We start from the raw sequence: 142,866 nt of genomic DNA on the forward strand, positions 1-142,866 counted from the left end.
TGAGCCTTGATACAATGTGCTCAAGCCTTGACATGCTTGAGTGCTATCTTGAACAGCAGGCTGTTTTCTCAGCACTCACAGACAGGTGTATTAAGTAGAACATTAAGGACATTGTAACTCTGTCTGATAAACTTCAGCAAAAGATACCCTGGCTCTGACTCAACACTAACTCATTTTCTTCATGTGAGCACTGCACTTCACCCATTATTTTTAATGAATTAAATTATCTAACCATAACTAAGAGATAATAAAAGCATAGGTTATAGAATCAAAAATGTACATCAGTGGGGTTTTTTGTCTTTATTTTTCAAGATTTGTTTATTTGTCAGATATTTTACTTGTTTTTTTTATTATTTTTTTTTACTTGAACTTTTATTGATTCTCACAACAAACAGAACATCAATATTGTATACTTAACTCACATATCTGCAAAGGTACTTAAACTGGCTAAGACAAGAAATGGAAAGAAAAAATTGGGGAGGCCATGATTACAGAGGATTTATGTGTGTCTTGGTGAGTTGTGGATCTACAGGATAAACTAGACAAAACAGAAAGAAATATTGGTCCATTCATGTTGCTTCTGGAGTCCATCTTAAAGCCACTACAAGAAACTTTTAACTGGATATGCAAAAGTCTCTCGTTTCTGCTGATGTCTGTGCGTGACCTACAACAGCAAATGAGACCATCGGTGTGAAGATAAGCTATTTCTATATAGTGTATATCCATACCTTTAGGAAACTGTCTCCTGGTCCACCGCAGGTCGCTTCCAGGACGAAGTGATTTACGGCACTCAGACGGCACTCGTCATCTTACCTAGCTGCTTACATTTATAGTGACTCTTATAAATAGTCGATATTCCTCCTCCTCGACCCGACGTCCGCGGGGAGTTAAAATAGCAGCAATCATCGGGTAAAAGTTCTGTGAAAGCACTGGACTCACCAACAGTCAGCCACGTCTCAGTCACACAGAGAACATCCAATCCTCGGGAAGTCATGAAATCCTTCAGGATAAACGTTTTGTTCACTAGCGATCTAGCATTTACCAGCCCAATCCTGGCAGGAGCCGGCAGGTCCACAGCGTTAGCTGTCTGGGGAGCCACATACAGAGGCCGCAGGTTGCGCAGATTCACCCCACGCCAGCGGGGACAAGAAGAGCAGGGGCCGCGGGGCTGGAACACCTCTTCCGGGCTGACGACAGGTACCAGCCAGGCGAATGGCGAGTGTTACTCTGTGTACGGTGTGTGGCGACTGGCGAGTGTTACTCTGTGTACACGGTATGTGGCGAATGTTACTCTGTGTACACGGTGTGTGGCAACTGGCGAGTGTTACTCTGTGTACATGGTGTGTGGCGACTGGCGAATGTTACTCTATGTACATGGAAGTGCTGCCGGCTTATTAGTTGTAATAACGCATTATCCGCTGGGAGGCGACATAAGTTACGCACTATAGCTTTAAGCAAAGCGTCTAAAGACTGACTTGTGAGTGACTTGTGGTTTTGAAACCATCATGGTATTACCATAATAGCACCTAACATTACAGTATGAGGGGCCATACAAGCCATAATTCATTCTGGCCCTCTCACACACATACATTCTCCTTTCAAATACATATATTTTCACTCTTCTTTTACATACATATATTTTCACTCTCACTCTCACTCTCTATATATATACACTTTACTTTTCAACACATACACATAGGCTGCGGTCGGAAAGTCTTTTTTGCTTAGGAAGGTTCCTAGCTGAGTGAAATGACCCAGAAGTAGTTTAGTGGCCGCCATGATAAGGAGGTTCAATGCTTCCTTTCAGATCGCCTTTAGCATAGGATACATCGGACCTTCCTAAGCGATAGGAAAGGAGATAATTCCATCCCACAAGACATTGCGGTGGCAATATTTACACACCATTCACAAACTCAAATGATTAGGAAAGAAAAAGATCAACATGACCGAGAAAGGAAGGAGATCACCATCTAAGTTACCGCTGTTTATGAAGCATTATTCATCTCATGCCATAACTTGTTCATATAACTTTCAACATTATGTTAAACTTAGATGCGAACTATGAACGTTTCGCTACTATTGGTGTACCCTCAGTCCACAGCTTTGTTTAACTTGTTTTATAACAGAATAAACAAATATAAAAATATACAATGCATCATTTTAATTTTCCGATTTTCATGTGAATGAGAAAAAACGGAAATCCACGTGCTTTTCCCATTTTCGTCTTCAAATGGCTAATTGATATAGAAATTAAACCAAAACCAGAAACCAACTTGTTTTTCGCCTTTATTGTTGTATCTATATTATCTGCCCCTACTGCATCTCAAAACATTGGCATCGGCTATGCTTATGGCCTAAATAGATAGATAGATAGATAGATAGATAGATAGATTCAAGAGTATTATCTAGACCTGCTCTATGTGTAAAGTGCCCTAAGATGACTTTTGTTGTGATTTGGCACTATATAAATAAAATTGAATCTAAAAAAGTAGATAGATAATTAATGAAGTAACGCTGCTGTGCCTCGTGCGTAAATGCGCATATACCTGGCGTATCTGGAGATTTAAATAATCAGTGAAGTTACTGCTTCCCTCTTTTTATTCCCCTGTACAGTGTTTCCCTGCAAAGCTACAGTGGAAGGATCATAACAAAAAATACAAAAGACTGTAACGTTAAAAGATATCTGCCTGAGGTTATTAAATACCTGCAGCGAGTGCGATAAATTCGTCTTCTTCGTTTGGTTTTTATGGCGCGTTGCAACCATTGCTCATTAGGTGTATACCGCCACCTACTGTACCAGGGTATGTAGACGATAAATGGACTGCCTTCCGTTTCCACTATACTCTCACTCACACATGCATACATTCTTCTCTTACATACATATATTCTCTTTCAACATATATACATTTTCCTTTTACATACATATATTACTTATAGTATTAAATGTATATATGATTGCATGTGCATGAGAGCAAAGTGTATGAATGTGTGCATAAAATATATGAATATGAGAGAAAAATGTATCAGTGTGTGTGTTCAAATATATAAATATGAGAGTGAAAATATATGAATGTGTGAGTGAAAATGCATAAATGTGTGAGTAAAAATATATTAATGTGTGAGTGAAAATATATTAATGTGTGAGTGAAAATGTATAAATATGAAAGTGAAAATATATGTATGTGTAAGGAGAATGTATGTGTGTGAGAGGGTGAGAATGAAATATGTCTTGTACGGCCCCTCATTACAGCCTGCCTTGATCTACTGACATTTTAAACACAACAAACAGCCAAAATATGAAAAATGCAACTGTAACATCACAAATTGCACAAATCTGAAAATTGGAAAACATAAATATACAGTATATGAATATATGCCTGGTTGGTAAACAATGAGTGGTTTGTGCAGCATCACACTTAACATTAAAAGAAAAGATAGGCCACTATATTAAATTATGTTGCTTATTCGGGAACTGCCCATTGGTTCGACAGCCCATTGGTTCAACATCCCATTGTTCCGACCATATTAAACTCATTGTTCCGAAGTCCCATTGTTCCGAAATCATCATGATGCCCTGTGGTTAAGGTCTGGTTAGGTTTAGGCACAAAAACCACTTGGTTAGGGTCAGGAAAAGATCATGGTGTGGGTTAAAATGAAAAAGAAAGTGACAAACACATAAGCCGTGAGCCTGCTCCGCCTCAAGCCGGTTGCGGCACACCATACGCCCGCCACGAGCCATTCAGCACTGCGGACAGTCAGACTAATGGGATGTCGAACCAATGGGCTGTCGAACCAATGACATGGACCCGCTTATTCATTCCCCCAAACACTTTGAGTCTTTCTTTCCAACTTTCTCTAAGATGGGAGCAACATTAACTGACATTAACTCTAGCTGAATGTTGAACGTATTCCTAAAACAAGTGGCTAATAAAGTCGCAGTAACACTGACGTTACGTAGTAGTAGCCTAGCCTAACCGCTAACCATTAGCAGCTAATGAGCTGACATTAGCTTGCAAGTGCTTAAGTAATTGTAACTTACGTTGTGTTTCTACCATTTTAAATGAAGTGTTCATCACATCACATCATTACCTCGGTCTCGTTCACGTTTCTCCTCCTCTTCTTTTCTTTGTTTTTGTACTGCGCCCCAGAGGGCTTTTGCCTCTTCATGACAATGGCACCCAACTGTCAATTTGTCACTCAGCAGCTTCCTGTGGAACAGACAGCACCACCCAAGCTGAAGCTGTGGCCTGAAGTGGTAGAAGAGGAAGTGCAGTGTTACGTGGCAGTGCAAAGCCTTCCAGTTGAGTCAAATATGAGAGACAGTTTACCCATTTAGCCAAGTTGGCCACACCTTGCATGGGAGTCCCAGCAACATCTTTTCCCAGTGAGAGGGCCTTCTCTACTGCAAGAGACGGAGAACAGACCTCTCACCTGTGAATATGGACATGATGTTGTTCTCGAATAAGAATTTAAAACTTACTTGAGGCATTTCAACAAGAAATTGAAGTTAACTGAATGCACCATCAACATTATTTCTGGTCTTGAAGTTTTTTATTTTATTTTGTTACAGTGATACTTAGCCAACAGACTGATCTTGAGGGAAGTGTTTTTATTAATTTAGGTGTTTATTTAAATAATAATAAGAAGTTAGGTTTTCAGTTAATTTCCTCTCATGTTCCAAAATGGATGAGCAATCAACAAATGTCCTCTGACAAAGTACAAACAAAGTACTACTGAATCTTTCTCAGATGTGACTTTTTTCACCTGACAGTCATTTTATGAATGGTTCTAGTTTTACCTGCTGTAACCCTGTTGGACGTATGACTGACTGGGTAGTTGAGCATCTTATCCAGGAGGTGGCAGTGTTGGCTAACAGATGTCTATTACAGCACCAAAACCTGCACTACTGCCTCACTGTTGCCAACACCTCACTGTCATTTTACCAAGACTTCAACCTCATAGCTTAAGTCTGCATGCTTCTGTGCCATATCCAAAGAAGAAAAACATTACTGTGGTCACATTGTACTTGGAGTTGTTTTAATTAAACCCAGATAATGGCTCAAAACCAAGGTCTGAACCGAACCATGGATTTAGTGAATCGTTACACCCCGAATCTCTATAGAACATATAGGCTTCACATGGTCAAATACAGAAATGTTTGCATGTAAGGAGGGCTATGACTAAATAAACTGGGTATTCCTTACATAAGAAGACCTTCTTTTATTGTTTTTCAGCCAATTTTCAAGCATATATTTGGCAATACACTGTGCAGGCTGTCATTATAAAACACATTTCATTCATCTATCAATGCTGTTGTAGCTACTGTGCTAGCAAACGTTTGCCAAGTAAACCAGTCATTATAGAACTTTAGTTGCTGTAGGTTCAGAAACACCAGCTGTTATCACAGAGTTAGACTGTTTATTTCTAAATACACAGGTAATGAAATGAAGACCAAGTATCTAGCTAAAATATACTACTACTGTTAACATGTTATTTCTAGCTCTGATAAAGTCAAATTACGGTCAAGAACAAAGGTTACACTATTGTAACCCTAGTTCTATTAGCATAGGCAAAACCCTGTACTGGGCTCTTTGGGTAATACTCCTCTAAACATGAGCACTCATTTGCATTCTGAGAAAAGCATTAACAGAGCCAATCAGGACGTGCCCACCCAAGGCGGCAGATTCCCACTGTCAGACATCCTACACCCTCCTCAGCGAGCATCGTAGGAGCCACAGGACCCTTAGGTAGAGGGCTCCTCCTGTGCTAATAGAACTAGGGTTATAATATCAAAGCCTTTTTTCTATCTCACACAAGCTTCGCCTTCTGCTGGACTCTTTGGGTACAGTGGGTGGAGCCTGATAAATGAACGCCTTGTCACAACATAACATCAACCCAACCTGATCCTGACCTGCTAAAGGTTAGTCACCGTAGCCCACCTACTTCTTCTGAGATATAGGAGGCCCCAGCCAACCCAGGTGGTAAGCAACCTAACTAGGTTGAGTTATCAGTGGTGAGGCAGAAGCTGTGAGTGGTTTTGGTGAGGGATTTGGGTTCAATGATAATCATGCCTGATTTAGCATGATTCAGTTTGAGAAAGTTGGCTTGCATCAAGGATTTAATTTCATTCTGGCAGGTGGTCAGAGTGGGATGGGTTTCAGTGGTAATGTAGGGCTGGACATCATCAACATAGCAGTGGAAACTGAGACCATGGCAACGAATTATGTTACCAGGAGGAGCATGTAGAGGATAGGAGAGGAGCACCAAAGCAAGCACCGAACCCTTTGGGAGAATTAACCAAAATGTACAGTAGAGGGCAGAGCCTGTGTAAGATAGAACCAGATAGTTTTGTGCAATAGATACATTTTAATTTCTTTGTGAAGTTCCTCTATGAGTTTGAGGGGAACCTAATTTTAAAATTCCAGTGTGCTATTTTCATCAATATTAAAATCAATATTTATGGGCATGAGCTACTCTTTCTCAAAGCCAGAAACTAGAGAAGGAAAACTTGTGATGCCTGATTTTTTTTTTTTTTTGTTTGTTTTGTTTTGTTTTTGTTTGTTTTTTTTAATACTCAAATGGGCTTTATTCTATTTTAGAAACAGAAATGTATCTGTATACACAGAACATTCCCCTGGCTGCTGTCAGTGTCATCGAGAACATCTTTCCCAAGTCATTGTCTTTGGAGCAGCTCCAAACACTTTACCCTATGACATCACACATTTTAAGATAAGATAAGATTCCAGTGTTACAGCAGTCAAGAGTCAGATTAAAAATTTCAAATTTAAACTTAAAAAACTAGGCATGCAAAATAAGTACAAAAATACAAGAAACGGCGATAAATAACAACAACAACAACAATAATAATAATAATAATAATGAGCAGCAGTGAATGAAAATGAGCAGTGGATAAAGGGAGCACATCTAGTGCAAGTGATTGTATGTGCAAAACAGCAGACAGCTGTGGTGTCCATAAGTGTCCATAGTGTCAATAAAATGTCCATGGTGCAGTCTACTGTGAGCAGTGCTGGTTATGTAGCCTGACAGCAGCAGGTAGGAAGGACCTGCGATAGCGTTCCTTCACACACGTTGGGTGAATCAGTCTATCGCTGAAGGAGCTCTCCAGAGCTTTTATCTCCTCCTGCAGAGGATGGGAGTCATTAGTCCTCAGAGATGACAGCTTGGCTGTCATCCTCCTTTCTCCCACCACCTGCATAGAGTCCAGAGAGCATCCCAGGACAGAGCTGGCCTTCTTGATCAGCTTGTCCAGTCTCTTTCTATCTGCAGCTGAGATGCTGCTGCCCCAGCAGACCACTCCGTAAAAGATGGCTGATGCCACCACAATGTCAAAGAAGGTCTTCAGGAGCGCCCCCTGCACTCCAAAAGACCTGAGCCGCCTCAGCAGGTAGAGTCTGCTTTGGCCTATCCTGTATAGTGCTGTTATGTGATTAGTCCAGTCCAGTTTATTGTTAAGATGAACACCCAGGTACTTATAAGATGTCACCATCTCAATGTCCTTTCCCTGGATGTTCACCGGTGTTGGGGGGAGGAGTCTGCGCCTGCGGAAATCCACCATCATCCCCGTACTGCAGACAACCAAGTCTGATACACAATCCTGGGTCCTGACATACTGCGGCTGGTCCGTGAGGTAGTCCAGGATCCAGGATGTGAGGTGATTAGCCACCCCTATGTGCTCCAGTTTGTCCCTCAGAAGTACAGTGGTGTTGAAAGCGCTGGAGAAATCAAAGAACATGATTTTCATAGAGCTTCCGGGCTTCTCCAGGTGAGAAAGAGCTCTATGCAGGAGGAAGATGACGGCGTTGTCCACCCCAATGCCAGGCTGGTAGGCAAACTGCAGCGGGTCCATTGAAGGGCCTGCTGGGGGGCGGAGACGAGACAGGACCAGGCGCTCCAGAGTCTTCATGAGGTGTGATGTTAATGCCACCGGTTTGAAGCTGCTGAAGTCCTTGGGGTGTGGAGTCTTGGGCACAGGTACCACGTAGGATGTCTTCCACAGCTGGGGTACTCTCCCCAGCCTCAGGCTCAGGCTGAAGATGGTTTCAGCTATCCCGCACAGTTGGTCTGCGCAGGACTTCAGGAGCCTGGAGCTGATGCCGTCTGGACCCGCAGCCTTCCTGGTCTTTATCTTCCTCAGCTGATCTCTCACCTGACAGGTAGTGAAGGACAAGCTGGAGCAGGGGGGCTGTGTGCTGGGGGGTGGGGGTGATGAGGTGGGGGGAGGGGTGGGGGGTGGTGAGATGTCCGGGGGAGCGGGGCTGGGGGAGGTGTCGAAGCAGTGTGCCATGAGTGTAGGCGGGTGCGTTATGGTCAGAAACAGTAAAATCCAGAGAATTTAAGGAGGATAAGATTAAATCCAAGGTAAAAACAAGGTCCAGAGTATGCCCTCGATTGTGCGTTGGACCGGACAAATGTTGTTTAAAGTTAAAAGAATTGGTGATATTTAAAAAACCTAAAGCCTGTGAATTGGTGGAGTCATCAACATGTATATTAAAATCACCACAGAGAATTATTCTATCATGATTTAAGACAAGCATGAATAAAAACTCTGGGAATTCTACTAAAAAGCTGCCAATAGGTTTTGGAGGACAATAAATGATGGCAAATAAAATTGGTTGAGAGCCAGCAAGTGAGAAAGTCAGAGCCTCGAAGGAAGAAAATTTGTTAAAATGTAACAGTTGACATTGACAATTCTTCCTAAAAACACATATTAGGCCACCACCACGACCACTGGCCCTGGGTTGATTAAAACACTAATAATGAGGAGGACAGAGCTCAACAAGTTGGCTGCATTCATTAAGTTGCAGCCAACTTTCAGTTAAAAACAAAAGGTCTAAATTTGCTGACACAATAAAAAAAATGAAGGTCTTGTTGGACGCTGATCTGATGTTGAACAGGGACATTTTAAGACAAGTTTTGTCGGGAGAAGTGATGGTTTGAATCTGTCGTAAGTTATTAATATTATTGCGACTTGGGGCACTTTGGTGAATGGCCCGCCCATCAGAGTTGTCCTGATCAATAGGCAGAGTCAGGCGACAAGCAGTGACTCTGACTGGGATCATCTGAGGAGAGCTACTGTCCATGGGGACTAGGAATAATGAAGAAAGTGGTAGTATTGACTGGGGCCTCTGGGGGGAGCTAGAGAGAGGAACATTGTTGTGATGGGATGGTAACACAGACATCGAAGCCGCATCTGGGAGAGAGGTGTGTCTTGTAAACAGTCAGTCATGAGGTGTGCGCTTGTGTACCTGTACAGCGTGCTGTATGTTAGCCGCCAACACTGAACTTCCCAAATTGTTTGGATGCACACCATCTGCCCTGCAGAAAGAGGGGCGGTTCCAGAATAAGTTAAAGTTGTCTATAAATGCGAAGTTGTGGACTCTGCAGGCTGACTGCATACAGGTGTTTAGGCCAAGAAGACGGCTGAAGCACTCTGCACCGCAGGACAGCAAGGGGAGGACGCCGCTGATAAAAATGGACTTGCCACTATTTTTTAAAAGACTTTCCTACTGCCATAGGGCCGGCGCTATGTTTTCTATGTCCGGAGTATTATTACCGTAACTCCGTCAAAGTTTGTGCAATCAGAAAAATTCCAACGGTGCTGGAAAGCAGAGAATTGTGGGCATGCGCACATATATGGTTCATTATGGTTGTCCCAACCATACACCGTAGGCATTTATAACAAAACACCAGAAGTACCGGAAGACCTCTACACGGATTCTCAATACTGTAACTCCGCAAAAGTTTGCTCAATCTGAAAAATTCCAAGGCTGACAGAGAGCTGAGAATCTGTGCTTTCTGTCAATATATGATGTATGGTATATATTACGGTAATGTGGAACGGTACTGCCAAAACTGCAATTTTGACAGAAGACGAGGGAGAAAAGAGAGTGAAGGAAGAGAGGAAAAGGAGAGCGAGCGAAAGAGTGGTGTTTTTTTTTAAAAAAAAATAGCGTTAGATAGTTGCATTTGTATGTGTCTTCGTGTGTCTGTGTTTTATTACACACATTTCTAATGTCGGGAAGATCATCAAGAACGGTAAAACGGCCGCTACGGTTCATAGAGGAGGAGAGCGATTTGGAGGATGCTTCTTCTGAGCTGAGGTATGTGAATAGCATATGTTGTTTTTAGCATACCTTGTTTGCAACATTTGCAACAAGTTTCCTGTGTTTAGCTCAACTTTATTATTATAATTATTTGTCAGAGAGTGTGTGTGTGTCATAATGTCAGACACAGATTTTTCTGTGGAAAATTGAAAGCACTTATAATTGAAAAATCTTTATTTGTCGATTAGGGGAAATTCAAGTTACACTGCACATATGCACCTGAATGTTTTTGGATTATGTTTTTGGATTTGTGTTTGAGTGTGGGACTTGACAATTTTTTCCATTTTTTCCATCACTATCAGTGTTCTCTCTGGTGATGAGCAGCCATCCTGCAGTGGTCCCAGCCATGGTGACTACATCCCACCACAAGGGAGAGGGAGATGCAGAGGCAGAGGCCCTCAAGGCTCTGCTCACCACTCCCTACCACACAAGTATTGGAAAACACAGGACGACTCTGATGTGGCGTCTCCTACTCCCTTTTCCTACCTCCTTTTCCCCAAACACCCCCCTGGTGTCCAACTCCCTTTCAACCTGGGTAACCCCAGCCCAGGTGAGATCTTCTGCAAGTTTGTTGATACAGAGGTTCTCCAACACCTGGTTAAATGCACCAACAAAAAGCAGCAACTAACCAGGAGAAGGGGAAAACATTTGTCTGGATGCCGGTTTCAACTGATGAGCTGAAGAAGTTCATTGGGCTGCTGCTCTATATATCTGTGGTCCACCTGCCACAGTTGAGTGACTATTAGTGCCAAGGGACAATTTTTCACCAGCCTCACCCTGCAACTGTCATGTCACGCGACTGTTTCCAGCTCATTCTGAGTAACCTTCACATGAGTGACCCAAAGGCAGATGCAGAGAATGATGCGATGAAAAGTATGGAAAATTATGACCCCATCCATCAGGTCAGATCGCTTCTAAACATGGTCCGCATCCGTTGCCTGTCCTTTTACCATCCCAAACAACACCTGGCAGTGGATGAGAGGATGGTTGCCACCAAGGCCAGACTTGGCATAAAACAGTATATGAAGGCAAAGCCAACGAAATGGGGGCTGAAGCGGTTTGTGTTGGCTGACGTGAATGGATACACGGTGGACTACATCCTGTACACGGGAAAGGGCATGTCTCAGGGAATGGGCTTTCCTTTGATGTAGTTGTGGAGCTGGTGAAGAAGGAGCATTTGGGGACTGGCTACATCATATACATGGACAACTTTTACACCAGCCCCCTGCTCTTCCGCCACCTCATCCAGGAGGGATTTGGTGTTTGTGGCACATACCGGGAGATGAGAATCTGCGTGGCAAAAACAAAAGAGAATGCGCTGGACAAAAGGGCATCAAGGGGCAGCATCCGATGGATCAGAGATGGTGACCTTCTGTTCATCACGTGGAAGGACACCCGCGAGGTCTCCCTCTGCTCCAGTGTCCACCCGGTCTACAGCAGGGACATGGTGGAGCGCTGGCAAAAGATGGGTGAGCAACACCGGAGAGTCTCCATCCCCAGACCCACAGCGGTGACTGAATACAATAAGTACATATATGGGAGGAGTTGACACCTCTGATCAAATGCTTGGAACCAGATCAGTCCACAGCAAAACTAAGAGGTGGACCATCACGGTGTTCCGGCATCTTGTGGACATCTGTGTGACCAACAGCTTCATAAACTACAAGGAGGTGTGTGCCAACCAGCAGCAGGCACACATGACCCAGCAGCGATTCCAAGAAGAGCTGACTGCACACCTACTTGGAACACCACTGAAATGCTGTCCTCCTCTACCAGCCACCCACCACAACCCTGACCCCACAAGCAGTGGGAATCCAGCTTGCCAGCCGTCAACCAAGGGGAGGCGAATTTGCAAACTTTGCAAAAGGTGCACAAGCTGGATGTGCAAACTTTGCAATGCACCACTATGTCTGCAACTAGACAGGAACTGCTTCAAGCAGTTCCATATTGAGCAATAAGCTAATGTGGAGATATTGTTATATTTTATTGTGATAGTATAAAGTTATATTGTTATGATTATAGTATTGTTGTTATGTTGTTATAGTTTTTATATTTGACTTGAGGATACTGAGAATGCACTTTTTCTGAGTATGTATATAGCTATCTTTCGCACTGTTTTTTGCACACACATGTTTAGGTTCACAATTCAAGTGTTCAATCAAAACTTAATGTGCAATAACAATATGTGACTTGAGAATGTTGAGAATGCATTTTTTCCACCTTTGCACTGGTATTTGCACTAATTTTTGCCTATGTATATGGTTATCTTTTGCACTGTTTTTTGCACATCCAGAGTCCTAGACTAAGAAAATGACTGGTGATTATTCTGAACATGTATAGGTTCACATTTCAAATGTCAAAACAAAACTTCATGAGCAATAACAAAAACTTTTCTCATAAAAGCCATGAAAAAACAAATCCGTTTTTGTATTTTGCGTCTTTTAAACTGCTGACAATTCCATATAATGTGCAATAATCATTAACCAGATGTTGAAAAGTCAAGTTCAAGTACTCCTGGAAAAAGGGACCAAAGCTCTCAGACTTAGTGCATTTCCCGACCATTTTATAGCCATGATAACAAAATATGTCCAAATCACCATTTTTAGCCTCAGAAGATAAAGGGTTAAAATCACTTTTTGTCAGCTCAGACTGTCGCCACTGCCAACATGCACAATCACATTTGCTAACGCCCAGCTCTCGGGGGTTTCATTTCCACTAGCACAGGTTAGCTAAGCTAACCCATGGATTAAAAAAACGATGGTGCTTTCACACATACATTATTTGTGCACTGTCTTGGTCCATATTTTCTAAATAGTTTGGTTAATCCAATCCTCCTCTGACTTCCCTCCCCTCCATGTGTTGCGTACACAGTAGATGCTGTGTATGAAGAAAGTAAGTGAAGAAATCTTAACATGGCTGTGACTGTGGGGAGCAAGGCATGTATAGTCAATCCATGCACTCAGGTGTCGATCAAGCAACAGGCAAAAAGTTCACCCCATGACACACCTTGGACAGCCCCCTCATTTGCATATACATTTCTTCATGTGGCAGGGTAAGAAAAGTAAATGCAAATGACGCCACACCGCCCACGGAAGCGCGGGGAATAGCCTCGAAGCGAAGCCAGTTTCCTTTTGGCGCCCATGTTAACCAATTGTGTCATCCACAGCGGCGGCGGCTGGCCCTGCAGCGATTGTTTCGGCATCTGGTCTATTTTCTGCGCGAGCCGCAAGCGAATGTGTCAAGCCGGGCAGGATGTCAAACAAAGGAACAACAACAGCATCCGGTCAATTTTCAGAATAAAACAAATTTCAAAATAAAACACCCCATTTGACAAATGCGATGTATATACATGTGTGTGTGTTTATATACATATACTCATTACTAAGAAGTGGACATACATGTACAGTTGTTAGGAAAACATGGTGTATAATTTTATGAGATTATTTACTTACCTATGAGGGAAAAACAGCCCCAAATGTGACAGAGACAACAGCTGGGAGCAGAAGCGCTTGTCGACCGACGTGGAGAAATGCGCGTCTCCGGCTCACGCGAAAATTTCGGTGTGCTGCGCTTCGCAGCACTTCGTTGGCAGTGTGGCCCTGGCGTTACAGGTGCTTGTGCTCCTCTAACTTCCCTCCCCTCCATGCATTGCGTCCGCAGTGGATGTTGTGTATAAAGAAAGTAACGCCAGGGCCACACTGCCAATGAAGTGCTGCGAAGTGCTGCGAAGTGCTGCGAAGCGCAGCACGCTGAAATTCTTGCGTGAGCTGGAACATTTTATTTTTTATGCATTTTTGGTGCAATTTAATGGCATATGAATTTATTTATTGACTCGTTTATTTATTTATGTATTTATTTTTAATTTTGGCAGTTACATCAGTAAGGCAACAGTTTGTCGGGCCGTAAGAAAAGTGACGCTGGCTCTGATAAGACATTTGCCCTATTTATGGTTTTCCCTGGGCATAAATCAGAACACATTATCAAAGAGGAATTCTACAGAATTGCAGGTTTGTCAGTGTTAAGAAATTAGTCTACATGGATACATGCTGCAATTATTTATGAATACTTTTAAGGCCAGAGTATTTAAGGATTCCACGGTGTAATTGGCTGCATTGATGGGACTCACATCCCCATCATAGCGCCATCTGAGAATGAAGGAAACTGACAATCGTAAGTCAATTCACAGTATCAGTGTGCAGGTAATACAAGGTGGGGTAGGCACCGTCTCTCAAAAGTTTCACCTCATAATTAAAAAAATGCCATTTCAGACTCAGGCTCCAAATACATTACACATTTCAATTAATAAATTACATGCAAAAGCACAATAATAATTGACTTGTCAACTAGTTCCAGCCTAGTCAGACAAGCATGAACTGATGAAGCCTCTTGGATAAGAGGTGAAACGTCTTCTAAGACAAAGCTTAGTCCAGTTGCGTTCGATTCAATTGCCTTGAAATAACTATGACATGGAAAAATGAGAATATCCACAGGCTACTGGTAAATGAGAGCCAGTGCATTGGGAAGTAAAGGGTCACAACAGAACTGGTGGTTAGTTACGAAGGCTTTCATTGAAAATTTATAGGATACGATTTACAACAGTTCCCACCTCAGAATGCAGATTCGCGTTTTGCAGGAATTCAGAAAACTGAGTATGGAGCAGTGAGGTAGGGTCAGCAGGAGATGGTTAAACCCTCGACCCAAAGTACACATCAAAATGTTGCTCTCAGAATGAGCACCAAAGTTTACCACGTGACTTCTAACAAGGTGGCCCGCAACCAGACAAAGCACAGGTGAGGATGTTCTGCCTTTGCAAAATTCCAGCTACCAAACGCACCCAAAACTGGAATTAACATAAGCGCTAAACCAAAGTAGCATACCCAAAGTTTCCTCTAAGCAAAAGGCTCATTAGCCAACCAAGTCGTCCCAAGACGCACAACACTAAAGAGAAAACCAAGCTACAACAAAGCCCACGCAAAACCAAACAAAGCATGAGCTGTAGCACTTATTGCCAAAGCTAGCAGGCCAAGCTACCAACTTCAATCAATCAATCAATCAATTTTATTTATAAAGCCCAATATCACAAACAAATTTAGTCAACCCCTTTCTTACACCATTGTTTGATCCTTGCCAACCAAACCAAATTCTACCACGTGCCCAGCCATCTTGAAGCATGCCAGGCTTAAAGGGAATTTTCGGTTTATTTCAACCTGTCTCTTTCGTCCTAAATTTGTTTCAAGTGACTAGTGACATAAAAATAATAGTTAGCATGTTAGCCGTTAGCCTAGATAGTATAGTAGCATCAGACGTGTTAAAACGTAAGTGAACGGGCAACCTTCAAGTGCAAAGTTAGTCCACTAAACAAGCTTTTTTTCCACAAAGACCGCCTCATATCGTTAGGATAAATGTCAGAGAACATATAGAAAACGACATGTAAACGTGTTGTCTTACCTTACCGGTGTGCTGCCATGTTCGTTTACCATTTAGCTCTGCTTTCCAAAGCGTGGCCGAAATATATCTCACGAGCTCTAGATAAAGCCCAGCTGGATACTACTCCAGGTGGAGGTGTCTCGTCCTCGGTCACATCCAGACCTTGAAAATAAGGCTGCAACCGGTCCCATTCCTTGCAACAGAGGTATTCCTCTTCTGTGGGCACTGGGGCACAGCATTCACAGGTACACCACCAATCTCCAGAGCTACGCAGCCTTGCAGCAGCCATTCCTCCTCTCTCGTCCTCTACCTGTTCGTGAAATTGAAGAATGGAGGAGGAGAGAGAGAGAGGCGCATCAAGACCAGACAAAGGACACCGATTTAGCACAAGGGGCCGCAGTATTTAAGATTACAAAGCCACAAAAACAAATGTGTACTGTAATGTATTAAGCTAAGATTAACTTAAATAACCAATGCAGTGTGTAGTTAGCAAGATTAGTAATGAAAGCCATGCATGGGTGTGTGTCAGGTGTGTTGTGGAGATGCTGAAGGTGCAAACCGAAAGCCATAAAGCCAGGTGGCTGTCTGCTGCAGAAAGTGAGAGAGCAAGAGAGAACATCAGGCAGCTTTTATAGCCTGGAAGGCCCAGATGAGCCCAATCAAAGTGACGACTCTCCCATATAGCCAACTGCAGACAGTGGGAGGGGCGTCACAATGTACATATGTATGGAGTTAACACAGAATAAATTGGAAAGACCTATGACATACAACAGACTTTTATCCAATTAAACTTTTTCCACTCTCTAATGTGATAGGTGCCTTCTTATTTGTAGAGATCATAAACCAGTCAACTAGTTTGCTTTTTTTCTTTTTTTTGGCAAAGGTCGAGAATGATGTTACAAACCTACACATCCAAGGCGCATAGCATTCTAACTGTTTTACCTCTTATTACTGTAGCAGAAATTTACATGCACAACACCTTTTTTGGCCATTATTACTGTCCCTCAGCGATGGGTTAAAACAATAAGTGGCCATATGTGCACTCACTCTCGCTGTTATCATTCCTCCTTTACATACTGGCTATTAAGAGATCCCTCTCTGATATGCTTCCAGTGTTAATGATGGTGTACAAAAATAGTCCTCTTTCTGTGCAGAAATAAATTCCAAAGTTAATCTGTAGGTAACAGGAGGCTTTATCAGTCAGAGTTACTTACATACCATTTTGGTATAAAATTCCCTCCGCCACAGCTTAGCACAGAAACACTGTTTGGGGAAACAGAAAGACTAACTTTGGAAGATTCCCATGTTTTTTCTGTATCTTAACAAATCAAGAAAGTGCAGTGACACATGAAAAAATCATGACAAAATGCTATTTCTAAAAACAGCACACACATACATGCAGCAGATACATTTTTATTTTTACAAACACAGATCATTTTGTACTTTGTAACAATTCATCACAGTCAGAATATCATTTACAATACATCTCCAGAAAACCATTAATTGAGGATAAAGATGATGATGTATGACTACATTTAATATTCAAAAGCAAAATATCATACATTTTCAAAATAAATGGAACAAGACAATAAATTGTAAAAATTATTTGTAGGTATGTCTGTGCACCTCTGTTTAAACCCGTTTTCTGCTTTAAACCGTTTTCAGCCTGAGATTCTGTGCTTCTGTCCTCTTTGAGTAAAGCACTTTGTAACTGTGTTTTGAAAAGTGCTATACAAATAAAGTTTATTATTATTATTGTTTTTTTAGTCTGTAGATTTCTAGCAGCTAATATAGTTATGCCATTAAACCACCTCAAACTTTATCCATATTTATTATTCAATCAACCCGTGATGAATTAAGGTCTGACATTTACAATTGGTTGGACAAGCTGTTAATTTAGGCCTATCTTATAAATAATGTCCAAGTTATAATGACCCTTTCAATCATACTTCAATTCTCTGATCTACATGTAAAAAGTGATGATAATAAACATCATTGCTTCACACTAATAATGCTGCTTTGATAACAGAATATTCTTATTAGCTAAGCTATTGCTGAGACTGTGGTACTTCTTGAGGACCATGACATCTTCCATCTTTTGCTCCATGGGGCATTGAACAATACAATAAATAGGTTGGGTGATGTTAAATTGACATGTTTGAGCAAAGCAAAGACAGATCATCTAATGCATGGCTGAACTTTGAATAATGGACAAATGCTAACAGCTCAAATTCACAATACAGACATTACTGCTGCTTGCAGCTACCCACAATCCTTTGTAAAACCTCAAAGTTGCTTGTTCCCCATGTCAGGTGTCCCCCATATTTTGCTTTTTATTGTCATTAAAGTATGTGTCCTCATACAACAGTTTGTATGATATCTTATGAATTTGTGTCCTAGAATGACATTACATAGTTAACATAAAGTTATGTAGGTCAGGTTTAGGAAAATAAACGTAGTGATGATGAACGTGAAAGTAACTCAAGGTTCATGGAGTTGGTTTGACACAGCTCTCAACACCAGTTCACCTCAGAAAACAGCCCAAACCTGGCAAATTTGTACAGCTCAGACCAGAAACCCTGTGAAAATTTAAATGACAAGATTGTGTGATAACATTAAAATCATTAAAATATTGGTAGTAGGGATGGGCATGAGTACTTGAGTACTCGTTTTGAACGTCAGTATTCGTTACACATATTGAGATTTGAGTACTTGCATTTCATTGGACAGGGCGCAGTCACGTGCGCAGCCGCATACAACACAGACGCAGGTAAGCCCTGTCACTTGACCCCGAAGAAGTTGAAGAGTGTCGTTTGGAAGTATTTTGAAAAGATCAACGAAACAACCGTGGAGTGTAAGCTGTGTAATATCAAACTAGCTTATCACAGAACAACCAGTTCTATGCTCAACCATTTGCACATCAAGCGCAAAGAGAAGAATGCGGAGACGGACAGTAGGCAGCCTCCTATCACTGGTTATGTTAGCAGTGCTAGCAAATGCCGCTGCGATGCTGCAAGAGCAGAGAAGATAACCCAGATTCTAACATAGATGCTCACTACAGATATGCTCCCGTTAAGCTTCGTTGAGGGTGAGGGGTTCCGCAAGCTCATGGAGTTTATCGAGTCAGAGTTTAAACCACCATCGCGGTGAACAGCAACTTCGAGAGTAGAGAGGATGTATGAGGAAGGAAACAGGAGAAACAGAGGGATAATCTGCAAAATGCCGACAAGGTGGCTATTACTACAGACTCATGGACAGCTCTGACCATGTGAATGTGACCCTATTCTAATGCGTTTTTGTTTTTTTGTTTTTTTGTGAGTTCTCGAGTACTCGTCAATAATGTAATGAGATTACTCGAATATGGAGATTACTTAGAATGCCCATCCCTAATTGGTAGTGTTGGACTAAGAGTCTCATCCTACTCTCCAATTATGTTATGTGTGAGCTTAGTCCTGCGTGTTCTTTAATGAAGCAATAGGAGAAGATATTCGGTCTCAGTTAATGTAGTTTATTAAGCAGTAAAGGAATAAAATTACAGAGCTCTGGGTCTTTCTGTCGGTCCCTGACAAGCAACAAGTGTGTCAGTTCACGAAGTCTGACTGACTATCTCTCCCTGACCCAGCATGTTTAAGCGTAACATGAGTCATTGTGCACGCAAGGCGTCGTCCTCTTCTCATTGGTTGTTCCATTTCCTTCTCTGCTGCACCACGCCCCTGCCTCGTGTTAATCTGACTCCTTCCTGATGACGGGTGGGGCATGGTTCCTGTTTTGTGAGACAAGAGAACAACAGCACCTCCCTACACCTGCAGTACTCTACTATCTGTACATCGTTCTGTTCTATTTACTGTATATGGAGCTAATTATCTAAGCATTGCGATATGCACTCATCTGTCTCCGTGTCTCTTCCTCTCCTGTACTTCTCCACTTCTGCAAAGCAAGCACATTTTGATTAGCCAAACTCATCACAATATTTAACATCGAGCCATTACCTAAAGTTCAAATAGCAAACACATTAAAATCATTATATTCCAACAGTAGTGACATTTTAGCACCCTGACCCTGATTACCCAAATCTATGCCTATGCTATATCTGCTGTGTGACTACATTACAACAAAAATGTCATTTTAAATTGTAAGAAAAGTAGGCCTATACTACCATGGCTTACAAGTGCAGTGAAATTAATTAACATAATATTTACAATATGTCTGTCAATAGAAACCAACCAATCGATCACACATTTTAAATGTCTATGTTTGCTCACATCCATATTGAGCCACTGTCAATTAATAGTGTTACCAGATTCATGGATGTTACAGGTGTGAGAGAGGTTTAAGGCGTGCCATGTCATTACAGGGTAAATGTGTGCTTTTTCAAAGCCACTGAAGTCAGTGGATAAAGCAACAGAGTAAGCGCCCATGTTGTCAATGAGAAGCCAGTCGCTCACATGTAGCTCAGGAATCCAGCAGCTGTCAGTTACTTTGTCAGTGCTGTCGCAGGTTGGACCCCAGATAACAGAGCAGTATCTCTGCTCACTGCTCTCAACAGCCTGCACAGACATTGAAATAGAAAATCCACATAACACTGGCTATTGTATTTTCCCACAGTTTTTCCCTTTCAATCTCAGCAAAAAAGGAAGGACATAGTTTTTTGTGAAATAAAACCGTCAGTAGTTACCATGCTCAAGAAAAGCTATAAATTTGAACTGTTTGAACATAAAAAACTTTGTTATGGAATGTAATCAGGTGTTTTGCAGAACTGTCCAATAGTCACGTCCTTATCTGGTGATAGGAATGATATTTACCCTTTGAAGGTATGGTTCCACCTTGGTGTGAGCAGCATCATTGATAAGGCAATTCAGGGAGCCATACACCCCATCATTAATGTAGTACATCATCATTCGGTCAGGCCTGTTTTCCTCAGCGTCGAGGGAAAAAAAAACATGCAAAAGAAATTAATGTCACTAAAATGGAAACTATACAGTATTTTTGCAAAGATGTTGAAAATAATACTAAAATTATGATGGAAATTATCCTTTTTATCTTTGGTCCCTCTAGCCCTCCACCACATACATCCATGGGGCTCTGCACATAGTGAGGAACTACAAGCCTGCAATTGTGCTCACTCAGAGACTGAGCATGATATCTACTTAAGATTAATCTTGATGTAGTGGTGCATTGCCATGTAGTCGTGCCATCACACACATCAAATAGTTATCACCCACACAGTATTTAAAATCAAGATGCATATAAATACATACACACATTGTGTATACATACACAGCCATGTGTTAATACTGGATGCTATATTACCGCTACATTCATCCATATCATCTAAGATTACTCTTTTGGCAATGACATTGGCTGCCAGTGTGAAGGCTGATTCCACATAGTATTGGCCTGGTTCTGCAATAATCTGCACCCCACTGTCAGGTGGGAAGAATTCATCCAATGCTCCATTAATGACTTCAGAAAACTAGGAGGGAGAAACACAATTGGTTATTAGCATATTTCACACGTATCCCTCCTCTATTCATATTACAAAGATTTTGCTGAGACTTTAATACAGTAACCAGTATTACTGACATTACGGGCAAAAAAAAAAGAAAGGGTTCTGCATGTGTTTCTATGAAGTATGAGCCATGTAATTAGGAAGTCAGGATGAAAACCAAATTATGAAGTTTTATGAAATGTCTCCAACATTGCATAAAATGATGCCATATAAAGAAACCTTTATAATAAAGATATCACAAAAGCATTAAAGATTTAAAGGACAAAGGTTTCCTAGAAGAGCTCATGAGGGAAAACAAGGCACTTGTAGGATTAGAAAATACTATAAGTAATTATTTGTGTCATAAGAATGATGACGTGCTGCGCAACAATGAACAAGCAGTACCTCACACCATATATTTGCTTTGTTTTACCTCCTCAAATTTCACTTGAAAGTCATCTCTCCCAGGGAACCCTCCGCCAATATCCAACAGAGTCATCTGGAAGCCCAGCAAATTCTGAAAAAAACATCAATTCTACTTTTTAATAAGGCACCATTTATAAAGGGTTTATAGGATTGAAACATATACTCATACAACAGGTTGATGTATCTTATGAAAATGCACATACAATGATTTATATGATATCTAACAAAGTAGTGCCTACTGAATGGAAGCATCACGTGATGTGCTTAAAGTAAAGTTAAGAAGGTTAGGTTAGGTGGCAACATCCTTAAAATAACTCAAAGCTCACTTGATTTTACACAGGACATGAACACTGGTCTCCAGGGGTAAAGTCCTGTGTTTGTTTGACCCATCCACCACTCCAACCTGCCTCTTTACACAGACATTTGCTCTTTATACCACTTTCTTCTTTACTCCCTTCAGCTCATGGAGCACAAGATAGCAGCCTTCAGAATATGTGGGCAATATACAAATTCTGGTGCATTACTTTTTGTAGGTTTACTTATGAACAGTGCATGAGAACAGCCTGAAGTTTGGACTTCTGGTCTGAGTGGTGTAGAAAAGTGTTTATGACAAGCTCCCAATGGGACCCATATATTTTAAAAATTTAGTAAGTCTGTGGAGTTATACAGTCTGGCTGTAAGTGGACAAAAGTACTATCTGAAGAAAATGCTCCACAACCGAGGACACCAAATCAATATAGCCCATGCTGATACTAATGCAGTAATGGGTCATGTGGAAGAATACTGAAAACAGATGGACCAGTTTTGGGCTACATTAAGAATTAATGCTGAAAGGCATTAATTTCAGGTTTTCCTGGAACCACTTCACAGAGTTGGAGGCTGCTGGTAGCTGTCATTCAGATTCCGTTATTACCCTGGAGAAAGAGTTGCAGACTATTAGAAGAGATTTGTCAAGATCAAAAGAACAACGCAAAGACTTGGAGGCAAGATCATTCTAATCATGAATTCACTGAAATATTCGCGTCATTGGTGTGATCATTGGAGGTTTTTGAAAATGACAGAAAGACATTTCATGTTATGGCTGACCTATACAGTAGGAAACGTTAATCCTTGGTTGGACTACGCTCCTAGACTTTGCACACTGCACACCACCAGATGAACACATAGCTTGAGGCCTCTGCGGTAGAGAGATGTCATTATTTTTCCAAAAAGCCATACAAATAGAAGAGGTCCCTAACTGTGCCAGTGGCTAACAACTAACAGTGCTAACTCTATAAAAAGAGCTTAACAACAACGCTCTTGTAGTAAGGCCCTGCTCCACACTCACATAAATACACACATTTGTACAAGCTATAAAGTATGAGCACAGCCTGATCTGAAGGGCCCCTGTGCTGAAGCAGTGCCTTCCTTTGTCTTGATAATGAAGGAAGGTAAGTTATACAGTTTTCCTTTGCTCACACAGATTTAGTCTGGCTATCACTGCTTTGTGATTGCAAATCATCACAACAAACCTGATCAACGGTTAGCCTTTATCTCTAAACATGTAAATGTGCTGTGGTTTTGTGATGTTCTATTGCTATGATGATGAAACTTACTGCTATGTCAAAGACATGTCGGGCATCTGCTATGGCCTGCTTGAACGCCAAACTTCCAGTGCACCCGCTGCCTACATGAAAGCTGACCCCAACGACCTCTAAGCCCAGCTCTTACTTGGCTTTGGCATGACAGAGAAATTTTTAGGAGTTCATTCTCACTATCAAAAGTCATCATATCTACTCCATGAGCACAGGCATATTTGATGTGCGACAGTGGTTTGGTTGTGTGTGCGTAAATGATTTTGTCAGGTGTCACTCCGAGGGACAGGGCCAGCTGGATCTCACCCTGTGTTTGACCAAAACATGTTTCAAATGAGCAAACTGAGAGGGAAACAACCTTTGTCAGTAACAAAGATTGAGAAAAAAGCACAAAACACAAAGAACCACACAGACCTAGATTATCTTTGAAATACTTCATCAGTACCTTGCTAGCACAGTCGAAACCAGTGTCCAGAGCACTCATCATCTTCAGAACTGCTGCTGTGTTGTTGCACTTCACTGCATAGAAAGGCTTGACTCGAGGTAATTCAGTAAGCCAGCTGAGGTGCTTCTTAAACACACTGTCTAGATTTGCCACACAAAATGGTTCTTCACTTTCCTGAATGAATAAATAAACAGTTAATGTTTGATTTTGAAAATGCACATCTCAAGAATCTCAATTATCACACAGTTACACAGAGATTTGTAATAAGTAAAACTTAAATGACATGATGTCTTTGATACTCACCACTGAACCAAGCTCTTTTATTTTATCTTCTATGAAATCACTGATGGTCTGTCCTTTGTGTAAAATGTCAATGTCACAATGTTCAGGAGCCGGAGCATGCATGACTGATCCATCTGTAGTTACTGCTGCTGCAAGGGATGGTAAGCAGTAAATTAATTAACTAATGCATTAATTAATATTGTTAATAGGCTGAGGCTTATAAAGAAAGAGAACGCTTTCTGCTTTGTCTGTCTTTGTTTGTAGCTACTTATCTTCAATATGCAGTGGTACAAAGAGTACAACAACTACAGGTAAAAGTCCTGCATTCAGAAGCTTACATGAGTAAAAATATAAATGTTATAAACAAAATGTACTTAAAGCATCAAAAGTCAAAGCACTCATGGTGCAGTGAAATTTTACTGTCAGTGTTTTACTATTATACAGTATGTGATTCTTTGGATTAATATTACAGTTGCATTAACGTCTATGTTGCATTTGTATAATTTAAACTCCTTTATATACTGTTGAATGGTTTAATCTACAGCAGTACATCAAATTCCATGAGATCATCATAAATCTCTAAAGAGTCAACTTTCATGGTGTCAGAAAAACAGCCCTGTGTTCAGTTTTGTGACGATGCATTTTTCAGCTGATCCAAGAGGGTTTTTAAAGAGTTTATTCATCTTAAGAAGTAGGAGAATTTTCTCAACAATTAAAGGAACACTTCATCCTCCAATATCACAAACACTGAAATTCAAATTTAACAAATTTCGAGATGCATAGTTTTCACTAGACAGAAGAGGATAAAAAAATAAAAAAGTAAATGCAGTGAAGTAAAGAGGTGGAGTAGACGTATAAAGATCCATGAAATGTAAATACAAAAGTAAAGTACAAGTACCTTGAATTTAGGAACAGTATTTGAGTAAATGTGCATTCCACTACTGAAATTATGCCCTGCAAATAGTGGTCAAACATTAAAATGTACCCATTACATTCACGTGCCTCACACATAATATCATATTAAACAGAGAAGTGTTTTTCATCTTACCACAGCCTGTATTCTCCTCCACATTTCGTAACCCAAAAATTCTCAGATGTTTTCGAATAAGTCTTATGGCAGCAGTTCTAAGAACCATATCTGAAAGTAAGTAAACAAGTACTGAGACTCAGGTCCAAAGTGAAATGAGACAGAATGACATACTGGTTTTGTTAGCTCACTACTGACTTTACTGCACCTACTGTTTTAAAACAAACAATGCCACACCTTGATTCCCTTGTCTCTTATTAACATGGAATCATATAGACAGTATAGATACTTATATTGTTGGAACTGTGTAAATACAATTGCATGTTTATTACTGAGGTCATAGTTAAAGGTGATGTTGTACTGGACTATAATGTTTTAAGAGATATTTCAATTTTTTTGTCCCTAGTTACGGTACATACATGGGGTCACAGTATGAGAAACTCCTCTGAAAATCATGCAGTCCAGTACAACAACACCCCTAACTTCAGTGCTAAATGATAAAATAAATTCATTCCTATATGACAGTGTCAGCAAAAAAAAAAACAACTAGATTGTACAGGTATATCTAAAAGAGTGGCCACTAATAATATACACTGAACTAGAATTTAAATGCAAAGCTTTTTGTTTTAGCTCCCATTTTTCACACGTTGAAATGGAATCTCAAGCTTTTGTTCATGCACACAAAGAATTTGTTTATCTCAAATTTTGGTCCCATATTTATTAAAATCCATGTAAGTGTTTACGTCTCCTTTTCCAGAATAATCCATCCACTCCACAGGAATATCATATTACGATGCTGATTAAAGGTCAGCCCTCAGATGATGATCACAATAAAAGGCCACGCTAAAATGTGCAGTTTTATCTTGGAAAAAGACATTTATTAGGATTTCACATGACAAAGCATTTGTTGGTCATGGATATTTTAAAGAATTGGTCAGTATTTCTAAATGGGTAACATGTTTGGTGAGTATGCAGGGCATGCAGGAACTGGGATGTGTTCAGCTTCCAGGAGTTGTGTGCATATCCTTGCAACATGGGGCCATGTATTATCATGCTGCGATATGAGTTCATGGCGATGGATGAATAGCATAACAATGGGTCTCATCACTGCATCTCTGTGGACTCAAACTACCATCAATAAATGCACCCTTGTTCATCCGTAGCTCATGCCAGCCCATAGCATAACATAGGCGTCACCATGGAGCACTCTGTTTACAATTGCTGGCATTGGCAAACCACTCGCCTCCATGACCACTCGCCTCTGGACCCCAGGAAGAATAGTCTTCACTTAGGTGAAGACTAATGGGGATCCATAATAAAACATAAAACATGACACCGTCTGCAATCTCCCCATAACAGTGTGAACAGACAATCACCAGTGAAAGGAACTGTTCTTCACAGTGCCAGACGCCATTGACAGTAAGCAGTTGTCCACTCAAGTTGGTTCCGACAAACTGTTGTAAGGTAGTGAGGATGATAAGCATGCAGATGAGCTTCACTGAGATAGTTTCTGGCAGTTTGTGCAGAAATCTTTCAGATGTGCAAACCAAATATTGCATCAGCTGTTCACGTGGCTGGTTTCAGACGATCTTGCAGGTGAAGATGCAAGATGTGGAGGTCCTGCGCTGGTGGGGTTACATGTGGCCTACTGTTGCTAAAAAGCTGGACATAATATTGAAGACAGCTTATTGTAGTGAAATACACATTCAGTTCATGGGCAACAGTTCTTTTAGACACTCCTGCAGTCAGCATGCCCATGGCACACATTTTAGAGAGGCCTTCCCAAGGCACAGCTGTGTTGTACTGATGCTGTTTAACCTTTGTTCATAAATACAAACATCATATAAAAAAACAAACATAAATCTGTTCCTAAAGTTTTTGAGTGCACATGTTAAGATCAAATCTGTGTCTATAAATGTTTAATATTAATGATGTCCAGTTGTCCTGGAATAACATTTTTATGATTTTCTCACTGCACATTAAAAAGAAAACATCTGTATTGATTATTAAATGTAGCTTTTTTTGTTAGCAAATAATTCAAAATATTACTTTTCTACATTACCAGCAGTGTTAGAGCTGCTTTATTTCATGCATATAATGGTTACGTTAGAAGAGTTTTCCCAGGTTGGATTTAAACTCTGAATGAGTCCATGTCTTCTGACCCTTACTGAACTCTGCTACATGAAAAACATCAGTGGTGTTTGCAAACTGCATTGCATCAGTCTGTCTCCATCAGAAATCAGTATAACTCTTTTTTTGTATGTTTATAGCCACCTCTCCCCATTCCAACCTTTGTCAAACCACACATGTAGCTCACAGTGTTCCATATTTGATCACTTAACCATGGCAATCACACCCTGATCAACCCACCCCAAACAATCCACATTTCACTGCCACTGTGATGAAAGACTTTGATAATGACAGCAGTGTTGCAGAGAGCCAACCTGTCACTCATCAGAAAATCTGTCACCAGTAATCTACCCCTACAGATCAGTTAAGTTAATCCAGTTTATCTCCAGCTCTGATCACTTACCAAGACAATTATTAATCAGGTTCTTCAGGAGCATCAGGTGCACGGAAGGTACTGCATACTTAAACAGCTAGTATCACACTTTTGATGAGATGATGGATTGTACCCAGTCTATGATTGTACATTATGACTTTAATAAACTGAAGCAAACTGAAGGAGAGGATGTGTCATGAGGTGTTGATACTCTTTCTCATGTGGACGCACAAAAGCAGAGGCTATAGTTACTGATGTGCTAGCACTGGCTTCCGTACAGACCTGTTTAAGTGAGTTAAATAGGCCAATGGTGCCAGATGACAAGAATGGTCACGTGCCATTTTTTTCTATGGCCATAGATGTCTCAAATCATGGCACAACAAATTGTTCCCTCTGTCTGTGAGATACTGGACACCAGAGCTGGGTTTGAAAAACAAGATAATTGATTTCTATGAGGATAGTGATGAGTCATCTGCTACCATACATCGCAAGATAACAAGCAAATTAAGAGAAAATTACCTACGACTGGACAAGATCTCAGCATACACTGCTGATAATTCAAGTGTTAATTATGGCAAAAACAATTCTGTTTTCCAGAAGTCAAAAGCAGATAACGGTGGCATCATAAAAGCAAACTGTATGGCTCATGTAGTCCATAACTGTGCAAAACATGCTGGTGACAGACTGGATATTGACATCAAGTCCACAGTGAACAAAATATTCAGTCACTTCGCAGCATCTGCAAAACGTACTGCAGAACTGAAATCAGTGTTTGCCTTCGTGGAAGAGGAGTATCAGGCTATTTTTAGACATGTACCTACTAGATGGTTAAGTCTATGGCCTGCTGTCAAAAGGCTACATGACAACTGGACAGCTATCAAGAGCTAATTTCTCCCACTGGGAGAGGATCGCTGCCCAGAGTCACTGTGGAAGCTGTTTAGAAATGAGCAGGATGGCGATGGCCAGACCGTTATGCTACAGGTTTACCTGTCTTTCCTCAATAACGGCTTAAAGACCTTCCATGACATTGTGCTGCAGCTGGAAAGAGAGGACATACTCACAGACAAGAGGTCTGTGAGCTGTATGATATCATGCACACTCTCAAAACAAAGCTTCAACACCACCAGATGGATATTTTCTTTGGAATGGAAACCAGCACAACCCTCCAACAGTTTCCAGACCAAAGGGCAGCAGCAATCAAGAGTGATCTTTTACATTTCTACGAGGCAGCACTCAGTTAACTTGAAAAGTGGTATGATTTTTCAGACAACTACCAGAAGATTGTTGCAAGCTTGGCACTGAAGAGCAACTCCACATTCTCCCATCACTGTGATGCGGCTGAGGTCCTTCAGATACAAAAGAAACTGGACATGGATGAACTGTATGAAGAATACTGTGTGACTTTACCATGCCAGAAGGAAATTGTGGACAAAAAGTGCTTCTGTTTTTGAGAAGTAGTCAATCCTGCTTCAAGCACAAAGACACCAAATACGACTGCTATTGCATCCTTTCTCTTCAGCATCCCAGTCACAAATGCCTCTGTGGAGAGAGCGTTTTCCCCAATGTCAGCAGCATGGACTGACCAATGCAACCAATGCTCTGTGGACCTTATCAAGAGTGAGTCAAAGAGTCAAATGCAACTTTGGATACAGTTGTAAGGAATTCTATACCTATGCCTGAAGGAGAAGGCCTTACTCGAGGCAGTCAGTCAAACAAAAAGTACAAAGCCAAGAAGATCACCTAAGGTAAGAAACGTAATGTTGATATTTGGAATGAATATTGTGGCCCTCCAGTGTGGTACTGGATTTTAATGATTTAATCTATATTTGTGTGTCAACCAGGTGCTCTCCATGGTGCCAAAAATGCATAGCATGTGGATTTACCTGTTTATTTTGTGGTAATGGACAAAACTAAAAAGACTAAAAATTTAGTGTGCCTTCCTCCTGACCAGCTTTGGTTTGTATTCATGTGGTGTTTGTTGAGATTGTATCCCCTTTTTTTTTAAATTAAGTTTTTGCCTATTTTTAGGTCTGGAGGTTGAAATGAGAGCCTTGAGGTGACAAAGGATGCTTTGGTAAAGTATGTGGATATTTATTTTTTGGAAAACTCCACAGGATGTTTATTTTATTTTATTCTATTCTTATTTGTGTATTAGAATGCAAAACATTTGACCTATGTTCTGTGTATGGATGCACAAAGTTCTTTGGTCTAAGTAATTTTAGGTTGACTGAAAACAAACAACTGTTAACTGTTGTGTGTCAGTTGTGCCTTTTTGTTTTATTGCACAAAGATTAGTTGACCTTTGAGAGTTGAGAACATGCACTTAACCTAGCTGATACTTTAAATGTATACAATCGGAATATCTCACAAGCTCTGTGAAACTTGAGGTTTCTTTTTTGAGTTTTTGCAAGTAGATTTTTTCAGTTTTTACAAGTAGCATTTTCCTGTGACAAATGCATTTATTTCCCTTAATTGGAAAAATTCCATTTAAGAAAAAAGTTGTTGAAACCTCTCTGAGCAAAATAAATGCAAAAAATAAATGCCCAATACACAAATGTGCATACTGTGTGCAACGCTTGGTCTCAATAGAAATGTTTATGTTTTATGATTAGATGTACATTGTTCAAAAATCTATGTTTCAGCATTGCGGTAACATGTCCCACACAAACACACCCACATGTGGCTTGTAAGCATCTGGTCACCCTACTGATAAATAATTGTTTTGGTAAGTGATCAGAGCTGGAGATAAACTGGATTAACTTAACTGGTCTGCAGGCAGGGCCGTGCCTGACCAATTTGGCACCCTAGGCAAGATATTTGCTGGCACCGCCAGGACATAAACACACAGAGAGTTTGAAAATGGATGCCAAGAGATTTAACACGTTTTATCAAACGTGTGCTCAGTCCACAAGATTGTGGAAATGAAGGACTTACAGCGACTTTGTTTAAAACTTTTAACGCAGTCGGACTATGTTTACAAGCACAAGAGTTCAGCGAGCCACCGAAGGACTGCCCTGCGGATTAACTATTGGTTCTGCAACGTAGGGAGTTCTTTTAAACTCTGAAATTGTATCCGCCCATCTAAATACAAAATCAGGGAGAAAGACATCAGTCTTTAGTTAAGCAAAGCATCTAAAGACTGACTTGTGAGTCTAAGGTGGATGAGGTGGCTGCAGTTACATTAGTAGGCCCAGGATTTGCAGAGGTGGGGGACAAATACTTCAGAAGTGCATCTAAAATGAGGAGATACAGTGCCCTCCAAAAGTATTGGAACAGTGAGGCCAATTCCTTTATTTTTGTTGTAGACTGAAAATATTTGGGTTTGACATCAAAAGATGAATATGGGACAAGAGATCAACATTTCAGCTTTCATTTCCAGGTATTTACATCTGGATCTGATACACAACTTAGAAGATAGCACCTTTTGTTTGAACCCACCCATTTTTCATGAGAGCAAAAGTATTGGAACATGTGACTGACAGGTGTGTTTTGTTGCCCAGGTGTCTCCCAATTACATTGATTATTCAAACAATAAATAGCACTGAATGTCTGAGCTCAGTTTCAGATTGGGTACGATAGTTTTTGCCTGTGCAGACTGCATTTAGAGGTGGAACCAACATGAAAACCAGAGAGCTGTCTATGGGTGAAAAAGAAGCAATTGTGAATCTGAGAGAAGATGGACAATCAATCAGAGCCATTGCACAAACATTGCCCATAGCCAGTACAACCATTTGGAATGTCCTGAAGAAGAAAGAAACCACTGGTGTACTAAGCAACAGATGTTGAACAGGTAGACCAAGGAAAACATCAGCAGTTGATGACAGAAACATTGTGAGAGCTGTAAAGAAAGACCCTAAAACAACTGTTAGTGACATCAGCAACAACCTCCAGAGGGCAGGAGTGAAAGTATCACAATCTACTGTTTGCAGAAGACTTCATGAACAAAAGTACAGAGGCTACACCAGATGATGCAAACCACTCATTAGCAAGAAGAATAGGAAGGCCAGGCTGTAATTTGCCAAAAGGTACAGAGATGAGCCTCAAAAATTCTGGGAAAAAGTTTTATGGACTGATGAGACAAAGATTAACTTTTTCCAAAGTGATGGAAAGGCGAAAGTTTGGAGAAAGAAAGGATCTGCTCATGATCCCAAACATACAAGCTCATCTGTGAAACACGGTGGAGCGAATGTCATGGCTTGGGCTTGCATGGCTTCTTCTGGGACGGGCTCTTTCATCTTCATTGATGATGTAACACATGATGGCAGCAGCAAAATGAACTCAGAAGTCTACAGAAACATTTTGTCTGCTAATTTAAAGAAAGATGCAACCAAACTGATTGGGAGATCCTTCATCATGCAGCAAGATAACGACCCAAAACACACTGCCAAAACAACAAAGGAGTTCATCAGGGGCAAGAAGTGGAAGGTTTTAGACTGGCCAAGTCAGTCTCCAGACTTAAACCCAATAGAGCATGCATTTTACCTGCTGAAGAGGAGACTGAAGGGAGTAACCCCCCAAAACAAACAACAACTGAAAGAGGCTGCGGTGAAAGCCTGGAAAAGCATCACAAAAGAAGAATGCAAAAGTTTGGTGATGTCAATGGGTCACAGGCTTGATGCAGTTATTGAAAGCAAAGGATTTGCAACTAAATATTAAGTCTCATTCACTTTAATCTATTTTAAGTTTATATGTTCCAATACTTTTGCTCACCTAAAAATTTTGTGTTCCATTACAAATAATGCTATCTTCTAAGTTGTGTATCAGATCCAGATGTAAATACCTGGAAATAAAAGCTGAAATGTTGATCTCTTGTCTCATATTCATCTTTTGATGTCAAACCCAAATGTTTTCAGTCTACAACAAAAGTAAACGAATTGGACTCACTGTTCCAATACTTTTGGAGGGCACTGTATGTATATTTGACAAACTGGGCTTTTACAATATATTGATCAAATAGCTGTTGATTGTGAAACCATCATGGCATAACCATAATAACAAAGCCTGCCTTGATCTACTGACATTTTAAACACAGCAAACAGCCAAAATATAAAAAATGCAACTGTAACATCACAAATTGCACAAATCTGAAAATTGGAAAACATAAATATACAGTATATGAATATATGCCTGGTTGGTAAACAATGAGTGGTTTGCGCAGCAGCACACATAACATTAAAAGAAAAGATAAGCCAATATATTAAATTATGTTGCTTATTCATTCCCCCAAACACTTTGAGTCTTTCTTTCCAACTTTCTCTAAGATGGGAGCAACATTAATTGACATTAACTCTAGCTGAATGTTGAACGTATTCCTAAAACAAGTGGCTAATGAAGTCGCAGTAACACTGACGTTACGTAGTAGTAGCCTAGCCTAACCGCTAACCATTAGCGGCTAATGAGCTGACGTTAGCTTGCAAGTGCTTAAGTAATTGTAACTTACGTTGTGTTTCTACCATTTTAAATGAAGTGTTCATCACATCACATCATTACCTCGGTCTCGTTCACGTTTCTCCTCCTCTTCTTTTCTTTTTTTTTTTTTTTGTACTGCGCCCCAGAGGGCTTTTGCCTCTTCATGACGATGGCACCCGACTATGGCATACATTTTAGGACATCCTCAGGTGTCAGGCTTCAGCGTCAGACCTTAGATGAAAAGGCATAAGGTCTCAGGAAAACCTGACAAAAACAGCACAAAACAAAATAAATCTATGTAAATATGTTCAAAATGCTGTTTTACTGAGATTTATGAAATTTAATATGGCCGCCGTCTAGTGACGCCACAATATGCAAATTGGATGAGTTAATTTACTGCCATGACAAACTTTGGGTCATGATGAATAGTTTTCTCATTTACAGTATGCCTTTATCTCTCACCACTTTCAAGCCACAGTCTTTTGAAATGTTGAAATGAAAATGGAATATTTTCCTCAATAAACTCTGGCACCTAAAGGGCTAAAATGGAAAATGTGGCCCTGTCATGTCTGCATGTAAGATTAAGACACGCACACACATCATGTTTCTGTGAGTTTGTGTGTGACAGCGGTTGCCATGGTAAATAAGTAGGTGCACCTGGCAGAAGAGCAGAGAGAGACAGACAGAACACAGAGAAGCGACTTCTTTTAGTGGAGATTTAACTCCTCGAACAAGTTCTTCCCATTCCCAAACCGCTGGTCCAATCATCAAAATAAAGTAATGGTGACAGAGATAAAGTTATACAGAAGATCTGTTTAGCAGCAGTTGAGCTGGCATGTGTGTGTGCTTGAAGCCGATACGATAAACAGTGTAGGAGGAGATGTTTTTTGAGGAAGAGCATGTTTGAGGTGAAATCTTTGAAAGGGCAAATAGCTCACTTCCTGTTGGATTTAGGTCATGGGTGTCAGCGCGTGATTTGTAGGTCGAACACACCAGTTTTGGTTTGATCTGTCTACGACTTTCCTACGGGCCACAGTGGCCATTTTAGTGCACCTAGGTGGCGCTAGAGAGCCCATTTTGGCACTTTAGGGGTTAATAATGTGTATTTGCTGTTTCAAATGAAGATTCTGCTGCTGTAATCTGTCCTTTAAAGATTGTGAGACACACACAGAGGGCTGTGTGTGCGTGTCTGTTTGTGCAGCCGTTGTCATGGCGATTAATGACTTGCATGCACCTGAGGGGCACTCATACCCCTTTTCCACCAAAGCAGTTCCAGTGCTGGTTCTGGGCCAGTGCTTAATTTGGAACTGGTTTTCCTGTTTCGACTGACAAAAGAACTGGCTGGGCCAGAAAAACTGGTTCCAGAGTGGCACCAGTTCTTTGCTGGACTAGAAGAAAGAACCAATATGTCTCGGGGAAGGGGGCGGGGTTACTGAGCCGCTCAGCCGCTGCAATGAATGCTGGAGGCGATGGTGGACAAAAGCGTAACGCTGCCACAAACGGACCCCGGTAAGTTTCTTTTCGAACATTTTCGCCTTGCACATAGTTGTTTAGTTTTACCAGTTTCTTCAGATAACAGCTGTGTCCCAATTTAGGCCCGTGTCTCTCGGAGGATGCAGCGCTAAATTGGGACACAGCTATCGTTTGTGATGTCTGCTCAGGTTAATGTTAACTGATCAACAGGTTAGCCTTGCTAACATTAGCTAACGTTAACAAGTTACTTAGCCATGGGCTCACCTACCAGCCCCCCTTTCAGTTGGCTAAACAATGTATAATGTGTAGTGGACGAGTCACTGTTTAAAGCGCTGTTTTTCATGTGGTCTACAGAGTTTTCTGCCGTCGAACAAGACGATTCTAACTACGAGCTAACGTCGCTACTCCACTGCAGCTCGCCAACACCATCCAGCAGCTGAGGTCAAAGCAATACAGCAAGGACCTGAATGATGCCCTGCTGCAGAAGCTGGAGACTGACACCCGTGTGTTTCTTCATGGGAAGTTTTAGTTTTGCACATTCAATGCACACTTGTCACTTTTATCATTAGCTTGTTTTTTGTATTTAAATAAATTCCCTTCTAAAGAGACATGTCTGCTTCTGTATGTTTTCACTTAATGATGTACAATTTAACTGTGTAATAAGTTCAAATAAAGCTAGTACAAACAAGTCAAGACCTCAACAGGTTACCATTTATGAAGATGCTTTTCATAGATGTCTTCAGTCACTGTGTTTATAAAGAAATGAGAACATGACAGTCATAATCATTTATATGAATTTATTGAACTGAAGGATGAAACAATATTGGTGACATGAAGTAGTCCAGCAAACACAGGTAAAAATAAGTCAGGTAAGCAGCAACAAAACAGCAAAAACAATGGAGAGTAGCAGCCATAATGTGCAGCATACTAAATATAACAAACATTTGAATGGCAGGTTTTTAGGAGGCACCTCCATCGTCCTTTCAATCTCTCAAAAGCCATTTCCACAACCGACCGTGCACTGCTTAATCTGTAGTTACAGGTGTGTTGTTCAGGGGTTAATCTGCCAGTGTCCGCAAAGTGCTTCATGAGCCAGCTCTGCATGGGGTAGGACAAAAATGTATAGGTAAATAAGCATGTTGAGTGGAGAGTGATCAATATTAAAATCAATAGCTAAGCAGTCTTTTGTCCAGCTGGAACTACAATAAGCCCTCAGTTGTCTAAATAAGTACACAACACATAACGTTACACATTTGCATTGTGAATTAGCTGTGCTCTGCCAGCTAACGTTAGCTTACAACAAAGGCTAACATAACAATCTCACGTTCAGTGTTATTAAGAGACAAACCGTGTTAGGTTATTACCTGTCTTCTGGAACGTAATTGCCGTCCATACAAATCTTGTTGAGCAGCACAAATACAACGTATCTGCCGTGTTTGGATGCCGATGAGGCCTCGTAGCGCCGGGAACTGCCCATTGGTCCAACAGCCCATTGGTTCAACATCCCATTGTTCCGACCATATTAAACCCGTTGTTCCGAAATCCGTTCTGAAATCATCATGATGGCCTGTGGTTAAGGTCTGGTTAGGTTTAGGCACAAAAACCACTTGGTTAGGGTCAGGAAAAGATCATGGTGTGGGTTAAAATGAAAAAGAAAGTGGCAAACACATAAGCCGTGAGCCTGCTCCGCCTCAAGTCTTTCCCAGCTGACCCAGAGCCGGTCGCGGCGCACCATACGCCCGCCGCAAGCTGTTCAGCACCGCGGACAGTCGGACTAATGGGATGTCGAACCAATGGGCTGTCGGACCAATGACATGGACCCGTAGCGCCAGGAGTAACAGCTGCACAAGTACGTGGTCCGCCATTGTTGTTGTTGTTGTTCAACGTAACTGACGTATACAGTGACGCAAAGACGTGGCACCCTAACCACCTCGAGCCATGGAAAAGCAAATTGGTTCTCAGCTGGTTCGCAAGTTGAACCAACTGAGAACCAGCACCAGCACTGGCCCCGAACCAGCACTGGAACTGCTTTGGTGGAGAGGGGGTAACAGAGAGCTCATGAGAGAGCAGATCAGCAAAGGCTGTTTAAAATGGGTTTGAACTCCTCGAACAAGTTCTTCCCATTCCCAAACCGTTGGTCCAATCATGAAAATAAAGTGATGGTGAGAGAGATCCACTTCTCATGAACGCACATGTCATGTTTTATATTTCTAGAGTCAAAAATGTGGTCACAGGAGCAAGTCGCAACTGTGTTGCACCTCAGCTGTTTCCAGAAATTTCTCTTCTCAGTTTATATGGGAGTGAATGAGAAAAAAATCGGCGCTCCCTTCGCTTTGGAGCCAGTCAGCAAAAATGTGTACGTGTGACAGATTCCATGTCAACATTTCTGTGACCAGGACAAATTTTCCCACGTTTTTGGTATAAATTGTGTATGTTCAGTGAAAATTGTGGCCATATGAGTGAGTTGAAGACAAAATTTCTTGATGAGTTTACAGCTGCTCTCTACTCTAGCAATGACATCACCCACTCTATCTCACACATTACACACCCATTATAAAGTCTGAGAAGGGCTGAAAACTTCATGTATTTTAAACTGACTTTGTAGAAAAACTAAAAGAGATTTTGAAAATTTGAATTAGTTCCTGAAAGTCGACGGCAGCGTGACCGTTTGAGAGTTGGAATGGAGTTTCTGCGTCAATGTATGAATTCGTGATGTGTGGGTGAAGATGAGCGAGTTTGAAGGATTTTCTCATTGACTTCCATTATAATAAAGTTTCAGAAAACGCTGAATATTTTTGAAAGTTTGAATGGGATTGAAAAGTTGAATCATATGTAAAAAGTCAGCAAAATGATGAATATTTTCCACTTTGAATGGAGTTTCTAGCTGAAAGTATGAATCGGTAGTTACAGTTTGAAAAAAGGTGAAATTTTTAGATTTTTGAGGATTCCGTAATGCATTCCCAATGGGAAAAGGATTTGGGAAAAATCGGGAATATCTGGGAAAGTATGAATGTTAGGAACGTGAAGAGTTGTTTTGGTCCTAATTCAGCTGAACGTTTTCATGTTTGAATGGTTTGAACCGGTTGAAGTTTGTGGAACTAGTAGCAGTCCAACCATTTTCGTTCCATTGGATTTAATAGGAATCGGAATTTTAACGTTGAATTCCCAGGAAAGTATGAATGTTATGGAAAAATCTGAAAGTTTCCAATAATGTCCTAATGAAGCTGAATCAGAAGAAATTTTAATGGTTTGAATCGGTTGAAGTATGCTGAAGATAACTGAAGTTGAAAAACGCAGGGGAAGAATAATAATAATAATAATAAGAAGGATTCTGGTAACAGAAGAACATAGGGTTTGAATGCTTCCAGCATTCACACCCAATAATGATCTAAGCATAAATAACAGGGGATGCATTTTTCGGCAGCAGCAATCAGTTCTGTTGAAAAATGCATGCACCCCTTAACACTCTCATGAAACTTAAAATCAAAGTTTGATAGGAACACCATGGCTTTATCAGCACGTAGCGTACTTTATTTGATGGGCCTTGACACTGCGAATGACTCCCTACATTAATTTTCCGCATTTAAAAATCTCGTTTTCGTAGAGCTATCTGAAATCCCATGCTTAAAAACGCAGCCACACACAAAATAGTGAAGAGTTGACTGTAACGCCCGCCAATGTAATAACTGTCCACAAACCACAAACGTAATAAAAATCTGCAGCATTTAATGTAATAAACCCACAAATGTAATACATTTTCCACAAACGTAATAGCTGCTGCCTACTACAAACGTAACACGCGATTTCCCACAAATGTAATAACTATTACGTTTGCAGGGATTTATTACGTTTGTGGGGAAGTGAAAATCTTTATTGTACTAACTTCCCACAAATGTAATAATACAATGAATAATGGTCGTTGTGGTTGTTGTTTGTTTGTTTGCCTATACACCTACTACTACTTAGTTGGGTCATATATAGCAGTTCCGTGACCGTGGAGAGTGAAGGTTCGTTTCTCACTGGATTTGTCATCTATAAAGGATAAAGAAAAAAATTAGCCGGGGTGCCCCTCACAAAAATGTGGGGAAATTTTGTGAGAGCCCTATATCCAAAATGGCTGCCGTCAGCCAAGCTGGAAATTTAATGGTTTTTAATGGTTTTGCCCACAGTGCTGCATAATACATGGTTTCTGGGACTATTTGGGTCAAGAAATTCATAAATGATGTAGATTTATTGATTTGACCTATTTTTGACCCTCAAATTCAAGATGGCTGCCCATTTTTGGCTCTTTAACCCTATGGACCCTAGGCCTTTTTTGGGGTATTTTTCCTGCCTTTACTTTAAAGGTCATATCACAGTCATTATAAAGGCTACATACACATGCTATATCTTGGTTTTTTTTTTCAGGACTATCTGGGCTAACCAGATTTGCCATCATTCCATGTCCTCTATGTGTCTGTATTTTATATTAATTTTTTTATCAATGAAAAAAAACAAATCTGTGTTATTAAATTCTTTTTACATGTATCTCACCATAGCAGGTTGGAAGTTGACATATTCTGCCATATATGAAGAGGGGAGACTCTCTGGAATCTGGCAATATAAGAACCATGATGCTGGGACATTCTGTCACTTCACAGTTGTCCAAAACATGTGGTTTGTGCCAGGCGGACATAATTGCCAGTATTTTTTCATTATTGCAAGAAATTCCATTGACTCATTCACAAGTCAGAAATGTGTTTTATCTGAAAGAAACATGCAATATTAACATCTAAAGGACCGAACATACTCGGGTGGAACGTACGGAGGTCCACCTGGACCAAAAGCGGATGTGTCCCCCTTAATGTATATGGTGACTACGGCCCTGTCAGCATGCATAATTAGGCTACAGTTGTCTGGGTGCGCAAAGGTGAAGTGTGCTGGTCTTGTCATACAAAGTTTGATGGAGTGTCAACTGGACAATATGGAGATGTTTGCATCTTGAAAGCCGGACTACAAATGTGGATAGACAGGGAGAAACGCACGCAACCCTAAGACGTGGTAAGATATTCCTCACTATATGAAGTGACTGATAACAAGATCTGTATAATGGATTGTAAAGAAATTTGTCAGGTTTTTATTTTGTAGACAATTAATCTGGATTTATAGTGTGATGGGATGACAGCACAATGATGTGTGTGGTATCACTGGAAAGCTCTGCTCCTGCGCTTTCATGTGATATGCATGGCATTTCTGTGCGATGCTGCATTTGTGAGTAATCCATCCAAGAGTAATGTGTGTGCAAAGCTGTATGAAAGCTTTGTTATACATAATTTTAGTGTACCTTTATCATTTTTTTCCGCTGTGAAAACATTGGACTACCGACAAGTGCTTGGTCTTGTCGAAAGCTACAGTTCCTCTGTTTCACGTGACATGCGTGGTCGTGGAGAAAATCAATAGAGAAGAACAGGTGTGAATTTGGACGCACTATGCGTCGTTCGGGCCCATTTTTTAAAATCGTCATAGAGCTTTACTATTAGGCTCAAATGAAAGCTCTGCGCTGAGTTCAATTATGGACAGTAAAATTACAACATACACATAGGTCATCAGATGTCTGGGGTGGAACCACAATAATGTCGCATATCTGTAACTAGAAAAGCACTCGGAAAGTTCTCTGCCAAGCAGCTCGGATTTCCCGCCATTTTATTATTTTATCCACTTCGCTTCAACCGATCACCACCAAAATTTTATTATCTGTTCCTTGTCCCATTATCAACCTTTCCTGAAAATTTCATCAAAATCCGTTCAAAAATTCATTACATTTGTGGGCTTATTACATTAAATGCTGCAGATTTTTATTACGTTTGTGGTTTATTACGTTTGTGGACATTATTACATTGGCGGGCGTTACAGTTGGCATTAAGAAATAATGAAAGATTAATCAAGCAGACTATTCAGACCAATCGAGGAAACGTTACCGATTCTAATAAAACATTGACGCTAAACGTTAAAAAACTAGACTTCAGATCAGTGATCATCACTGATGAACCTGACAAAGAAGATTATTTTGTTTTTAAACAGTACGTTTCCTTAAAAATCAGCTTTCCTTTCAGCTGTGTGCGCGCTCCTGCGAGGTGCATGCAATTCTCAGCAGGCATGCAGATCTCGGCATAACACCGGCCATGCTCCTAGCATAAGAAATACAGAGTTTTCACCAATACTGGCATCGGTTTTAAAGAAAATATAAGCAAATTTATGGATAAACTGTTCGGAGATCACAAAGATCATTCATAGTTTTCAGTGACGTGACCCACGCAGCTGGAGGGCAAAACAGCGGTTCAATGACACGACCGGACACTGTACAGAGCAGCAATAAGGACTGTTAATTTCCCCATCTATCAACCCACTAATACTTAGGTCATCTCACTGATCGTTAACATAAGAGACGTTGTCAAACTTTGTCAAGTTTTGGGTGATTATGATCAGTATCCAGCTCTCGCCGGTGTTTTTTTTTTCTCGCCGCTGTATTTCAGTCACTGAAAACAGTCCCTGTCTGGAGGATCCCTTGCCTAAAAGCCCAGATCAAAGCTTTAACACTACAGCTGTCATTTGGGAGGTGAAGGCAGGGTTCCCCCCATTATTATCTCATCAACACTTGCTCAAGTCAAATGAACAGGGAATATGAAAAAAAAACTCTGTGTATCCTCTGAATAACATCTCTAGCTATATCCCCGCCGCCACAACAACAACAACAACAACAACAACAACAACTTCCCTCTAAAAATAAATGTTGCTCATCGTTCTCTCAGCATGTGTCAGTTCGTTGACAAAAGCAAACGTAATGACTCACTGTTAACTGGTAAGTTAGTTAGTTGGCTCCTCTGACCTGCTGCTGTTGCTGCTCATAAAACGTACAGTTTGTAGTGAATCTGTCTACATTAGGACAATAAACAAATAAGACGTCCGTACGCACACCACTTCAGCACATAGGCTACTGAAGCGGTGTGCGTACAGGACATGCAAGTCACGACACCCGATAGTTTAGAGGGTGATGTTGAATTTTTAATGATTTTATATATAAATATATTATGTATATATACATACATATATATATATATATATATATATATATATAAATAGTCCGTTTTTATATGAGACTGATTTTTCTGACGCCTTCTGGTCCAATGACTTTTTTTCTGAGGCCGTTTAGTGTAATATCTGACAGAGGTTTTCCTGAGACCTTATGCCTTTTCATTTAAGGTCTGACACTGAAGCCTGACACCTGAGGATGTCCTAAAATGTATGCCATACCCAACTGTCAATTTGTCACTCAGCAGCATCACATTACAGAATGGGCGGCACGGCCCTGTCTGCAGGGGTAGATTACTGGTGACAGATTTTCTGATGAGTGACAGGTTGGCTCTCTGCAACACTGCTGTCATTATCAAAGTCATCCATCACAGTGGCAGTGAAATGTGGATTGTTTGGGGTGTTGATCAGGGTGTGATTGCCATGGTTAAGTGATCAAAGATGGAACACTGTGAGCTACATGTGTGGTTTGACAAAGGTTGGAATGGGGAGAGGTGGCCATAAAAAGAGTTATACGTAGGTGGCGAGGTTGAGGATTTAACTGTTAAAATACTGATTACTGATGGAGACAGACTGATGCAATGCAGTTTGCAAACACCACTGATGTTTTTCAGGGAGCAGAGTTCAGTAAGGGTCAGAAGACATGGACTCATTCAGAGTTTAAATCCAACCTGGGACTGACACAACAAACTCTTCTAACGTAACCATTATATGCATGAAATAAAGCAGCTCTAACACTGCTGGTAATATAGAAAAGTAATATTTTGAATTATCTGCTCACAAAAGAATGAAAAAAAATGTTATTCCAGGACAACTGGACATCATTAATATTAAACATTTATAGACACAGATTTGATCTTAACATGTGCACTCAAAAACTTTAGGAACATTTGTCAGATTTATGTTTTTATTTTTATATGATGTTTGTATTTATGAACAAATGTTAAACAGCATCAGTACAACACAGCTGTGCCTTGGGATGGTCCCAACAAAAAGCCTCTCTAAAATGTGTGCCATGGGCATGCTGACTGCAGGAGTGTCCACCAGAGTGGTTGCCTGTGAACTGAATGTGTATTTCACACATTCAGTGTCTCCAATATTGTTTCTGTTTCTGTGAAGTTGGCAGGACATCCGATAGGCTTTACTACAGCAGCAGTCCATGTATAACCCCACCAGCTCAGGACCTCCACATCTTGCGTGTTCGCCTGCAAGATCGTCTGAAACCAGCCACGTGAACAGCTGATGCAATATTTGATTTGCACATCTGAGGGATTTCTGGAAAAAACACCAGAAACCATCTCAGGGAAGCTCATCTGCATGCTTATCATCCTCACTATCTTACAACAGTTTGTTGTAACCAACTTGAGTGGACAACTGCTTACTGTCAATGGCATCTGGCACTGTGAAGAAGAGTTCCTTTCACTGGTGATTGTCTGTTCACACTGTAATACCTCTTCAAACAATATAGTCGAGTACAACATCACCTTTAACTATGACCTATGTAATAGACACGTAATTGTATTTACACAGTTCTAACAATATAAGTATCTATACTGTCTATATGATTTCATGTTGAGGGATAGGGGAATATAATATATGCACTTTATGAGCATGTGAGAATCTGAAATAAAGACTTTTGAAACACCAGAGATGTCTTTCAATCTTTTAATTCTTTGCACAAAGGGTCAGACAATCATACAAAGTGGCAGGCAGTCTGCAGAGTGTAGACAAAAAGGGTATCCTTGCTGGGACCTTTTTATAGACAAGTTAAGGAGGAAACTGATAAGAAGGTACATGCAGATGTAAGGACGTCAACCAGCTAGGACCGATTCTATGGTTCACAAGTCGACTTAGCCTTGGACAAATGTAAGAACAAAATGTCAGAACAGAATGAAACAACATAACAAATCCTGCATGGTATTTGATTGCGTAAGCATTTTTAAATTATATAGGAGACAGTCATTGAAAAGTTCTATCAGTGAGCAACTTACAAAAGGCATTGGAGCAAAGCTAATACAAGTGATGGGTTATAAAGTTATATAGTAATTTTCCACTACGGTCTTAGTACTTGTTATCAAATTACTTTCAGTTCTGGTTCTTAGAACTGCTGCCATAAGACTTATTCGAAAACATTTGAGAATTTCTGGGTTACGAAATATGGAGGAGAATACAGGCTCTGGTAAGATGAAAAACACTTCTCTAGGTGATGTTTAATATGATATTATGTGTGAGGCATGTGAATGTAATGGCTACATTTTAATATTTGATAACTATTTGCACGACATAATTTCAGTAATGGAATATACATTTACTCAAATACTGTTCTTAAATTCAAGGTACATGTACTTTACTTTTGTATTTACATTTTGTGGATCTTTATACGTCTACTCCACCTCTTTACTTCACTGCATTTACTTTTTTAGTTTTTTTATCCTCTTCTGTCTAGTGAAAACTATGCATCTCCAAATTTGAATTTCAATGTTTGTGATATTGGAGGATGAAGTGTTCCTTCATTTGTTGAGAAAATGCTCCTACATCCTAAGATGAATAATTGAAAACCCTCTTGAATCAGCTGAAAAATGCATCGTCAGAATGGAATTTGATGTACTGCTGTAAATTAAACCAATCAACAGTATATAAATAGAGTTGTAATATTAATCCAAAGAATCACATGTAATAATGAAACACTTAAAGCAAAATTTCACTGCACAGTGAGTACTTTGATATTTGATGCTTTAGGTACATTTTGTTTATAACATTTATATTTTTGCACATGTAAGCTTTTGAATGCAGGACTTTTACCTGTAGTTGTAATTGTGCTCTTTGCACCATTAAAGATAAGTAGCTACAAACAAAGACAGACAAAGCAGAAAGCGTTCTCTTTCTTTATAAGCCTCAGCCTATTAACAATATTAACTAATGCATTAGTGAATTCATTTACTGCTTACCATCCCTTGCAGCAGCAGTAACTACAGATGGATCAGTCATGCATGCTCTGGCTCCTGAACATTGTGACATTGACATTTTACACAAAGGACAGACCATCAGTGATTTCATAGAAGATAAAATAAAAGAGCTTGGTTCAAGTTTTACTAATTACAAATCTCTGTGTAACATTGTGATAGTTGAGATTCTTGAGATGTGCATTTTCAAAATAAAATGTTAACTGTTAATTCATTCATTCAGGAAAGTGAAGAACCATTTTGTGTGGCAAATCTAGACAGTGTGTTTAAGAAGCACCTCAGCTGGCTTACTGAATTACCTCGAGTCAAGCCTTTCTATGCAGTGAAGTGCAACAACACAGCAGCAGTTCTGAAGATGATGAGTGCTCTGGACACTGGTTTCGACTGTGCTAGCAAGGTACTGATGAAGTATTTCAAAGATAATCTAGGTCTGTGTGGTTCTTTGTGTTTTGTGCTTTTTTCTCAATCTTTGTTACTGACAAAGGTTGTTTCCCTCTCAGTTTGCTCATTTGAAACATGTTTTGGTCAAACACAGGGTGAGATCCAGCTGGCCCTGTCCCTCGGAGTGACACCTGACAAAATCATTTACGCACACACAACCAAACCACTGTCACACATCAAATATGCCTGTGCTCATGGAGTAGATATGATGACTTTTGATAGTGCTGATGAACTCCTAAAAATTTCTCTGTGTCACGCCAAAGCCAAGTAAGTAAACAACCACTAATATTTCTGCTTCTGTGATTATTGTAAAGTCGTGTAAAGTATTGATTAATTCTTTTGTATCCCTTTCCAGACTTGTGCTCCGCATTGCAGTGGATGACTCTAAATCACTGTTAAGACTTAACTCAAAGTTTGGAGCCAGACTTGTGTCAGTTGGTAAGCTGCTGGAACGTGCTAGAGAGCTGGGCTTAGAGGTCATTGGGGTCAGCTTTCATGTAGGCAGCGGGTGCACTGGAAGTTTAGCGTTCAAGCAGGCCATAGCAGATGCCCGACGTGTCTTTGACATAGCGGTAAGTCATCATCATAGCAATAGAACATCACAAAACCACAGCACATTTACATGTTTAGAGATAAAGGCTAACCGTTGATCAGGCTTGTTGTGATGATTTGCAATTGTGATGTAAATTATCTCAACAAAGCAGTGATAGCCAGACTAAATCTGTGTGAGCAAAGCAAAACTGTATAACTTACCTTTCTTCATTATCAAGACAAAGGAAGGCACTGCTTCAGCACAGGGCCCTTCAGATCAGACTGTGCTCATACTTTATAGCTTGTACAAATGTGTGTATTTATGTGAGTGTGGAGCAGAGCCTTACTACAAGAGTGCTAGTGTTGTCTATGGCTTTTTGGAGCCATAGCTCCCACCCCCAGCACTATTGCTGTTGTTTAGCACTTTTTGTAGAGATCACACTGTTAGTTGTTAGCCACCAGCACAGTTGGGGACCTCTTTCCATTGTGGAGTTTGGCCCTGGCAAACTTCCCTGCAGCTCCTGTGTGGGCTTGTTGCTACGTTGGAGGAAGCCCATCGTTGGCTTATGGTCTGGGTTTAGTCAGGGACAATATGAATCCTGTCTCCAGTCGTAGTAGTCTTCCTGAGGATTAACATTTCCTATAGGTCAGCCACAACATGAAATGTCTGTCGGTCATTTTCAAAAACCTCCAATGATCACACCAATGATGCGAATATTTCAGTGAATTCATGATCAGAATGATCTTGCCTCCAAGTCTTTGCGTTGTTCTTTTGATATTGACAAATCTCTTCTCATAGTTCTCAACTCTTTCTCCGAGGTCAATAATGAAATCGGAACGATGGCTAACAGCAGCTTCCAATTCCATGGTTTCAGGAAACCCTGAAATTGATGCGTTCCAGTATCCTTCCTTATTTAGTCCAAAACCTGTTCCTCTGTTTGCAATGTTCTTCCACATGGTTCATTACAGCTTTAGTATCAGCATTGGCTACATCGTTTTAGTGTCATCAGAATTTTCTTCAGATAGTACTTTGGTCCTTGCACCATCCACAGTCAGACTGTATAACTCCACAGACTTACTAAATTATTAAAATATATGGGTCCCATGGGGAGCTTGTTATTAACACTTTTCTACTGTGTCAGTCTGTGTAAAGAGGCAGGTTGGAGTGGTAGATGGGTCAAACAAACACAGGATTTTGCCCCAGGTGACCAGTGTTCATGTCCTGTGTAAAATCAAGTGAATTTTTAGTTATTTAAAGTATGTTGCCACCAGATTTCTTTCTTTAACCAAACCTACTTAACTTTACATTCAGTATGTAGCTTTATGTTAAGCACACAACGTGATGCTGTCATGCAGTAGGCACTAATTTCATATAGTATCATATAAACCATATTATGTGCATTTTCATAAGATACATCAACCTGTTGTATGAGTGTATGTTTCTATCATATAAACCCTTCATAAATGGTGCCTTAGTAAAAAGTAGAACTGATGTTTTTCAGAATTTGCTGGGCTTCCAGATGACTCTGTTGGATATTGGTGGAGGGTTCTCTGGGAGAGATGACTATCAAGTGAAATTTGAGGAGGTAAAACAAAGAAAATATATGGTGTGAGGTACTGCTTGTTCATTGTTGTGCAGCACTTCATCATTCTTATGACACAAATAATTATTTATACTGTTTTCTAATTCTACAAGTGCCCTGGTTTCCCTCATGAGCTCTTCTAGGAAACCTTTGTCCTTTAAATCTTTAATGCTTTTGTGATATCTTTATTATAAAGGTTTCTTTATATGGCATCATTTTATGCAATGTTGGAGACATTTCATAAAACTTCATAATTTGGTTTTCATTCAGACTTCCTAATTACATGGCTCATACTTCATAGAAACACATGCAGAACCCTTTCTTTTTTTGCCTGTAATGTCAGTGATACTGGTTACTGTATTAAAGTCTCAGCAAAATCTTTGTAATATGAATAGAGGAGGGATACGTGTGAAATATGCTAATAACCAATTGTGTTTCTCCCTCCTAGTTTTCTGAAGTCATTAATGGAGCATTGGATGAATTCTTCCCACCTGACAGTGGGGTGCAGATTATTGCAGAACCAGGCCGATACTATGTGGAATCAGCCTTCACACTGGCAGCCAATGTCATTGCCAAAAGAGTAATCTTAGATGATACGGATCAACATAGCGGTAATATAGCATCCAGTATTAACACATGGCTGTGTATGTATACACAGCGTGTGTATGTATTAATATGCATCTTGATTTTAAATACTGTGTGGGTGATAACTATTAGATGTTTGTGATGGCACAACTACATGGCAATGCACCACTACCTTCAGTAGATAATCATGCTCAGCCTTTGGGTGAGCACAGTCCTGAATAGCAGGGTTGTAGTTCCTCATTGTGTGCAGAGCCCCATGGATGTATGTGGTGGAGGGCTAGAGGGACCAAAGATAAAAAGGATAATTTCCATCATAATTTTAGTATTATTTTCAACATCTTTGCAAAAATACTGTATAGTTTCCATTTTAGTGACATTAATTTCTTTTGCATGTTTTTTTTTCTAGACACTGAGGAAAACAGGCCTGACCGAATGATGATGTACTACATTAATGATGGGGTGTATGGCTCCCTGAATTGCCTTATCAATGATGCTGCTCACACCAAGGTGGAACCATACCTTCAAAGGGTAAATATCATTCCTATCACCAGATAAGGCCGTCACTATTGGACAACTCTGCAAAACACCGGATTACATTCAATAAAAAAAAATGTTTATGCCTAATGGCAAGAAGTTAAATGTATAGCTTTTCCTGAGCATGGTGACTACAGAATGGTTAAGGTTTAAGATGGGGGTTATTACAAAAAAATCTATGTTTAAAGTGTGGTTAGGGTTAGGCAACTAACATACTTGTGTGGAGAGAGGCTGTGGCTCAGGAGGTAGAGCAGTTGTCCACTAACCATAAGGTTGGTAGGCTGATACCTGGCCCCATCGGCCTACATGTCAAAGGGTCCTTGGACGAGATACTGGACCCCATATTGGTTCCTATGAGCACTGGTGTTGGCTTCTGATGAGCAGGTGGCATAGCAGCCTCTGCCATCTGATTGTGTTTGAATGGATGAATGCTTGCTTGTGGCTTGCTTTAAGCTCTCTGTAAATGCAGTCTCTTTAACATTCACTCTTGGGGAAAAATCATGGTTATGGGGAAACACTAAAGATATACTATCCAGGATTTTCCTTAATAACAACGCATGGACTCATACAAAAGTAATCCCTTTCAGTCACCACTAATGACCCACTAGAAGTATGTGGCAGCAGGGCAGGAATTTCACGAGGGCCACGAGGGCCACGAGGGCCATGGGTCTCGTGCCCTCCCAATTTGGCCCTGTGCCCTTGAAAAAAATATCTGCCCTAAGGCCACAGTGGCCTTGATGCCCCGCCCGTTTTCTCCTCTGCCTCTTTTCTGTCAACACGGCTTTGACACCAACGTCTACTGAGAAAAATAATGTGATGACAGTCTGGATTCTTATTCGGCAACATCAAATGAGACGATGTGTACATCACCAGTGGTTGGTTTAATTCAAGCCTGGCATGAACCGCTCGGACGGGCTGTAACGACAGTTTGACACCAGTCTATCACCTGCCAACCAGGAGACTTCATCAAACGCCCGGGCAGGGATCGGTACCGAGACCCAGTAGGCCTATTAGCCTAAACAACCCAAGGCAAGTTTAATCAAGACCGTAATAATAGTAAGCTCCGCCATTTTCGGCGTTACTTTTTAAAGTTTCGGTTTCATCATCATTCTGCAGCCTCTCTCCTGCTCTCTGCATGTCACCCCTCATAGCGCGTGCACACACACACAGACACACAAACTCAACAGCAGAGAGGCCACAGTGCAGATGAAGGGAATATAACTTAAAGATTACTACTCTAGTTAACTACGCTTGTTACTGTGAGTAAGTGCAATAAAGAGAGATGCTGGTAGAGAGATAGTGTGTGTTATTAGATGCTGTTAATGTCACTTATTATGCTTCTGTGCATTGATAGCTCTTTTTTTAGTCTGTTTCTGCATCATGTTGAGGCGGGCCATGCCTGTACATATATATAAATATATATATGTATGCAAAAAAAAAAGTAGATCAGTTGCTCGCTGCTAAAAAATGTGGCCCATCGACATGATCTGGTTTTGAAATGTGGCCCAGTTGAAATAGTAATTGAATAGCCCTGCTGTAGTTTGTTTGTTTGTTTGTTTGTTTGTTTGTTAGCTATCTAACAACACATCAAAAATAACTGTAAGCCAGTCTTGTTCAGTGAATCAGTTTATCATGTACACTCAAAAAATATTTAGGCCTAATATTCAAGATAGTTTGCTTATAAATACATGAATCTGGTTGTTCTATATTTAAAACACATTGGGTTTATTAGTGCTAGTAAATAAATCACATTATTACTTATTATACTCATTATTATTACTTGAGCTTGTTTTATTTATTCATTTCACAGATAGTTATACATCCTTAGTCCTTAAATTCATTATGGACTTAAAATCATTGTTTAATTTCATGGCCTTGCTGCCCTGGCTTTTGGCCTTTGTGCCCTCAAAAAATTGACAACATGAAAGGCCAAGTGGCCTTGCCCCTAAAATGACGAAATTCCAGGCCTGTGTGGCAGTGTATTTATCTGTAGAGACTCTGCTCTCTCAAAGCTATGGGAATTTTATATTTCCTCGTGCAGGCTGTTGAGAGCAGTGAGCAGAGATACTGCTCTGTTATCTGGGGTCCAACCTGCGACAGCATTGACAAAGTAACCGACAGCTGCTGGATTCCTGAGCTGCATGTGGGCGACTGGTTTCTCATCGACAACATGGGCGCTTACTCTGTTACTTTATCCAGTGACTTCAATGGCTTTGAAAAAGCACACATTTACCCTGTAATGACAGCTGAGACATGGCACGCCTTACATAGGCCAGACAAAAGTTATGCACTAAAATCTGTATACAAGTCATGTATTTAGGCAGGCTGTGATCATGTGACCAATGTGCTGATGGGAGAAAGGAGTAAGTAGTCCATGTAGGGTGTCAGGTTTGGCTGGCAGATGGGTCACAAAACAAAGTTTTCCCCGTGTTCAGAACCGTGTCATACCAACTACATGAACCTTAAGTTACTTCAGTGTACATCTTTTCCTAAACCTGACCTACATAACTTTATGTTAAATACCTAATGTCATTCTAGGACACAAATTCGTAAGATATCATACAAACTGAGGACACAATATGAGGACACATACTTTAATGACAATAGAAAGGCAAAATATGGGGGACACCTGACATGGGGAACAAGCAACTGTGAGGTTTTACAAAGGATTGTGGGTAGCTGCAAGCAGCAGTAATGTCTGCTCTGTATTGTGAATTTGAGTTGATTTTTATTCAAAGTTCAGCCATGCATTAGATGATCTGTCTTTGCTTTGCTCAAACATGTCAATTTAACATCACCCAACCTATTTATTGTATTGTTCAATGCCCCATGGAGCAAAAGATGGAAGATGTCATGGTCCTCAAGAAGTACCACAGTCTCAGCAATAGCTTAGCTAATAAGAATATTCTGTTATCAAAGCAGCATCATTAGTGTTAAGCAATGATGTTTATTATCATCACTTTTTACAAGTAGATCAGAGAATTGAAGTATGATTGAAAGGGTCATTATAACTTGGACATTATTTATAAGATAGGCCTAAATTAACAGCTTGTCCAACCAGTTAGCTTGTAAATGTCAGACCTTAATTCATCAGGAGTTAATTGAATAATAAATATGAATAAAGTTTGAGGTGGTTTAATGGCATAACTATCATAGCTGCAAGAAGTTCTTGAGTTGTGTTCCTGAAATCTACAGACTAAAAAACAATAATAATAAACTTTATTTGTATAGCACTTTTCAACACACAGTTACAACGTGCTTTACACGAAGAGGACAGAAGCACAGAATCTCAGGCTGAAAACGGTTTACAGCAGAAAACTGGTTTAAACAGAGGTTCACAGACATACCTATAAGATATTTTCTTTATAATTAATTGTCTTGTTACATTTATTTTGAAAATGTATGATATTTTGCTTTTGAATATTAAATGTAGTCATACATCATCATCTTTATCCTCAATTAATGGTTTTCTGGAGATGTATTGTAAATGATATTCTGACTGTGATGAATTGTTACAAAGTAAAATGTCTGTGTTTGTAAAAATAAAATGTATCTGCTGCATGTATGTGTGTGCTGTCTTTACCTCAACCAAGAAAGCTTGTTCAGCGTCTGATTCCTACATACAAGGAATTGTTTCATGTTAGACGTACCAGGCTTTCAAATTACTGCAATCTAAACACATCTGTGGCAATAATTAAGTATAAAGCGAGGAGTAAGGGATGGAGGGTCAAACAAATACAGGAGTTGGGTATAACGCGTTACAAAGTAACGAGTAACCTAACACGTTAGTTTGCTGATTGAGTAATACTTGAATACATTTTCAAACAAGACAAAAGTTACTTCTGTTACTTTTAGAACACTGGTCCTTAAGCTCCTTAAGCTCCGAAACAGCAACAGCAACAAGAATGGAGTGTGGACTGGTGGCTGGAGAGGTGCCAGTTCACCTCCTGGGCACTGCCGAGGTGCCCCTGAGCAAGGCACCGAACCCTCCAACCACTCGGAGCGCCTGACCAAAGGGCAGCCCCCTCACTCTGACATCTCTCCACTTTGTGCATGTATAGGTCCTGTTTGTGCATGTGTGTGTCTTTCAGACCTGTGTGTAACTGACAAGCAAGAGTGAAAACGTTGAATTTCCCCTCAGGGGGATTAATAAAGTAAATAAACTTAAATAGTCCATCAGAAATAGATCCGGCGCGTGTTTTTAGCGGAGCGGAGCGCCGAGCCGCTTCTAGGATGCGTCTGGTGGACCTTACAGCTTACTTGAATGGCCGCTATTAGCACCTCGGCCGGATCGCGCACGCCATGGATCCAGTGGGTTGCCATAAATGGGCCTGTCCCAGAGGCATTCAACTACCAGAGGGCTTTTGAAATCTTCTTTTCGAAGCTGCGTAAAATGAAATGCTCTGATTCAGGGTGCCATACTTGCAAATCGTGAGGGAGGGAGGAAAGCAGTAATTTGTGTCTGTTTGTATGTAATTAATTTAAGTCTTACCTTTTGTTTTCTTTTTGTATTGCGTATTTTGTATTGTTTTGCGTATCTGTAACTGTGTGTTTGTGAGTGAGAGAGTTTTAAAATAATATTTTGTCTGCACATGATTTAAAATAATAAGACTTAGACTTAGATATTTGACCCTACTTGGTTCAGACTGGCCCTAGCTTGCCAACCCCCCCCCCCCCCCCCCCCCCATTGAAACTGACCTGAGTTGTGATGTAAACACTCACCATAAACAACAAGAAAAATTACTGGTTTACTGGTACTTGTTCATGGTACAGGACACAGTGAAGGATTAGAGCTGCAATTCCTCACTCTGCCACAGGAGGGCGGTCTTCACCAGCACAAGATTTACACTTCACATCAGTTTATTAGTCTGCATGGTGATGTAGTGGTTGGCACTGTTGCCTCACAGTGAAAGGGCTCCTGGTTTGATCCTAGGAGAGACAGAGTTTACATGTTCTCCCCATGTCAGCGTGGGTTTTCTCTTGGTACTCTGGTTTCCTCACACAGTCCAAAGACATCCAGGCAAGGTTAATTGGTGACTCTAAATCGCCAGGTGTGACTCTGAGCATCTCTTAAGTGTTAGCCCTGCAAATTCCCCAATTCTCAATTCGACTGAGCATCTGTGGGACGTGCCAATACCCCAGATGTACCGCCTATCCACAGTGGGGCCTCTATGGATTGGACATGGCTCTGACATGTCAAGGTATGGACACAGGAAGTCTGGGGATGCCCCATGGTGTCTGGCACCAGGGTCTTCACAGCAGATCCTTTGAATCTTGTGGGTTGCGAAATGACGTATCAGCATGTCCCAGGGATGCTCTATTGGATTTGGATCTGGGGAATTTGGAGGCCAGATCAAGGCCTTAACCTCTTTGTCATGTTCCTTTGGCCATTCCTGAGCAGTTTTTGCAGTGCGGCATGACACATTGTCCTGCTGGGGGGGCTACTGCCATTGGGGAGTGATGTTGCCATTAGGGGATTTGCTTGGTCCGCAGTGGTGTTTGGGTGGGTGGTGTCAAGTGGCATCCACATGAATGCTAGGACCCCAAGTTTCCCAGCAGAACATTGCATTGTAACAAGATGATGAATGTTATTTATTTCACCTGTCAGTGGTTCTAATGTTTTGGCTGATTGGTATATGTGTTCAACAAAATAAGGGCTGCAGAAAGTGATAACGTGCTGATGGAAAAAGTTTTTGGTTGTAGGCATTGTCAACTTTAAATGTCTATATCTAAAAAGGAGATTGGAAAAGAGCCAAATAAATGATCATAGATGTGCTGTTTGGAACTTTGTGGTTAATAAGTGGAAGATAAAAAGTCTTTGACAGGGGTCAGAGGGGGTGTAAAATTTGTAATGACCTGTGAGATGAGTTTCACCTTTTAGTTGAACATTAGAGTGTAAAGGCTCCGACCTATTTTTCCACATTGAACGGTTATGGGCAGCCGTAGTCCTGTATTTGTTTGACCCATCCTCCATCCCTTACTCTTCGCTTTATACTTCATCATTGCCACAGATGTGTTTAGATTGCAGTTAACACGAAATAATGCCTAGTATGTAGGAATCAGACGCTGAACAAGCTTTCTTGGTGGAGGTAAAGACAGCACACACACACATGCAGCAGATTTTATTTTTATAAAAACAGATAATTTTGTTTACTTATTTTGTACTTGAGGATAAAGATGATGATGTATCACTACATTTAATATTCAAAATCACAATATCGTAGATTTTCAAAATAAATGTTACAATAAAATATGTCTATGCACCTCTGTTTAAACCAGTTTTCTGCTGTAAACCGTTTTCAGCCTGAGATTCTGTGCTTCTGTCCTCTTCATGTAAAGCACTTTGTAACTGTGTTTTGAAAAGTGCTATACAAATAAAGTTTATTATTTTTATTGTTATTATTTTATTTTATTTTTTTTTTTTTATCGCCATTAAACCACCTCAAACTTTACTCATTTTCATTATTCAGTCAACTCGTGATGAATTCATGTCTGACATTTACAAGCTAATTGGTTGGACAAGCTGTTAATTTAGGCCAGTCTAATAAATAATGTCCAAGTTGCTCCATGGAGGCATTTAATAATACAATAAATAGGTTGGGTGATGTTAAATTGACAGATCATCTAACACATGCTTGGACTTTGAATAAAACACTGACCAGTTATTTTTAGTGGTGAAGTTACAATTGTTTAATCGACAAATGCTAGCAGCTCAAATTCACAATACAGACATTACTGCTGCTTGCAGCTACCCACAATCCTTTGTAAAACCTCAAAGTTGCTTGATCCCTAGGTCAGGTGTCCCCCATATTTTTGCCTTTTTATTGTCATTAAAGTATGTGTCCTCATACAACAGTTTGTATGATATCTTATGAATTTGTGTCCTAGAATGACATTACTTAACGTAAAGTTGACACAGGGAGAACATGCAAACTCCGCTCCTCCGTCCTGCCTGTGTTCAAACCAGGAACCACTACACCACCGTGCCGCCCTAATTTTGGTGCATCACTTCATTACTGGTATACATATGACTGGGGCATTGGTCACAGCCTGAAGTAGTAGTACAGGAAACAACACAAACCTGGCAAATTTGTACAGCTCAAACCTTTACATAACCCTATGAGGACTTAAAATGACAAGATTGTATAATAACGTTAAAATATTGGTAGTGACATTTTTGCAGCACCCTGACCCTGATTACCCAAATCTATGCCTATGCTATATCTGCTGTGTGACTACATTATAACAAAAATGTCATTTTAAATTGTAAGAAAAGTAGGCCTATACTACCATGGCTTACAGGTGCACTGAAATTAATTAATATGACAAAATATTTACAATATGTCTGTCAATAGAAACCAACCAATCGATCACACATGTTAAATGTCTATGTTTGCTCACATCCATATTGAGCCACTGTCCAGTAAAAGTGTTACCAGATCATTAATGGATGTTACAGGTGTGAGAAAGGTTTAATGCTGGGTTCAGACCACACAACATCAGCCCGATTATAGCCCGATTATAGCCCGACGCAGTGACGTACGGTGTCAGTTTGGATTGTTAATGAAAATAAGTGTCATACATGATAATCCATTGGTTCATCTTGTGTAGTGTGTCATAGTACACAACAAGCGACATCATGCCTGGGATGCCTCGTGACATTCCAACTGAAAGTCTTGCATGTTTGATTTTCTGTTTGTCTTCCATTACTTCTCCCTCACAGCTGTCACTTTGACCAATCAAAACACAGTGATCTGCATATTGTAACAACACCCACTTATTGACATTTCCTCGCGGGACGTTACACAGAGTCAAATGGGGAAAAAAATGATGACTTGAAACAGCAGAGGCACATTAGTACTACCATTAGCATCAAGCTGGCAAAAAATGTTATTTCTTCATAATGGAATTTGCAGAGGGTCAGCTGGGATAGGCTCTAGCCCCCCGCAACCCTCAAAGAGGATGAAGCGGTTAGAAGAAGAATTTGCAGAGGGTATCAGTTTTCTGTGAACCCCGCTACATTAGAAATGGGCCTTTATTTCCAGACAGAGGCCTTTATTTCTCATTCCCTCTGTTTTTCAATTTTTACTTTTAATCCACTCCCGTTGGCCCTGTTTAAGTTAATGCATCGCACTGTCATTTCAAACTTAGCACTTCCTGTATCCCTTTAAAATAGAAAGCTCCTTATAATTTCGGTTGAGAAAATACCTTCATTTTCTAAAAAGGCTTTTATTGTGAAACGTTTGCAGGAACTTGTTGTGAAAGATTCTGTGACTTGTGTCGTTTGCATACAGTACTTCAAATGTTAATGTGATGCTCCTGCCATCTGGTGGCACTTTTTAGGTTATTATAATAAAATTTTAACTGGCACATGAATAGGCATAGTGACTTAAATAATAATCTTAATGGTAATAAAAATAGGACAGGAATAATCCAATGATATCACACGCATTGTGAATGATGACCAGGGATGACTGGTCATGGACCAACGTATAGTCTGTCATGTCTGTCCGCCAAGTCATGGCACAATTTTATGACTCCACAATTGCCTCATCTGACATACTGACTGCCTGCACAGACAAAAATGCGAGGTCTGAACCTGGCATAAGGCGTGCCATGTCTCAGCTGTCATTACAGGGTAAATGTGTGCTTTTTCAAAGCCATTGAAGTCACTGGATAAAGTAACAGAGTAAGCGCCCATGTTGTCGATGAGAAGCCAGTCGCCCACATGCAGCTCAGGAATCCAGCAGCTGTCAGTTACTTTGTCAGTGCTGTCGCAGGTTGGACCCCAGATAACAGACCGGTGTCTTTGCTCGCTCCTCTCAACAGCCTGCAGAAGCAAATATGAAATCCACATAACACTGGTTATCATGTATTTTCGCAGTTTATCCTTTTCAATCCCATGTCTTCACATGACATCTTGTTTTACAGTTTCCTCAAGCCAGATGGTAAGTGATAGCCTGTTAAGCATCTTATTTTAAAGGTTCTGCATGGGACATTTAGAGCATTAATATAGCAGTAAACTACTATTTCCTATTTGGAATGATAACAAGTAATCGACAGTTAATTGGTTTAGAATTTGATCGAACATGTAAAATTTAATTGATCAAATAAAGAGCTGAGATATAATTAACGTGTGATCTCCCTTTACATCAGCAGAATGGTGCATTTTGAAAGCATGTTTCAATGACTAGCATTAGCAAACAGGGTGTAGTATGAGTGTTTAATGAGAAGGCTGCCATCTTGGGGTTTGGAAGAAAAGCGAGATGGCAATATTGTAAAATAAAGCCAGGAAAGCAAAGCATTATTCAGTTATATTCAGTGTGTTTCATATATCTAAATATATCACAATTCATATATCACAATCAACTGATTGATTGGTCTTTAATATTAGCAATGACTGTTTAAGCTTACAATGAGCATCTGTATTTGCTATGACAAATATAGTGAAGCAATAGCATCCTGAGCAAAAAATGTAGTCATGCTACCTCTGTGTGTGCTGTAATCCAAGCTTCTCTGTGTTTTATTGTAGTAAGTTGGTCCAGTGTATGTGCGTGTCCTACTGGCTTATTCATCGCCACTTATTTGCAATGAGCTCATATGGTCGTTACCACTGGCATTGGGACAGTGTTAACGTGGAAATGTAGCACCCACCCTCCAGTTCCCCCCTTGTGAACACTGTTAGCTTTGTCACCACTGTTGCCATCGTTTATTGCTGTTTCTGGAGCTAGCACTGTTAGCTGCTAGCTGCCAGCTGAGGCACCTCCATGTTGAGAACTTTGACCAGACAACTCATGCACTCTGAATTTTGCAGAGGGCCCCTTTAGACAAACACTTCTCAGTTACTGTATTCATGCACACCTGATATCGGGTTGTTTCAGGTTGTAGTCCAAGCAGTAACATCCAACAATTTTACACCACAAGTTTTATGTCCAAGGCCAACGTTAAGTACCAAAGCAGGAAATAGTGTCTTTAGGTGTACAGTAAGCTTGTGGAGGTCACAGTGTGAATGCTTTCTGTCACCAACCTAAAGTTACAATATGCTGGAAAATCTGTTATTGTTAATGAACATGAGATTCAAACTTAACGCCAGTGCTCATAGGGACCAATTTAGGGTTCAGTGTCTCGCTCAAGGACCCATCAACATGTAGACTGAACCTTATGATTAGTGGACAACTGCTCTACCTCCTGAGCAACAGCCTCTCTCCACACAAGTATGTTAGTTGCCTAACCCTAACCACATTTTAAACATAGATTTTTTTGTAATAACCCCCATCTTAAACCTTAACCATTCAGTAGTTACCATGCTCAGGAAAAGCTATCAATTTTAATTGCTGACATTGAACATAAAAAACTTTGTTACGGAATGCAATCTGGTGTTTTGCAGAGTTGTCCAATATTGATGTCCTTATCTGGAGATAGGAATGATATTTACCCTTTGAAGGTATGGTTCCACCTTGGTGTGAGCAGCATCATTGATAAGGCAATTCAGGGAGCCATACACCCCATCATTAATGTAGTACATCATCATTCGGTCAGGCCTGTTTTCCTCAGCATCTAGGGAAATAAAACATGCAAAATATTGAAAGTCACTAAAATGGGAACTATACAGTATTTTTGCAAAGATGTTAAAAATAATGATAAAATTATGATGGAAATTATCCTTTTTATCTTTGGTCCCTCTAGCCCTCCTTCACATGCATCCATGGAGTTCTGCATAAAGTGAGGAACTACAACCCTGCTAGTCAGGATTGTGCTCACCCAAAGGCTGAGCACAATTGTCTGCAAGATTAATCTTGATAGTATAGTCATGTGTTAATACTAGAATCTAGTATTAACACATGACTATACTATCAAGATATATAGGTATATATAGCATCTGATGCTATACAAACGTACGTTCATCCGTATCATCTAAGATTACTCTTTTGGCAATGACATTGGCTGCCAGTGTGAAGGCTGATTCCACATAGTATCGGCCTGGTTCTGCAATAATCTGCACCCCACTGTCAGGTGGGAAGAATTCATCCAATGCTCCATTAATGACTTCGGGAAACTAGGAGGGAGAAAAACAATAACAACAGTATCACTGACATTACGGGCAAAAAAGAAAGGATTCTGCATGTGTTTCTATGAAATATGAGCCATGTAATTAGGAAGTCTGAATGAAAACCAAGTGACATAGTTTGATGAAATATCTCCAACACTGCATAAAATGTTGTCATGCTTGCTTGAGGTAGAAAAACCTTGATAACAAAGATATCAAAGAAGCACTAAAGATTTGATGGACAAAGGTTTCCTAGAAGAGCCCTTGAGGGAAACCAGGACACTTGATTAGAAAATAGTATAAGTAATTATTTGTGTCATAAGAATGATGAAGTGCTGCACAACAATGAACAAGCAGTGTTCATACTATCTTTTGTTTTACCTCTTCAAATTTTACTTGAAGGTCATCTCTCCCAGGGAACCCTCCACCAATATCCAACAGAGTCATCTGGAAGCCCAACAAATTCTGAAAAACATCAGCTCTACTTTTTAATAAGGCACTATTTATAAAGGGTTTATAGGATTGAAACATATACTCATACAACAGGTTGATATATTTTATGAAAATGCACATACAATGGTTTATATGATATCTAACAAATTAGTGCCTACTGAAAGATAGCATCACATTATGTACTTAACATGAAGTTACGTAAAGTTAAGTGGGTTAGGTTAAAGAAACCTGGTGGCAACATACTTTATTTAACTCAAAGTTCACTTGATTAACACAGGACATGAACACTGGTCTCCAGGGGCAAAGTCCTGTGTTTGTTTGACCCATCCACCACTCCAACCTGCCTCTTTACACAGATATTTTCTCTTCATACCACTTTCTTCTTTACTCCCATCAGCGCATGGCTCACAAGATGGCAGTCTTCCCAATTACATGGGCAATATACAAATTCTGGTACATTACTTTTTGTAGGTTTACTTATGAACAGTGCATGAGAACAGCCTGAAGTTTGGACTTCTGGTCTGAGTGGTGTAGAAAAGTGTTTATAACAAGCTCCCCATGGGACCCATATATTTTAAAAATTTAGTAAGTCTGTGGAGTTATACAGTCTGGCTGTAAGTGATGCAAGGACAAAAATCTGAAGAAAATGCTCCACAACCTAGGACAGAACAACAATGTAGCCAATGCTGATACTAAAGCTGTAATGGGCCATGTGGAGGAACATCGCGAATAGAGGAACAGGTTTTGGGCTAAATTAGGAAGCATGCTGGAACATATCAATTTCAGGGTTTCCTGAAACCATGGAATTGGAAGCTGCTGTTAGCCATCGTTCCGATTTCATTATTGACCTCGGAGAAAGAGTTGAGAACTATGAGAAGAGATTTGCCAATATCAAAAGAACAATGCAAAGACTGGGAGGCAAGATCATTCTGATCATGCATTCCCGACATATTTGCATCATGGGAGTGATGGAGGTTTTTGAAAATGACAGACAGACATTTCATGTTGTGGCTAACCTGTAGGAAATGTTAATCCTCAGGAAGACTACGCTCCTAGACTTTGCACACTGCACTCTATTTGCTGCACACCACCGGATGAACACATAGCTAGAGGCCTTTGCAGCAGAGTGAAGTCATTACATTTCCAAAAAGCCATACAAAGAGAACCAGGGAGAACTATGACTGGAGACAGGATTCATATTTCCCCATGACTAAACCCAGACCATAACTAAACAGTGGGCTTCCTCCAACGTAGCAACAGGCCTACACAGGAGCTGCAGGGAAGTTTGCCAGGGCCAAACTCCACAATGGAAAGAGGTTCTCAACTGCACTGGAGGCTAACAACTAACAGTGCTAACTCTATAAAAAGTGCTAAACAACAGCAATAGTGCCGGGGGTGGGCGCTATGGCTCCACAAGGCCAAAGACACCACTAGCACTCTTGCTCCACACTCACATAAATACACACATTTGTACAAGTACAAAAGTATGAGCACAGTCTGATCTGAAGGGCCCCTGTGCTGAAGCAGTGCCTTCCTTTGTCTTGATAATGAAGGAAGGTAAGTTATACAGTTTTGCTTTGCTCACACAGATTTAGTCTGGCTATCACTGCTTTGTTGAGATAATTTACATCACAATTGCAAATCATCACAACAAGCCTGATCAACGGTTAGCCTTTATCTCTAAACATGTAAATGTGCTGTGGTTTTGTGATGTTCTATTGCTATGATGATGACTTACCGCTATGTCAAAGACACGTCGGGCATCTGCTATGGCCTGCTTGAACGCTAAACTTCCAGTGCACCCGCTGCCTACATGAAAGCTGACCCCAATGACCTCTAAGCCCAGCTCTCTAGCACGTTCCAGCAGCTTACCAACCGACACAAGTCTGGCTCCAAACTTTGAGCTAAGTCTTATCAGTGATTTAGAGTCATCCACTGCAATGCGGAGCACAAGTCTGGAAAGGGATACAAAAGAATTAATCAATACTTTACATGACTTTACACTTCTCATAGAAGCAGAAATATTAGCAGTTGTTCACTTACTTGGCTTTGGCGTGACACAGAGAAATTTTTAGGAGTTCATCCTCACTATCAAAAGTCATCATATCTACTCCATGAGCACAGGCATATTTGATGTGCGACAGTGGTTTGGTTGTGTGTGCGTAAATGATTTTGTCAGGTGTCACTCCGAGGGACAGGGCCAGCTGGATCTCACCCTGTGTTTGACCAAAACATGTTTCAAATGAGCAAACTGAGAGGGAAACAACCTTTGTCAGTAACAAAGATTGAGAAAAAAGCACAAAACACAAAGAACCACACAGACCTAGATTATCTTTGAAATACTTCATCAGTACCTTGCTAGCACAGTCGAAACCAGTGTCCAGAGCACTCATCATCTTCAGAACTGCTGCTGTGTTGTTGCACTTCACTGCATAGAAAGGCTTGACTCGAGGTAATTCAGTAAGCCACCTGAGGTGCTTCTTAAACACACTGTCTAGATTTGCCACACAAAATGGTTCTTCACTTTCCTGAATGAATGAATTAACAGTTAACGTTTTATTTTGAAAATGCACATCTCAAGAATCTCAACTATCACACAGTTACACAGAGATTTGTAATTAGTAAAACTTAAATGACATGATGTCTTTGATACTCACCACTGAACCAAGCTCTTTTATTTTATCTTCTATGAAATCACTGATGGTCTGTCCTTTGTGTAAAATGTCAATGTCACAATGTTCAGGAGCCAGAGCATGCATGACTGATCCATCTGTAGTTACTGCTGCTGCAAGGGATGGTAAGCAGTAAATTAATTAACAAAATGTACTTAAAGCATTAAAAGTTAAAGTACTCACTGTGCAGTGAAATTTTACTGTAAGTGTTTTACTATTATATGTGATTCTTTGGATTAATATTACAATTCTATTAATGTCTATGTTGCATTTGTTCTAATTTAAACTCTTATATACTGTTGAATGGTTTAATTTACAGCAGTACATCAAATTCCATTAGATAATCATAAATCTCTAAAGAGTCAACTTTTCATGGTGAAAATATGATGAAATATAAAACTAAAGTAAAGTACCTTGAATTTAAGAACAGTATTTGAGTAAATGTACACTTCACAACTAAGATTATGCCCTGCAAATAGTGGTCAAACATTAAAATGTACCCATTACATTCACATGTCTCACACATAATATCATATTAAACAGAGAAGTGTTTTTCATCTTACCACAGCCTGTATTCTCCTCCACATTTCGTAACCCAAAAATTCTCAGATGTTTTTGAATAAGTCTTATGGCAGCAGTTCTAAGAACCATATCTGAAAGTAAGTTTTAAAACAAGTACTGAGACTCAGGTCCAAAGTGAAATGAGACAGAATGACATACTGGTTTTGTTAGCTCACTACTGACTTTACTGCACTTACTGTTTTAAAACAAACAATGCCACACCTTGATTCCCTTGTCTCTTATTAACATGGAATCATATAGACAGTATAGATACTTATATTGTTGGAACTGTGGAAATACAGTCACGTGTCTATTATGTAGGTCATAGTTAAAGTTGATGTTGTACTCGACTATATTGTTTGAAGACGTATTACAGTGTAAACCAACAATCACCTGTGAAAGCAACTGTTCTTCACAGTGCCAGACGCCATTGACAGTAAGCAGTTGTCCACTCAAGTTGGTTACGACAAACTGTTGTAAGGTGGTGAGGATGATAAGCATGCAGATGAGTTTTCCAGAAATCATTCAGATGTGCAAACCAAACATTGTATCAGCTGTTCACGTGGCTGGTTTCAGATGATCTTGCAGGTGAAGACGCAAGATGTGGAGGTCCTGCGCTGGTGGGGTTATACATGGATTGCTGTTGTTGTAAAGCCAGTTGTATGTACTGCAAACTTCACAGAAACAATATTGGAGACAGTTCATAGGTGACAGCTCTGGGGGACACTTCTGCAGTCATCCCAAAGTACACCTGTGTTGTACTGATGCTGTTTAACATTTGTTCATAAAAACATCATGAAAATAAAAACATAAATCTGACAAATGTTCCTTAAGTGTTTGAGTGCACGTGTTTAAGATCAAAACTGTGTCTATAAATGTTTAATACTAAAGATGTCCATTTATCCTGGAAAAAACATTTTTATTATTTTCTCACTGCAAATTAAAAAGAAAACATCTGTACTGATTAATAAATAATAAAAATGTCTTCTGCCCTTTACTGAACTCTGTACCCTGAAAAAAATCAGTGGTGTTTGCAAACTGCATTCCATCAGTTTCCCTCCATCCAAAATCATTATTTAAACAGTTAAATCCTCACCCTTGCCACCTGCGCAAGCTCACAGTGTAACATCTTTGATTACTCAGCCATGTCAATCACACCCTGACACCCCAAACAATCCACATTTCATATGCTGACAAAGGTAAATAAGAGTGATACTTTGTATACTTTTATTTACATGTTTCTGAAAACATTTTAGGTGAGAAATAGGCAACGCAGTAACATAATCTTGGTTCATATTTTTCAGCACTGCTTAGTGTTAACACTTGATCAGAGTTTGGTCTGAGTTTGAGAGAGAGAGAGAGAGAGAGAGAGAGAGAGAGAGAGAGAGAGAGAGAGAGAGACCGTCTCCATCTTGTTTTTTTTTTTTTGTCTTTTTGGAGTCAGACGTGACCATAAGTGCTTCTCAAAGTCAAGAATGCTTCCTTGTTAGGATGGGTCCTTCCAAGTCAGGTCCTACTGAGGTTAGCCAAGAGTCCTTCCTAGCATTTGGTCAACACATATTCAAACAGGCCAGCGAGTGCCCAGTTGTACGTGAAGAGGCCTTCATGCCCGCTGAGGACACACATATGCATCTTTGAAAATTCTCGGAGGTATGGACTCTGTCCTTTGTAGAATCCAAAGGATCTTTGACATTGGAGCAGTCTTTCAGCAGGATTTGATGAAGTACCCTCCTGGAAATTCAGCTGTTTAAGGATCCTTCCTTGACTTTGAGAAGCACTGCATATTTGGGCAAGAGGCTGGAGCTGTGTAGGAGCAAGTGTGGTAGATCAATGAACAAGCAGTACCTCATACAATATAGATCTTTAACTATCTTTAACTCAACGCCTACCCTTATTGAACTGTCTTGCTCTTTATATTACATCATTAAAGGCGATGGATTTACATTGTGTGTCAGTATTAGACACTGATGGCCACAGACCAAGCTACTTTGAAGCGCTATATATATATATATATATATATATATATATCTGAGGTAGGGGCCCTGCCCTTTATAGATCTATATATAGCTATATATCTTAGCTGCACTCTTCTGGACAGAGACCTCAGATGTTGTACCTGGAATTTGCTGAAGCCACTCCCCCAGTTTGGGGGTCACAGCCCTGAGTGCTCCGATTACTACTGGCACCGTTGTTGCCTTTACAACTCACATCTTTTCTAGCTCTTCTTTCAGCCCTTGGTATTTTTTGAGCTTCTCGTGCTCCTTCTTCCTGATGTTACTGTCGTTTGGGATTGCTACATCTATCACCACTGCCTTCTTCTTTTGTTGGTCGATCAACACCATGTCCAGTTGGTTAGCCATCACTTGTTTGTCAGTCTGGATCTGGAAGTCCCACAGGATCTTATCTTCGTCATTCTCAACCATCTTAGGAGGTGTCTTCCATTCTGACCTTGGGACCCCCAGCGCATACTCAGTGCAGATGTTCCTCTGCACTATGCCAGCCACTTACTGCCTGCATTTTACACCCTGCTATTATGTGCTGAACTGTCTCAGGAGCATCTTTGCACAACCTGCACCTGGAGCCCCATCTGGTGTGGTAGACCCCCACGTCTTTTGATCTTGTACTAAGTGTTTGTTCTTGTGCTGCCATGATTAGTGCTTCTATGCTGTCTTTCAGTCCAGCTTCTTCCAGCCACTGGTGGGATCTCTTGATTTCGGATACTTCTTCAATCTTCGGTGGCACATGCTCTGCAGGCGCTTGTCCTTCCATGATGGTTTGTCCTCCTCTTCTGAATTCTCAGGTTTCTACTGCTTGAGGTATTCACTTAGCAGCTCATCTTTGGGCCATTCCTGGATCTTGGCTGTTTCGTCCTGGGCAGTGGGTCTGACACTGACACCCGTGTATTGTGAGACACTTCCTTGTCTTGATAGCAGTGGCCTCTATCTCCTCCTTTGGCCAGCTTACTATACCAGCAGGTTATCTGATGACTGGCAGGGCATAAGTGTTGATGGCTTGGACCTTGTTCTTCAGTCAACTTCTCAGGACCTGCCTTACTGTGTGTAGGTATTTGGCTGTGGCTGACTTTCTTGCGGCCTCCTCATGGCTCCTATTTGTCTGCGGGACCCCAAGTTATTTGTAGCTGTCCTAACATCTGCAGTGTTGCCTTCTGGTAGTTCAACCCCCTCGGTTCTGATCATCTTCCCTCTCTTTGACACCAGGAGGGGACTGATGGTTGCTCCACTTCGGAACCAGTTTCCATAGCCACTCTTTGTGATGAGTTGGCTGAAGGGGTTCAGGCCAATGCAGAACAGTGGTATTGTCACACATGTATACTGCCAGATACTAATATATACTTTCAACATATTGTACCACAGTAGCCAGAACTATAATATTATTACTTTCAATAATGTTGTTGTAAGCTACTGTCATTACCGTCTGTCCTGCATCTCTCTCTCTCTCTCTCTCTCTCTCTCTCTCTCTCTCTCTCTCCCTCTCTCTTTCTCTCTCTCTCTCTCTTTCTGTCTCATTGTGTCATAGCCTACGGATTACTGTTAATTTATTATGCTGATCTGTTCTGTACGACATCTATTGCACGTCTGTCCGTCCTGGAAGAGGGATCCCTCCTCAGTTGCTCTTCCTGAGGTTTCTACCGTTTTTTTCCCCCGTTAAAGGTTTTTCTTGGGGGACAGTTTTTCCTTATCCGCTGTGAGGGTCCAAAGGACAGAGGGATGTTGTATGCTGTAAAGCCCTGTGAGGCAAATTGTGATTTGTGATATTGGGCTTTATAAATAAAATTGATTGATTGATTGATTGATTGATTGATTGATTGATGGTAGGGACAGTGCATCACCTTGGTATATGCAACACTTGATGGTAACTTGTGCAATTGGCTTTGAGTTGGCCAACATTCTCAGGGCTGTACCACAAAGCAAGAGTAGTAGGTTAGCAAGGTATGTTGAGTCTACAGTCAGAGTTTTCCATTTTACCAAGGTGGCTCTCTTTTAACTTGGCTAGATCGCCATGGTAACTTCTGCTGCAGACCTGACCTTGGTCAGGACCAGTTTTTGGTTCAAGTTTCAGCTTAAAATCAGCTAAAAAGCTCCTTTGAGCGTTGTTACTCTGTAATTAATGTGAATATTTCAGGGATAAAGACGCTCAGATGAAGGAATGTGGTATAAATGCACTTTTTCCAACCTGTCGAGCCATAATGTTACATAAATGCCACTAAACAACGGCGTGCAGTTACAGTAGTACCTACTGTATTTTTTTCTACACAGGAACCTACAGTATGTCAGTGATGCAGAAAATATGAGCAAAAAATTGTTTTGTTTTATTTAGCAAGGTTGTTCTTGGTCTTACTGAACTACTGAGTTTGTTTGTAGTGTTTTCTGGTCCATTTGCCAACACTGACTGTGAAAGGTATTGGTATTTGTCACAGATAATATTCAATCAGTAAATTCATGTCATTTTGATTTGTCAAAAAACTAAAGTGATTTACACGTATCCCTCATTATGGGACAGTGTCAGAACAAATGTAGATTTTTACTATAGCGTTTAAATCTGCTGCATCAAGTTAGCTGTAGAATGTGCATCTGTCATATTAGAAATACATGACAGATGTATAAATGATGTGTAAAAAATAGGCTGTATAAACTTGTGAATTCACACAATAAGTAATTTTCTGTCATTGTTCCTCTATTGCCTTAATTGAGGCAAAAGTGTTGCTTTCTACTGTTATACTTTTTAAATATTCTTACAAGGCGAAAATTAACATACACAGAGCCTGAAGAAGAACACCTGAGTTGATAACCACCTTTGTGGTAACTGTTATGTCTGACTGAGGCTTTTGGGTTTTTTGAGCTAGGTCAGGCAAAGAGAGCCTGGCTACATTGAACTGGCTTTGTGGTACAGCCCCGTGTTATGAGAAAGTTATGGGAATATTTTGTGTTCAACTTTATAATAGTATAATTTATTTATAAAGCACTTTGCTTGACAAGGTTTTAAAGTACTTTTCAGAAAAACAGCAGATTAAAACAAAACAGCAATAATATAACAATTAAATACAATGTAAAGAACACAGTGGTCATAAATTATATAAACACATAGAAATAGGGAAATACTCCATAGGGAATAGAGAAAAGTTAAAAGTTAAGTAGAATTAAAGGCCATGGAGGAATAATACAACCAAGCATCATATTAAATGTATAGCTCTTTTCCTATTTAAGGAAGTTTTAAGAATGAATTCAAAAGATTATGTTAATGATGCAGTGTGTCTGATCTTAATAGAGAATAATGAAGGAAAGGTATAGCAGCTGATCTGTCAGTGTAAAATAAAAACACATGAGCCATAGAAACAATCTCAGACTTCATTTTTATTGAAGCTCCACAGACAGACCCTGTTTACAGTTGATAGCATCAGATTCTGGCCTTATTCTGGTCTAACTGCTGCTGCTGATCACATTTCCAGGGGTCTATTTCGTTCACAATGGTCACACATTGGTGGTGGTGCTGTTGCAAAAACAAGAGACGGGTAAGACATAACCACACAACCATAGTGATCATTGTTATTCCCAATATAAAATACATAAGTGACATTCAAAAAGTAGAATGTATCTCTCAAACTGTCTACATACTGTATGTGTCTTTAATACAACTATTGGATGGATTGTGATGAAATGAGGCTTAGACAGTCATGTTCCCCTCAGCAAGAGGGGGCATTATAATAGGTCTAAAACTTTGGTGTATGACCAAATACTTGCGGAACTAATGGCATTCCAATCAGCCTCAGTTGTACTTTATGTTTACTGCTAATTAGATAATGTTAGCATGTTAACATTAGCTAAGGTCAAGTATAGTATCGGAGAGCTGCTTGCCTGACTTAAAGGGGAACTAATGTTTTTTTCAACCTGGGCCCTATTTTCCGATCTACTTTTGTCTAAATGAGTGATAGGATGTTCAATATATCAATATATCGTCCGCTCTTCAATTTCAATGAGCTCTGCGTCCACGTACGTCCGTGCTCGATTTTGACTAACTGGATCTGGGTGAGCCATTTGAATTTGATGACCGCCGTATTTATCTGAACACGGAGTACATGGATGTACACGGAGGCGGAGCTCATTGAAATTGAAGAGTGGACGAGGAGAGAGAGGGAGCAGCAACAGGCAGAGGAACATGTCCAAATCCAGCTAAAGGTACACACAGACGTTCATTTCTCCTTTCCGTTATGTTGTCAGATAATTATACCAACAATCCGAGCCTATCTGTGTGGAAAAAATGCACTTTTAGTGAACGTATTTTGATGTTGTTTGACGCTGTCTGAGTGCCCTATTATTTAATATAGCGCGTGCCCACGGGCTGCAGGCAGGTCAGCCCTAACTTCGTACTGGAGAAATGTCAAATATTGAACATCCTATCACTCATTTAGACAAAAGTAGATCGGAAAATAGGGCCCAGGTTGAAAAACAACATTAAGACTCTGTACTTATTTTGTTGTAAATGCTTTCCCTCCACTCACCTCTCTCCATCCAGCAGCCTCCTGTACTGGGCGATCTCCAGCTCCAGTCTGTTCTTGATGTCCAACAGGTCAGCATACATGCCTCTCTGGTTCTCCAGGTCGGATCTTAGCTGGGCCAGCTGCTCCTCCAGAGCCTCCACCTGCCTCTGGTAACCTGCCAGCATGTTGGCGTAGCGGGTCCTGGTCTCAGCGAGAGTCACTTCCAGAGCTCCTTTCTGTTCAGGAGGGAGAGGGGGGACAGTCAGGTCAGCTGTGTGTGTGTGTGTGTGTGTGTGTGTGTGTGTGTGTGTGTGTGTGTGTTGATTATTTTACATCAAAGAGTTATTTACACAAGAATTCTTGAATATTTAGTATGCCAAGGTCTGATGTCAACCTAAGCATTGATGCAAGACAGTTATTCACAAAACATGTCAAGACATGAAGCTTGAATAATTTGAAGTTTTGAAGTATTTGAAAAGTGAAGACTGCATGTTGAGACAACATTGACGATGCAACCTGATGCCAGCTCAACTTTCATTTTGGACATTGTTTTTTGCCCCTCTTCAAAAATTTGGGCTCAGAGTTATAAACCAGGGTCAAGATACCGTACTACACTAACACTCGACTAGCAGCTTAAGATCATCAAATCCTACCTTCACCCATCCCTCTTCTCACAGGCACCATAAAATAAAATAAACATAACCCCCATGCTTTCAGAGCTGGCACACTTCACTTTCAACTCACTTATCAAAATAATTGAAGATGACAGAAAAAGGTGGATAGATCTACCAATGTCATTAATCTGCATAATTTTGTGTTTTGTCACCTTGCTGATCTGAGCCTGCAGTTTAATCTCCAGAGTCTGAAGGGTTCGTCTGATTTCTCCAATCTCAGTCTTGGACGTCTGCAGGGTCTCAGTGCTCGCAGCCACCTCTTTGTTCAGGTCAGCTGTCTGTAAAAAACAAGTATTAATGATGTTATTGATCAAATATGAGGATAGCAGACAGCAGCACGATGTAGTTATTTGCTAAACATTTCGGAACAGCAGCATTAATAAAACAAAACAAAAGTTTTGTGAAAAAAGTGAAAACTTAAAAACTACATAGGAAACAATTGAAAATAAGAAGGTAATAAAGATTAAAAAAAAATGCAAAACTTAACAAAAAAACATACAACTAAAAAAAATCATTTAACTTGAGTTGGAGCAGGTTTTGGACAGTAGGGGGCAGCAGTGATCACAAGCAGAGCACAAAAAAGGACTTAGTGGTCTCACCTTAGCCTGGAACCAGGCCTCCAGGTCTCTGCGATTCTTGTTGGCGACAGTCTCGTAGTGTTCTCTGATTCCAGCCATGACAGCAGACAGGTCCTCTTGAGGAGCGGCATCCACCTCCACATTCACCTGACCTCCCATCTGGGCCCGCAGAGCCAGCAGATCCTGCAGCAAGACTCCAGTTAAACTTTTGTCATTGTATCTTAATTTCTTTTTCTGTCTGGTTTCAGTGGTCATACCTCTTCGTGATTCTTCTTCAGATGGATCAGCTCTTCTTTCAGACCCTCCACCTGTATCTCCAGGTCCCTCCGGCTCAGGGTCAGCTCTTGCAGAGCTCTCTTCAGCCCAGCAATGTCGGCATCCACTGTTTGACGCAAGGTCAGCTCGTTCTCATACCTGCAAAACCATTAGAATGACTTCAAGAAACTCACCTGAATGTCTGAATGAGTGGAAAGAACATGCTTACAAAGAAACAAATCAAATCAAATTATTTTGTGGTGTGGTCTGAGCATGAAAAGAAAGAAAATGTCACACACTCACTTGACTTTGAAGTCATCAGTGGCCAGCTTGGCGTTGTCAATAGCAAGGATGAAGGCGGCATTTTCACGAGCAGCGAGTTTGATCTGAGAGGGAAGAATGAGAGAAACTCTGTGAACAATGGCAGTTTGGCCAAAACATTTCAGTGGATTTAATTCAGCTTCTTTTTTTTAAGATATAAAACAAAGTCAAGTCTTTAAACTTTGAAACCCCCAAAATTTAAAAACTTATCCATTAAAAAAAACAACCAAGAACTCATTATTTAACTCAAAAATACAACAAAAATTTAACTTAAAGCTTTAAAAGCCCGAAGAAATAAAAACTCTAACACTCAAAAACCAATTAACAAGTAAATTCTGAAAAAAAGGTTACTTAACTTATTCATCTAAAAACCCAAGAAGTTATACGATTTAAAGTACCTGAAAAAATGCAGCCTTTATGACTTAAACTAATACTTCATAAACCAAACACTTATCAAATGTAAAGGTAGTTGTTTTTTGTTTTACACAAAACTTAGTCAGCTTTGCCTCACTGGTTACATCAGACTCAAGTGATGTCACTTGTTGACCCCCCTGAAGTGATGAATATGTTTTGCAATCCAAACATCCTTTACTGCCCATATTCTGAACACATATTTACTGAGGAAAACTGATCAAACATGTACATATTTACTTGACACCCGTTCAGCTGCCTGATGTTTACACATGTTCACCTGTTTGTTCTTTTCTTTTCTACAGTTAAGTTTATTCCCACCAAGTGTCTGCTACAAATGAACTTTTTTTTTTAGAAAAGTGTGTCAGTAGTCTAACAAAAACAGAAAAGGGCAAATTACTGAAGTAGATTCAATTTAATATATATATAGAAATTAGGTTAATTGAAGTTCATTTGTGCTTCTTATAGGTTAAACCGGCAGTTTATTTTCACTTGTTTTAAGAAATAAGATTTTAGGATTGAATAAAAGAATGACTTTTGCACTGTTAGCCCCAAAAGCACTGTAAATAAACTGAATTATAGTCTAACATAAATGTTATACTTATCTACTCTGTCAGGTTTGTCAGAGTACTAAATATTTTTTATTTATTTATTTATCAACACAGTCAAATGTTTAATATTTTTAATCTATGTCATGATCAAACTGACAAATCTCAACCAGCCACCATACAAATTGTGCAATTTCTTTAAAAAAAAAAAAATCACAAAATGTCACATTGAATTTATTCAGTTAACATTTATTATCTTATTCAGTGGACTAAATGTTATCTTGGAAGCCAACATGTGTAGTGTGTCTGTTAATGTAGAGTGTAAACTAAATTCAAACCCCCTTTACATTTAATTTAAGACATGTTGAGGTCTACCTGTAAGGATGTGCTGCCTGAGAGGCTAAAGTCAGGGTTGAGCAGAACCATACAACCAAAGAAGTCAGTCTGTACAATCTGCTCCTCTCTGCTTAACTGTACATTTTCTGTCTTTCTGTTCTCACCTGGTCCTGCAGGTCTTGGATGCGGATGCTGTAGCTGGAGAAGTTGTTAGCCTCAGGCATGGCTCTGCTCTCCAGGTACTGTCTGATCTTCAGCTCCAGTTCAGCATTGGCACTCTCCAGGCTGCGCACCTTGTCCAGGTAGGTGGCGAGGCGGTCATTGAGGTTCTGCATGGTGGCCTTCTCGCTGATGGACACATTGGTGGCATCGGCCAGGTTAAAGGCTCCGCCGGCAGAGGAGGAGAAGGAGGCCTTGGAGATATGGACTCCAGATCCTCCAGCTCCTCCATACACACTTCTAGCCCTCATGCTGCTGACCCGGCGGGAGGACGATGAGATGGAGGGGCCTATCATGGTGGAGCTCCTCATGGGGGAAGACATGAAGCTGCTGCAGCTGGAGAAGGAGGTCATGGCTGAGGGTCAGCTGGTTTGTTGGCTCTGAGCGGAGTGAAGAGCTGCTGGGATGTGGACTCCTTTTATGCCTGAACCCTCCACCCCCCATCAGCCCAAAGGTGGGATGCCAAACATGCCGGAGGGATCTCCTGAAGTGCAAACAGCAAAAAGCAAACAGCTTTTAGCTGAGCAGGTGAGGTGCAGCAGGTGAGGTGGAGTGAAAACCAACACCATCTCTGCTCCCTATCCATCGGGTCAGGGGACATAAAATCATCTAGTCCTTATTACAAACTTAAAAGAAATGTCTGAAAAAATACACAAAACATAATTTTATGTTGTAGAAATGTTGTTGTTTTCTCTTCTCTCTCTCTCTCTCTCTCTCTCTCTCTCTCTCTCTCTCTCTTTGAACTCGATCATCCTGCTGTGTCCCATCAGGTCTATCTTGCGACCTCTTCTGGGTCCTGACCCCCATCTTGGGGACCACTGCCTTCAGAGACTTTAAAATGGAAATATGGAAAAAGAGACAGTAGCTCCACCAGAATGTCACACCTCATAGTATAGAAACCAGAACTAAGGAAATATGATTATTATTTCACTTTGCTTGTAAATTTCATTAATGTTTTTATATCGTTTCATTTTTTCCCTCCTCTGTTTTTATATTATTTTAATTTTTTTGTTTTCTTTTTTATCCTGTGTTTGTTCTGTGCATTTATTCTCTTCATTCTTCTTTTCTTGTCTCATGACCACTTTTACTTGTTTATTTTTGTGTTTATTATTAGCAGCATTATTGTTATGCAGTTATATTTTTTTGTTGTCACCTGTAGTTGATAACTTTAGCCTGTGGCATTTAAAGCAACTCTTACCTTTCTTGCATTTCACACAGCACTTAGAAAAAATTTGAACATCCACAACTCCACCTCCCTCCAAAGTCCTACCCCCCTCCCCCTGCAACTCCACCTCCCTCCAACGCTCTACTCCCCCTTCCTCCATTATGTCCTCATTATGTTTATGATAGATGTAGGCGTTGGCAAGGAAACGTTAGATACACGGAAGAGGAGAGGGAGTGTAACTTTACAACCAATACAATCAAACGCAACCCTGGAGTTTTAAAACTCAACCGGAGCCAGTGATGACTGATTTGTTTTAGAATAAGGTTACAGTGCTAGCGTTAGATAGTAGCGTTAACGATAACGTAAGATAACGTTAATGTTTCAGAGGCTACACTACAGTAGGCTAATGTTAGCCATTAGCAACTGGATGCTGTGTTGTCATATATAGCGTTATGAACTGAACTGAACTTTATTTGTCATTTTTATGCGCAGCACAAAAATGAAATTACATTTTGCATACCCCAAGAAAAAAGAAACAAAACATTTAAAAACAATTTGTGCAACATATAAGAAAGAATATATAGTGCAATAGTGAGATGAAAAGGGTCGACATTTCACAGTCAAAAACTCCACATCCTGAGAGCAGAACTGGGAGATCCTCTTCACATCACAGCACCATGAATTGTTTGTGCAATTCCCAGACCGCCGAGGGAAGGACAGACAGGACAGGAGAAAACTCCGACCAATCATTGCATTCTTGCAATGTCTGGTCGTTTTCTTAGAACCATATGAGAATGGTATAATTATGAGTTTTTATTTCTGGTGGAATTCACTTACATTTTAGTGTGCCATCAGCTTATTAATAGCATTTTAACCTAAACAAAGACAAGTGTAAAATTTCCAGAAAGGTAAGTGATGCTTTAAGCGTGGATGCCCGAGGGGTGTGCTATGAAGCAAGTTTGACAGAGCCAGGCTCTCTTTCTGTTGGCTGTCTCAACAAAACTTAAAACCCCTCCAAAAAAAATAACCACCACCAGAGCCAGCAGCAGACTTCAGTCTGAATAAGCCTGTGTATAGTGATGGAGGTTGCGTTGCAAGCAGGGCAACCAGCTCTGTACCAGGCCCAAGTGGAAAAACCAACAAAGAGTCTTGAGAAGGTCTTTAACTGCAGCCAGAAGGACATAGACTTCAGCAAGGCTATCAGTGCTGACCTGGAGGGCTGATTTTGGACATGTCTAGTTTCCCCAAAGATGTCAGGCTTGAGTCTATCAGCACAGGAATTTTCAAAGAATCCTCTTGCTCTTGCTCGTGTACAAAGACCTCAGGACTGGAGTGGAAGGCTTTGAGTGCAGGGTGAGCCACTGTCTCTACAGGCTTGTCACACAGCCTGAGCAGCACTGGGTTGTTTGGGAACAGCAAGAAGCTCCTATCAGCCCTGTAAGGGTTGTGACACAGGCATAAGAACAACTGCAGTACAACAGATTGAGGGACACCAAAGTATCTGGTCTTATTTGTACAGGCGTCACTGCAAAGGTGAACAGCACCACTCCAGACTCTGATAAATCTTCCTGTACGTCTTTTGCAGTCAGATGGCCTTTCTACCAATCATATGAAATACGAGTTTTCTTGGTCTTCTAGACCGCAACTTGACCTGCACAGTTCCTGTTAACTGCCATTTTTTAATTACATTATGAACTGAAGAAACAGCAACCTGAACACACTTTGCTATCTTACTATATAATGACGAAAACTCTGTGTGTGTGTGTGTGTGTCTGTCTGTGTGTCTGTTCCACATTTTTCTCCTCACTGACTTGGTAAATCCATGTGAAATTTGGCACAGTGGTAGAGGGTCATGGGAGGATGCGAATGAAGCAATATTACATCAATTGGTTAAAGGGGGGCGCTATCCACCTTATTTTCAAACACGGAAGTAAATAGTGATCAACTTCCGTTTTTTTGTGCGTGACGTCCGGTCAGCCGCTTTCCCTCATGCTTTCCCTTACAGGAGCTAAGGGTGCAAGCTAATTTTTTTTCAATTTTCAGTTGTTTATGTTAGTCAATCAGTTAGTTAGTTAGTTAGTTAGTTAGTTAGTTAGATAGTCTGTGTATTTTGTATAGATAACTGTGCCCATGTTTCCATTATAACGGAAATTTATTCCCTCTAAACGTGAATAAATCACACGTCAATCATAAACTATGAACTAAAAAAGCACAATCTATCCCAAGTGAGACAAACTGTTTGATCCCCGTCTCCAGTGTACCAGCAGAGAACCTGCAGAACCGAATCAGCGAAAAAACACACCGGGCTACACAGCCTCTCTACCTGAGCAGCTGAAGCTGCGGCTCACACCCTCGACACACAGACGGTGCTTCTGCATGCCAGCCAAACGTGTGCGCAACTGTGAGAAATAAATATGTGAGGTGCACGCTGCTTTTCTATCTTTTTTTCCCTTTTCTTTCTTTCTCTCTGTCAGCGACATACACTCCTAACACAGGACGGGTTGTTTTAATTGACTGAGTTGATCATTAAGCCACAGTGATGCGCGGATCGGCTCTGATAGCACCCGAATCAGCATGTACGCATCAATCATCCAGCCGTTACAACATGATTGAGCTAGCAAAGCAGTTTTGTGTTGCTACGTGTGGTATTTATTCAGTTTTGGGAAATCACGATGTCTAGAAAGCATCAGTTAACAGCAGCAGCAAAGCTAACATCAGGATCGTCATCCGTTAAAAGCCTCCCGTTGTCGGATACGACATGAAACTACTCCAGTTAGCTCAATCATGTTGTAACTAAGACATCCGCTGGAGAAAATATTTTTTTCATGGGCCACTTTGTGAGTTTAGTGAGTTATTACAGACACGGCTAACGGCTAACAGCTAACGGTTAGCCCAGCTAATCTACGATAACCATGTTATTAATTACACACAGAGAAAATACTAATGTTTGTTCAGTCATTGTGTTTATAGACTTTACAAACATCAGATTAGTCTAAACGATGATATAGTGACGTGAAAAATGTGATATATACATATATATAGCTAAACTCAGCAAGGTAAACAACAAGGCGATTCCCATTTACACAGTGGTAAGAGTGCTGGACCGGAAGTGTCGCACAAAAAAACGGAAGCTGGCTGCGTTCTGTTTTGCCTCCGTGTTTCTGTGAAAAATAAGGTGGATAGCAACCGATTGAAATTGCAAATTTTAATGGGCATATCTCATGCCCTGTATGTCGTAGAGACATGAAACTTTGCACAGAGATGCCTCTCCTCATGCCTCAAGAACCCATAACTCCAGGTTATATAGATTTTCCGCCATTTTGAATTTTTTGAAAAATGCTTAAAATCGATCTCTTCCTAGGAAGTTTGACCGATCTGCATGAAACTCGGTGAACAAAACAAACACATCTAAACTTAATGCCTACATGATCAGTTCATATTCTGCTTACTTAACTATTCACAGTACACAAAATTTCAACCAGGAGCCCCCAAACTTCTGCATGCCAATCAACGTAACTTTGGGCTTAAAAAAACACAAAGGGCTGTAAATGTGTTTAGTTATGCTATATAGTTGGCCATTGTGAGTCTTTGGGGATTTACTTTGTTCAAGCCTCAAGTGGCCATTTGATGAACTGCAGTTTTTGCCACTTCTGCACTGGCTTCATTTTTCAGCCTCTGAGCTATCTTTGTCTTGCTTTAACACACCTCGTTAAACCACCAATAATGCTTTGTGGTACACAACTCTGCTGCTTGTTGTTAATGTTGTTGTTGTTCACGGCTGCCTTTGGAACTGATTTTCCTGATGAAGCCCAACAACTGATCAAAATGTACTTTAGCAATAAAAAATTGTGTGATTAAAGAAAATAAATACAAATATTTGAACTGTTTCCTTATCAGTCGATATCAAAGATGATTCACTTTAATGCAGTCAAGGCAGCAGCTGATCTGTAAGTGTGAAATAAAAATACATGAACCAAATAAACCATGTCAGACTTCATTTTTATTGAAGAATGTATGACTCAGTTTACAGCATCTGTTTCTGGTTTTATTCTGGTCTAAGTGCTGCTGCTGGTTCTGATGATGATGATCTTCTTTTCAGAGGAGCTCTCTTCCTGTGCAGTAGACACCAGCTTGGTGTCACTGATGGTGGTGCCGATGCTGCAGGACAGAAAATAAATAATTCAGTTTATTTAGACTATTTTCATATTTACTCTTTTTTTCTGCTTGATGAGACTGAAATTGTGATTTTTATATTGTTATACAGTACTTTGTTTTATGACCAAATACCTGAGCAGTTAGTGGTGTTCACAACTAATCAATCAGCCTCAGCTGTAGGTTTAATGTTAATTCTATTGTAAGATAATGTTTGCATACTAACATGCTAATCAAAGATGTGTTGTTTGGGACACTTAACACAACATGTGTGAAAGAGTTAATGGCAGAGAAAATGTTCTAAATTCATTGAACATTTCCCTCCACTCACCTCTCTCCATCCAGCAGCCTCCTGTACTGGGCGATCTCCAGCTCCAGTCTGGTCTTGATGTCCAACAGGTCAGCGTACATGATCTTCTGGTTCTCCAGGTCAGATCTCAGCTGGGCCAGCTGCTCCTCCAGAGCCTCCACCTGCCTCTGGTAACCTGCCAGCATGTTGGCGTAGCGGGTCCTGGTCTCAGCGAGACTTGCCTCCAGAGCTCCTTTCTGTTCAGGAGGAAGAGGGAGGACAGTCAGGTCAGAGAGAGAGCAACAGATGATTCAATGAGGTTGAAAGAATTAGTTTTCTTACCTTGCTGATCTGAGCCTGCAGTTTGATCTCCAGAGTCTGAAGAGTTCTTCTGATCTCCCCGATCTCGGACTTTGACGTCTGCAAGTACTCGGCGCTAGAAGCCACGTCTTTGTTCAGGTCAGCTGTCTGTGGAGCACAAGTGCTAATTATGTTATTGAGCTGCTAAACATCCCGGAAGAGCTTAACTTAAAGACCAAAAAAAAAAAAAAAAAGCTATAAAACTTCCAAACTAAAACTTATAAAGCTGAAAAAAACAAAAAGTGGTTGTAGTATGACTTGAGATGGAGCCGGTTTTGGACAGTAGGGGGCAGCAGTGATCACATTCAGAGTACGAAATAGGGCTTTGTGGTCTCACCTTGGCTTGGAACCAGGCCTCCAGGTCTCTGCGATTCTTGTTGGCAACGGTCTCGTAGTGTTCTCTGATTTCAGCCAAGACAGCAGACAGGTCTTGTTGAGGAGCCGCGTCCACCTCCACATTCACCTTACCTCCCATGTGGGCCCGCAGAGCCAGCAGATCCTGCAGGAAGACACTGGTTAAACTTCTGTTATTTTATCCTTTTATTTCTGTTTCTTTTTTTGTCTGGTCTCAGTGGTCATACCTCCTCGTGGTTCTTCTTCAGTTGGGCCAGCTCGTCTCTCAGACCTTGCAGTTGCATCTCCAGGTCGGACCGGCTCAGGGTCAGCTCTTTCAGGACCCCCTTCAGCCCAGCAATGTCAGCCTCCACTGACTGACGCATTGCCAGCTCGTTATCATACCTGAAAAAAATACAAGACAGAGTTCAAGAAACTCACCTGATTATCGAAATGATTGGGAAGAAGGGGCTCACAAAAACACAGATTGAATCGGATTATTTTATGTTGCGTTCTCAACATGTGATATGATGTTAAAAGACACAAAGTCTCACACTCACTTGACTCTGAAGTCGTCGGTGGCCAGCTTGGCGTTGTCCACAGCAAGGATGAGGTTAGCGTTACCACGAGCAGCAAATTCAATCTGAAAAGTTGAAAAAGTTAAACTTAAAACATTAATAGTCAGATTTCCTAAAGAACTGAAGAATTCATAAACCTTATAAACCTTAAATATGCTTGAGTTACATTTAAAATCATAAAACTTTAAATTCAAATACCTCCAATCAAAATATTCAAAAACAAAGGCTTATTAAGTTTCTGTTCTCACCTGATCCTGCAGGTCTTTGATGCGGACATTGAAGCTGGTGAAGTTGTGAGCGTCTGGCAGGGTTCTGTTCTCCAGAAACTCTCTGATCTTCAGCTCCAGTTCAGCATTGGCCTTCTCCAGACTGCGCACCTTTTCCAGGTATGTGGCCAGGCGGTCGTTGAGGTTCTGCATGGTGGCTTTCTCACTCACAGTCATGTCGACTGCGTCAGCCAAGTTAAAGCCACTGCCAGCACCAGCGGAGGACACAAAGGAGGCCTTGGACACACGGACTCCAGACCCTCCAGCTCCTCCGTACACACTGCCGGCCCCTATGCTGCTGACTCGTTGGGACACAGAGGGGACCATCAAGATGGAGCTCCTCATGGGGGAGGACATGTAGCTGCTGCGGCTGGAGAAGGAGGTCATGGCTGCTGGTCGGCTGGTCGTTGGCTCTGAGCGGAGAGTGAAGAGGTGCTGGGACAGCAGCTCCTCTTATGCCTCAAAATCAGGCTGGGGGTGTGGTAGTGGGTCAGGTTGGGATGCCAAACATGCCAGCTATGTCACAGTGTAGCCCTGAGGCCCTGAGAGCAAACCGGTCTGAGCTGAACAGGTGAGGTCCAGCAGGTCCGGCGGGTCTCCATCTGAAAGAGAAAGTCTATTTCAACTCTTCTAGAGGCTCCAGGGTGACATCTCAGAGGGGCCTGACAGCTGTTTGTACCTGACGGTGCGGTCCTGTCAGTCCACACAAAGCCCTGAGGATCAGGCATCCAGTCAGACCTCAAATGTTTCACTGCCCACAGCTCTGTCCACAGAGAGATTCAAAGAGAGCAGGAGGAGAGCTGAAGTTTAAATATTTCTTTATGGGTTGAGAAAATTCTCCTTTTGCTCATTAAACTATTTAAAACCCTATTCGATTTTATGCAAAATGTGTCGTCACAAAACTAAAAATGAATTCTAAGGTCATAGTTTTCACATTCTGATGGCTCGTCTTTCTTTGGTTTAGTTATTTACAATGAAAAATCCTATACTGATCCTAAACCCAAGCAAAGTTTATCAATCAGAGGTTTAATATTTCTACAAGCTGTGGGCACTTAAATCAAAGAATGATTTTTACTTCTCAAGAGGCCACTCTTACAATTCATTTTATAGACTCGTGCATGAAGTGTAATTCATCTGCATTGTTCACGTTGTATAATGAAAAATCTCACTTTTGGGGGTATTTCCTATTTCACTGTCGTAAGACGTGTAATGCAATTCAGCGCGTCAAAGCGTCCGCTTGTTCCTTTATCCAACTTGTACAATGAAAACTGAAAAAGGAAGTAGAGAGCCGGAAACAGCGTTCAAAGTAAAAGTTGCGCGTTGTTTTGAAGCGTGTTGGCTGCAGCGGTCAATTTAAGGAGAGTGAAACGAAATAAATACAACTAACAACATATAGCCTAAATAATTAACATCATTCATAACTGTTATACAATAATATTTCCGCCACTTTCTCACAACTGAGAGAGATAATCACGGGGGATTTTCAAAGTAAACACGTCGTGTTTGAGACACACTGCTGCCGCAGTCATGAAGTAAGTCAAACTTTGTTGTTGTTGATCTTATCCACTAAATGTCTCCAACCCAAGACTGTTTAAATTGTTGACCTGCCAGCAGTGTAGCTAACTGCTAGCTTCAGAAGATAACCAACGCTAACAATGCTAATTTGTTTGCAGGTAAACTAGCTAGCTGTTGTAGCTAATAAACAGCCGTTGGATGCTAACCCTAACTTCCTCGTTTGTTATTATCAGCTGTTTTGCACCTCATTTGAACATTTGCTCATAAGTCTGTGTGAAATGTCTACATTTATGGTAGACCTTACTGGTCATATACATAAGGACATAGGAGTGTTTTGATATGCATTTTTGATTTATTAAACTCTAGTGTGGTCTGTGTTCACAAATGTGTATATTACCAGCAGTGTTTGTGCATGCAGACTGCAAAGTAAAGAAATGTTCTAAATAATATAATAAATGTCATGTGTCCCTATAATTGTGCATATAACCCTGCACAGTGTACAGCTCTGTCATACAGATCTGTCATACTTTTCACATTAACCCTGCACAATTGTACAGCTCTGTCACCCATGGTAAAACAATAATATTCTGCATATTCTGTATATAGCCTACTACACACACTGTTTCTTATTGTAAATTGTTTTTTCCTGTTTATCACCAGGGCAGGGGAGATATACATGTCCTCTGGGATCACAGAGTTCAGACAGTCGATGACTCAAAACAATTTGACACCAAATATTAAATATCATGACTAAAGTTTGTTTTAATTGGTCAAATGATCTTTGGTCCACTAAAATTGGGGGACTTTGGTAAAAACTAAAGCTACATTTAATACACTGTTCATCTGTGGATGTACAGTAAACACCATCAAAGTAAAGAGGAAAGATGAACGTCGGTCATATATTTTCTTTATGCAGTCTTTATGTAAAACATCTGTTTTAAACCTAACAAAACATTTTCTTTTATTACAGAGTTTCCAGAGGACCAGAGTAGAGAGCTTGTGAGACACTAGGAGAGGCAGATGTGGATGGAGTGTCGCTCACCTCAGAAGGAGTGAAGGAGTTTCAACATGTCTGCTTTGTGAGTCCCAAACTGTACCTACTAAGAGTGGCTTTCACAGTGAAACACAGCTAGCTTTTCAGTGCAAAGGAAAGGACTAAGACACACATGGTGCTGGGTCTTTACAGATATTGAACAAATTATAATAAATGAGTTTAGAGCACAGCCCTGCTTCTTCTGTAAGAAAGGATGCAGAGATCCAAAGAGGCACCACAGACACAGCTTAATGCCAGATGTCTTATCAAAGCATGACAAGATATGTGATATCAGTACAAACAATTGTAAACAAGAAGTAAGAAATCCAAGGCACTTTGAGTTCTGAGTGTATTAAATACACATTAAGTAAGAGTACATTGATTCAGTTTTGTATTTACAAACTGTCTTTTAATTTACTGGATGATTAGAAGAGATGGTTAATCTTTGTACAGTGCCCACATGAAACATGTACAGTAGCTCATACTGGTCCCAGAAAATGAAGTCATTATAAATCACTGTGGTATTGTATTTGTTGTTTGTATTCATCAGTGATGGTGTACACAACATGGTCTAATTATGTCAGTTAAAAATGCAGCAATTCATGAAATAAAGTTAATTTTACTGGTGTATTGTACCCTCTCTTGCCATAGTTAAAAGCCTATTAAAATGCAAAATGTCTTCAATAAGTGGAGGGAGTTATCAAATACCCACTAACTTAAAGAAATAGTGTGTTGTAGGATGTGTAGATTGTTATGAATAATGGGTGAATATTTTATTGGAATTTGACATTTTTACTGAATTGACTCAGTCACATATTAAGGCATTTTGAAACTGTCCTGTAAGGAACTGAAGGTCATCAATTTACATTCTAATATTTCATTTTGAGGGGAGTCTTCTGAACACAGCACACAAAACAAGGCTAGGTCTTTAATTTTCAGTACAGTCATAGTGAGGTTGTTGGCCTGTTTAAGAATTCCTTGTATGACGTGTATAAATACAATTCAATGCAAGTTGCCAGAAGTAAGATCTATAGTATTTTAAATATATAACAATAAGTGATAAGATGCTAAGAAATTTGAATTTGAACACAGGTTACACAGTCTGCAGAGATGCAACCAGCTGAGTGTGTAAGCGCAGGTCAGTGAGGTTAGGACTCACAGCAAGTTTCACACTATATAGTCATTTAAAATTGTCAACACATTTTAGTTAATAAACAGATCAGTCAGGTTCTGGGTTTCATAAAACCATGTTTAATCCAGAAAAATTCACAAAAGCCCTGCACAAATTCACATGCACAATGCAGACATCTGGCATTAAGCTGTGTGTGTGGTGCCTCTTTGGATCTCTGCATCCTTTCTTACAGAAGAATTAAGCAAGGCTGTGTTCTAAACTCATTTATTATAATTTGTTCAATATCTGTAAAGACCCAGCACCATGTGTGTCTTAGTCCTTTTCTTTGCACTGAAAAGCTAGCTGTGTTTCACTGTGAAAGCCACTCTTAGTAGGTACAGTTTGGGACTCAGAAAGCAGACATGTTAAACTCCTTCACTCCTTCTGAGGTGAGCGACACTCCATCCGCATCTGCCTCTCCTAGTGTCTCACAAGCTCTCTACTCTGGTCCTCTGGAAACTCTGTAATAAAAGAAAATGTTTTGTTAGGTTTAAAACAGATGTTTTACATAAAGACTGCATAAAGAAAATATATGACCGACGTTCACCTTTCCTCTTTACTTTGATGGTGTTTACTGTACATCTGCAGATGAACAGTGTATTAAATGTAGCTTTAGTTTTTACCAAAGTCCCCCAATTTTAGTGGACCAAAGATCATTTGACCAATTAAAACAAACTTTAGTCATGATATCTAATATTTGGTGTCAAATTGTTTTGAGTCATCGACTGTCTGAACTCTGTGATCCCAGAGGACATGTATATCTCCCCTGCCCTGGTGATAAACAGGAAAAAACAATTTACAATAAGAAACAGTGTGTGTAGTAGGCTATATACAGAATATGCAGAATATTATTGTTTTACCATGGGTGACAGAGCTGTACAATTGTGCAGGGTTAATGTGAAAAGTATGACAGATCTGTATGACAGAGCTGTACACTGTGCAGGGTTATATGCACAATTATAGGGACACATGACATTTATTATATTATTTAGAACATTTCTTTACTTTGCAGTCTGCATGCACAAACATTGCTGGTAATATACACATTTGTGAACACAGACCACACTAGAGTTTAATAAATCAAAAATGCATATCAAAACACTCCTATGTATGGTTTTTAAAGCAAAACCTGTTTCACTTTTTTGAAGTGCCATAAATTAAATAAACTTGAAACTTGACTGTTTCACAAAAAGTAAAGAAAAAGGAAACATCTGAAAATAATCAGAATATTATTTTATTTATTTAAAACAAAATCGTTTACAGGAAATTAACAAACTGGAGAAGAAACTATTGTCAATTGAAAGTAGGATGCATGATACTCCTTCTTCACAATTAACACAAGAAAGAGATAACAAGGATGGAGCTAAATTCCCTTCTTTGACACAGAACCGAATTTATGATACATAGAACACGCTGCAAATTCTATTTTAATGGCTCTCGTCCTAGTCGTCTTGTCATAGATGACATGGGCAATTCACTGGTTAACCCAGCTGATACATCTTCTACCTTTGCTAACTTTTTTTCCAAATTATATAGTTCTGATCCCTCTTTGAACAAGGTGGAACCTACAGCCTTTCTGGCTAAAGCCAACCTTTCACAGATCCCTCAACCTTCTGCAGAATTGCTTGATTCCCCAGTTACACTTACAGAGCTTAAAGAGGCATTACTAACTATGAAGACGGGAAAATCACCTGGGCTTGATGGTATCCCCCCTGAGCTCTTTCTTACTTTCTGGGCACAATTAGGTCCACTGCTATTGGACATGATACACTTTTCAGTTACAAGTGGCTCCTTTTCTAGAGATTCAAATACAGCGATCATCTCATTAATTCCAAAAAAGACAAGGATCCCACTGCTGTTTCTAATTACCGTACATTATCCCTGCTAAATATAGAAATTAAGGTATTTGCCAAGATTCTGGCCAGGAGACTTGACCCATTGATGACCCATCTGGTGCATTATGACCAAACTGGTTTCATAAAATCTCGCCTTGCTTCTGGTAATGTCCATCGCCTTTTACATGTTATCGAGGGTAGTGCCAGCATCTTAACACCATGTGCTGTTTTATCAGTTGACGCTGAGAAGGCTTTCGACCGCTTGAATGGCATTATCTCTGGCAGGTTTTACATCACATGGGGTTTGGTGTGCAATATATCTCCATGATTAAAGTTTTATATTCCAATCTCATTGCCAGAGTCTTGATAGGCAGCACATACTCAGATAACATATCCATTTCCAGGGGCACAAGACAAGGGTGCCTGCTTAGCCCTTTATTGTTTGCTCTTTCGCTGGAACCATTGGCCCAGGTGATACGTCTAACTCATGACCCTATCACCATTTATAATACTAATCACCATCTTTCGTTGTATGCTGATGATGTTCTTATTTATGTTAATGACATTTCCACACAGCTTCTTGATTTACTAAATACCTTCGTTAAGTTTGGGGATATTTCAGGCTACAAGATAAATTGGTCTAAATCAGCGTTACTTCCACTGAATAATGTAGCTAAATCTGTTGACCTTACAACAAGTATCCCCATAGTCCAAAATTTTCAATATCTTGGTTTGAATATTTTTCCTTCCTACAAAAATCTTAAGTGATAACTATACCACCACTCTTAATACTATACTGGTAGATTTGGCAAAATGGTCTGCGATTCCACAGTCCATTCAAGCATGATTCTCGGTAATAAAAATGAATATCATGCCTAGAATAAATTTCTGCAGTTCTATGTTGCCACTTCCACCCCTAGCTGGTTATTGGAACAGACTTCATTCTGCTATAAATAAATTTATTTGGAACAATAAACCTTCCAAGAATGAAATTGGTTACACTTCAAAGCGCAAGGAATTTAGGTGGTCAAAATTTGCCAAACTTGAAATATTATTTCTGGTCTTTTACTATGCGAGCCCTGAGCTCATGGCTAAATCCAGAGGTGGAGAATGCCTGGCGTCCTATAGAAGAATCTAGAGTCAAACCTCACTGCTTAGAGGATGTTGTTTATTCAAGCATCCCAAACAAAAATTGCTTAGTAAAGTTCAGTTCCGTTATTTCTAATTTAATTTCAGTTTGACGCTCCATCAGGAAAATTATGACTGTTTGTAAATACCATCTCAATGTTCCCTTGTTTAATAACTACTCTATTACATTGGATGGCAAACCTATATCTCTCCCCAGCTGGTCAGGAAAAGGAATCCATGTTCTAGCAGACATTATACAAGGTAATAGACTCAGAGCTTTCCAAGATCTTAAAGATTCCTATAATCTTCCAGGTACCACATTTTTCTTTTATTTACAGCTGAGATCTCCTCTCAATGCCTATGGTGTTCCCTGGGGTACCAATCTGGATACTCTCCCTATTAATAGGCTTTATACCTCCAACGCTCAGTATATGCTCATATCAAAACTTTATTCGTTACTCACCCAGTCCACTGCACAGCAACTGCCAATTTACAAAATTTGGAAAAAGGATTTAGGTCTGTCAAGCATTAACTGGTCTAGAGTTTGGTCCAATATACAACTCATCCTCCAGGAACCCCGATCATCAAATGATTCACTGCAATTTCGTCATGAGAAGCCACTTCACCCCCCTAAAATTAGCAAAATTTTCTGCTAGTCATTCCCCCAATTGCAGTTTTTGTCCTCAGGCAACACCAGGCACATATGTCCATATGATGTGGGACTGTACTAAGGTTAACACCTTTTGGCACTCTGTTGCATCAGCACTCTCTATAATTATTGGAAAAAATATACCTTTTGTACCTGCTTTATTTTTGTTAAATGATGACTCAGGTTTTGATCTTCCTATTTCTTACCGCCACATTCTCTTAGCGGGTGCAAAGAACTGCTGCAAAGAAATTAGTGGCCACTCAATGGAAGCAACCCCAGTCACTCAACATACCACAGTGGTATCTATCACTCATGGACATTTTGTATTTGGAGAGTTCTGTAGCTAAAATACATGGTGCCAAACAGAAGAATGTGAGCTTTGTAGATAAAATGAGAGAGAAGATAAAAAGTTATTTGATTTAATCTGTTTGTCACTAAATGTTAAAGTCTGTGATCGAATAGCATGCATTGAATACTGTGGGTCTAGGTAATAGGGTTTTTAGGGTATGAGATAAAGGGGGGGGGGGGGGGGGGAGGGTTAGGTTGTTGTCCTGTCCTTTGTTCTTTTGCTGTTGTTGTCTTCTTTGCTTTCTTCTGTTTTTTGGTTTGTTATTTTTATTTTAGTTTTTGTGCGTACTGTTATTGTTTTATACACTGGTTCTATGTGTATTGACTTGTCAGTTGTCGAAATAAAAATAAAAATTGGATCACAAAAAAGAATATTATTTTATGTTACAAAAAATGTGTTTTTTGCCTGGTCTTCCCTTTGTTTAGAAAATTAAAATAAAATAAAAAACTCCAAAGAGAATTATTTGGCTTGTGAGCCTTAAAACTGAAGCAATTTTTTTACTTATCAAAGGTTTAAGAATCATTTTGACTTCTCAAGATGCAATATTTTATAGGTTTTAGAGCCCTTAAGTGGTGAAACTGTCCAGTGTTTTACAGACAAACAGCACAAACTAAATAAAAGAGAAACATTTGAAAAGAAGAATGAGAATATTATTTTATGTTATGATAAAATGCTATTTCCCCTCTATTAATGAATCTTGTCATGCCCCTCAGGTCTACTTTTTGACCCCTTTAGGGGTCCTGACCCCCATGTTGGTAATCACTAACTTAGTGGACTTGAAAGTTGAAATAGAAAACAGACAAAAGTGGACAGTAGTGGACACTTTTAGGCTAAAAATATATAATTATTGTTAAAAGGTATTTAGTAATCTCCACGACCCAAATGACACAGCTGGCAGTGTAGGTACCATAATGTAAAGAGAGAGATCTTCAACAGATATGTGATGGCAATTTTCCAGAAAACCCAGAAAATTGTACAGAGTTTGGTTGGTTGCTCAGGTGGGAGGGAAAGCAAAGGTTACAAAAGTTTTTATACAAAAACCAATTGCTGTTTGTTACATTAGTTACATCATATAACTAAATGGTGTTTAATTTTATCCTTAGACCCTTTGAGATGATTTTCTTTTAATGTTAAGAAAATTGTAAAGAATTTGGTTGCTAGATGGTCAAACTTTTCCCACAGGACATTTAAGTAAAAGTTACATAAGGTTTTTGTACAAAATGTGATTTCTACTTATCAGACTGTTATTTTGAAAAAGTTCTGTAGTCTTTAAAAAGTAAAATTAAACAATGTTTTACAAGAGCAAGCAAATATGTTTGTACTTCGACTTTAATTTTAAACATATTTCAAACAGCATTCCTAACTTTTCAATCATCTTGTGACCCTTTAGCTTTATCTTGTGGGGGTCCCAACCCCATCATTCTGAAGCACAGATGTAGAGGGGTACATAATGCAAATGAAAAGAAAGAGAAGATTATTAGATTACCATATAAAGCATACTTACATTACATTGACTAATTACCAAGAGATAAAAATGTCCTAAGTACACACTAATGTGTAAAAAAAAAAAAAAAAGTATTAACATGTTTTTGAGTGCTGTATCTTTCAGTGAGAAAGTTGACACCTGGTTATGAGTGTAATGCTGTCAGTGCACACTTGATGGCTGAAGGGGCAGGAATGCAGCCTCACCTGATGGGCCTGTTCACCCTTTGGACTTCTGTCGCCCCAGGTGTCAGTCCACACGGAGCCCGAGGACCTCCACACCACATAGCTGACAGGGATTTCTACCATTTTTTTTCCTGTTAAAGGGTTTTTTGGGGGGATTTTTCCTTATCCGCTGCGAGGGTCCTAAGGACAGAGGGATGCCGTATGCTGTAAAGCCCTCTGAGGCAAATTGTGATTTGAGACATAATAGAAGACTCACAGAAGTGTCACTTTTTTTTGTACATTCACATGTTAAATTCCAACTCAAACTTAATTTTTCAAATGGTCAACCCCTTGAGCATAGCTTGACAGGTGCACTTGCCCTGTGGTAGCCTATGAGTATAGGTCTATGATGTAGGCTTTCTCTTGTTGCCAGCTGGCTCCAAATATTTTTCTATGATAATTAGACATTCAGGAGATTTAATAGTGGGAGCCGAATCATCCACAAAGGTCTTCTTCTCTCCAACCCGATGGACACTGTGATTAAAACTGGTATAAACAATGAATAAAGCAGTTTCATTTGAAGAAAACTTTATTGTCCTGACGCTGCACACCGCAGCAAGACTGCTAGCTGTGGTGGCTGACTAGAAAACACAAATGGCCCTATCCAGAGCCAGTATGTTGTTTGTCCAATCCGGGCTACTGGACAAACATGGCGAAGCGACATGGTGATCCCTGTAGATGAGGAACCACCCATATACACATTTTGACAAATGAAGGCCTGTCTCAGTTAGACTGGTTCCCAAGCAGTTATTTTTTAGAGGGGTTCTTTGGATGTATAAAATCAGGTTGTTGTTATCGGGTTATTGATATTAAAATATATTAATAAAAAAAATGTACTTTTCAAATATTTTTCAAGTCTTGTTTTCAAAAGTTATTCATGCTTTCAGCAGAACCTCCCTTCAAACCAATATTCCACATTGTTCATATTTTATGGGCATTATTCATCCTTTAAAGCCAGCAATCCAGTTTAGTGTCAGCTTTTCAACATCCAGCATTCACAGTGCAGTTTCATGAGAAATTTTCTTCTCTTGTCTACAAAATGTTCTTCCTATTTTTTTTGTTTGCTTGTTTTATATATATACCCTCACAGCACGATTATGTTTTTCCATTATCCTCTTCTCTTGTCTTATCGCTTATTTTTTTTTGTTTGTTTGTTTATTTCTTTTCAATTACACATCAGAGATGATTCTGATCTGTCAATGTGAAATAAAAACACAAGAACCACAGACATTATGTAAGACTTTGTTTTTTATTGAAGAATGTCAGACAGACTCAGTTTACAATAACAGCATCTGATGCTTTATTCTGGTCTAACTGCTGCTGCTGATCTACTTTGCAGAGGAAATCTCTTCCTTTGTGGTGGACACCAGCATGGTGGCGATGCTGCAGAAAAGGAAAATCACAGTTTATTTTGACATTTTTATTATTTCAGTATGATGAAACTGAAAATGATTTTTTTTATTTTTTATCAGAAGAAAAACAAAACTAGTAATATTTCAAGTTAAATGAAGCTACTTTTACATCATCTAGTAGCTAGTATATAAGTAAGAAACAATATTTTTTGTTTTTGTAATCAGAAGCTAATCTGATGGGAAATATGTGTTTTTACAATGAATACGCTCCCTCCTCAGTTGCTCTTCCTGAGGTTTCTACCGTTTTTTTCCCCCATTAAAGGGTTTTTTTTGGGGAGTTTTTCCTTATCCGCTGTGAGGGTCCAGACAGAGGGATATTGTATGCTGTAAAGCCCTGTGAGGCAAATTGTGATTTGTGATATTGGGCTTTATAAATAAAATTGATTGATTGATTGATTGATAAATGCCTTTATCTGAATTCTGTCCAAAACTATGAGATTTAAAGTTTAAATTATGATGCAAAATTGTATAGGTATTAGTATTTTTAGCCATGCTGCAATAGCAGTGATGGATGTAAATGTCTGTTTGTCAACCACTTTGTTCAAGATTAACCTATTTCAACAACCATTGAATGGAATGTGATGAAATGTGGTTTACACATTTATCAGGAGGAAGTGTAATAACTTAGGAGATCCTCTGATTTTTCATCTAGCGCCATCATCAGGTCAACATTTGAATTTGTCCAATACTTTGCTTTATGACCAAATACCTACAGAACTAAAGACACTCCCATAAGCTTCTGCATGCTGAAATGCTAAGCTAAGATGTTTTGTGAGTATTTGTGCACTTAACACAACATGTGTGAAAGAGTTAATGGCAGAGAAAATGTTCTAAATTCATTGAACATTTCCCTCCACTCACCTCTCTCCATCCAGCAGCCTCCTGTACTGGGCGATCTCCAGCTCCAGTCTGGTCTTGATGTCCAACAGGTCAGCGTACATGATCTTCTGGTTCTCCAGGTCAGATCTCAGCTGGGCCAGCTGCTCCTCCAGAGCCTCCACCTGCCTCTGGTAACCTGCCAGCATGTTGGCGTAGCGGGTCCTGGTCTCAGCGAGACTTGCCTCCAGAGCTCCTTTCTGTTCAGGAGGAAGAGGGAGGACAGTCAGGCCAGAGAGAGAGCAACAGATGACTCAATGAGGTTGAAAGAATTAGTTTTCTTACCTTGCTGATCTGAGCCTGCAGTTTGATCTCCAGAGTCTGAAGAGTTCTTCTGATCTCCCCGATCTCGGACTTTGACGTCTGCAAGTACTCGGCGCTAGAAGCCACGTCTTTGTTCAGGTCAGCTGTCTGTGGAGCACAAGTGCTAATTATGTTATTGAGCTGCTAAACATCCCGGAAGAGCTTAACTTAAAAAAAAAAAAAAAAAAAAAAAAAGCTATAAAACTTCCAAACTTAAACTTATAGAACTTAAAAAACAAAAAGTGGTTGTAGTATGACTTGAGATGGAGCCGGTTTTGGACAGTAGGGGGCAGCAGTGATCACATTCAGAGTACAAAATAGGGCTTTGTGGTCTCACCTTGGCTTGGAACCATGACTCCAGGTCTCTGCGATTCTTGTTGGCAACGGTCTCGTAGTGTTCTCTGATTTCAGCCAAGACAGCAGACAGGTCTTGTTGAGGAGCCGCGTCCACCTCCACATTCACCTTACCTCCCATGTGGGCCCGCAGAGCCAGCAGATCCTGCAGGAAGACACTGGTTAAACTTCTGTTATTTTTATCCTTTTATTTCTGTTTCTTTTTTTGTCTGGTCTCAGTGGTCATACCTCCTCGTGGTTCTTCTTCAGTTGGGCCAGCTCGTCTCTCAGACCTTGCAGTTGCATCTCCAGGTCGGACCGGCTCAGGGTCAGCTCTTGCAGGACCCCCTTCAGCCCAGCAATATCAGCCTCCACTGACTGACGCATTGCCAGCTCATTATCATACCTGAAAAAAACACAAGACAGAGTTCAAGAAACTCATCTGATTGTCGAAATGATTGGGAAGAAGGGGCTCACAAAAATTGAATCAGATTACTTTATGTTGCGTTCTCAACATGTGATATGATGTTAAAAGACACAAAGTCTCACACTCACTTGACTCTGAAGTCGTCGGTGGCCAGCTTGGCGTTGTCCACAGCAAGGATGAGGTTAGCGTTACCACGAGCAGCAAATTCAATCTGAAAAGTTGAAAAAGTTAAACTTAAAACATTAATGGTCAGATTTCGTAAGGAACTGAAGAATTCATAAACCTTATAAACCTTAAATATGCTTGAGTTACATTTAAAATCATAAAACTTTAAATTCAAATACCTCCAATCAAAATATTCAAAAACAAAGGCTTATTAAGTTTCTGTTCTCACCTGGTCCTGCAGGTCTTTGATGCGGACATTGAAGCTGGTGAAGTTGTGAGCGTCTGGCAGGGTTCTGTTCTCCAGAAACTGTCTGATCTTCAGCTCCAGTTCAGCATTGGCCTTCTCCAGACTGCGCACCTTTTCCAGGTATGTGGCCAGGCGGTCGTTGAGGTTCTGCATGGTGGCTTTCTCGCTCACAGTCATGTCGATTGCGTCAGCCAAGTTAAAGCCACTGCCAGCACCAGTGGAGGACACAAAGGAGGCCTTGGACACACGGACTCCAGACCCTCCAGCGCCTCCGTACACACTGCCGGCCCCTATGCTGCTGACTCGTTGGGACACAGAGGGGACCATCAAGATGGAGCTCCTCATGGGGGAGGACATGTAGCTGCTGCGGCTGGAGAAGGAGGTCATGGCTGCTGGTCGGCTGGTCGTTGGCTCTGAGCGGAGAGTGAAGAGGTGCTGGGACAGCAGCTCCTCTTATGCCTCAAAATCAGGCTGGGGGTGTGGTAGTGGGTCAGGTTGGGATGCCAAACATGTCAGCTATGTCACAGTGTAGCCCTGAGGCCCTGAGAGCAAACCGGTCTGAGCTGAACAGGTGAGGTCCAGCAGGTCCGGCGGGTCTCCATCTGAAAGAGAAAGTCTATTTCAACTCTTCTAGAGGCTCCAGGGTGACATCTCAGAGGGGCCTGACAGCTGTTTGTACCTGACGGTGCGGTCCTGTCAGTCCACACAAAGCCCTGAGGATCAGGCATCCAGTCAGACCTCAAATGTTTCACTGCCCACAGCTCTGTCCACAGCGAGATTCAAAGAGAGCAGGAGAATCTCCTTTTGCTCATTAAACTATTTAAAACCCTATTCAATTTTATGCAAAATGTGTCGTCACATAACTGAAAATGAATTCTAAGGTCACAGTTTTCACATTCTGATGGCTCGTCTTTCTTTGGTTTAGTTATTTACAATGAAAAATCCTATACTGATCCTAAACCCAAGCGAAGTTTATCGATCAGAGGTTTAATATTTCTACAAGCTGTGGGCACTTAAATCAAAGATTTTTACTTCTCAAGAGGCCACTCTTACAATTCATTTTATAGACCTAACACGATGAAACTGATGAGTATATCAACTTAATTTATTTTATACTTGCTTTATTTGTCTATGCACCTTTATACTTGTATGTGTAAACATATATGTATGCTTTTTTAAAGCAAAACCTGTTTAACTTTTTTTAAGTGCCATAAATTAAAAAATAACTTGAAACTTGACTGTTTCACAAAAAAAGTAAAGAAAGGGGAAACATCTGAAAACAATCAGAATATTATTTCATGTTACAGAAAAATGTATTTTTTTCCTGGTCTTCCCTTTGTTTAGAAAATTAGATAATTAGAGAATTATTTGGCTTGTGAGCCTTTAAACTGAAGCAATTTTTACTTATCAAAGGTTTAAGAATCATTTTGACTTCTCAAGATGCAATATTTTATAGGTTTTAGAGCCCTTAAGTGGTGAAACTGTCCAGTGTTTTACAGACAAACAGCACAAACTAAACTAGAAAAGCACTCAGAGAGTGCAGACCTCCGCCAAGTAGGTGATATTCCCTCCCCCTCTGCATCAGATTTTGCAGCCTGCATCACAATTAGGTTATTTGCATCACTATCATTATTAGGTTATATATGCCTTCACCATGGAGACACTGTGGTGTATTTATTTCATTTTTATTTTGTACAAACACAGAATATAATGTTTTTTTGTATTTTTCACTTTCTTTTTTTCCAACACAGAACATTAATTTCAACTTTAGAATTGCAACAATATTTAGCAAGCAGAGCAAGACGTGCTGATGGCGCTATTTTCAGCGTCTTTAGAAATTGGAATTGCTGCTGAGGCTGTCATACCATAGACTTTATTTATTATTTTATCCACTTTGCTTCAACCGATCACCACCAAAATTTTATCATCTTGTCCCATTATCCACCTTGGATGAAAATTTCATCAAAATCTGCTCAGAACTTTTTGAGTTATTTTGCAAACAAACAAACAAACAAACAGACAAACAAACAGACAAACAGACCAATGCCAGCAAAAACATTACCTCCTTGGCGGAGGTAATAAAAGAGAAACATTTGAAAAGAAGAATGAGAATATTGTTTTATGTTATGAGAAAATGTTATTTCCCCTTTTTTAATGAATCTTGCCATGCCCCTCAGGTCTACTTTTTGACCTCTTTAGGGGTTAACATGTTTTTAAGTGCTGTATCTTTCAGTGAGAAAGTTGACACCTGGTTATGAGTGTAATGCTGTCAGTGCACACTTGATGGATGAAGGGGCAGGAATGCAGCCTCACCTGATGGGCCTGTTCACCCTTTGGACTTCTGTCGCTCCAGGTGTCAGTCCACACGGAGCCCGAGGACCTCCACACCACATAGCTGACAGGGATTTCTACCATTTTTTTCCTGTTAAAGGGTTTTTTGGGGGGATTTTTCCTTATCCGCTGCGAGGGTCCTAAGGACAGAGGGATGCCGTATGCTGTAAAGCCCTCTGAGGCAAATTGTAATATGTGATACTGGGCTTTATGAATAAAATTGATTAATTGATTAACTGATTGATCGATTGAGAGCTGTCCTCAGAAAGACTAAATAGAAGACTCACAGAAGTGTCACTTTTTTTTGTACATTCACATGTTAAATTCCAACTCAAACTTAATTTTTCAAATGGTCAACCCCTTGAGCATAGCTTGACAGGTGCACTTGCCCTGTGGTAGCCTATGAGTATAGGTCTATGATGTAGGCTTTCTCTTGTTGCCAGCTGGCTCCAAATATTTTTCTGATAACTAGACGTTCAGGAGGTTTAATAGTGGGAGCCGAATCATCCACAAAGGTCTTCTTCTCTCCAACCCGATGGACACTGTGATTAAAACTGGTATAAACAATGAATAAAGCAGTTTCATTTGAAGAAAACTTTATTGTCCTGACGCTGCACACCGCAGCAAGACTGCTAGCTGTGGTGGCTGACTAGAAAACACAAATGGCCCTATCCAGAGCCAGTATGTTGTTTGTCCAATCCGGGCTACTGGACAAACATGGCGAAGCGACATGGTGATACCTGTAGATGAGGAACCACCCATATACACATTTTGTCAAATGAAGGCCTGTCTCAGTTAGACTGGTTACCAATCAGTTATTTTTTTAGAGAGGCTCTTTGGATGTATAAAATCGGGTAATTGTTGTCAGGTTATTGATATTAAAATGTATTAATAAAAATTTGTTTTATATATACATACATGCATGCATATACATTTTTACATTATCATTATATATATCTTTATGTATATTTTTTATAGAATTTGTTGTTTTTTCTTTTGCCAAACTAACATAATGAAATAGAAAAATGCAGTAGGTTAATACAGTTTTTTCAGCATACCCTCACAACACGATTATGTTTTTCCATTATCCTCTTCTCTTGTCTTATCTCTTATTTTTTTGTTTGTTTATTTCTTTTCAATTACACATCAGAGATGATTCTGATCTGTCAATGTGAAATAAAAACACAAGAACCACAGACATTATGTAAGACTTTGTTTTTTTTATTGAAGAATGTCAGACAGACTCAGTTTACAATAACAGCATCTGATGCTTGATTCTGGTCTAACTGCTGCTGCTGATCTACTCTGCAGAGGAAATCTCTTCCTTTGTGGTGGACACCACCATGGTGGCGATGCTGCAGAAAAGAAAAATCACAGTTTATTTTGACATTTTTATTATTTCAGTATGATCAGACTGAAAATGATTTCTTATTGTTATAAAAGAAAAACAAGACTAGTAATATTTGAAAGGGTAAGTGAAACTACTTTTACATCGTGTAGTAGCCTAGTAAGTATTAAATAATATGTTTTGTTATTGTCATCAGAAGCTGATCTCATGGGAAATATGTTTTTACAATAAATAAATGCCGTTTTTCTGAATTCTGTCCAAAACTATGAGATTTAAAGTTTAAATTATGATGCAAAATTTTATTAGTATTAGTATTTTTAGCCGTTCTGCAGTAGCAGTGATGGATGCAAATGTCTGTTTGTAAACCACTTTGTTCAAAACTAACCTATCTCAACAACCATTGAATGGATTGTGACGAAATGTGGTTTACACATTTATCAGGAGGAAGTGTAATAACTTAGGAGATCCTCTGATTTTTTATCTAGCACCATCATCAGGTCAAAATTTGAATTTGTCCAATACTTTGCTTTATGACCAAATACCTACAGAACTAAAGACACTTCCATAAGCTTCTGCATGCTGAAATGCTAAGCTAAGATGTTTTGTGAGTATTTGTGCACTTAACACAACATGTGTGAAAGAGTTAATGGCAGAGAAAATGTTCTAAATTCATTGAACATTTCCCTCCACTCACCTCTCTCCATCCAGCAGCCTCCTGTACTGGGCGATCTCCAGCTCCAGTCTGGTCTTGATGTCCAACAGGTCAGCGTACATGATCTTCTGGTTCTCCAGGTCAGATCTCAGCTGGGCCAGCTGCTCCTCCAGAGCCTCCACCTGCCTCTGGTAACCTGCCAGCATGTTGGCGTAGCGGGTCCTGGTCTCAGCGAGACTTGCCTCCAGAGCTCCTTTCTGTTCAGGAGGAAGAGGGAGGACAGTCAGGTCAGAGAGAGAGCAACAGATGACTCAATGAGGTTGAAAGAATTAGTTTTCTTACCTTGCTGAGGTCAGCTGCGTGACTGTCAGTATGACTTCATAGTAAGACAATAATTTAATACTAAACATTTTACATTCAAATTAATGAGGAAGCCCAAACTTGCCAGAGGCAAACTCAGCAGTAAAGGCAAAAGGACTCCTCGGTATTTAGACTATATTCCATATATATGCTGAGTATATATACACACACATACAAATACATATATACATATACATATATATATATATATATATATATATATATGTATACACATACATATATATGTAGTTAGTGTTCTCTTACCTTGCTGATCTGAGCCTGCAGTTTGATCTCCAGAGTCTGAAGAGTTCTTCTAAGATCTCCAATCTCAGATCTAGATGTCTGCAGGGTCTCAGTGCTCAAAGCCACGTCTTTGTTCAGGTCAGCTGTCTGTGGAGCACAAGTATTAATTATGTTATTGATCAAATATCAAGATATCAGACAACAACTGGATGTACAGTTACCTGCTGAACATACTGGAAAGCAGAACTTAAGGACCAAATAGAATGAAAGCTATATGGAATAACTTAAAAACTAAAACCTGTAAAACTTAATCAACAAAAAGTTGTTCTAGTGTGACTCTGGCAGGTTTTGGACAGAAAGGGGCAGCAGTGATCTCAATCAGAGCATGAAACTGGATTTTGTGGTCTCACCTTGGCCTGGAACCAGGACTCAAGGTCTCTGTTGTTCTTGTTGGTGACAGTTTCGTAGTGTGCCCTGATTCCTGCCAGGACATTGGACAGGTCCTCCTGAGGAGCAGCGTCCACCTCAACGGTCACCTGACCTCCAACCTGGGCCCGCAGAGCCAGCAGATCCTGCAGGAAGACACTGGTTAAACTCCTGTCTTTTTATGTTTTTATTTCTCTCTCTGTCTGGTTTTTAGTGGTCTGACCTCCTCGTGGTTCTTCTTCATATGGATCAGCTCTTCTCTCAGACCCTCCAACTGCTTCTCCAGGTCAGCCCGACTCAGGGTCAGCTCTTGCATGACCCTCTTCAGCCCGGCGATGTCAGCTTCCACCATTTGGCGCATGGCCAGCTCGTTATCGTACCTGGGGGAAAAAAAGCAAGAATGAGATAAAATCACCTGAATGTTGAAATGACTGCAAAGAAGGGGCTCACAAAAACACAGATTGAATCAGATTACTTTATGTTGTGTTCTCACCATGTGATATGATGTTAAAAGACACAAAGTCTCACACTCACTTGACTTTGAAGTCGTCAGTGGCCAGCTTGGCATTGTCCACAGCGAGAATGAGGTCAGCGTTTCCACGAGCAGCAAGATTGATCTGAAATGTTGAAAAAAAAATATAAATTAAAACTTTGTTCAGATGGTTTGTGAAAAAATGAAGAACCAAAAACTTCAATACCTGTCACAAAAAATCATCAGTCTAAATACTTCCAATGAAAATGTTCAAAAACATAAGATTAAAAAGTTTCTGTTCTCACCTTGTCCTGGAGGTCTTTGATGCGGACATTGAAGCTGGTGAAGTTGTGAGCGTCTGGCAGGGTTCTGTTCTCCAGAAACTGTCTGATCTTCAGCTCCAGTTCAGCATTGGCCTTCTCCAGACTGCGCACCTTTTCCAGGTATGTGGCCAGGCGGTCGTTGAGGTTCTGCATGGTGATTTTCTCGCTGACAGTCACGTCAACTGCGTCAGCCAAGTTAAAGCCACTGCCAGCACCAGCAGAGGAAACAAAGGAGGCCTTGGACACACGGACTCCAGACCCTCCAGCGCCTCCGTACACACTGCCGGCTCCTATGCTGCTGACTCTTTGGGACATAGAAGGGACCATCAAGATGGAGCTCCTCATGGGGGAGGACATGTAGCTGCTGCGGCTGGAGAAGGAGGTCATGGCTGCTGGTCGGATGGTCGTTGGCTCTGAGCGGAGAGTGAAGAGGTGCTGGGACAGCAGCTCCTTTTATGCCTCAAAATGGTGAGGGGGGTCGTTGTAGTATTTGGGATGCCAAACATGCCAGAGTGACAGTGCAGCTGACCTGTCAGGCCAACGGGTCTGAGCTGAGCAGGTGAGGTCCAGCAGGTTGGGTAGGTCTTCATCTGAAAGAGAAAGTCTATTCAAACCCTTCTAAGATAAGCTCCAGGGCCTCTGGGCAACATCTCAGAGGGGCCTGACAGCTTTTTATACCTGATTGTCCAGTCCTGTCTGTCCACAGAGAGCCCCTAGGACCAAACATCCAGTCAGACCTCATATGCTTCACAGCTCACAGCTCTGTCCACAGAGAGATTCAAAGACAGCAGGAGAGTCTAAAGTTAGTATTTTTTGGAGTTGAGAAAATTCTCCTTTAGCTAATTAAAAGGTTAATATCTCTATAAGATGGGAGTGCTGAAAGCAAAGAGTGATTTTTACTTCTCAAAAGGCAATTTTTAATACATTTCATAAACCTAAAGTGGTGAAACTGATGAGTATTTGAACCTAATTTATTTTTTTCTTGCTTTACTCATCAATGCCCTTTTATATCTGGACCATATCTATCTTCTCAATTACTCCTTCTGTCCCTGCTGTTGTTAACACTATCCCTGCAGTTGACGAGATTTTCCATCATTTATGACAGAAAAAAAATTATGGTTGCACAAGCCGTGGAGATGTGTATGGACTCAGACTTCCTGTTTCGATCTATATTCTTAATCCGATTTGGATAAGGACGCAGACAAGTTTGTTGGGACAAAATTGGATCTCCATGACAGTGACACATTTCCACGTAAATTTCCACGTATTTCTACGTAAATGTGAAGTTGATTTTGTATTTGAAAATGATTGTCTTTGTGTTGATAAAAAATGAATGGAATAAGATAGAATTAAATGTTTTAAAAACAGAAGGTCTTTTCTTTAGTTTCATGTATATACTGTTTACATATTCATAGAACAAATCATTCTGTGGGTCTTAACATGCTGGCAGTGGCTGGCAACTTAAAAATAGTACCCTGGCAGGGAAAATGTTAATGCATGTTCTGCAGGGCTAGAGAGGGTTGATGTGGGGCTTTGCTTCGAATTCCCATGACCTTAAGCAACCTGGTAGCTGACTTGCCCACAAAGTCTCTGCAGCCAACTTCAGCTGGGCAAACCTTCACTTTCAGCATCAGCTGCCAGCTCAGCATACTTAAGGCTTTGGCGTTTGCAAGCCTCCCCACAGCATCCTCAGTGGGCACAGTGAGCTCAGTGTGCTCGAGCTGCAGTGAGGAAGGCCAAAGCACAAGGTCTGGTCTGAGGTTTGTTGAGATTAAAAGTATAGCGACTGATTCAGATCTGCCAGTAACCTCCAGTCTTGTGCCTCTCCCAGTTGTCTGCTGTGTGATTTAAGTGTACAGGCCTTGGATTGCTTTGCACCTTTGCCTACAAAACTGTCTTGCAAGTGCAGAATGGTAGAGGGGGTACGACATTGATTTATGTCTGTCTAGACACTTCAGCACCTGATTGTGCCGCCAGGTCAACAACCTTGCATCCGGCTTGTCTTGCAGCAAACCAGAATTTGTTTTAGGTTTGCTGGAAATGGGCAGAGGTGGCACATGGGGTCCTCTCTGAACTATTGGCTCAGGTTCCTCAGAGGTGGCAGGACATCGTAGGTGGCTCGTATTATGAAGCTGGTTTGAGATGCTTCCATGCCCCACATCCGCTGTCCTTGTTGTGCCTGTAACTGCCTATGCGCACCTCATTGCCTGCTCTTGTTGGCACAACTCCTTGACCTTGGCGCTGACATGGCGGTGCCTTGTGCCAGGATGGTCTGCTCCCTCCAAGGCCAAGGCCTCCTCTTCCTTGTTGAACATGCCCAACAATGTCCCTGTGTTCAGGGCTGACTTTGTCTGTTGCGTAGCTGCAGAAGGGGTCCACCTCCTTCCAGTAGCGAGTGGCAGAGCTGTTTGGGCTACTTACATGGATCAGGGGATTCTGTTATTGTCCTTTCTGAGCACATGTACTCCTCTTCAAGATTGGACACAGGGAGCTCCAGAGGGCCTTTTCCGTGCAGCCCTATGTTGAACTAAGCTACTTTTTGGCAAATGAGATCATCGGTCTCTCCAGTCTGTCAACCTTAGAAATTTGAACCTCATAGATAGTTAAAGGACACGTCAGCCTGGGTAGGAAGCCAAATTGAAGGCACCAGAGCTTTAAATTGGCTGAATAAATGGGTTGAAAGACTGAACTTTCACACCTTAAAGGTAGGATCTGGAGGATTTTCAAACAAAACAAAATATAAACATATACAACTGAAATCCTGCTTAAACATCACCTATGGGCTTCTACTCATGTGTGGTGGTGACTCTGTTTGCAGAGCTCCTGCCCTTTAACTGTATTTTGATGTTTTTGTGAGCTCGGACCGCTTCTGGGCGGAGATTTCCCCAGCCAATGAGAGAGTGCAGGTGCCGTGTCCAAGCATGCACCGGCGCGAGCCTTGCCTGAACCTCTTCTGTGAAGCCTTCTTCCGTACCTCCGGGCTCTGTACACCCGGGAGAGTTGAGCCTGATAGGAGGGGCCGAATTTGAATGTGTGCTTACAAACAGCAACTGGAAAATCCTCCAGACCCTACCTTTAAAGTAAAAAAATGGTTTTATCTGCCCCTGCGCTATTCGTCTCTTAACACAGCTAGAGCTGAGTGAGTGATTGCTTATACTGCTCAAGCAACAACGTACACTGTCATGTATTTTCCCCAGAAAGGGAAATCAGGGTTTCAAAACAGGAAAGAAAGGAAAGGGAAAGAAAAAATTAAAAGGCACATGAGGAGAGACACAGTTTATGCATAGAGCCCAGCATTTGGTGCTATGTCCCTGCTCACCAAGACCACATTTTGCCATGATAACACGCATAGACTCACAAGGTGAAAATACCCCCCCACTGTCCCGCTGGTAATAAAGCACACTTACATGGTTAAATCACAAAGAAAATAAAATGTAGTAAGAGAAACAATATTAACATCTTTCAAAGTGTTCTATGACTTCCTGTCAGTGAAGCCTGATGGTGAGTTTCATGCTGTCAGTGCACACCTGATGGATGAAGGAGCAGGAATGGAGCCTCACCTGATGGGCCTGTTTACCTAGGCTCCTGTTCCATGGGGGGAACAGATGGTCCGGTCTGGTCAGTCCACATGGAGCCCCAGGGACCTTAAATGCCACACAGCTCACAGGTCTGTCCTCAGAGAGACATTAAAGAAAAGACTCATGGAACTAAATTGTTTTTGTCTGTTTACATTTAAGAATTAAACTCAGGTTAGGTTTGAGCACTCGCCTGCTTGTCCTCTTGTTCACATAAAGTGTATGTAAGTGTCGTTAACCTTTAAGACTCATATTTTGTTTAAGTTTTGTAACCCTGAAGAGATCAAACCATCCAGTGTTTCACAGGAAAACAGCAAAGGTGAGAGAAATAGCTGAGAGAGAACAGTTTTATGGAAAAAAAAATGTTTTACTTATTTACTTTTAACTAACTTGTATAAAATGCAGAAAAAATCATGCAGGTAACCAAACTGTGATTTTTCTCCAATTAAAATAAAGACTCTTCCTTTGCTTTCGTCTATAGATATCAAACCAGCATAACACAATATATTTGTACTATACTTGAAAGGGACGTCATTGACATAATCCATTCCCTAGCTCCTAATCTGCTTTATACAGTTTAAACAGACATTGTTAAAAACGTTCCCAAGTTTTCAGTAATGACCCCTCAGTCTATCTTGTCACTCCTCAGGCGGGTCCTGATCTCCAGGTTGGGAAGCTTCAGGACTCAAAGGACCACAGTACAAACTAGAAAAGCACTCAGAGATTGCAGACCTCTGCCAAGTAGGTGATATTCCCTCCCCCTCTGCATCAGATTTTGCAGCCTGCATCACAATTAGGTTATTTGCGTCACTATCATTATCAGGTTATATATGCCTTCACCATGGAGACACTGTGGTGTATTTGTTTCATTTTTATTTTGTACCAACACAGAATAAAATATGTTTTTTTTGTATTTTTCACTTTCTGTTTTTTTCCAACGCAGAACATAAATTTCAACTTTAGAATTACAACAATATTTAGCAAGTAAGAACAAGACGTGCTTTCCGGCCACCAGATGGTGCTATTTTCACCGTCTTATTAGACATTGGAATTGCTGCTGAGGCTGTCAGACGATCATTTTAACCAGTCACCACCAAAATTTTTATCATCTCTTCCTTGTCCCATTATCCACCTTTCCTGAAAATTTCATCAAAATCTGTTCATAACTTTTTGAGTTATTTTGCAGACAAACAAACAAACAAACAAACAAACAAACAAACAGACAAATAGACCAATGGCGGTGAACTTGGTGGAGGTAACTAGAAAAGCACTCGGAGAGCGCAGACCTCCACCAAGCAGCTTGGATTTCCCGCCATTTTATTATTTTATCCACTTCGCTTCAACTGATCACCACCAAAATTTTATCATCTCTTCCTTGTCCCATTATCCACCTTTCCTGAAAATGTCATGAAAATTCATTCAGAACTTTTTGAGTTATTTCAACAGACCAACGCCGGCGAAAACATAACCTCCTTGGTGGAGGTAATAAAAATCAAAAATTGATCAGTTAGATTAATAAACTAAAGACCATCCTGCGATGAAATCACACAAGCTTCGGTACAGTGAGGCCAGGGGCATAAAGTGCGGGACCAAAGGCCTCTTCCTCACTTCCTACCCCCCTACCTCCAGCCCCCTTCCTCAGACATAACTTAAACATACACATGCATGTTTCTATGTTTATGCTGTCATCTTTGAACTTTTTAAATGTTAATTGAAATTACACTTTTATTTTTCTTACCTATACATTTGAATATTGTGCTTTTTTTCTGAATTTTGTTGCCAAGAAATGAGCAATTAATTTGTTTTGATATTTTGACTTTAGATTTTTGGTTTGTCTCCTCTGCTTCTTAAGCATTATCATTATTAACCAGTATTATATATCTTACTGGTTTCACAGGTTTTATATCAGTTTCAAAGTCTCTAAGACCACCTTCTTGTTATTCTCATTATAAAAATAAACAACTTTTTTAGGGGTTCAAGCTCAAAGGGTGAAACCCTATGGTTTTTGCTTTGACTTCATTTTTTTTTCTTTTTTTTTTCTCCTTTGGAAATGTTTTCACAAACTTCCATGAGATGTTATATCTTAAGGCCAAAACACACCGGCGGCGTCATTGACGTGAGTCAAGTGCCACCCTGAACACACACAGAAAACGTAGCGCTGCGGGGCGTCAACCAGATTTCTATTGCACACTCCAGTCCACTAGGCTGGAAAGTACAAAATAGCGCTTTTTCTAGGGTGGCGACGCTGGAAAAATAGGACAATAGCGTAAAGTGCCGTGGCGCGGCATGTCGACGCGCGTCGAGCCACCGCCGGTATGTTTTGGTCTTTAGACTCATGAAATTTTCACCAGTGACTGGAAGTTGTGTGCAAATGCTGCTCAAGAAATATGACACCAGTTGGCCAGATTAGGGCACTATAATTAAGGTTCAAAAATTCTATTTTTATAAGGACACACCCTTCAAATCTTAAATCTGATTGACTTCAAAAGTGACACACAAATGCAGCTCAGTCTGCTGTAAGAAAAAGCCTTAAAAACCATGATGGGACCACACGTAAAATTTTTCACCATTCTGAAAAGCCATAGGTCCAAGTTTTCTGTGGATGATCACTGGACCAAACTTATGAAAAGTTATTAAAAGCTTGTTGATATCTCATTGTATTTTACAGATATTGGCCAGTGAACTTTAGAGGGGGCGTGGCTCAGTATATAAATAGACCTAACTCCATTGAACCAATCAATCAATCAATCAATCAATTTCATTTATAAAGCCCAATATCACAAATCACAGTTTGCCTCACAGGGCTTTACAGCATACGACATCCCTCTGTCCTTATGACCCTCGCAGCGGATAAGGAAAAACTCCCCAAAAAAACCCCTTTAACGGGGAAAAAAAACGGTAGAAACCTCAGGAAGAGCAACTGAGGAGGGATCCCTCTTCCAGGACGGACAGACATGCAATAGATGTCGTACAGAACAGATCAGCATAATAAATTAACAGTAATCCGTATGACACAATGAGACAGAGAGAGAGAGAGAGAGAGAGAGAGAGAGAGAGATGCGGGTAATGACAGTAGCTTACAACAACATTATTGAAAGTAATAATATTATAGTTATAGTTCTGGCTACTGTGGTACAATATGTTGAAAGTATGTATTAATATCTGGCAGTATACATGTGTGACAATAGCCATATGTGTATAATAACAGTAGAAGTATGACTAATGACTAATGATGGCAGCAGCAGCAGGAGGCATCTGGCAGGACCACGGCAGCAGCACAACCACACACGTCACACCATCCAGGCACCGCTGCAATATAAGTTAACCTGAGAGACAGTGGAGCACAAAGGCTCCGGAGAAGAAGCTGAGTTAGTGACATGCAGTATAGATGAGTTAGCAAGATGCAGTAACAGGACACGAGAGAGAGAGAGAGAGAGAGAGAGAGAGAGAGAGAGAGAGAGAGAGAGAGAGAGGGAGAGAGAGAAAAGGAGAGAAGATGCCCGGTGTATTATAGGAGGTCCCCCGGCAGACTAGGCCTAAGTCAGTCTAACTAGGGGCTGGTACAAGCCGAGCTTGAGCCAGCCCTAACTATAAGCTTTATCAAAGAGGAAAGTCTTAAGTCTAGTCTTAAATGTGGAGACGGTGTCTGCCTCCCGGACCGTAACAGGAAGATGATTCCACAGGAGAGGAGCCTGATAGCTGAAGGCTCTGGCTCCTGATCTACTTTTGGAGACTTTAGGGACCACAAGTAACCCTGCGTTCTCAGAGCGCAGTGTTCTGGTGGGATAATATGGCACTATGAGCTCTCTAAGATATGACGGAGCTTGACCATTTCGAGCTTTATAAGTTAACAGTAGGATTTTAAATTCAATTCTGGATTTTACAGGGAGCCAGTGCAGAGAAGCTAAAACAGGAGAAATATGATCTCGTTTCTTAGTTCCTGTTAGTACATGTGCCACTGCATTCTGAATTAGCTGGAGAGTTTTTAAGGACTTACTAGAACTACCTGATAATAGAGAGTTACAGTAATCCAGCCTTGAGGTAACAAAAGCGTGGACCAATTTTTCTGCATCTTTTCGGGTCAGGATAGGCCTAATTTTAGCAATATTACGCAGATGAAAAAATGCAGTCTGTGAGGTTTGTTTTAAATGAGAATTAAAAGACAGATCTTGCTCAAATATTACTCTGAGGTTTTTTACGGTAGTGCTAGAGGCCAGAGCAATGCCATCTAGAGAAACTATGTCATCAGATAAAAAGTCTCTGAGTTGTTTGGGGCCAAGAACAGTAACTTCAGTTTTGTCTGAATTTAACATAAGGAAATTGGTGCTCATCCAGGTCATTATGTCTTTAAGGCAATTATGAAGTTTAGTTAATTGATTACTTTCTCCTGGCTTCATCAATAAATACAGCTGTGTATCATCCGCATAACAATGGAAATTTACAGAGTGATTTCTAATGATGTTACCTAAAGGAAGCTTATATAGAGATAAATAGGACTGGTCCGAGCACAGAACCTTGCGGAACTCCAAAACAAACTTTAGTACGTAAGGATGATTCATCATGAACGTGAACAAACTGAAAATGATCAGATAAATAAGATTTAAACCAGTTTAGTGCAGAACCTTTTAGGCAAATTAAATGTTCCAGTCTCTGTAGCAGAATTTGATGGTCAATAGTGTCAAACACCGCACTAAGATCTAATAAATCAAGTACAGAGACGAGTCCTTTGTCTGAAGCAATTAGAAGATCATTTGTAATTTTAACTAGTGCTGTCTCAGTGCTAAATCCTGACTGAAATTTCTCAAATAAATTATTATCATGGAGAAAATCACACAGCTGGTCTGCGACTACTTTCTCAAGGATCTTTGAAAGAAAGGGAAGATTAGATATTGGTCTATAGTTGGCTAACACCTCTGGATCCAGGGTGGGCTTTTTTAGGAGAGGTTTAATTACAGCTACCTTAAAAGACTGTGGTACATAGCCTGTTAATAAGGATATATTGATCATATCTAATATATGAGTGTTAACTGAAGGTAAGACTTCCTTAAGTAGCCTAGTTGGGATGGGGTCTAAGAGACACGTTGATGATTTAGATGAAATCACTGCGGTCAATTCTTGAAGAGACATCTGGGAGAAGCAATCTAAATATATATTAAGTCTTACATCTGTGTTTGAGGTTAGATAGGTACTATCTGAGGACAGGAGGTCATGAATTTTGCCTCTAATAGTTAGAGTTTTGTCGTTAAAAAAGCTCATAAAATCATTACTGCTAAGGGCTAAAGGAATACAAGGCTCAATAGAGCTTTGACTCTCAGTCAGCCTGGCTACAGTGCTGAAAAGAAACCTGGGGTTCTTATTTTCTTCTATTAATGCTGAGTAATAGTTTGCTCTGGCATTGCGGAGGCCCCTCTTGTACGTTTTGAGACTGTCTGCCCAGATTAAACGAGATTCTTCCAGTTTGGTTATTCGCCAATTCGCGATATTTGTTTTAACCTACGGGTTTGAGAGTTGTGCCAAGGAGCGAACTTTCTTTGCTTTGTTAACTTCTTTTTAAGAGGAGCTACAGAGTCGAGTGTTGTTCACAGCGAGCCTACAGCACTATCGGCAAGATGATCAATTCGGGAGAGGTTAAAGTCAGTACGGGAAACCTCTGTCACTGAAGGACATGGTGTTAAATTTAACGACGGAGGAATCATTTCCTTAAATTTTGCGACAGCACTATCTGATAAACATCTAGTATAGTAACTGTTGCTGAGTGGCGTGTAATCGAGTATAAAGAAATCAAAAGTAATCAAATAATGATCCGATAGCGAGGGATTCTGTGGAAAGACTGTTAGGTTATCAATTTCAATTCCATATGTCAGAACTAGATCGAGGGTATGGTTAAAACAGTGAGTGGGTTCATGTACACCCTGACTGAAGCCAGTGGAGTCTAATTATGAGATAAACGTGGTAGCCAGGGAGTCATTATCAACGTCGACATGAATGTTAAAATCGCCTACAATAATAACTTTATCTGATTTAAGAACTAGACTGGATAAAAACTCTGAGAATTCAGATACAAATTCAGAATATGGGCCAGGAGCACAGTACACTATAACAAATAAAAGTGGCTGTGAGGTTTTCCAGGTCGGATGTAAAAGACTAAGAACGAGGCTTTCAAATGAATTATAGTCTATAGTTTAGGTTTAGGGCTGATTGACAGACTAGAGTTAAAAATGGCTGCAACTCCCCCTCCTCGGCCGCTGCCTCGAGGAATGTGGGTATTATTATGACTGGGAGGAGTGGATTCATTGAGACTGACATATTCATCTTGACACAGCCAGGTTTTGGTGAGACTGAGTAAATCAAGATGATTATCTAATATTAATTTGTTTACTAACACTGCTTTCGATGATAGAGACCTGATATTTAACAGTCCGCATTTAATTCTCCTGTTTGGTCTTTCTGCCACAGAAGAGGTTTTAATTTTTATGAGGTTGTTATGCACAACTCCTCTTTGTTTGATTTTAGATTTAGATAATTTAACATATATATGTCCCCAAAAATCTTCATTCAAATACAACCAACACTCACGCAGACATATTTTGGATACTAGATATCATGTGTTTCAAATGGTGTTCAGATCAGTTTAACAGTTAGCTGACAGTGATATTTATTATCTTGTTGTAATTTGTACTGTATGCACTACATTTTCATTTTATCTAATTTTTATCCAAATGTCACCAAAATATTTGATCATATACCAGAAATCAGCAGAATGATGTGTTATTTTTTTTTTCAAAATTTTATCACCAGTGCCTTACAGGGCTTTACAGCATACGACATCCCTCTGTCCTTACAACGGATAAGGAAAAACTCCCCCAAAAAAGCGGTAGAAACCTCAGGAAGAGCAACTGAGGAGGGATCCCTCTTCCATACGGACAGACGTGCAATAGATGTCATACAGAACAGATCAACATGATAAATTAACAGTAATCCATATGTCACAATGAGACAGAAAGAGAGACAGAGAGAGAGATATTGTTGATATCTCATTGCATTTTGAAGATATTGAAAAATAGATCATACTCCACAACCTTTGGGCCAATCATCACAAAACCTGCAGCAATGTCTTTAAGAGGTATCCTGAAAAAAAAATCATTAAAGGGGGCACCACAAATGCAAATACATGGGTACGAGATAATACGAATCAGACTATAAATCAGAAATTGACTATCCAATCATTACAAAACTTGCATGGGTATGTTAAATGATAATGATGAACCATTCAAAATTTGGCCATAAATGAATGAGGAAGAGCATGCCCAGGTAGAGATTTGGATGTAAATAAATAAGCATCTGTGCGATCTTCATAAAACCCGTTGTTTATCTTTAATGCAGGTGTCCTAAATTGTCAAAGGTCTTTATCCTACCCAGTTTTAATTTTTAAAGGTCCCTGTTGGCTTGAATGCCAGAATTACGTTTTTATATCAGTTTCAAACTGTCTACAGACCATCAGAGTCTTCTTGTTATTCACAGTATAAAAATGAACAATTTGATTTGTTCTTCATTATTTTGCAAAATATATAATTTGCTGTGTAATTTGTTTAATGAAAACCGTTATTTTTTTTTTAATCATCATGTATGAAAGTCAATGTTTTCTTAAAAAAAAAAAAATAAAAAAAAAAAATTGTGTTTTGGAATATATTTTTTTTAAATAGCATACTGTGTTGTGATCTGGACATAAAAAAAACTAGATTTTGACATATCTTATAATTAAAATTAAAATATTGAATATATTTTGATGTAAAATATACTTTTCAAGTCTTCTCTACTTATTTATACTTTGAGATGGAACCTCCATTCAAACCAATATTTATCTTTCAAAATTTTCTTCCTCATTTTTTCAGTTTCTTCTTTGCTATGGGTCTATTCATTTTTTGGCTGGACCACAGCATGTGAGGCAAGCCCTATAAACACCGAAGTCTATGGATGGGTGGGTTGGTGAGTGAGAATTGAAATTACACCATTGTCCAGAGTGATTGATGATGCAAATGTTGGTGTTTCCCAGGCCCCCAAGAAGTGCTCAGGGCTCAGGAGCCAATTTTTGTGGTGGCTAAGCAGTATAATTACACCATTATATGATGTCATGTGGCCCAACAACACTATATAAAAATATATATAAATGCAGTGAAATATAAAAAACTCAAGTAAAGTACAGATACCCTTTAAAACTATTAAGCATTGCAACAAAATAATATTACTTCATTACATTACACCACATTCTAAATCAGCTGTCCCTGTCCCTGCCTGGTACCAGGCCCAAGTACAGCTGCAGCTTCATCTTCACGAGCCCTGTCACCACATAGTCCCCTTCTAATGAACCAACCCAACTCCCAACTGAGGAAGGAAATGAGTAGTATTCTGCGACATGTCATGTCAGCTGGTAGTAACAGAAGTCTTGTTTTAGTATGTCATTACAAGTGGTGGAAGATGTACCCAGACTTTTTACTTGATTACTTACGTAAAAGTAATAACACAACAGTCTAAAAATACTCAGTTACGTACATGAAAAAGTCCTGGAAAGTTTCTAAACAATCACCCAGTATCAAAGGTAAAAAGTATGCAGAATGGCTCCTTTCAAAGTACCATAGCCATTAAATATTATTTCTATGATCATAACATGAGCCCCCTAGGTTATGATAGAATATTGTTTGATTCTGTTTGTGTGTAAGAGTATTTTAATGTTATAATCTGTCAATGTGGAACCAATTTTAGATACTTTATGTGTATATCTACACATGTTTAAAAATCTCTAGTAAGTATAAGTTTCAAATAAATGCAGTGGACTAAAAGTACAACATGCAAAGGTAGAGTAATTTAAAGCTTGAATGGTCTGATTGGTTTCTAAAGGTGTGGTTACAGTATTTGCACAGGATCTGTGTGGCCTGTGGTGGGGCCCGGTGTTAAATATTTTTACAGGGCCCAAACTATCTTTATTTGTGGAACTTGGCTCAGATAATGTTTGATGGCTGCGAGCCTTCACCAGTCACCCGGGGACTAAACCTTACATCCCTTACGGGAGCTGCAGAGGTAATGGTTGTGTTAAAGCAAGCAAAAAGAAAACTGATCAGTGGTTACAGTTCAAGAGAAAGCAGATCCCCTCTTATAAGTGATTTCGCTTTCAGACACCAACACCAAAAGCCACCTTTCATGGTGGTATGATACACAGCTAGGCAGCATCTGTTTCTAACGCAGCTGGACAGAACCTTTCGTAGTATTATGGTATAATACAGTGCTGGACTGCATCAGTGTGAAATGCTGCCGGTGACAAGGAGCTGGAAAGTCTGTATTGGGCAGGCAAGTGGGGCGGTAGATGGGTCCAACAAACCCTGGACTTTCACCCCGGAGCCCAGTATTTGTTTTCCATATGAATGTAGAGCCAAACCAAAATGTTTTATTCTAAACTTAACCAAGTTCTTTTGTTACCTAAACCTAACCACATGCTTTTGTTGTTGTCCTGGCACTGGTTGAAGCATCTCAGAATGTCAGCAGCAGAGACAGGAGGATACCTAGTGTGTAATATGAAAGTCCACTGACAAAGCTGTGATATGTGATGAGTTGGGATGAGAATGTGGATTATTTGTTATTTTAAAATGTGTTTACATGAATTTGACCACAACAATGGGGCTAGCACTGTATGCTGTGACAGGCAAAGTAACAGCAGTGTGTGACTGAGGACTGACACTGTTTCAAATGAAAACTCCTTGTGTCAAATGAAAAGCCCTCTAGTGTTAAACACATGATCGAGCAATGTACTAGGTTTTGTCCTGCAGTTTGTTTATTATCATTACTTGTATATTTATTTGAAGTTATACATCCGAAGTGATTCTCTTTAATGAAGTCAAAGCAGCAGCTGATCGGTCTTTAAAAAAAAAAACACAACCACAGACACAATGTCGGACTTCATTTTTTTATTAAACAACGTCAGACAGACTCAGTTTACAATAACAGCATCTGATGCTTTATTCTGGTCTAACTGCTGCTGCTGATCTACTTTGCAGAGGAATCCTCTACCTTTGTGGTGGACACCAGCATGGTGCCGATGCTGCAGAAAAGGAAAATCACAGTTTATTTGTTTGTTTGTTTTTTCTTTTCTCTGATGAAACTGATAATGATGAAGTTTTATTGTTCAAAGATAAACAAGACAAGTAAGATTTGATAAAGTTGATTAAAATACCTTTTCATCCTGTGGCAGTAAATAAGTTAGTTTTTGTTTGTTTGATTGTTTGTTTGTTTGTTTGTTTGTTTTTGTGTCCCAGATCTATAGATGATCTATTGCCAAAATTAAATGCATTTTTTCTTAATCTGTCCAAAATTATGAGAGTCACAGTTTAAATTATGATACGATACAAAAATCACAATTTGATGAGTATTTTTAGCCATGCTGCAATAGCAGTGATTGATGTAAATGTCTGTTTGTCAACCACTTTGTTCAAGATTAACCTATTTCAACAACCATTGAATGGAATGTGATGAAATGTGGTTTACACATTTATCAGGAGGAAGTGTAATAACTTAGGAGATCCTCTGATTTTTCATCTAGCGCCATCATCAGGTCAACATTTGAATTTGTCCAATACTTTGCTTTATGACCAAATACCTACAGAACTAAAGACACTCCCATAAGCTTCTGCATGCTGAAATGCTAAGCTAAGATGTTTTGTGAGTATTTGTGCACTTAACACAACATGTGTGAAAGAGTTAATGGCAGAGAAAATGTTCTAAATTCATTGAACATTTCCCTCCACTCACCTCTCTCCATCCAGCAGCCTCCTGTACTGGGCGATCTCCAGCTCCAGTCTGGTCTTGATGTCCAACAGGTCAGCGTACATGATCTTCTGGTTCTCCAGGTCAGATCTCAGCTGGGCCAGCTGCTCCTCCAGAGCCTCCACCTGCCTCTGGTAACCTGCCAGCATGTTGGCGTAGCGGGTCCTGGTCTCAGCGAGACTTGCCTCCAGAGCTCCTTTCTGTTCAGGAGGAAGAGGGAGGACAGTCAGGTCAGAGAGAGAGCAACAGATGACTCAATGAGGTTGAAAGAATTAGTTTTCTTACCTTGCTGATCTGAGCCTGCAGTTTGATCTCCAGAGTCTGAAGAGTTCTTCTGATCTCCCCGATCTCGGACTTTGACGTCTGCAAGTACTCGGCGCTAGAAGCCACGTCTTTGTTCAGGTCAGCTGTCTGTGGAGCACAAGTGCTAATTATGTTATTGAGCTGCTAAACATCCCGGAAGAGCTTAACTTAAGAAAAAAAAAAAAAAAACCTACAAAACTTCCAAACTTAAACTTATAGAACTTAAAAAACAAAAAGTGGTTGTAGTATGACTTGAGATGGAGCCGGTTTTGGACAGTAGGGGGCAGCAGTGATCACATTCAGAGTACGAAACAGGACTTTGTGGTCTTACCTTGGCTTGGAACCATGACTCCAGGTCTCTGCGATTCTTGTTGGCAACGGTCTCGTAGTGTTCTCTGATTCCAGCCAAGACAGCAGACAGGTCTTGCTGAGGAGCCGCGTCCACCTCCACATTCACCTTACCTCCCATGTGGGCCCGCAGAGCCAGCAGATCCTGCAGGAAGACACTGGTTAAACTCCTGTCTTTTTATGTTTTTATTTCTCTCCCTGTCTGGTTTTTAGTGGTCTGACCTCCTCGTGGTTCTTCTTCAGTTGGATCAGCTCTTCTCTCAGACCCTCCAACTGCTTCTCCAGGTCGGACCGGCTCAGGGTCAGCTCTTGCATGGCCCTCTTCAGCCCCGCAATGTCAGCTTCCACCATTTGGCGCATGGCCAGCTCATTGTCATACCTGCAAAAAACTCAAGAATGAGTTCAAGAAACTCACCTGATTGTCGAAATGACTGGGAAGAAGGGGCTCATGAAAACACAGATTGAATCAGATTACTTTATGTTGCCTTTTCAACATGTGATATGATGTTAAAAGACACACAGTCTCACACTCACTTGACTCTGAAGTCGTCAGTGGCCAGCTTAGCATTGTCCACAGCAAGGATGAGGGCAGCGTTTCCATGAGCAGCAAGATTGATCTGAAATGTTGAAAAAGTCATAACTTAAAATAGAAGTGAAAACTTTACAGAACTAAAATAACCATAAGTCACATTTAAGAACTAAAACTTCAATACTAATACCATAAAACCATCAATTTTAACACTTCCATTCATAATGTTCAAAAACATTAGCTCATAATGTTTCTGTTCACACCTGGTCCTGCAGTTCTTTGATGCGGACATTGAAGCTGGTGAAGTTGTGAGCGTCTGGCAGGGTTCTGTTCTCCAGAAACTGTCTGATCTTCAGCTCCAGTTCAGCATTGGCCTTCTCCAGACTGCGCACCTTTTCCAGGTATGTGGCCAGGCGGTCGTTGAGGTTCTGCATGGTGGCTTTCTCACTCACAGTCATGTCGACTGCGTCAGCCAAGTTAAAGCCACTGCCAGCACCAGCGGAGGACACAAAGGAGGCCTTGGAAACACGGACTCCAGACCCTCCAGCTCCTCCGTACACACTGCCGGCCCCTATGCTGCTGACCCGTTGGGACATCGAGGGGACCATCAAGATGGAGCTCCTCATGGGGGAGGACATGTAGCTGCTGCGGCTGGAGAAGGAGGTCATGGCTGCTGGTCGGCTGGTCGTTGGCTCTGAGCGGAGAGTGAAGAGGTGCTGGGACAGCAGCTCCTTTTATGCCTCAGATGAAGCTTGTTTTGGGGTGGGGGGTGGGGTTGGGATGCCAAACATGCCTGGTGGGTCACAGCGCGGCCAACCTGTCAGGCCAACCGGTTTGAGCTGAGCAGGTGAGGTCCAGCAGGTCGGATGAGTTGCCAGCTGAAAGAGAAAGTCTGTTTCAACTCCTCATGAGAGGCAGCAGGGCCTCTGGGTGACATCTCAGAGGGGCCTGACAGCTTTTTGTACCTGATGATCTGGTCCTGTCCTGCCACACAAAGCCCTGAGGATCAGGTATTCAGTCAGACCTCAAATACTTCACAGCTCTGTCCACAGACAGATTTAACGAAGGAAGTATATTTTTTTAGGGTTTAAGAAAATTCTCCTTCTGAAGAGAAGAATCAGAATACAATTTTATGTTACAATAAAGTATTTCCTCCTTTTTATCTTAAAGGGAAATTTCGGTTTATTTCAACCTGTCTCCTATCGTTCTAAATTTGTTTCAAGTGACTAGTGACATAAAAATAATAGTTAGCATGTTAGCCGTTAGCCTACATACAGCCGGGGCACATAGTAGCATCAGACCTGTTAAAACGTAAGTGAACGGGCATACTTCAAGTGCAAAGTTAGTCCACTAAACAAGCTTTTTTTCCACAAATACCACCTCATATCGTTAGGATAAATGTCAGAGAACATATAGAAAACAACATATAAACGTGTTGTCTTACCTTAACGGTGTGCTGCCATGTTTGTTTAACATCTAGCTGCGTTTCCAATATTGCGAGAACAAGCAGGGATCTCATACCAATAGCAACAAAGAAGCCAGTCAGAGGTCTCGGATGTTGGTGAAACGCATCCCTCAAGGACACCAATCAAAAGGACTAGTTTAAGAAGGGGACCATTGATGCTCTAGGGAGTATCAACAAGTCTTTGCTGCTCCCTGGCAGGTTGAAGCTTTGGTACCTTCAATTTGGCCTCCTACTCAGGCTGATGTGGCCATTGACCAACTATAAGGTCCCAGTCTCTAAAGCACTATTCGGACGGGATTAGTTTTACATGGGTACGTGGGGTAATGTCACTTTACCACGGGACGGATGTTAATGACCAATTCACGCAGGATAAGAAATATCGGTAAAACTACCACAAGTGGGAGGGGTAAATTGAGTTCGAATATTTTCAAATTAATTTAGTAGAGTTCGAATAATATTAGAATTTATTTATTTATTTTTTTATTAGTATTATTATTATTATTTATTTATTTTTTTTTTTACAAAAAAACCACAAAAAATAAGATGCTTATTGCTGACGCAATGTGAACGTCACACTCGGATGAAAACACCCGTTCTGACCTCACTGAAGTGCCAGGTATGATCAACTTCTGCCTCGCTATCTGAGCAATGTTTGGATACTTCAGTGCGTACTTTTCCACCACAAGAGTGGATCCTGGTCAGCTCGTAGTGGTGTCTCATTTTGGTAATGTTTCATCTCTTCTTCAAAAAGGGTAGGCAGGGAGGCAGCAGGTGCACCACTCCCTGTATGTCTCCACGAACAGGTCACACATCGCGGACAGTGCAGTGGGTGGTGTCGCTACTGACATGGCACATTCGGACGGGACTAAAATCTGTGGTAATTATTACTTTACCCCACGTACCTATGTAAAACAAATCCCGCCCGAATAGGGCTTAAGACTGACAGACTGAAGAGACTGATTAGTTCATTTGCCAAAAGTAGCTAGGTCTCCCCAGGTGCATTACCAACAGAGGGCTGTACGGAAAGGGCCTTCTCGAGCTCCCTGTGTCCAGTCTTGTAGAGGAGTACATGTGCTCCAAAGATAGGTTGGAAATAACACTGATGGAATCCTGTGACCAATGTGTAGCCTAAACAGCTTGAAGGTGCAAAGCAATCCGAGGCCTGTGCAGCAGAAGCAGGCATCAGCCAACTGGGAGGGGCACAAGACTTGAGGTTACTGGCAGATCTTAGTCAGTGGCTATGCTGTCCATTTGAAATCGCCTCAACAAACTTTAGACCAGACCTCATGCTTTGGTCCTCCTCACTACACCTTGTCTACCTCATTGAGCTCACTGTGCCCTGGGAGGATGCTGTTGAGGAGGCTTATGAACGCATGAGCCTTAAGTACTGAGCTGGCAGCCAACCCTGAGCAATACAGTGAGAAAGTGAAGGTTTGCCCAGTTGAAGCTGGCTGCAGAGGCTTTGTGAGTCAAGTCAGCTACCAGGCTGCTTAAGGAAATGGAAATTTAAGGCCAAGCCCAACGTCAGGCCATCAAAGCCCTCTCCAGTGCTGCCGAACAGGCAAACCAGGGGCTCTGAATTAAGAGGAGAGACACCAACTTTTTAATAATGACCACACAGTTCTATCTTGCAATCCCCCTAGGGGCCCTGACCCCCAGGCTGGGAAGCTTTTAGACTTTAAGGACCACAGTGCAAATAAAAAGAAAAATGTGACCAATTAGATTAATTAACCAGCTTGCAACTGACTCATACCAAAGTGATACAATGATCCACAACTTAAGACTAATGTGGGCCACTGGCGTAAAGTGGGGGCCAGTGAACTCTTTCCCACTTCCTAAACCCCCTTCTTCTTGCTCCCTCACTCAGACCACATCTATATTCCAATCAGCCTTCATTGTGATCTCAATTACACACCTGTAAAGCTTAGTGACTGCATTTTGCACAGTCATCACATAAGACAGACACATATATACCTGGCAAAATACTCAGAACCACCAGTGTGGTAGTTTCAGCTACAAACAATATCACCAGTGGGGGCATTGTAGTGGGGGGAGAAGTGGGACTGATTACACAGGGCCCCAGTAGCAGCAGGGCCCTCACAAAGCTGGACTGAAAAGTTTGCTTTGTTTGAATATGTTTGTTTCTAGTGCCATAACATAAAATTGGCCAAATAAATCTGTAGGAGGACTCTTTTTATTAGAAAAAAATTAATTACTGGAAGCTCTCTGAGGTCCTTCTCAACCCTTAAAGGTGCAAAATGATTTAGTCCATCCCTCGGTCAGATTCGTCTCTTAACACCACTAGCGCTGAGTGGGTGACTGCTTTTGCTGCTAGAGCAAAGATGTACACTGTCATTTAAGTCCCCTCTCAAGGAAACTCAGGATTTCAAAAAAGAAGAGAAATGGAAGGGTAAAAAAAAGCAAAATGATTTAAAAAAAACAATTCAAAAGATTTGTGTGAGAGACATGGATCAAGAGAGGAAGTGCAGGGGGTCCACAGACACTGCTTATGCAAAGGGCCCAGGCTTTGGTGCCACATCCCTGCTCACCAGAACAGCATTTTGTCATGATAACACACACAGACTCACAAGGTGAAACTAATACCTCCTGCTGTCCCACTGATAATAAAGCACACTTACATGGTTAAATCACATGGAAGAGGACCATGTTTTAAAATGTCCTCACCTGATTGGCCTGTTCACCTGTTGGGCTCCTGTCCCCCCCGGGTGACAGATAGTCCGGTCTTGTCAGTCCACACAGAGCCCTCGGGACCTTAAACACCACACAGTTCACAGGTCTGTCCTCAGAGAGACATTAAAGAAAAGACTCACAGGTTTTTTTGTCTGTTTACATTTAAGATGTAAACTCAGGTTAGGTTTCAGCACTCTGACATCTGCTTGTCCTCTTGTTCACATAAAGTGTATGTGTCGTTAACCTTTGAGATATTTATTTTGTTTAAGCTTTGAAGCCGTGAAGAGATCAACCCATCCAGTGTTTCACAGTAAAAAAGCAAAGGTGAGAGAAATAGCTGAGAGACTTCATTGGACATCCATTCCCTAGCTCCTTATCTGCCATACACAGTTTATACAGTCTTACAGGTTTAGCACTATAAGTCATGTCGTATAAAGACTAAACAATAAATAAACTATGCTTTATTCTCCAAAACAGAGGTTAATAAAAAGAGATGGTAGCTCCACAATTTTTAAAATAAATCAAATTAAAATAAAATAATGTAATTTATGGTATTTGATATTTTCTACCACTAAAATGACCAATGATTAAGAGCAAAATGTAAGGGAATATATGTAATATTATTAGATAAAATGTGACATTTTGTGATTTTCTAAATTGCACAGACAATTTGTCTGGTGGAAAAGTTCCCAGTGTAAATATTAAACTTAAAAAATGATAGACAATTCAGTCAAATCATCCTACTAGGACTTGGAAATGGCTGCTGACAGAAAATCCATCACTCCAGTTCGTGTCCGAGTACATCATCATTGTGAAACTAGAACATCTGCTATGAAAAAAACAACGGGAAATAAGATTTATGCTGCTTCTGTGCAGTCTTTTACACAGTGTTCTGTCTTTAACTTGTTCTGCATTCAATCAGTCAATAAGCAGCAAAATTAAGGTTTGTTTGATATCATGAGTTGTTTTTGGGATCAATAATGGGTTATATATGAGGATTTTTTGTATGCAGAAAAAATACATTCAATCCACAAACAAAAGGCAGTGGTGGAAAGCACATTCGCTCAGGTACTATCTTGAGGTACAAATTTGAGGTACGTAGTTGTACTTTAGTTGAGTGTTCCCTCTTTATGCCTCTTTCTACTTCTGCTCTACTAAATTTGTCTGACAGCTTTAGCTACTTTACAAAATTAGATTTTGAAGAGTTTGTAAAACATTTTTTGTGATAAATTAAACTACCAACAGTATACATGTACAGCTGAAACAACTTGTCCATTAATCAATTACAACATTTTCCTGATTACATACTTTTACGGAAGTAGCATTTTTATTGCAGGACTTTTACTTGTGACAGACTATTTTCACAGTGGGGTATTAGTACTTTAACTGAAGTAAAGCATCTAAATATTTCCTTCACTACTAAGAGGTCACTACACAACAGTAATTCAACCTATCAATAAAATCTGTGATGCTCTTGGTAAACTGACAGAGACTGTGTGTTTACAGCAGCAGAGCACGAATAAGACCCTTGATATGTTGATTAGCAAAGAGATCAAATACCTGCATAAACTTCAGTGGAGCAGCTGGTTTCTGGAGGGTGGGGCCAAATGAACCCATCACGGCAAAAATGTGTTGCTCAGCTTCTGTTTGATTAAGCACAAAATTATTGAAGACACTGGCTCTAAATTACAATTAAATCTGAATGGTCACAAGATGATTAGATTCATATAAGAATACATGAGAGATATATTCTTTTTACACAAAAATTATGTCAATATTTACTGACTTTTCTCTCAGTTTCTTGTAAAATGCAGAATCTAAATTTGTTTTGTTTTTGTTTTTTGTTTGTTTATTTGTTTGTTTATTTTTGATATTATGTTATTTTAATGCTAAGAAAAATTACTTTGGTTGATAACTGGTGAAAACTTTGGGGAGGCAAAAGTTATATATGATGTCTATTTATCAGGTTGTTAAAAGTAGTTTAAAAGTTTTATAGCCTTAAAGAAAACTAAGCATGTTGTATGAGAAAATAACAAAGATGTAGAAATAATTTACCATTTTGCACATATTTCTGGTCAAAATATTCTCAGGTGGGAGGGGAGGCAAAAGTAACATAATGTTTTTGTTCAGGAAAATGATCTTTATCAGATTGCCATTTTAACAGTTTTGTTGCCTTGAAGAAGTAAGTATGTTTTATAAATATATATATATATATGTATACAGTACAGGCCAAAAGTTTGGACACACCTTCTCATTCAATGCGTTTTCTTTATTTTCATGACTATTTACATTGTAGATTCTCACTGAAGGCATCAAAACTATGAATGAACACATGTGGACTTATGTACTTAACAAAAAAAGGTGAAATAACTGAAAACATGTTTTATATTCTAGTTTCTTCAAAATAGCCACCCTTTGCTCTGATTACTGCTTTGCACACTCTTGGCATTCTCTCCATGAGCTTCAAGAGGTAGTCACCTGAAATGGTTTTCCAACAGTCTTGAAGGAGTTCCCAGAGGTGTTTAGCACTTGTTGGCCCCTTTGCCTTCACTCTGCGGTCCAGCTCACCCCAAACCATCTGGATTGGGTTCAGGTCCGGTGACTGTGGAGGCCAGGTCATCTGCTGCAGCACTCCATCACTCTCCTTCTTGGTCAAATAGCCCTTACACAGCCTGGAGGTGTGTTTGGGGTCATTGTCCTGTTGAAAAATAAATGATCGTCCAACTAAACGCAAACCGGATGGGATGGCATGTCGCTGCAGGATGCTGTGGTAGCCATGCTGGTTCAGTGTGCCTTCAATTTTGAATAAATCCCCAACAGTGTCACCAGCAAAACACCCCCACACCATCACACCTCCTCCTCCATGCTTCACAGTGGGAACCAGGCATGTGGAATCCATCCGTTCACCTTTTCTGCGTCTCACAAAGACACGGCGGTTGGAACCAAAGATCTCAAATTTGGACTCATCAGACCAAAGCACAGATTTCCACTGGTCTAATGTCCATTCCTTGTGTTTCTTGGCCCAAACAAATCTCTTCTGCTTGTTGCCTCTCCTTAGCAGTGGTTTCCTAGCAGCTATTTGACCATGAAGGCCTGATTGGCGCAGTCTCCTCTTAACAGTTGTTCTAGAGATGGGTCTGCTGCTAGAACTCTGTGTGGCATTCATCTGGTCTCTGATCTGAGCTGCTGTTAACTTGCGATTTCTGAGGCTGGTGACTCGGATGAACTTATCCTCAGAAGCAGAGGTGACTCTTGGTCTTCCTTTCCTGGGTCGGTCCTCATGTGTGCCAGTTTGGTTGTAGCGCTTGATGGTTTTTGCGACTCCACTTGGGGACACATTTAAAGTTTTTGCAATTTTCCGGACTGACTGACCTTCATTTCTTAAAGTAATGATGGCCACTGGTTTTTCTTTAGTTAGCTGATTGGTTCTTGCCATAATATGAATTTTAACAGTTGTCCAATAGGGCTGTCGGCTGTGTATTAACCTGACTTCTGCACAACACAACTGATGGTCCCAACCCCATTGATAAAGCAAGAAATTCCACTAATTAACCCTGATAAGGCACACCTGTGAAGTGGAAACCATTTCAGGTGACTACCTCTTGAAGCTCATGGAGAGAATGCCAAGAGTGTGCAAAGCAGTAATCAGAGCAAAGGGTGGCTATTTTGAAGAAACTAGAATATAAAACATGTTTTCAGTTATTTCACCTTTTTTTGTTAAGTACATAACTCCACATGTGTTCATTCATAGTTTTGATGCCTTCAGTGAGAATCTACAATGTAAATAGTCATGAAAATAAAGAAAACACATTGAATGAGAAGGTGTGTCAAAACTTTTGGCCTGTACTGTATATATAAAAGATGTTTGTTAAACAACTTTGAACTGGACCCTGGGGCTGAAATGGTTTAACCAGGATATTCTTGCTGTGATCAGACTGGTTAAACTGGTTTGGAAATTCATGTTGTTGTAATGTGAATAGACTCTAAGGCTCAGCTGCAGTCAGCAAACTCAACAAGGATTATAAACTTTGTTTTAAAATAGATTAGCAATAATTTCAGTATTTCATGCACAAAAGAAATTCATAAAATATAGCCACAAGCAGACAATCAGACAGACGCTCATTCATTCATGTCCAAATCTCTACTAGGCCATGCTCTTCTTTTGTAATGATTAGGCAAACAATTTATTAATTATAGTCTGATTTGTGTTATAGCATGAGTGGTCAATTTGAATGAAAATTTCAGGGCATGATTCAAGTACTTATGTGGACATATCCTGAAAGTTTTGTGATGACTGGCCCCACAGTTGCAGAGTCAGGTCTATGTGCTGAGCCACACCCTTTTTGAAGTTCATTGGTAAATATATTCAAAACACATTGAGATATGAACAAGCTTTTGATAACGTTTGATTAGCTTAGTTCAGTGATGATTCATAGAAAATTTGGTAGTAGTTCAACCTACTGTTTAGGAGATATGAGAAATGTGTTTTTCAAAAAATGTAAAATGGTGGCAGAATGTAGTGATTTTTGAGGCTTTTTGAAGAGCACACTGAGATAGAAGTGCGTGTCCAATTTTTAAGTCAATAGAACTTACAGTGTGAGGGGTGTGACCTTTCCAAAGTTGCATCATTGGGTCCTAAGTTTTCTTAATCTTTGCAATTTTAAAGCACAATGGTTTCATATGTGTAAAACTTCCCTAGACCATTTTCAAATGCCATTGCAAATATTATATGAGGTAGAAAATATATACAACAAGAGAATCAGTTTATTGAAACTCTAGTTTGCGTTCTGTAAAAATGGTGTCATTTGAAATATAACCACAGCTCATAATACTTTTATTAGTATAATTAGTAGTATTTGTTTTGACCATTAGTTTATTTTTATTTCACATGAAGTCGGATCACATTATGGTCAACCAAACCACCACATCTCACTGTCACCAGCCACTTCTCACTTCCCCAGTAGTCTAATCATCCGAGGAACTCTCCAGACATGCCATTCTGCATCCATCCTCTAGATGCTCTCAGACTCTCCCAACTGTCTCAGTCAGCCAACTCTCTGATAACCCTTTTCCACCAGCATGGAAATGGTTCTGTTCCACTTCCCACAACTAATTTTAAACCATTTGCAGCATTTCCACCAATAAATGAATTGGTGTGGAACCAGAAAAGTTAGTTCCCAGCTGGCACAGCTAGCAAACACAGGCTGGTTCCCGATAGCACTAAGGTTCCAAGAATCCTGAATGGAACCAGTTCAAGACCTACAGCTAATTCTATGAAAAAGACATATCATTCACCCACTCACTTGTACCTACCCTCCTATAGTGCCCTTTTGGATATTTTTTATTCTTTTTTTGTCACAGATAACATCTTTCTACTTTAAAGCACATTTTCCTGAATATACTTACTATCTTTTTTCTTCCTTTTTGGGGCTTTTGCCTTCATTTAACAGGAATTGATCAAGCATGGTGTGATAGAGAGAGGTGGGGTAGCATGCCGCTGCAGCAAGGACATTGTCTTTGTACATGGGACACCGGCCCTCTTCAGTAAGCTACTGGATGCCCCATGCTTACATACTTTACTGTAACTGAAGCAACATTTACAATGCAGAACTTTTATCTATAACAGTGTATTTTTACTGTATGGTATTCTTACTTTTATTTTAGTAAGGGACCTTAATACCTCCCGCACTACTGGTGATGTATAAATTAACTTTATTTTTTACTATATTAAAGTAATGATGTTAAATAATATAATATAATACATACTATCTCCAACTAAAATACAAAGTATTTAGAAATGTTTTAGGTTCATTTGAATGATAAAAGTGGAATGTTGAGTACAGATACTAATACACAGAAAATACACACATACATGTTTCAGTTCATCAGAAGTCTTTTATTTGTGTATTTCTGAGAACGGTTGGCAGCGTGGTGACAGATGTTTGTTGTCTCACTCCTGAGTTTCGGTGCTGACGTCCTCTTCGTCGCCAATGTCTTTGGTGATGATCAGAACTTTGGTGTTTGATGGGCTGCTGGAAGACACAAAAACAATAGTCGGTTTAGCTTTGAGCTCACATACATACACATGCATGCGTCTCTATTGATACTTTGTGCTCTTTTAACTTTTAGTTATTTAAATATTTCTCCCCTTTTCTCAGTCATATATTTGTGTATGATACCTTTGTTCCTAAATTTTGTTGACCACAAACAACAAATAAATGTATTTGGCACTTTAACTGTTTAATATGGTCTCATCTCCTTTTTATGCATCGTTTTCAGGATTACTTTTTTTACTTGTTTCACTGGTTTTCCACCAGTTTCAAATCCTCAACAGACCACCAAGGCCTTTTTTACACTATAAAAATAAACAACTTTATTTGATTTAATTTTCATTAGATTGCAAAATATATAATTTGTCAAGTAAGTTACTACATGTAAACTGTTTGTTGTCATTAAAAAGTTTTATCTATGATTTTTGTTTTATTTTGTTTTGTAAAACTGGATGAATAATGTGTGGAAGTCCATTTTTGTCAGGAAGTGTGGAATACATTTCTATAAATATATAAATACTAAATGGATCAAAATGAATCAAAATAATTCAGTTATTTTGCTTTTTTGTTATGATTATGTGTGTTTTAAAACTGTTTGAACAGTTTTAAAATGTATTATCTTCTAATTCTGACTCAAAAAACAAGATTTTAATTTCTTCTTATTGAGATTTACTATGAGTGTTTTTTTCCCCTCAACAATGTTTCATTTACCTTCTGTCTTTTTTCTTGAAATTGGCTTTCATGTAATAATTCTACAATTAGGCTAATTTTGGAGATTGTTTTTGTATGTCTGCTTGATACAAAATGTCTGACTTGTCTGACCATATCCCTGTAATATCCCAATATGAACTGGTCCATTCACCTGAACATCTCCCCATCCAGCAGCCTTCTGTACTCAGTGATCTCCATCTCCAGTCTGGTCTTGGTGTCCAGCAGCACCTGGTACTCTTGTCCCTGGCGCTCCAGATCTGCCCTCAGCTGAGCCAGCTGGGCCTCCAGAGCAGAGACCTGTCTCTGGTAACCTGCCAGCATGTTGGCATAACGGTTCTGGGTATCAGCGAGGGTTCCTTCCAAAGACGCTTTCTGAAGGGGAAAGACACATTGAGAAGAGATTTACAGACTGCAATGATTCATATGAAAAAAAAAAAGACCAAAACAAATGATAGACACCCACCATGCTGAGCTGTGCTTGTAGCTCAATTTCTAGGCCCTGCAGTGAGCGTTTGACCTCTGTGACCTCAGAACGTGTTGACTGAAGACTCTCTGTGCTTACGGCGACCTCCTTGTTGAGCACATCAGTCTACAAAAGCAATTAAGAAAATGTCAGAAATCACATACAAGGGAAGGCTACTTATATGTCACAATATATTCAGATGACACAGTTATTTGTCACTTCTAATTCACACACTGCTATGTTTTTTATTGCTCTCTTAATGATATGACTTCATAAGATCAAATAGACCTATTAAACTTTAGAAATGTCTTTTTTAATATAGTCATATTACAGTATAGTATGCCTTGGAAAGCTCATGATTGTTTCCTGGTGAATTAAAACAGTAATTTTGAGTTAAAAAGTCAAAGACTATTTATATTTTTAATATTTTTTATATATAATATATTTTATTCTCCTGCGTAACAGTGTCTTCGCCTCCAGTTACACTAATAGCTACTAGAAGCTGCCAAAAAAATGCCTAACTGCATTGAAGTAAAGCCAAACTTTTTTCTGTGAATACACGGTCAGACTGTTTTCTCCAGGTAGAAGAATTTCACTTCTTCAAGTGTGTTTCTTGGTAATGATTTTAAGAATTATCATGTCATTATAAAGACATTAAGACTTAAAAAAATATATACATGTCGAGATGGGGTTTGTTTTGAGCACAATTTTTATTGCTCACCTTGGCCTGGAACCAGGCCTCCAGGTCTCTGCGGTTCTTGTTAGCAACGGTCTCGTAGTGTTCTCTGATTCCAGCCATGACAGCAGACAGGTCCTGCTGAGGAGCGGCGTCCACCTCCACGTTCACTTGACCTCCCATCTGGGCCCGCAGAGCCAGTAGGTCCTGCAGAAGGACACATCCAGATCAAAGAAAAATTAGTCTGTTATAATGATAACAAGCAATCCTAGTTTAATCATAGTTAGTTTGCAGTTTTGCTCCCACCTCCTCATGGTTCCTCTTGAGCTGGATGAGTTCCTCCCTCAGTGATTCGATCTGCATCTCCAGGTCAGATCTTCCCAGAGTCAGCTCATCCAGGACCCTCTTCAGCCCAGCAATGTCAGCCTCCACTGATTGACGCATGGCCAGCTCGTTCTCATACCTGCACACCAACAGCCGGCTATGATCAATTGGCTGCTCCATCCAAAACATGGAAACTCAGTGAAACTGTCCTCAGCAGAGAAACCCCAGTTTTAATTGTTTGTTCAAACACACACCATCATGGACCTCTTTACAATAACTTTATGCTAACAGTTTTAGTTTCTCAACTTAGCAATACATTTTAAAAAACAGATACGTATAAGCTCCAGTGGTTCATATACTCACTTGACCCTGAAGTCATCAGAAGCCAGCTTAGAGTTATCAATGGCCAAGTAGAGGGATCCATTATTACGAGTGGCAAGGAGGATCTGAAACACAAGAAGGTACTGATTTAGGCGAAATATTTTTCATTTTATCTTCAATATAACTTGTTCTGACACTGAAAGGCAAAGTATTTCAGCTGATCCAGGATAGGAAACAGACACCAGACACTAGGGCATATTTGCAGGCTTGTCCTAAAGACTAAAAAATAAAAGGAAAAGAAAAAAACTTTATTTTTGGATTTATTAGTTTCTGCCTACCCTGTCCTGACTGAGTGTGAATCGTGAGGCTCATGAGGCAGCTACACAACTGATTTGAAAGAGATAAGACTATTCAAATATAAGTCAAATTTCCCCTCATTGTTTTAGTGGTTTTTGTATGCACATCATGCAAAGTAGAGCAGGAGCCTGTTTCAGCTTCAGATGGCCTCTGTGTGCTTTGGGTGTGGCTGCCCCTGTATTTACCCTGCAGGAAACAACACATCACGTCTGTCTGCCTCACCAACTGTACATGTGAATTTACCTGTGGGGCTTTTCATGCAGTAAGGGTGAAGCTTTTGTACTGGAGAGGATATATTTTCAAGCATAGAAGCTTTGTGCTCACATGATCTCACACTTTCTTTTGTGCCTCTGTTTTAGTCTTACCTTATGATTAACACAAATCTGCATACAGAATCAAAAACTGGACTCACCTGGTCCTGGAGTTCGCTGATGGTAACCTTGAATGCGGCAAAATCGTGGCCCTCAGGTTTGGTCTTGTTCTCCAGGAACTGCCTGATCTTCAGCTCCAGCTCAGCATTGGCTTTCTCCAGGCTGCGAACTTTATCCAGGTAGGTGGCAAGGCGGTCGTTGAGGTTCTGCATGGCCGCTTTCTTGTTGTCACAGAGGGCATCAGACAGGTTGAAACTGGCACCGGCCCCAGCACCAGCTCCTACACCAGCAGCAGAAAACCCTGCACCAGCAGAGGAGAAGATTCTGGGAGCACTTGTGGTGGAGATGCGGACTCCATTGCCTCCAGCACCGGCATACACACTGGGTGCTCTCCTGGAGACGATATGGCCACGGGAGTTAATGTAGGTGGTCATGGTGGAGGAGTCTGCCTGCTCTGGATGGAGAGAAGAGAATGAAGCAGAGTTTAGACTCAGTTCCTTTTATGCTACCTGACTGTGAGGGAGGGATTCAGGGTCCAGCCCCCCGGTGCACACCTCAGGACTACAGACCCAGGCACGCAAAGCCAGCAGGAGGGTGACAAACAGAGCAGCCAGTCACAGCAGGAATTTTAAGTAGATGTCTGTTGCATAATGATATCACATCCAGACCTCTCTGTTTGTTTTGCTATCTGAAAAACTCCAGGTGACTCAATCATCCTATTGATTCAGGTGTATCTCATCTGTAAACCTAATGGATTCTTCTTTTATCATATCTGTTTCAGATTTTTGCACATTTCAAAAATCTAAAGACCCTCGACCCCCCCTGTCTCACATCCCCCTGGATTCCTCTCTACATGTTCAAACCTGCCTGGTGTTTCAAAGCTGTGTCCTGCGGGTCTATATACAGACTCCCCCCTCACTTCTTGTATTGTGCAAGCAAACAATGAAATCCTTTGTGCCAACTCCTCATTCAGGCTCTGTTTGCTGTGACATAACATGCAGGAGCAGGAGACGTGGCCATTTACTCTGGAACATGGATGTATTATTTAGAACTGGACAAAGGACCCCAAGAGGGTACCAATTAAGTCCTATGAGAACTGGTAACGTGGCATATATGGCAAAAAAGTTTCTAGGTCCTGAGTTACTTTCAGGATTATGTGTCCCACTGATGAGTGCAGTAGTGTAAATCCCATTATGCCTCTGGCCTGGCCAGGCTAACAAGCAAACCGTGTTCTGGACATGATTGTATTATTAAGAACTGGATATGGCGCCACTGTTCAGCCTTGCAAAAGGGGTAATAAATACATGTGATACAATCACAATTAATTATTGTGCTTATACTAACAACTGATACAGCTGAGGAGGAGTAACGTGAGCTTTTGTGATGGTCTAATTTTTCTACACTGAGATAGTTTAAGCCATATAATAAACGAATACAGTTGTTGCTAATGGATAATAGGCTTGGCAAACTTAGACACTTAGACACTTAGACACTGCAGGCACAACCATGTCACATAAATACCACATATAAGTTAAATAACTTTCAAAATTAAAAGAAAAATGTTATGGTGGTAGTTATGAGAAATCACCTACAGTGTCATATCAGTAAATTCAGTCATTACACAGTAAATATATCAGTTTAAAAAAATGAATAGAATTACCGCAACATGATTGTGCGTCTCCACACACCAGTCAAGTTTCTCTTACAGTTTACAGCCATGACTGTGAAAACATGGATGCTTCAGACACATCTACCCCCCAGCGCACAGAAGATTTATACAATAAGCAGAGTTTCCAGATGGACACCCAAGATTAGTGTCACCAATTCAGTTTCTGACCAAATGTCTCCCCTTCTGTTCCTGAGTTATAACATTGAGTAATGACCAGGGATGGGCAGTATTTCTATTACTTGTATTTAAAATATGCATTTCAGTTACATTTGAGTATTTTGTAATTTGTATTTGATAAGGCCAATAAAAAGCAAATGTAATTTGTAACAAAATACTTTTGAGTGGAGTAATTTTGTATTTAAAATACTCAAAATACTTTCTCCACGAATCAAAAAACAAAACTGATAGGCTACACATTCTTATAATATTGGATGTAACAATATTTTTTTTACTTTTTTTTATATATATTTTTATCTATATGTTTTTTTTTTTTTAAAACTTGGGCCATTCAATGACCTAGTGGTCTGTTTTACAGGACTGTGCATAACATAGGAAATTGTATGTTGCTGTGGTTGATGCTTGGGATGAGTATGCTACAAATGAATTGCCTCACGTGGGATCAATAAAGTTGTCTGACTCAAAATCTGAATCAATAAATAATATTTTAGGGTAGCCTACATGTCCCTAGCTCCCTCCTCTTTTTCATTTGAAGAAAAGTTGAACACAGGGCCCCAAAGGCACCAAGTTAGACAGCAAACAAGTTAACTAGCTACAGTATCTTGCTGCTGTATAGCTAGACCATTGGTGGACAGTTAACAGACTTGCCAGGCATGCTGCTCATGTGGATGGACCCACACTACCAGTAGCCTACCTGTTCACGTTTGTATTCATTAAAAATTTATTTTTATTCATTTTTCTGTGCAGAGCTTGATGTTTTTATTTATATGACTTTTATAGTACACATAGGCCTAATGCTATTCATATGTTATTATCACAGTGTCTGTGAATATTTTATTTGTTGATACAAAAACGTTTATGGGCTGTTAAGTCTGGTTTATAAATATATATATATACATAATCAAGTTGTTGTCTTTTAATGGCTTTGCTTAGTTACACTTAGTTAGTTCTGTGACTGTTCTGCCTTTTTGTGGGGTTCACCAGAACTCTGTGTATATCCTATAGCCCAAACCTTAATACTCTGCTACACCAAACTGTGAGAAAACAAGTGCAAATTTGCAATAGCTGCAACCAAATTTGCTACTATCACGCCATTAATGGATGAATCACGGTTGTTCTTTCTGGCATAGTTACTTCTGGTCTCTAATTGCAGCATGTACATTTTGAGCATTTTTGGTCAAGGACTTTTTTTTTTTAAGATATTTTTTGGGCATTTTTGCCTTTAATGGACAGGACAGCCAAGTGTGAAGGGGAGAGAGAGAGAGAGAGAGAGAGAGAGAGAGAGAGAGAGGGAATGACATGCAGCAAAGGGCCACAGGCTGGACTCGAACCCGGGCCGCTGCAGCAACAGCCTTGTACATGGGGCGCCTGCTCTACCCACTAAGCCACCGATGCCCGGGTCAAGGACTTTTTGAGTTATTCTCAAAAAGATTTGAATCAGTTAGTATAGCGCCACCTATGGACGAATCGTGGGCATTCTTTTTTTTTAAGATTTTTTTTGGGCATTTTTAAGTCTTTAATCGATAGGACAGACAAGTGTGAGAGGGGGAGAGAGAAGGAGTGACACGCAGCAAAGGGCCACAGGCTGGAGTCGAACCCGGGCCGCTGCGGCAACAGCCTTGTACATGGGGTGCCTGCTCTACCACTAAGCCACCGACGCCCCTGAATCGTGGGCATTCTTTCTGGTATAGTTACTCATGGTCTCTAGCTGCAGTATGCAATTTTCAGCATTTTTGGTCAAGGACTTTTTTAGTTATTCACGAAAAGCTTTGTGGACCAAGTGACCAACCGACCAACCAACTGACTGACAGAGTGACCTATAGAGCTGCGGGTCACTGCTAAAAAGAAAAAGAAAAAAAATATTTTCAAAATAAAAGTACAAAATACATGTATTTTATTTTGATACATTTTCTGGCACCAGTATTTTGTATTTTATTTTGATACATTTACTTGAGGGGTATTTTGTATTTTGTATCAAAATACATTTTGATGTATTTTTGCCCATCTCAGGCAATGACCAGAACAGAAGTGTTTTTGTAGAACATTATGATGTCACAGTTAAGTTGACTTTTGACCTTTTAGACAAAAAATGACAAAATATCATTATTTTTCACTCTACTAGACATTTGTGTGATGTTTTGTCATAATTAGCAAATTAATTCTTCAGTTATGGCCAAAAACATATTTTTTGAGCTCATATTGACCTTGCAATTGACCCTTGACCTTCGACCACAAAATTACTTTATTCTTCAGTCCAATTGGACATTTGTGTTAAATGTAAAGAAATTCCATTAAGGCGCTTGAAGAGAAGTGATTTACAGTGACTCTTGGGAAGCACATCCAGGCCCTGTTTGACCATCTGGCCTGGGCTTGTCAGATAATCAATCTGGCAAAATGTGAGTTTGCTAAGGTGACAGTCACCTACCTAGGTAGAGTTATTGGTGAAGGGCAGGTGTGCCCTGTCAGAGCAAAGGTGGTGGCAGTTGACCAGTTTCCTGTTCTTGCTGCTAAGAAAGAACTTTCTCCTTTCTTGGGTATGGTGGGTTACTATCATGGGTTTTGTAAAAACTTCTCCACAGTAGTTGTTCCTCTCGCTTCTCTTCTTAGCGAAAGGTTAAGTTTGAATGGTCTCTCCCCTGACAAGAAGCATTTGAGTCGTCAAGTCTTTGTGTTCTGCCTCTGTGGTAGCAGCTTCACAGATGGACAAGCCTTTCTGCTGTGTGTGGATGCTAGTAAGGAGGGAGCTGGTGAAAATGATGTCGGCTGCCCAGTGAGTTTCCAAAAAATTCAACTGACATCAGCTGAATTATTCCATCATTGAAAAAGAGACATTGGCACTTATCTGGGCATTGCAACACTTTGAGGTTTATGTGTACACCACCTTTAGTGGTGTACACTGATCATAATACCCTAACCTCTCACTCCAAAGCCCAAATCAACAGCTTAGTATGTTGGTGTCTTTATTTCCAACCATGTCATCTTGACATACAACATGTGAAGGGAGCTGAAAATATAGTGGCTGATGCCAGGTCCAGAGCTATGTCTGTTTCCTTTAACTTGTTTTACCTGCCTGCATTGTCTCTGTCTGTCTGTTCTGGTTTTCCTCTCTCTTAAATGCTTCCTAGATACCAAGGTTGCTGAGGCGGTGGCCTCGATGGTTAAGTGATGAGACTGACTGCAGGTTATATAGACACTCACATGTTTACAGTAATATGCCAGAGAGCATTTGGTTATGATAGTTAGTTGTGTGTATTGTTTTGGGTATTGACATGGTACTGTAGTTGTTGGGTATCTTTGTGAGGACCCCCATTTTTAAGGGATGGGATGTGACGACTCCTTCCACTCTGCCTGTCAGTTATCTTACTCTGCTGGTAAAAGCTAAGAAGATGTAAAGACTTCAACATTAATCTCTGTCTTTGTTATTTGTTTTTTTTTTTATTTATCTTTATTGTAGTGTTGCAGTGATTTTATATAATTAAGCATTAAAATTTATAATTGAAAGTCTATGGGAGGAATGTTTGAAAGCTAAAATCTCAACAATTACATGTGCTAAAGCTTTCATACTTTATGGATGGGTGACCCATCTGGAAATGCTTTACATATTAAAGCATGGTGCCATTAGCACCACCATGTGGTAAGCCATTATGTGTTCTACATTTTAACTCATGAACTGTGAGCCTTGGATGATGGCAATATGATATTGGCCACGCAATCTGCGCCTTTAAAAATGTTCCATCATTTTGGATTTTAGCTTTTTTGTTTGTTTGTTTGTTTTGTTTTTGCTTCTTTGACACATATTTCATCAATCTTCACTTAACTTGGTATATACCATATTGAGATAACCTTTGAAGGCGTGACCTGATGCACTTAATGGGCCATAACTCTTCAGTGCTTAATTGGATTGCAACTAAATTTGGGAATGTTGTACACACAGCCACACTCCACACGTATGTAAAATTTCAACCGAATATACTGACTGGTGGTCCTCCAGCAACATTAAAACCAGATATTTTACAATTCTGTTAAAGGCGCTATATGTAAGAATATGGCCAAAACGGTTACTGCACTCAAATTCAAAATAATGCTGCGAGTTGTGTCCGCCTCCCCTCCCCTACACATTCGAGGTTGCTGGAGACTGATTTGTTTGCCCATGGGTGGCTGCTGTGGCAGGGCTGCGTCGCCGTGTCCTTGATCTTCGGTTTTCCAGTGGACCGTTCAAGCAAGTCCGGCTTCTCTGCTGCTAACGCTGCTGCCAGGATACAGTGGTGGAGGAGCCGGCTGCTAATGCTATGTACCGGGACACTGCTAACGCTGCTGCCGGGATACAGCAGTGGAGGAGGGAACTGCCCATTGGTCCAACATCCCATTGTTCCGACCATATTAAACCCATTGTTCCGAAGTCCCATTGTTCCGAAATCATCATGATGCCCTGTGGTTAAGGTCTTGTTAGGTTTAGGCACAAAAACAACTTGGTTAAGGTTAGGAAAAGATCATGGTGTGGGTTAAAATGAAAAAGAAAGTGACAAACACATAAGCCGTGAGCCTGCTTCGCCTCAAGCCTTTCCCAGCTGACCCAGAGCCAGTCGCGGCGCACCATCAAAGTAGAAATACGCCCTCCGGGAGCCGTTCAGCACCGTGGACCGTCGGACTAATGGGATGTCGGATCAATGGACTGTCAGACCAATGACATGGACCCGGCGGAGGAGCCGGCTGCTAATGTTATGTACCGGGACACTGCTAACACTGCTGCCAGGATACAGCTGAGGAGGAGCCGGCTGCTAATGTTATGTACCGGGACACTGCTAAGGCTGCTTGCCATGCTGCTGTAGCTCAGTCATAACTGTAACTGATGCTGAGACTCTACTGGCTGCGTGACTGGTAGACGGCAGTGGGTGGCGCAACAGGCCAAAACACAAATTCAAAACATAAACATGATTTGCGGACTGTAAAAATGTTTTTTAAATGCGAATATTCTGGCTGTACTATTGTTGTCGGTGAGATCAGTATGTTATATGAACATTATTCCTTAGTCTCTGTGACATATCAGGAGGATTTTATGACTATTTGCTTTAGATTTCTTACATATAGCTTCTTTAACTTTGATAACATGAAATGTTGAAAACATGATCTCCATGAGCATCTGAATGACATCTTTAACAATGCCACCAACAGCTCCACCCTGTGGCCATTAGTAAAATACCACCATACCACTTATTAACTGCCTTTTCTCAGTGGTATCCAATTCAGCAAAGTTGTATAGATAGGGATGCTCACCAAAGACTGTAGCATTTGATACAATTTCACCTGTAGGTGGCGCTAAAAGATTTTTAAGAATTGCTGCTGTTGTGGCAGTTACCACAGCTTGGAAAGGCAGCAGCAGCTAACAGCTTCCAGCTCACACACTTATGAACTTCAGAAAATGTAAATGTTCCAGTTAAGAAACATCTTTACCTACATCCTCCAAAAATACTTATCTTTAAACGTTAGCCTTCTCTTCATGATAGAATAATTTCCAAAATATCAACCATGACTCATTACACTTTTTACATCTGGGTTTTTATTGTCACATTAATTTTTGAATATTTTATTCCAAATCATCATTAAGTTTTCTTATAGCAGCACTTGGTGGCCATTAGAGGAACTGCAACTTCAGGCACTTTGAACAGAGGACACGACAGAGGACATTGTATTTTGAAGCACTTCAGCAGACTTTTATTTGTGTGTTTATTTCTGTGAAAGTGCATGCTGCTGGAGCTCAGAGGGTCTAATTGACAGTCTCGGTGGAGGAGCTCACCACCTGCCCATCCACAACCTCCTCCACGACGGTGATGAATTTAGTTCTGGAGGTGGTGGTGGAGGTCAAGGCACTGCAGGAGAGAGACCAACAGTACAGTCAGGTCTTTATTCATAATATTACTATTTTTGAGCTGGTTATAATATTCAGAATCATCCTTTAGCTGCATAATTTGGTAAATGTGCCGAAAATATTTGTAGTTACAGAAAAACACAAAGAGTGAATTAAAGAATAGTATTTGTGCACTACGTTCATCAAGAGAGATGTTATATGAGGACTGAGGAAAGGAAAGTTTTGATGAAAATGCATTTAATTTACAAGTACAAACAAAACCAGAGCTAAACTTTGTCATTTCATTTTTTCTGCACATATCCTCTCCACACTCAAGTTTATCATGCTGAGGTTTGTTTTTTTTTTGTTTGTTTGTAACAAACAGAATCTGAGGGCAGGGTTCTTAATATTTGTTATAGTCTTATCTTCATGTCACAAATATTTCTGGCCTCTTGAGAACATTTTTGACGCTCTGATGATTTGTGAGTGTGGTGTCAGATCACAGCATCTACCCACAGTACATTTATCCTCCAGGTTTACCCTGTGAACAACCGTTTAATTTTCTCACCTGTTGCTGCTGCTGCTGCTGCTGCTAATGCTGCCTCCACCCTCTCCATCAAGCAGCCTCCTGTACTCAGCAATCTCCATCTCCAGCCTGGTCTTGATGTCCAGCAGCACCTGGTATTCCTGGGACTGTCTTTCCAGGTCGGCTCTCAGCTGCATCAACTGCTCCTCCAGCATGGTGACCTGATTCTGGTAACCCGCCAGCTGCATGGCGTACCGGTTCTGAGTTTCAGCCAGAGTGGCCTCCAACGACGCTTTCTGCAAGAGAGAGGAGCAGGAGCCGGTTCACTTTGTTTATTACCTCACAAAGAGACACTGTATGTGAAAGAGAAGATGTGATAAGATGGTCACCATGCTAAGCTGGGACTGCAGCTCAATCTCCAGGCCCTGCAGTGTTCGCTTGAGCTCTGTAATCTCTGATTTGGACGTCTGGATGGTTTGTGTGTCAGCAGCGACTTCTTGTTTCAGTGTTTCTGTCTGAAGAGAGGACACCAATCACAGCATGGTCATTACAGACTGTACATTTAGACAGAAATTCTCATTTAGTAATCCAGAGGCATCAGGTAACCCACTACATTTACACCAGTTTGATTTTCTACTGTTAATTCAATTCAGTTTCATTTATAAAGCCCAATATCACAAATCACAGTTTGCTTCAGAGGGCTTTACAGCATACGACATCTCTCTGTCCTTTGGACCCTCTCAGCGGATAAGGAAAAACACCCCCAAAAAAACCTTTAACGGGGAAAAAATGGTAGAAAGGTTGTACTATTTATTCCTCTACATTCATCTGACAGTTGTAGAGACACTCTGGAGTCCAGCATGTGTGTGGTCAGACTGAGACTCTTGAGCCGTATTAACAGCTCTGTGAGGCTGTGCTTAGACACAGTGCTACTTTGTGCTAAAAGCTAACATCAGAATACTAATTTACTCACAGAAATGCTAACATGCTAATGTATAAAAGGTATACCATGTTCGCCAATTTACTTCAGCATCAGCTGAGGCTGATGGGAGTGTTATTAGTTCTGCAGGTCTTGCTCATAAACCAAAATATTGGACACATTTAATTGTTGATCTGATGATAGCGCAAGAAGGAAAGTCAGAGGATCATCAAAGTTATTACAATTCATCCTGAGACAAACATAAGTGATGAAGCACGTTTCATCACAATCCCTCCAACAGTTGTTGAGAAATTTCAGTCTGGACCAAAGTGGTGGATCAACAGGCTAGCATGGCTAAAACTTATGTACTTACCTTTTGCTGGAACCAAATCTCCAGCTCTTTTCTGCTTTTGGCAGCAATCCTTTCGTAGTGCTCCCTGGCCTCATCGATGATCTTTGCGAGGTCAACTGATGGAGCGGCGTCCACCTCCACGTTCACCTGGCCACTCATCTGAGCTTGCATCGCCAGCAGCTCCTGCAGACAAGGAGACAAGTGAAAAGCGAAGACATTTCCATAAGGACATTTCTTGATTTAGTGACCATATGAATGTCAAATGTAAACCTGTTTTGTTCAACTCCATTGACTCATTGTATTCACCCCAACACCCAACCCGCCTAATGAGAGCTGAGAGCCCACTGACCTCCTCGTGGTTCTTCTTGAGGTAGATCAGCTCCTCCTTCAGGCCCTCGATCTGCATCTCCAGGTCGGTCCGGCTCAGAGTCAGCTCGTCCAGGACCCTCCTCAGCCCGGCGATGTCGGACTCTACCGATTGACGCATGGCCAGCTCGTTCTCATACCTGCACAGAGGACAAAACACTTGTTTCTAAATCTGTTTCTCCAAAAACAAAACTGGCTGAAGCAGGATGCAAATGGAGAGGGAAAATGTTAAACTTGAACTTTAACCTTTACTTATAGCTTCTTAATGCATGGATTCACTTACTTGACCCTGAAGTCATCAGCAGCAAGCTTGGCATTGTCAATGGCGAGGTAGATGCCACCGTTGACTTTGGTAGCGTCCTGGATCTGGGAGATTTAAAACAAGAATAATTGTACTATTTCATTGAAAATGCACCAGCACACTGCATGGAAATGTACTTTTGTTGCAGTTTCAGGCAGGTGTTAAACTGTTTACTTTAATTCTGTTACTAAATGTATTGTTATATTAAGTGGCTCCTTGTGAAACAGAGCAAATTCCCAAATTTCTCCAATATCAACAGTGAAATAACACTGGAAGATATCTATATTGTTTTAAAGCTGATATTGACACCTAGAGTATGCTGTTTCAATAAATATTGCCATCTTTGCAAATTGAAATAAAACAAGGTTATAATCATAACTACAGTGCTGGCAGGGTTCATGCTTTAACCTCTCATTGGATGATAGAAACTGCCAGGTTACAGTGATGATGACAGGCAGTGCATGAACATAAACATCCTGTCGTTTTTGGATGGCCACATGCCTAATGTCACAGATGAGCCTACCTTTCCCTGCAGCTCTGCGATGGTGGCAAAGTAGGCGCTGTAGTCTCTGGCAGAAGGGGAGGTCTTTTGCTCCAGGAATTGCCTGATCTTCAGCTCCAGCTCAGCATTGGCTGCCTCGAGCTTGCGGACCTTCTCCAAGTAAGAAGCCAGGCGGTCGTTCAGGTTCTGCATGGTGGCCTTCTCGTTGGCAGAGATGTCGATGCAACCACCACCACCACCATCACCACCAGCACCACCAGCGCCAAAGCCAAACCCAGAACCACCTGAGCTACTGTAGCTGTAGCCATAGCTACTTCCACTACCTCCACCACCACTGCCAAACACGGAGCCACCACTGCCATACATGGAGCCACCAGAGGAGATTTTGACCATTGAGCCTCCAGCACCACCATGCATGGACCCCATGCTGCGCACACCACGAACCGCAAAGGATTGCATAATTTTGTGTGGTGATGAGGGTAAGGTAGGATGTCTATCTGCTTCAGCTGAAGAGGAGAAAGTAAAGAGCTCAGAGAGCAGCTGATTTTTTATACTGTATGCAGAGTTTCTGAGGAGGGGGTGGAGGAGGGAAGGATGGCAAGCTCGTGCCAACCCTGGGAGGAGACACCTGTCCTTGTTTAACTCAGCATGTGAATTGGCTGTGGGTGTGTCTGAGAAATGTGGAATTCACCCATTACCTGTCCATTCACCTGCTGATTTACATTCAGATGCACTGCATGCATAACATTTCACGTCAAAAGGGTTGAACGATTAGAGCACATGAAACGCCGCACTGCGAGTTCAGACATGGATGACATTTAGTTTTAAAGGTTACTGCCAGCGTGAAAAGCCACATTCAATCAATCAACTCTTGGCAGCAGGTTATTGTGTAGTGAAGCAGGAGCTCAACGGCTTAAAGAGTAATCCACTTGTTTGATCAGAAAAAGTTTTTGCCAGCTGCCTGATCTTAAGCATATAGAGCTGACAGTAAGCAGACAATGATTATATTCTGCTAAGATCAATAAAACAATTCAAGATAGAATTAAAACACAGATGCAAAGAGCCTTTTCACATTCTGGAAATGTTCACCTTGTATGGAGGATTTATAAAAACCACAGAGACATTATTGCACTTAAAGGTGCTGCACAGTATTTTAAATCATTACTGGATCTATTCAAGACGCCAAAATCATTTCTGTGAACAACCTTTGCCAATGAGCTGCTTTTTAAAAAGAGAAAGATGTTTGGCACATTAGGTGATAAACTGCCAAGCTGTCCAGGTGCATCCTGCCACTTACCCAGGGCATGCTAGGATAGTCTCCAGCCTCCCAAAATCCTGGACAGGATAATCAGTCAGGGGGGGCTGAACATACACATCTGGACTTCCCTCATTCGTTTTAGTTTGCAGACTGCTGGGAAGCTGCAAGGCAGAGCGCTGTCTGAAAACATAACCATAATTCATAGCAATGTGGCAATGTACATTTATAGATATAATATTATACTTTGTTAAAATAATACATTTCAGCATAGTTTGGTTTGAAATTTCACCAACTCAGAATAGGCTGGTGATGAATAATTTGGATTATTTTGTTATAAAGTGCAAGATCAGACAAATAGTTTGGTCCAGCTAAGAAAGACATTCAGATCTTGTCAAAAGTAAAAAAAAAAAAAAGGAAAAAAAAAGAAAAAGGAAAAAAAATATATTAAAAAAAATATTCTACAAGAAAAAGAACAACAATAATCATTTAAAATGTCTTTGGGGTATTTTATTAAAGACACATTCTCACTCCTAACTCATCAAATACTGATGCTTGGTGAGGGGTCCTAAAACTCAAGGCCACCACAGATAAGAACACACTGCTTGACCTCATTTTCATCTCTCAGCCACAGCACTGTCTCCACTCTGGTGTGATGACACCCTACCACGGTTATCACAATCCGGTTTACTGTGTCATGTCCACCAGCGGTCCATAGAGATGTCAGAATGAGTTTTAAAGATAAAGAAATATGCAAAGGACTTATGATTAAACAAATACTTTAGTGCATAGTTTAAGAATTTTTTTTAACTTTCAGTGCTCTTTAATTATGTTCAATTAAGGGAACACCTTGTTAGCCAAAAAGGTACAACACATGCCACATCAATGCAACATCACAGGGTCAAATCCAGCCTTGGGACCTTTGCCTTTGCATGTCATACCCTTCACTTTATTAACTGTGTACTGTTCTTGTCACAAAAAAAGAGGGAAAAAAGTAAAAATAGAGTGTGAGCAGATTTCAGTTACCCAACACTGCATCTTTTGCACTTACAGCTATATCTCCCACTACTGATGGTGATAAAACATATTTTGTTGAGCTTTGTCTTATTCAACCATTTAAAAAACGATTACTGCTGAGGTACTATGAATTTATGTTTTGCAAGTATTTCTGTTGTGAATGTTCTATGTGTTTTTTATATTTTTAATCATATCAAGTGTGTCTGTTATACTGTTGATATCATATAGTGATATGCTAATTTATTCTTGCTGATAGTACAACTACATTTTCAAACATATACTAATTACTGTGTGAATGACTACAAAATTGTTATTTTGCAAAATAATAATGTAATTGAATACAATTAAAATATATTTGCAGTGAGGTCACCTGTCTGCTGCATATTTGTAAAAACATTAAGGACAATGGTTTTTCACACAAAGTCTTAAAATACATTCCACAAAGGTTCAAACACACAGTATTTCAGTATCTTTCCTCTTCTGAGGTCATGCCATTGTTTTCACTTAAACAATTTAAGGACTTAATTAATAACATAATATACATCTGACAAAGTGCTATTACTATTGTTATACTAATACAACTACTACTACTCTTGCTATTACTAGGATTGCTTCTATTATTACTACTGTTTCTGCAATTTCAGCCATGATCTTGAATTCATTTCAGCATTCAGCATCCACATGCATTTTCTGCAGGACATGTGTTTTCTAGTTAGCTATCATTTTTTCTTTTTCAGAAATGCCCCATGAGTTGATTTAATGTAAATAAAATCATATTATTTAATATAATTATTAATTATCTTAATAAGTGTTAGTTATTTGTAATAGTCATTTTAATACATTGAACTACAAGTTCTCAACATTACTAATATATTATAATTATTAAAAGAAAAAAAAGCAGCAAATCTTCCCATCAGTGAGGCTGGAACCATGAAATGTTTTTTCTAGGTAGAGTTATTGGTGTAAGGCAGGTGTGTCCTGTCAGAGCAAAGGTGGTGGCAGTTGACCATTTTCCTGTTCTTACTACCAAGAAAGAACTTTCTCCTTTCTTGGGTATGGTGGGTTACTATCGTTGGTTTTGTAAAGACTTCTCCCTCACACCCCTCACTTCTCTTCTTAGCGAAAGGTTAAGTTTGAATGGTCTCTCCCCTGACAAGAAGCATTTGAGTCTTTGTGTTCTGCCTCTGTGCTAGCAGCTTCACAGATGGACAAGCCTTCCCGCTGTATGTGGAGTAGTAGCTAACAGTTTCCAGCTCACACACTTATTAACTTCAGAAAATGTAAATGTTCTAGTTTAGAAATAAATCTTTACCTACTTCCTCCAAAAATACTTATCTTTAAGCGTTAGCATTTTCTTCATGGTAGATTAATTTCCAAAATATCAACCATGACTCATTACACTTTTTACATCTGGGTTTTTATTGTCACTTAAATTTTTGAATATTTTATTCCAACTCTTCATTAAGTTTTCTTATAGTAGCACTTGGTGGCCATTAGAGGAACTGCAACTTCAGGCACTTTGAACAGAGGACACGACAGAGGACATTGTATTTTGAAGGACTTCAGCAGACTTTTATTTGTGTGTTTATTTCTGTGAAAGTGCATGCTGCTGGAGCTCAGAGGGTCTAATTGACAGTCTCGGTGGAGGAGCTCACCACCTGCCCATCCACAACCTCCTCCACGACCCTGATGACTTTAGTTCTGGAGGTGGTGGTGGAGGTCAAGCCACTGCAGGAGAGAGACCAACAGTACAGTCAGGTCTTTATTCATAATATTACTATTTTTGAGCTGGTTATAATATTCAGAATCATCCTTTAGCTGCTTAATTTGGTAAATGTGCTGAAAATATTTGTAGTTATAGAAAAACACGAAGAGTGAATTAAAGAATAGTATTTGTGCACTACGTTCATCAAGAGAGATGTTATATGAGGACTGAGGAAAGGAGAGTTTTGATGAAAATACATTTAAATTACAAGTACAAACAAAATCAGGGCTAAACTTTTTTTTTCTGCACATATCCTCTCCACACTCAAGTTTAT

General features: G+C 40.3%; 10 protein-coding genes and 1 pseudogene across 12 annotated transcripts in view; 1 reads left to right on the forward strand and 10 right to left on the reverse strand.

The window, feature by feature from the left end:
- Positions 1-19,040: 19,040 nt before the first annotated feature.
- Positions 19,041-24,838, reverse strand: LOC117268314 (ornithine decarboxylase-like; annotated as a pseudogene). Its single transcript, XR_013488055.1, has 7 exons — positions 24,815-24,838; positions 23,485-23,658; positions 23,061-23,346; positions 21,473-21,556; positions 20,871-21,024; positions 20,354-20,481; positions 19,041-20,098 (listed from the first exon to the last, which is right to left on the reverse strand). The product of XR_013488055.1 is annotated as an ornithine decarboxylase-like (transcript).
- Positions 24,839-28,268: 3,430 nt separating this feature from the next.
- LOC117268313 (ornithine decarboxylase-like) lies at positions 28,269-47,630 on the forward strand. The gene is made up of 8 exons (XM_078161651.1): positions 28,269-28,377; positions 28,563-28,693; positions 44,433-44,606; positions 44,745-44,917; positions 45,006-45,222; positions 46,684-46,767; positions 47,213-47,412; positions 47,600-47,630. Exons 1-8 carry the CDS (start codon positions 28,269-28,271, stop codon positions 47,628-47,630), a joined length of 1,119 nt encoding a protein of 372 aa, XP_078017777.1.
- Positions 47,631-55,962: 8,332 nt separating this feature from the next.
- LOC117268312 (ornithine decarboxylase-like) lies at positions 55,963-62,165 on the reverse strand. The gene is made up of 8 exons (XM_078161036.1): positions 62,041-62,165; positions 61,738-61,911; positions 61,427-61,599; positions 61,122-61,338; positions 59,312-59,395; positions 58,783-58,939; positions 58,319-58,440; positions 55,963-56,713 (listed from the first exon to the last, which is right to left on the reverse strand). The coding sequence occupies exons 1-8, from the start codon at positions 62,140-62,142 to the stop codon at positions 56,402-56,404; spliced, it is 1,341 nt and encodes a 446-aa protein (XP_078017162.1). The 5' UTR covers positions 62,143-62,165; the 3' UTR covers positions 55,963-56,401.
- A 5,803-nt stretch (positions 62,166-67,968) lies between these two features.
- On the reverse strand, positions 67,969-72,858 carry LOC117268349 (keratin, type I cytoskeletal 50 kDa-like). Its single transcript, XM_033644710.2, has 7 exons — positions 72,400-72,858; positions 70,923-71,005; positions 70,622-70,778; positions 70,386-70,547; positions 69,939-70,064; positions 69,134-69,348; positions 67,969-68,124 (listed from the first exon to the last, which is right to left on the reverse strand). Exons 1-7 carry the CDS (start codon positions 72,805-72,807, stop codon positions 68,106-68,108), a joined length of 1,170 nt encoding a protein of 389 aa, XP_033500601.2. The 5' UTR covers positions 72,808-72,858; the 3' UTR covers positions 67,969-68,105.
- A 4,743-nt stretch (positions 72,859-77,601) lies between these two features.
- On the reverse strand, positions 77,602-80,038 carry LOC117268350 (keratin, type I cytoskeletal 13-like). The gene is made up of 7 exons (XM_033644711.2): positions 79,580-80,038; positions 79,314-79,396; positions 79,002-79,158; positions 78,758-78,919; positions 78,403-78,528; positions 78,103-78,317; positions 77,602-77,777 (listed from the first exon to the last, which is right to left on the reverse strand). Exons 1-7 carry the CDS (start codon positions 79,982-79,984, stop codon positions 77,675-77,677), a joined length of 1,251 nt encoding a protein of 416 aa, XP_033500602.2. The 5' UTR covers positions 79,985-80,038; the 3' UTR covers positions 77,602-77,674.
- Positions 80,039-90,214: 10,176 nt separating this feature from the next.
- On the reverse strand, positions 90,215-93,184 carry LOC117268348 (keratin, type I cytoskeletal 50 kDa-like). The gene is made up of 7 exons (XM_078161441.1): positions 92,730-93,184; positions 92,464-92,546; positions 92,158-92,314; positions 91,913-92,074; positions 91,558-91,683; positions 91,258-91,472; positions 90,215-90,367 (listed from the first exon to the last, which is right to left on the reverse strand). The coding sequence occupies exons 1-7, from the start codon at positions 93,132-93,134 to the stop codon at positions 90,313-90,315; spliced, it is 1,203 nt and encodes a 400-aa protein (XP_078017567.1). The 5' UTR covers positions 93,135-93,184; the 3' UTR covers positions 90,215-90,312.
- Positions 93,185-96,278: 3,094 nt separating this feature from the next.
- On the reverse strand, positions 96,279-99,337 carry LOC117268345 (keratin, type I cytoskeletal 50 kDa-like). The gene is made up of 7 exons (XM_078161442.1): positions 98,885-99,337; positions 98,642-98,724; positions 98,331-98,487; positions 98,092-98,253; positions 97,703-97,828; positions 97,121-97,335; positions 96,279-96,433 (listed from the first exon to the last, which is right to left on the reverse strand). Exons 1-7 carry the CDS (start codon positions 99,287-99,289, stop codon positions 96,379-96,381), a joined length of 1,203 nt encoding a protein of 400 aa, XP_078017568.1. The 5' UTR covers positions 99,290-99,337; the 3' UTR covers positions 96,279-96,378.
- Positions 99,338-112,418: 13,081 nt separating this feature from the next.
- Positions 112,419-115,152, reverse strand: LOC117268346 (keratin, type I cytoskeletal 13-like). The gene is made up of 7 exons (XM_078161510.1): positions 114,733-115,152; positions 114,475-114,557; positions 114,163-114,319; positions 113,924-114,085; positions 113,575-113,700; positions 113,275-113,489; positions 112,419-112,567 (listed from the first exon to the last, which is right to left on the reverse strand). Exons 1-7 carry the CDS (start codon positions 115,135-115,137, stop codon positions 112,513-112,515), a joined length of 1,203 nt encoding a protein of 400 aa, XP_078017636.1. The 5' UTR covers positions 115,138-115,152; the 3' UTR covers positions 112,419-112,512.
- A 9,348-nt stretch (positions 115,153-124,500) lies between these two features.
- On the reverse strand, positions 124,501-128,381 carry LOC117268347 (keratin, type I cytoskeletal 50 kDa-like). 2 transcript variants are annotated; one of them, XM_033644708.2, is made up of 7 exons: positions 127,940-128,381; positions 127,213-127,295; positions 126,832-126,988; positions 126,571-126,732; positions 125,850-125,975; positions 125,538-125,758; positions 124,501-124,654 (listed from the first exon to the last, which is right to left on the reverse strand). In XM_033644708.2, exons 1-7 carry the CDS (start codon positions 128,330-128,332, stop codon positions 124,576-124,578), a joined length of 1,221 nt encoding a protein of 406 aa, XP_033500599.2. In that variant the 5' UTR covers positions 128,333-128,381; the 3' UTR covers positions 124,501-124,575. The 2 variants fall into 2 exon arrangements, with proteins under 2 accessions (XP_033500599.2, XP_033500597.2); XM_033644706.2 differs by having other exon boundaries at positions 124,501-124,657.
- A 7,047-nt stretch (positions 128,382-135,428) lies between these two features.
- On the reverse strand, positions 135,429-139,131 carry LOC117269012 (keratin, type I cytoskeletal 13-like). The gene is made up of 7 exons (XM_033645827.2): positions 138,577-139,131; positions 138,036-138,118; positions 137,736-137,892; positions 137,408-137,569; positions 136,505-136,630; positions 136,158-136,411; positions 135,429-135,611 (listed from the first exon to the last, which is right to left on the reverse strand). The coding sequence occupies exons 1-7, from the start codon at positions 139,012-139,014 to the stop codon at positions 135,509-135,511; spliced, it is 1,323 nt and encodes a 440-aa protein (XP_033501718.2). The 5' UTR covers positions 139,015-139,131; the 3' UTR covers positions 135,429-135,508.
- Positions 139,132-142,372: 3,241 nt separating this feature from the next.
- LOC117267726 (keratin, type I cytoskeletal 50 kDa-like) overlaps positions 142,373-142,866 on the reverse strand; it is a 3,485-nt gene continuing 2,991 nt past the window's right edge. Inside the window, exon 7 of the mRNA XM_078161315.1 lies at positions 142,373-142,555. Coding sequence (XP_078017441.1) covers positions 142,453-142,555 — 103 coding nt within the window. The 3' untranslated portion in view covers positions 142,373-142,452. The remainder of the gene's footprint in view (positions 142,556-142,866) is intronic.

This window comes from Epinephelus lanceolatus, chromosome 18, assembly GCF_041903045.1.
Source record: "Epinephelus lanceolatus isolate andai-2023 chromosome 18, ASM4190304v1, whole genome shotgun sequence".
Taxonomy (NCBI): Eukaryota; Metazoa; Chordata; class Actinopteri; order Perciformes; family Serranidae; genus Epinephelus; species Epinephelus lanceolatus.

Excerpts from the sequence above, each read along its gene's own strand:
- LOC117268313 (XM_078161651.1), top strand. The coding sequence starts at position 28,269 with ATGCTACAGGTTTACCTGTCTTTCCTCAATAACGGCTTAAAGACCTTC. Across the intron at positions 28,378-28,562 it reads AGACAAGAGGTCTGTGAGCT|ACAACTACCAGAAGATTGTT; the intron begins GTATGATATCAT and ends ATGATTTTTCAG. Across the intron at positions 28,694-44,432 it reads AACTGTATGAAGAATACTGT|GAAAGTGAAGAACCATTTTG; the intron begins GTGACTTTACCA and ends TCATTCATTCAG.
- LOC117268312 (XM_078161036.1), bottom strand. The coding sequence starts at position 62,142 with ATGCATGCTCTGGCTCCTGAACATTGTGACATTGACATTTTACACAAA. Across the intron at positions 59,396-61,121 it reads GACGTGTCTTTGACATAGCG|AATTTGTTGGGCTTCCAGAT; the intron begins GTAAGTCATCAT and ends GATGTTTTTCAG. Across the intron at positions 58,441-58,782 it reads CTTAGATGATACGGATGAAC|ATGCTGAGGAAAACAGGCCT; the intron begins GTACGTTTGTAT and ends TTATTTCCCTAG.
- LOC117268349 (XM_033644710.2), bottom strand. The coding sequence starts at position 72,807 with ATGACCTCCTTCTCCAGCTGCAGCAGCTTCATGTCTTCCCCCATGAGG. Across the intron at positions 70,548-70,621 it reads TGAAGAAGAATCACGAAGAG|GATCTGCTGGCTCTGCGGGC; the intron begins GTATGACCACTG and ends GTCTTGCTGCAG. Across the intron at positions 70,065-70,385 it reads AGGCCTGGTTCCAGGCTAAG|ACAGCTGACCTGAACAAAGA; the intron begins GTGAGACCACTA and ends TGTTTTTTACAG.
- LOC117268350 (XM_033644711.2), bottom strand. The coding sequence starts at position 79,984 with ATGACCTCCTTCTCCAGCCGCAGCAGCTACATGTCCTCCCCCATGAGG. Across the intron at positions 79,159-79,313 it reads ACCGACGACTTCAGAGTCAA|GTATGATAACGAGCTGGCAA; the intron begins GTGAGTGTGAGA and ends TATTTTTTTCAG. Across the intron at positions 78,529-78,757 it reads AGGCCTGGTTCCAAGCCAAG|ACAGCTGACCTGAACAAAGA; the intron begins GTGAGACCACAA and ends TGTGCTCCACAG.
- LOC117268348 (XM_078161441.1), bottom strand. The coding sequence starts at position 93,134 with ATGACCTCCTTCTCCAGCCGCAGCAGCTACATGTCCTCCCCCATGAGG. Across the intron at positions 92,547-92,729 it reads TCAAAGACCTGCAGGACCAG|ATTGAATTTGCTGCTCGTGG; the intron begins GTGAGAACAGAA and ends TCAACTTTTCAG. Across the intron at positions 90,368-91,257 it reads AGGCTGCTGGATGGAGAGAG|CATCGCCACCATGCTGGTGT; the intron begins GTGAGTGGAGGG and ends CCTTTTCTGCAG.
- LOC117268345 (XM_078161442.1), bottom strand. The coding sequence starts at position 99,289 with ATGACCTCCTTCTCCAGCCGCAGCAGCTACATGTCCTCCCCCATGAGG. Across the intron at positions 98,725-98,884 it reads TCAAAGACCTCCAGGACAAG|ATCAATCTTGCTGCTCGTGG; the intron begins GTGAGAACAGAA and ends TCAACATTTCAG. Across the intron at positions 98,254-98,330 it reads TGAAGAAGAACCACGAGGAG|GATCTGCTGGCTCTGCGGGC; the intron begins GTCAGACCACTA and ends GTCTTCCTGCAG.
- LOC117268346 (XM_078161510.1), bottom strand. The coding sequence starts at position 115,137 with ATGACCTCCTTCTCCAGCCGCAGCAGCTACATGTCCTCCCCCATGAGG. Across the intron at positions 114,086-114,162 it reads TGAAGAAGAACCACGAGGAG|GATCTGCTGGCTCTGCGGGC; the intron begins GTCAGACCACTA and ends GTCTTCCTGCAG. Across the intron at positions 113,701-113,923 it reads AGTCATGGTTCCAAGCCAAG|ACAGCTGACCTGAACAAAGA; the intron begins GTAAGACCACAA and ends TGTGCTCCACAG.
- LOC117268347 (XM_033644706.2), bottom strand. The coding sequence starts at position 128,332 with ATGACCACCTACATTAACTCCCGTGGCCATATCGTCTCCAGGAGAGCA. Across the intron at positions 126,989-127,212 it reads TCTGATGACTTCAGGGTCAA|GTATGAGAACGAGCTGGCCA; the intron begins GTGAGTATATGA and ends GTTGGTGTGCAG. Across the intron at positions 125,759-125,849 it reads TACAAGCACAGCTCAGCATG|AAAGCGTCTTTGGAAGGAAC; the intron begins GTGGGTGTCTAT and ends TTTCCCCTTCAG.
- LOC117269012 (XM_033645827.2), bottom strand. The coding sequence starts at position 139,014 with ATGCAATCCTTTGCGGTTCGTGGTGTGCGCAGCATGGGGTCCATGCAT. Across the intron at positions 138,119-138,576 it reads TCGCAGAGCTGCAGGGAAAG|ATCCAGGACGCTACCAAAGT; the intron begins GTAGGCTCATCT and ends TAAATCTCCCAG. Across the intron at positions 137,893-138,035 it reads GCTGATGACTTCAGGGTCAA|GTATGAGAACGAGCTGGCCA; the intron begins GTAAGTGAATCC and ends TCCTCTGTGCAG.